Below are 144,179 nucleotides of genomic sequence, written 5' to 3'. Positions count from 1 at the left end.
TTGCCCACACTCGCAAGATTTTGCTGAAAGGACCCAGATATAGCTCTCTCTTGTGAGACTATGCCGGGGCCTAGCAAACACAGAAGTGGATGCTCACAGTCAGATAATGGATGGATCACAGGGCTCCCAATGGAGGAGCTAGAGAAAGTACCCAAGGAGCTAAAAGGATCTGCAACCCTATAGGTGGAACAACATTATGAACTAACCAGTACCCCGGAGCTCTTGTCTCTAGCTGCATATGTATCAAAAGATGGCCTAGTCGGCCATCACTGGAAAGAGAGGCCCATTGGACTTGCAAACTTTATATGCCCCAGTACAGGGGAATGCCAGGGCCAAAAAGTGGGAGTGGGTGGGTAGGGGAGGGGGGGAGGGTATGGGGGACTTTTGGGATAGCATTGGAAATGTAATTGAGGAAAATACGTAATAAAAATATTAAAAAAAGAAAGAGAGAAAAAATCTCAATACAAAAATTAAGCAAAAGAACCATAGAGAACAATAAAGCTTGCAACTCTCTCTCTCTCTCTCTCTCTCTCTCTCTCTCTCTCTCTCTCTCTCTCTCATCTCTGACGTATTACACTTCCCAGAATCTGGATGAAATGACCAAAAAAAGATCTAGGCTGATTGTGTCTACTCCTATCATGTATTTGTTTTGTGTCTCTGCGAATGATTAACTTCACTGAGGGAGTTTTGCAAGGCCTTGCTTCAGTTTATATTTCCCTTCCCCATGGCACTGTGACAAATGTCATATTTGCTCTCTGTTCTGCTCCTAACAAACCTAGGGCCTCTTTGCTGCTTGTGAGTCTATTATGCAGTCTATTTTAGGAAAAATCCCCTATGAGGTTGCTTTACTTATTTCCTGACTCCAGACTCAATGCCTGCATCTTCCCAGCCCACAGAGAGCAGGGCCAGGATCAGAATGTTAGGATTTTTTGAAGTCAAAGGTACCTGAGTACAAACCCTGATTCTACTATATATCTCCTATTGGAATTTGGTGAATCACATAATGGTAGGTAACATGAAATAGATTAATTCTCAAAAGCCATTTTGGATCATTCCCCAGACAGGGAAATGGCACTTTTTCAGTTTAATTTTTCTCAAGGAGGAGCTCCAAAGTCTCAGATATTCCAACAACTAAAGTTTAGGCATATTGCTAAACTTTTGCTGTTCCAACACACACACTAAGCTGTTAGCAGCAGTTAGGCCTGAACTGTATAGGGTGAAAAGTAGAGGTAAAAGTGGAGATATGGATACAGGACATTAAAATTTAATTTTATGGGCTTCAGTTTTCCAACTAGCACATGTAAAGATTATACAATTTTAAATCTATATTTTTTCCTTTCCAAAAGCATTTTCTTAGGTGATTCATTTAAATAATCTCTTTATATAAGTATTTCAACTGGTTGAAATCTCCATGGTGTGCCCTTCACTTTCAAATAGTTTGCAATTAGTTTATATTGCGTGGACCAGGGATCAATTCCATTGCCACTTGAAGCAATCTGAGGACTTCTGTACAGAAACATCAATACAACTTCGCATACCATTAATAAAATGAGCAAGAAAAAACTAGCCCTGGAGTTTTGTGTGTAGATGTTTATGTGTAGGGGCATATGTGGGTACACTAGCATATGCATAAATGTGCAGATACTCTAAGTTAACATCTGATATCTTCTTTCATCACTTCAATATCTAATTAATTAATTAGTTAATTAACTTTGAAACATGCCCTTACTATGAAGCCTCTGCCTGCCACTATACTTGCTAGGTAGACCGGGCTGCTGGCCTGAAACTCAGAGATCTGCCTCCCAATTACTAGGACTAAAGGTCTGCATCAACATTCCTGGCTTGGCCACAATTTTTATTGTTTTCCTAGATTGATCTCCCTTTGAATCTGGGGTTAACAGACTCAGCTAGAACGATTGGCCAGCAGCAATTCCCTGAGGTACTTCTTCAGAACTGGGATTACAAATTTATGGTTTCCAGTTCTTTCTGCATGGGTGATGGAAATCTGAACTCAGCTCCTCTTGCTTGTTGTGGCAAGCATTTTGTTGACTGAGCCATGTCTCCTGCTAAGTTGGAAAAATAAAAATAAAAAAAAGCAGACCACACACTTCCAACATACAATATACATTATACAGAAAAGGCATTGCCATTCCCAAAGGAAGGGAATAGAATAAAGACTGAAAAAAAGCAGAGCAAACTCCAAATTCTATATCTCCATGTCTCCAAAGTTCTCTTCAGATCTCCAACTCATTTCAACTTTGTTGATTACAATACATTTCTTTCTCCTGAGCTAGTTCCACAGCAGGTGTGCCACTTTCCTTGGCAGGTAGCCCAGGACTCTGGCATCCTGACATTGGAGTTTTGGAAGGCTTCAATTTTGATGCTTCATGCATTGGTCTCTCTGAGCCCTTATGCAGAGGCTCTCCTGTCTTATAACTGGCCTCAGAAGCTTTCCTTAATCATGGAGGCAGATTGCACAAACTTTTTTGTTTTTGACTTTCAAGCCGGAGCAGCTCTGAAACTTCCACCTTCTACTGACAGCAAGGTCTGAAACCTGGGCCCCTTGTTTGAAGGAATATAAATATGATCCCACCAACAGTGGGAGCTGGACCATTGGTTTGCTTTGCTCTGCTGCCCTATTCTTCACTGATGACAAATATATATTGGCTCACCTTGTGTTGTGTTGCTGAGCTGCACTTGTGGTGATGCCAGAGAGAAACTCACCAAAGAACTTCTCATGAGGTTCCTGCAGCTTCTTGCTGCTTCTGTGGCTTCAGGCCAGTTGGATAGCCTTGCAGTTTCTTTGGGATTCAACTGTAGTTGCTGGTTCGTGCCTGGTGTTTGCCTGCCAAGAAGACTGGACTGCAGCTGCTGAATTGTATTTGATGTTTGCTATGGGACTGAACTGCTGATATCCTTACAACAAAGACTGGACTCACCCCCTAAGAACTATTTCTCAGTAGGTCTACTTTCCCTGTGTTTTTAATAGCTGTTCTTTTCCACTATCTGTAGTGGGTAGTAGGATAGATGGAAGGTTGAACACTTATTAAAGTAGATTGAGAAAAATGTATGCCTACACCTGGGTGACAAGTATTTGCAGAAGCCTTAACTTGTTGATGGTTTCCTTCACGGCTGAAGTTTTCCTTCAGTTTCTTTTTACAAGATGAAAGTTTAGCTGTGTGGGGCCTTGCTCTGAGGTCACTACTCCCTTTATTCCATTTAGCTCAGGCTATTCTTCAAACTTTTTATCTCCTCAAGTATAGAATATGGCTCCAACATCACCCTTCCTGGTGTCCTTTTTCTCCTCACATTTTGTATTTTCCTTGACCCACTCACATTGAAGGTCTCTAATAGAATGATTACTACTAACCATGTGGTTCTACTCAGTACTAGACTGTCTTGAAATCTCTTCAGAAAATTCCCATTAATCCCAAATTCTACAATTTAGCCTCTGGCAGAAGACAAAGGCATAAATGCTTTTATGCCATGCTTTACCAAAACAATGAGAGAATGGCCTCTAGGCCACTTACTAATATTCTTCCTCTCTGCTGGACAGTCATTGTCTACATTGTTCTCAGCACCAGTGTCTATACTCAGATGGCCCAGACTAAAAGATTCAACTCTTTTTTTCCAGGTCAAAGTCCCTGGGTAGAGGTGGGGAGTAAGGAGTCAAATGTGGTGGTTTGAGTGGATTCACCCGCATAGGGCATAGGCTGTTGTTGTATTTGCTTGGTCCCCAGTTAGAGAGGTATCTGGGAATAATTAGAAAGTATGGCTTTGTTGAAAAAAGTGTGACTTTGTTGAAAGAGGTGTGCTACTGGGAGTGGGCTTTTAGGTTTAAAAAGTCTATATCCAGTGCCGCCCCTCTCTCCTGCCAGTGGATCAGGATGTAGCTTTCAGCTACTTCTCCAAAGCAGTGCATGCTTGTGTGTTGCCATGTGCCCCACCGATATGATCATGGACTCACCCTCTGAAACTGTAAGAAAGGACCCAGTTAAATGCTTTCTTTAGTAAGAGTTGCCACGGTCATGGTGTCTCTTCACAGCAATAGAACAGCCACTAACCCAATATATGTGGGTATTTTGCCTGCATGTATGTCTATGGACCATATATATGCAATGTCCACTGAGACCAGAGGTGGACATGAACCCCCCCCCCCCGAAACTACAATTACAGATGGGTATGAGTCACGTTGTGAGTATCAGAAACAAAACCAGGGACCTCTGCAAGAGCAGCATTCATTCTTATCGTCTAATCTATCTTTTCAGCCCCCCCCCCCAATATCTTCATGGAAAAGGAATATTGTCTCTTCATAGGCAACCTCCTAGCGAGTGTTATCAATTGTGGGGGAATTGTTGACACTGAGCTGGCTTAACTCTTCCAGGGTGCTGGTATACTTTCCCTTTCTATGTTTCCTTAAATTTCCCAGTGTTTCTATCCTGCTTCAACGATATCTGAAACATTAAGAATGAAAAATAGCTGTCTTGTGAGACTATGCTGGGGCCTAGCAAACACAGAAGTGGATGCTCACAGTCAGCTACTGGATGGAACACAGGGCCCCCAATGGAGGAGCTAGAGAAAGTACCCAAGGAGCTAAAGGGATCTGCAACCCTATAGGTGGAACAACATTATGAACTAACCAGTACCTCGGAGCTCGTGTCTCTAGCTGCATATGTATCAGAAGATGGCCTAGTCGGCCATCAGTGGAAAGAGAGGCCCCTTGGTTGTGCAAACTTTATATGCCTCAGTACAGGAGAATGCCAGGGCCAAGAAGTGGGAGTGGGTGGGTAGGGGAGTGGGGGGGTATGGGGGACTTTTGGGATAGCACTGGAAATGTAAATGAGGAAACTACCTAATAAAATAAGTAAAATAAACAGTAATTCTGAAAAAGAAAAATTGTGTTTCAGGGTGTTTTAGACCACCACAGGAGGAAATGCCCTTCCCTAATCACTAGATCTGTGAGTGAGGCTTCACCTCCTTAATATCCCATAGCTTCCTAAAATAAGGTCACCATCTGGGAACAAGGATTTAACATGTGAGTATGTTGGCGACATATTAGATTCAAAGTAACACTTGCTAACTGCTTTGTCCTTTGAAAAGTTAGGTGGAAAAGTCTCAAAGTTTATTTAATTGGTCTTTCTTTTATGCCCCTACCAAAAATCATGATTAGAGAAAATATATAATAAATTGATAACCTCATATTTTCAGTAAACTTTAATGTTGTGAGAATAACAGTTTTATTTTACTTATCTATGAAATCTTTCTTACATTTTTCTGTCTTCAAACTTTCATCAGTGAAGAATTTTCAGACTTATCCCTACTGCTATATACTTAGCAACATTGTGCCCATATCATCTAATACTTATTTGAATATGAACTTCTTTTACTTTGGTCTAAAGCCAATACTGTTTACAACTATTATTGTACGTCCTTTTGTGTACTTCTTACTTGGGCTACATCTATTTTTCTTTTTATTTCACATATATTTTTTACTTTAGTGGATTGTTCATATCTATGTATTTATATCTCATTTTCTTCTGTCATATAGGGAATTATTTCATGATGTCACTTCCTTGATTACTTACACCATATTCTTTTACTCAACTTGCAAAGCAGAACTTAAAAGTTTAACAACATATGAGTTTCCAGTTTCTCCATATCCACTAACTTATCTTCTCCCATTTCCTCTTAGCATTCTATTGTCACCAGGGTTGTTAAGTTCAGAGCATGGGCCTTAACAGGCTAGGCCAAGGGCCTCTCCTCACATTGATGGCCAACTAGACCATCCTCTGCTACATATGCAACTAGAGACACAGTTCTGGGGGGGGGGCGGGGTACTGGTTAATTCATATTGTTGATCCTCCTATAGGGTTGCCAAGGTAAGTTTTCTTAACAATCTGATAGATGAAGCACAAGTGTCTTTTTAATTATCTTCACTCCTGCAAAAATGTTTCCAATCCCACCTCCTCTCATCTCATTGCTATCTACAGCACTACTGTATTTGCCCCTACATGCATGTTCTTATTTTATTATAATTTACACGAAGAAAAATAATTGCATTGGAAGTATACAGTTACATGAGTTTTCACACATATATGCAGTCTCAAAAATCCATTATCAAATCAAGAAATAACACATATCCTCCCAGAGAGTTTCCACATCCCTTTAGACTCAAGTTCAATCAAATGTTTCCACATTTATAGTTAAAAAATAGTTTAATCTAATCTTAAATTTAACTGAATTCAACATCTCATGGGTAAATTCTTCCTGTCGAGATTTTTTTATTGCAAATTCTGACATCCCTTATGTTAACTTTGTGTTTGAGCCTCACAGGGCCAAAGTTTTAGTGGTGAATTCCCACACTCTTTCCATGAATGCTCCTCTAAACCCATGGAATGGTCCTTCCAAGCTAGTCTTCCTATTGGCTTGACCAAATGGTATTCAACCTGGTCCTTGTTCTCCTTGGTCTATGAAGCTAATCATCATCAACATCAACAACAACAACAACAACAACAAAAAGCAAAAATAGCCTCCTGTGGAAAATAGGAATCACTCTACCCATCTTTCACTAAAGACTTCACCTATCAAAGCCTCTGCTAGTCCACTCTACTCCCAGGTTCAAACCTTGAACGGTCCTGCTTGGCATATGGCATCTTCTTCCACAAAGTTATGGGTGTGGATGCCAAATAAACAGCTGTCAAAGTCATCTGTTGAGAGTCAGATGTTTTGTATTCATCCATTCCTAGAATCCTTGGCATGATTCCCTTCCTGGTGGACACACTGAGTAGGAGTTGATGAGTCTCAAATTAATCTTTTAATGTCACTATTCTAGTTTTATTTCTGTTGCTTTCACAAATACCCCGAGAAAAGGCAACTTTGATGGGAAAAGGGATTATTTAGCTTACAATTCCAGGTTATAGTCTGTTATAATGATTAGTCAGGGCAGGGACTTTAAACATCACATTCACAATTAAGAGCAGATAAAGAATAAACATATGGATCCTTGTTTTGTTTTGTTTCTGCTTACCATTTAGCTAACCCTGTCTATTCTAACACAGTCTAGAGCCTGAGAGCAGGGATGGTGCCACTTACAATAGGTGTGATCTTGCTACATCAATTAACATTCAAGACAATCTCTTTTATAGATGTGCCTATAGACCAATCTGATCTATATGTATTTCCTCAATTTAAACTCTTCCCAGGTGTTCTAGGTTGTTCTAACAAGTACAGTTACTTACATTGTTATATGTAGCACCAGCTTATTTCCTGTATCAGTAAACAATATTCTACTGTATGAATATGCTAGAGTTTGCTTATTCAATTCCGTTTTCATGGACAAGGGGTTAATTTTCACATATGCAACCAGTATACATGAAACCTGCTATTAATATTATTATGCAAATCTTTTGTGAGCCCAGGCTTTCCTTTCTTTACAATAAATACAGTGAATAAATTGTTGGACCCTGTGTTAAGAATATGCCTAACTTCATGGGAAGCTGTTAAACTGTTTACTAAAGCAGTTGTACTGTTTGGTGTAACCTCACACACTTGCCAACAGTAATGCCAATTGATGCCAATCTTTTTTAATTCTAGCTAGTATAGAAATTTTAATTTTTTTAAACTTTGGTGATGCTTTTATTTTTAATTTACAAACATTTGGCTTTATTTTAAGCTCCTCATGATTACATGTTAGCCCTTATTTTCTCTGCCACAAGTTTCTTTCTTTTCATGTATATATATATATATATATATATATATATATATATATATATATATATATATCATATCCATGGAGTTTAATTAATACCCGTAATACCCATGGAGTTCACTATGTACATGGGTGCAGAGCCATCTGCTGGAGCATGGGTAGCCACTCAGTTGCTTCACCCTTGAAGAAAACTAACTCTCTCTCAGCAGCTGTGCATTGCCAACAGCTTCTCAGATTGAGGTGGGAATTCACGAGCCCTTCCCCCATCCACACTGGGATTTGGGCTGGCTCCATTTTATGCAAGGCTTCTACATGAATTCACAGCTGTTGTGAGTTCATGTGTACAACTGTGCTGTCCAGAAAATACATGATCCACTAGGGACACCTACTTCCTCTCTCTCTTAACAGGGTTTCTACTCCCTGAGCCTTGGGGGAATGAGGTATGTTATAGATGTCACATTTAGAGCAAAGCAGTCCACACAGACTCTTATTCTGTGCATTAACAGTTAAGAGTTACTGCAGAAAGACGTTTCGCTGACAAGAGATGATAGAGATCCCAGTCTATTAGTATAAATGTAGGAACTTAGGGGGCAGATTATTATCCATTTAGCAGCATAGAAGAACTATGTTCTTCTTTAGGGCCTATGACATAACCAGCACATGTTTTGACCCAGTTAATAGCATTGAGCATGGGGTCCCACTTATGTCCAGGACTTTAAATCTAATCAGAAAATGGCTGGGTAATGTCATAACATTTATACCAGTAGTGTATCAGTGTGCATGTCTTGACAATACAGTTATTATTAGAAATCACAGGGTACGAGGCTGGCTAAAGTTGATGACATCTTTTCTCCCCAGGTAGTGTTACTAGAACTGCAGAGCTTCCAGACTGGGCAAAGCTTGATTTCTCCATGTCCTATGACCCAGGCCCGTGGTACATTCAACAGCCTCAATCTACTGAGGATTATTCGGAGATGTTACACATCTTTCAAAGATTTCACTTGACAGGACGCCATTTAATTTATAAAAGCAGCAGAGTGGGGCTGAGGATGTAATTCAGAGGTGTAACAATTTCTTGGAATGGACAAGGTCATGAGTTCAAATCCCAGAGGTGCAAAACGAACCTAAGTGACTAGAAGAGAGTTCCACCTAGTCTCATTCTTTTACATTCCACCAATAATTAGCATCTTACTTTCATGCTGTACATTTCATATAATTAAGAGAAAATTAGTTTTATATTATTAAAGTGTAAAACAATAGATTACATCAACTCTAATTATAGAGCTTTTATAATTCTAAGGACTTGATAAATGCATAATGGCATACCTATATCAAAATGTATAGTTGTGTGTACCCAGAATATTTTAATTACCATCTAAACATCCCTGTGTATCCCACTCAACCTTTCCTAAGCCTTTAATAATCACTGACCTCTTACATTTTCTATATTTTTGTCTTGTCCAGAATCTCATACGGTTCTATTATATGGTATGTTGTTTTTGTAAACTGGCTTCTTTATCATAGCAATGTGTAGCTAATTTTCTTCCATTTTATCTTTTCATAGCCTGATAGCTCACTTATTTTTATTGATAAATAAAACCCACAGTTTGGTTGCTTGTCCACTTCTTGAAGGATAGTGTTTTTTTTTTTTTTCCCTAGCTTTGGCAGTACTGAAATAAACTGTCAGAAATAGTCATGTTCAGACTTCTATATTGACATAGTTGGTTAAATTGTGAGGATTAAATTAAGCATTTTAAGAAAAATTTAAACTGTCTTCCACAGTGGGATGCTATTTTGTATCCTCATTTGTCCTCAAGAAAAGATCTTTTTATCAGAATTCGGTATTAACAACTTCAAAGAAAATATTTTTGCATATTCACAAGTTTGAGTTGGTATATTCATTTAATTTTAGCTTTCAATTTTCATATGGCATATTACCAAAACATTCTTTTATAAACATGTATCCACCTCTTCAAGTTTTTTTGACATTTTAAAATTATTTAATCATATTAAAATATATGTGATACAAAATTTACCATGTTGACTAGTTTTAAATTTATCACCCAGTGGATATTGTTTAGTTCACATTTTTGTATAATCTCCAGAATGATGTCATCTACACAAAATGAAACTTTCTACACATTAAAGAGAATGCTATTTTCTTACCCACCCACCTACACTGTCTTCAGTGCTTAGACACCATTAAATTTTCTTTGTCTATGCATTTGATTACTATAGTTATTTCTCATATTTATGAGAAATATATACAGTGTAAATATATAAAAATATAATATATACATATATTTCTCATATATATGTACATATATACATATTTATAGTCCCACAATATTTGTATATAATTTTGTACCTTTAATATTTGATTGTTCTATGAGACTGATGCAATGGTTCAGCTCAATAGTTAAAGACAGCTTGCTGTCCAAGCCTGAAGATCCAGTGGGCAATGGTACTACACACACCATTACCTTAGCACTGAGTTGGATGAAGACAGATCTCTGGAACTGCTGCCTTCCAGCTGTGTGCATGCGTGTGTGCATACGTGCATGCTTGCATGCGTGTGCGTGTGTATGTGTGTGTCGGGGGCAATATGTGCAAAAAATTATTCTAAAGTGAAAGGAAAAGCTATAGAGAGGTGGCTCAGTAGGTCAAGTACTATGCCAACATGAAGATTGGCGTTCAGATCCCTAGCCTCACATAAACAAATAACATAAGTGAAAGAGAGTCTATCATTTCGATATTATGGGGCCGTGCTGGTTAGTTTTCATAAACTTGACTCAAGCTAGTTACCTGGGAAGAGAGAGCCTTGACTGAGGATTTGCCCACATCAGGCTGGCCCATAGGCAAGCCTATAGGTACATTTTCTTGATCAATGATTGGTATGGGAGGGCACAGGCCACTGTGTGCAGTGCCATTCCTAGGTATGTGGTCCTGAGTTGTATAAGCGTGCAGCTTAAGCAAACCATAGGGAGCAACCACAGTAGAAGAGCAGTAGAAGCCGTGCTCTGTGGCTTCTACTCTGGTTCCTGCATTTTGTTCCTGCTATGACTTCGTTTGTGGACTGTGATGTGGAACTTCAAGTAAGCAATCTATACCTGCTCTCCCAAGTTGCTTTTGATCACAGTGTCACAATAGAGCCCTAAGTACAACAGAAGGAAACCCTTCCTAAAAGTGACCTATTTGCAAGATGCTTATCATATTTTGAAAAACATAGTAATGCATCAGGGGGGGAGAAAGACCAGTGGATAAGGGTACTTGTCAATAATCTTGGCAATCTGAGTTAGGTCTCTGGGACTCATGTGGTTGAAGAAGAACATGAACTCCTACAAGTTGCCCACCTGAAATCAAAGTTTCTTTCAGTGGCACATATTCACACTCTCCCTGGAAAAAACAACCAACCAAACAAACAAACAAAGGTAAAAGAAAATACATGCATAAGAACATAAAACTTAGCACTTGGATAATTGGGCACTATAGCCTTGCCAGGTGGATATGTAGCATTCCCAGGCACGGAAAGCATCTCAGCTACTCTGTTTTATCCAGATGAAATGTTGTAATAGCTTTAGGATTCCCCAGCTGCCCCTGCGGTGCCACTTCTCTTTATTCCATCATCCGCAGTGTCTCCCTTCTCCATCCTGCTAAAGATTTATCAGAGAACTAGCCTTTCTTCTCGCTGATTGTTCCTACTGTTTCTTACTTTTCATTTTCATTCATTTCTCCTCTGATACTCATTAACTTACTTTGCCTTTTACTTTCTTCTAGGTAGAAGCTGAGGTTAAGGGAGAATAAATGTTTTCAGCATTCTAGGCTCCATACTCTTTTTTGCAAGTTCTGACTTCTGCCATTGTAGTTAAACACAATCACACAATGCATACATGAACTGGCATGGTTTGGGTTTGGTAAAATATTATCTATCAAGATTGGGGGCGGGGAATCTGCCTTAGGACTTTTGCTTTAGTTTGCTGACTACAGGTTAGGCTGAAAGGATAAACGTTTTCATTCCTCTTAAATGAGACTAGGATGAGGACATAGCTATAGCTTTAATTAAATTTACTGCATAGCTTATGAGGCTAATTCCCAATTGTACCACTGCTGCTACTTTTAATTTGACGTTATTCGATTTGGAAGGATCTTAGGCTGTAGTACCTAATATTTTAGGTTTGTTTGGGTTCTCGTTTGCACAGCCTAAAATCCGGGAACATAATTACTGCAGTTTTTCTCCGTCTTCTATCCTATTTTCCACTGATATAATCTGGACAAATATTCAGGATGTATTTGTACAATGAATCATTGGTTCATGTGAATTCTGTTTGCATCTGGGGCTCATCTAGTTCGTATATACAGTCTATTTTTAGCCCAGCACACAGAGTACTCTTTTCATAGTGCACATTACATTGTGTACCTCTCCTGTCTCAACTCCCTTCAATCAAGTAAAATTTCATTTAGAGGCAAAGACAGTGTCTTTATAATTGCCTACAGGGCCTTCGGCTTCTGTGTTGCACTTACTCGTCTCTAATCTCTGCTCCTAGAATATACCTTTTGCCCTTTTAGTCCATCAGCTTCTCCTTATTGATTTTCTGCTGATACACCAAGTACACTCTTATTTGAGGTTCTTTGCTCTGGCTTGACACCACTTGGAATATTTTCCTCCAGATATCTGCTTGACTATGTTTTCTGCTTCCTTCAACTCTCTTCTTAAAAGTCAATTTCTCAGGAAGACTTAACAGAACAAAAGCTACTTAAAATTGTGCACAGTTGGCATGTTTTGGCTTTGTAGTTTCCTTCCCTCAAAATCAAGATTTATATATTATGACATAGATGAACCTTAAAGACAATATACTAAGTTAAACAAACCAGCCGCCAAAGAACAATTTCTACGCGATTCCATTTACATGACACGTATCAGGCATTCAAACACTAGAAGCAGAAAGGAGATTGATAGTTGCCAGGTGCTGGAGGAGCGAGGAAAGAGGAGCTGCAGCAGCTAGTCTCAGTTGCTGTGGTTTCAGTCTTGCCAGATGGAAAAGCTCCAGAGATCTGCTGGAGGCAATACACACACACACACACACACACACACACACACTACTTTATTGTACACTTCAAATTTTATTTTGTGTCTTTTCACAGAGAGAGTCAGAGAGAGACAGAGAGAGAGAGACAGAGAGAGAGAGAGAGAGATGAACAGTTTCAAATTAAATTTAGCCAAATAAATGAAAAAAAGAAACAGACCGTTTTGACCTTCTGCTTCGATCTTTAACACACAAAAACCCAAGCACTCACTATTTCACTGCTTCCAAAATCAAAACAAACAATATTTTTCCACTTTAACTGTTTGTAGTTCTTTTTTCATTAAATATAATAATAATAATAATAATAATAATAAATAGTAATAATGAGAGGCTATCAACCTGAGGGGGAGAATAGGGCCCTGAAAGGAAGAATTAAAAACATTTAAAAACAATGATCAAGCTGAATTTTCAGGGCAAATACCACACTTCAATATGGAGAGCCAGAGAACCCAGAGAGTCCCAGCCAAGTTTCTATCAGGGACAGAAAACAATCAAGTGACAGGAACATATAAGCAGGAATGGGAATGCTGTGAGAGGGAGAAAAGTCTGGAGGAGAAAATCACAGGGCGAGGCCACTACAGTTTTCTGACTTTTATCTCCAGAAATCTGTCAGCTTTACATAATGGAAAGCCAAAAGGACATAACCTTGCTTTGTTTGGCGGGAGAACGAAAAGTATTCATTGCCAAGGCATGCTCTCCATAGGAACAGTTTTTACCAGACCTTCTTGACATCTGAAAATGTATCCCATTGGCTTCAGCCTCCTCTGATCTCTCTCTCTCTCTCTCTCTCTCTCTCTCTCTCTCTCTCTTTCTTTCTCTCCCTCCTCTCCCTGAGGGTGTCTTAGTTAACATTTAACATCTTTATTTTTATTTAAATTTTTACCTGATATGTTTCTGATCATATACTTTACCCTCTCCTCCTTACCTCTCTAGTCACACAACTTTATGCTCTCCCTCTCCCCCTCTCCCTCCCCCCTCTCCCTCTCCCCCCTCTCAAATAGCTCAAAATAGAAACATTAACAAACCCCAATACAAAAGTCAGAACAGACAAACTAAAGAAAGATAAAAATCAATAAGACCTAAACCCAAAACAAAACAAAACAAAAAGAAAGAAAGAGAGGAAGGAAGGAAGGAAGGAAGGAAGGAAGGAAGAAAGAAAGATAGAAAGAAAGAGAGAGAGAGAGAGAGAGAGAGAGAGAGAGAGAGAGAGAGAGAGAAAGAAAGAAAGAAAGAAAGAGAAAGAAAGAAAAATGAACAAAAAATTATGAAGTCTATAATAGACTTGTTTATTTTAAGCCTGGGATAGGGCCTGCCCTGGAATGTGGTTATTATCCCCAATATTATTACTACATTGGAGAAAACTGTGTTTCTTACCTTTTCTAGTAGGCATCAATTGCAAATAGGTTCTTGGTTAGGCATGGGACTTTGTGTCTCCCTTTCCTTCTCAGCACTGAGATTTTGTCTGGCTAGAATCTGCACAGGCCTTGCTTGTGTGTGCTGTCATGGTCTCAGTGAGTTCATGTGTATCAGCTCCACTGTGTCTGGAAGACGCTGTTTTCTTGGAATCACCCACCACTTCTTTCTCTTACAGTCTTTGTACCTCCTCTTTCTGCTTTCTATCCTGTAGGCTACCATTTGGCTGGAATGGTGTACTTTGCTGTTTTTTTTCTTATTTATTTCATGTTTTACCTGCATGTGTGTCTGTGTGGTGTTGATCCTCTGGAACTGGAGTTACAACAGTTGTGAGCTGTCACCTGTGTGGGTGCTGGGAATTGAACCTGGGTTCTCTGGAAGAACAGCCAGTGTACTTAACTGCTGAGTCATCTCTCCAGCCAGTATTTTGCTATTTAAAAATAATTATTCATGTATATAAACAGAAAGAACTTTAGGATATTTATGTTTTTAAGATTAAACATCACAGTGTCATATGTGTATTTTTTAACTTTTAAAATGTATATTTTTATTTACATACCAAACACTGCCTCTCTGGTCCTCCCTCACAGAGACTGTTCCCCCATGCCCCCTTCCCTGCTCCTGTCCCCTCAAACCTTGATGCATCAAGTCTCTCACAGAGTAGGTGCATCCTCTCTCACAGAGGCCAGACAAGGCAGGCTTGTTGGGGAACAGATAATACAGTCAGGCTACAGATTTATGGAAAGCCACTGCTCCAGTTATTGGAGAATCCAGATGGAGAGTAAGCTGCACATCTGCTGCATGTGTACCTGAGACCTCAGTCCAACCCATGTACGCTGCTCTTTGGTTGGTAGCTCAGTCTCTGGGAGCTCCCAGAGGTCCGGGTTAGTTGACTCTGTTTGTCCTCCTGTTGGTTTCACATCCCTGCCATGTCCTTCCGTTCTTCCCTCAACCGTCCATGAGTGACCCTGACCTCCATCCAATTGTTGGCTGTATTTGCATTTGTCTCAGTCAGATGCTGGCTGAAGCTTCTCAGAGGACAGTTATGCTAGGCTCCTGTCTGTAAGCATAACATGGTATTATTAATAATTGAGGGATTGGTGTTAGCCCATGGGATGGGTTTCAGTTATTGGTCAGCCATCCCTTCAGTCTTTGCTTCATCTTTATGCCTGCATTTCTTTTAGACAGGAAAAAATTTGGGTCAAAAGTTTTGTTGATGGGTTGGTGTCCTTATCCCTTTCCTGCAGGTCCTGCCTGGCTACAGTAGGTGACTTTTTCAGGTTCCATATCCTCACTGTTAGGCATCCTGGGTAAGGTCACCAGCATTGACTCCTGGGAGCCTCTCCCATCTCAGGTCCCTGGGACATTCTAAAGATTCCCCCACCCCCACCCCCAACCCTAGGCAGCTGCAAATTCCATTCATTCCTGGCCCTCTGGGTCTCTCTTCTATCTCTCTGCACATCTGATCCTGCTCCACTTTCCCCTCTCCCTCCCACTTCCCTCCCTTCCTCTGTCTCTTGTTCTGTCTTCCAAGTGTGATTTAAGCATCCTTGCTTGGGCCTTCCTTGTTGTTTAACTTCTTTGGGTTTGTGCGCTGTATCCTGGCTATTCTGTGCTTTAGGGCTAATACCCACTTATCAGTGAGTACATACACCATGCATGTCTTTTTGGGTCTGGGATATCTCACTCAGGATGATGTTTTCTAGTTCCATATATTTGCCTGAAAAATGCATGATGTCCTTGTTTTTAATAGCTGAGTTGTATTCCATAAAACTCAAGTCCAAGTGGATCAAGGACCTCAACATAAAACCAGATACACTAAATCTCATGGAAAACAAAGTGGAAAATAACCTTGAGCGCATTAGTAAAGGAGATAATTTCCTAAAGAGAACACCAATGGCTTAGGCTCTATGGTCAACTACTGATAAATGGAACCTTATGAAAAAGAAAAGCTTCTGTAAGGGAAAGGACATTGTCGATAGGACAAAACAGCTGCCTACAGATTGGGAAAAGATTCTCACTAACCCTATATATAACTGAGGACTAATATTAAAAAAAAATATATAAAGAACTCAAGAACTTCGACTCCAACAAACCAACAACCCAGTTAAAAAATGAGGTACAGAGCTAAACAGAGAATTCTCAACAGAGCAATCTAAAGTGGCTGAAAAAGCACATTAAAAATCCTCAACATCCTTAGTCAGTGCAAGTCAAAAAGACTCTGAGATTCCACCTCACACCAATCAGAATGGCTAAGATCAAAAACTAAAGGGACAGCATGTTCTGGCGAGGATGTGGAGAAAGAGGAACACTCCTTCATTGCTGGTGGGATTGCAAACTTGTTAAACCATTCTGGAAATCAACCTGGCAGTTTCTCAGAAAATTGGAAATAGTCTACCTTAATAGCCAGTTGTAGCTCTTCTGGCCATATACCCAAAAAATGCTCCACCATACCCCAAGGACACTGCACTATGATCATTGCAGCTTTATTCATAATAACCAGAAACTGGAAACTACCCAAATGTCCCTCAACTGAAGAATGGATACAGAAAATGTGGTTCATTTACACAGTGTAGGTGGAAATAAAAGGAATAACAAGAAAGTTACGATTGTGTAACCAGTAAAATAAAAATTAAAGAAAAGTTCTGCCTGGTGGTGCAGGTACGTATTTCTAATTACTTTGAGGTAGAAGTGGGAAGATTGTAAATTTCAAACCTGCTGAAGCTACAGAGTGAATTCAAGGCTGCCTGGGAAAATTAATGAAATCCTGTTTCAAAAAAACTAAAAGAAGTTGAGGATTTAGCTCATTTGTATAGTGCTTTCCTTCCATGGGCGAGGGCTTCAGTCAACCTCAAACATCACAGAGTTAAGTAAAACCTAAGGACAAAACAAAGGCTTTCCCTATATAAATACAGTGCTAAATATTAAACTTTGAGCCTTGATCAGGAAAAAAAAAAAGACAAAACAAACAATGAAAGAAGTTATTGTCAGGCAATTTTACACTGGTTCTCAACTTGTGGATTGTGACCCCTTTGGGGGTGTCAAATGACCCTTTCACAGGAGTCACCTAAGATCATCAGAAAACACAGATATATTGGTTCATGACAATGGTGAAATTATAGTTATGTTGTAGCAACAAAAACAATTTTATGGCTGGGGTTACCACAACATGAGGAACTGCATTAAAAGGTTGCAGCATTAGGAAGGTTGAGATGCACTGCTCAAAGAACATAATGATGTTTTTTTAGGGAAAAGGGATTTCATAAATCAAAACTTGACTTCATATAAAAATGGGAAGAATGCCAGAAGAAAGGATAAATGAAGTCAAAACAAAATTATCAGTTTCCCTTATTCTTAGTAGAAATAAAAGGCAAAAGATTGATTAAAATAATAAGAACAACAATGCCTTGTGGATTTGTGGAAATGGGATGTGAATGGTAAAGGCGCCATGAATGATAGGTATGTGTGTTATGTATGGAGTGATGAAGGGGTATTTGCAGGAAAGTTTGGGGCTAACTAAAACACTTCTAGAAACTTAAGATTACCTAAGAAGTTTAAAAGTAAATGAAATGTAAGCTCAAGTAAAAGCTATGGAGAGCATGTGCAATGAATGTAAAAGGCAAACATGTAAGTTACTCTTTTTTTTTAAATTGCTTTTCACCTTGGTGTGTGTGTGTGTTTTTTTCATTTCTTTATTTTTTATTAGGTATTTTCCTCATTTGCATTTCCAATGCTATCCCAAAAGTCCCCCATACCCTCCCCCCCCACTCCCCTACCCCCCACTCCCCCTTTTTGGCCCTGGCGTTCCCCTCTACTGGGGCATATAAAGTTTGCAAGTCCAATGGGCCTCTCTTTCCAGTGATGGCCAACTAGGCCATCTTTTGATACATATGCAGCTAGAGACAAGAGCTCCAGGGTACTGGTTAGTTCATATTGTTGTTCCACCTATAGGGTTGCAGTTCCCTTTAGTTCCTTGGGTGCTTTCTCTAGTTCCTCCATTGGGGGCCCTGTGATCCATTCAATAGCTGAATGTGAGCATCCACTTCTGTGTTTGCTAAGCCCCGGCATAGTCTCACAAAAGAGAGCTATATCTGGGTCCTTTCAGCAAAATCTTGCTAGTGTATGCAATGGTGTCAGCGTTTGGAAGCTGATTATGGGATGGATCCCTGGATATGGCAATCACTAGATGGTCCATCCTTTCATCACAGCTCCAAATTTTGTCTCTGTAACTCCTTCCATGGGTGTTTTGCTCCCAATTCTAAGAAGGGGTAAAGTGTCCACACTTTGGTCTTCGTTCTTCTTGAATTTCATGTGTTTAGCAAAATGTATCTTATATCTTGGGTATCCTAAGTTTCTGGGCTAACATCCACTTATCAGTGAGTACATATTGTGTGAGTTCCTTTGTGATTGGGTTACCTCACTCAGGATGTTAATATTGTAAATGTACTAGTTGTCCTAAACGAGATATCCTAAACGCACCAATTAAAGCACAGAAAGCCAATGCAAAAGAGGTCCTGAGTACACATTGTTTATAAAACCTTAATTGGTCTTTTAATCAGGCTTTCACTGTGTTACCTGGACTGGTCACACCCTTCTAGGTTCCAGTGATCCTCCTGCTTCAGTATACTGGGTAGCTGAAACTATGGGGTTCACTATCAAATCCATCTAGCAAACCTACCTTAAATAAGGAGACAGCTAAATAAGGAGTGACAAAGATTGTAAAGAATAAATGTAAGCAAATATAAAAAAAAGACAAATGGTAACTCAGCCCAGTGTGTGTGTGTGTGTGTGTGTGTGTGTGTGTGTGTGTGTGTGAAGTGTATAAGGTAATGCCCTAAGTGAACACCTCAATTTTGATTGGCTAAAATGTTACCATGGAGCCCAAGCCTGGAATATGTGAATGAAAGTAATAAGGCCCAGTGTCAGATAAAGTAATGCTGAATACCTGAGCTGAAAGAGACTTAAAAACCCCGGTCTGGTCTGGCAACTGCAACTTGCCCAGATCCTCAGGGCCAGACAGAGACTCTTCAAGTTGCGACCTGCTCATCCCTGGAGCCAGCCCATTGATTCCAGACACTCCAACTCTGGACCAAAGCTCCAGAAGAGATCCAAAGCACAGCAGGAAATGGCCTGAGCAGCCATTGGAGCCAGGCTATGACATATGCCAGACTGGAGGTGAGTGAAGTGAGTGTGTGAATGAATGAGATCCCATTTTTCTATTTGTTTTATTGTTGTTTCTGAATAAACACTAGTGTAACCTGATCCTCCTAGTCACTGGAACTCTCTTTATCATGCTCTTGGCTCCATCCCTAAATCTGACTTGTGACAGAGATATATGTGAATTTTGAAAAGAAGAGGTACTTTCTATTAATTTCAGTAGAGCAAATTTCAGAATCAGTATGATCATTACAGATAACAACAGGCTTTACAGATAATAAATGTGTCAGGTATCCAGAAATAATAATCCTTAAATTGTATTCATTTAATAATAGAACATCCAAGTTGGGGACACAGAGCTGCTAAAACTATGAATAGCAATAGATAAATCCACCTCTGCATTTGGAGATGTCATAAAACTGTCAGTAGTCAATAGATTAATCATCTAAAAGGTTGGGAAGTATTCAGTAATTCAGAAAAGCAATAGTAAAATCAACTTGATGGAATTGACATTGACGAAATAGACTCTGTAGTATCCTACATTACTGGCCACGAGGTACATCTTGAACTAGTATTGAGTAAGCAATAGATGGCTGGGTAATTACCCAATCTAAGGAGATGAAACATTTTCTAAATAAAATATGGATTAAAGAACTCTCAATGAAAATTTAAAAAATATTTTGAATTACACTGAAATGAAAATAAAGGTATAAAATTTATTTAAGCTTCAATACTAATGTTCAGAGAGCAATATATTATATCTCATATAATATGTTATATCTATATATTTTCTTATGAAATATAACACATAATATATACAGTAGAAAGGATGGGGATGAGGACTTGGTAGGAGAAATGCTACCCTAAATAAAGAATGTATTAAAAGACTTGAGAAAATTCACTAGTTCCTAAGCTAATTAAAATATTATTTTGCTGGGAGTGGTAGCACGATTTTCATCTCAGTATTAGGAAGTAGAAGAGGCAGGATCTGTGAGTTCAGGGCCAACCTGGTCTACATAGCAATTTCCAGGACTCTGAAGACTAATTAGTACGGTCCTGTCTCAAAAGAAGTAAACAAACAGAAGCAAATTCAAAACCCCAAATTGAAAGAACAACAAAAAGCAAACTAACACCAAAAATAAAATATAACATAATAATATAATTATTGTAATATAATATGATATATCATTATATATATGTTTTTGTTTTTATTTTTTTAATGTTTCATTTTTTAAAAGATTCTTCTTATTATTGTGTATATATAAGTATATTGTAGCTGCCTTTAGACACACCAGAAGAGGGCATCAGATCCCATCACAGATGGTTGTGAGCCACCACCATGTTGTTGCTGGGAACTGCACCCAGGACCTATGCAAGAGCAGTCAATGCTCTTAACCACTGAGCCATCTCTCCAGCCCCTTTATATAAGTTTTTGTAAGGAGGTTGAATATTGGTACCCTACATAGGTGGATAATGCTAACCACCTATGAAGCCACCACAGATTCACTTGGTCTTCTATAGAGCCACAACCTCGTCTAAGAATACTGACTTGTCTGACTGCAACTAAGGTTTGGTGCTACAATTTGAGTATTAAGGTTGAAACTTAATGTGGGACTGCATTCTGCCCTGCTGCTGGGCATGGCCATTGGGGAAGAAAAATGCCACACAGCTGCTTGTCTGGTGCTGGGCTTCAGGGACATGCTGAGCAAGGCCCCAGTGGTGGGAAAGTGATGTTTGAGATGTGGGAAAGTCAAAGCTGGTATTCCCTGACCTCTGGAGCACCCAGTAACCACTGGGAACCACACAGAGGAGTCAGTAACAAAGGGTTGGGGGTCAGCAGGCCACAACGAGGCTTAGACTTTTGGGGTTCTGCGGGCTAAGGACAGCATCTAGCCTGGGGCTGGGGCTGGGAGCTCCAGTTTAGCTCATCCATGACTGTCTTAGCTTGGTGGTGGTTGTCTGGAAGTGCAGAGAAGCCTTCTATGGGAGATTTAGACCACAGCTCCTGAAGCAAAGGCCTTCTCTACCTTACCAAGCAAGTTTCCAGACCAGGTCTATTGTCCCACAACTTAATGCTTAAGGCAACAGCATTAAGACACCATTATTAGACTCTAGAAGGATGGGACAGCTTCTATTCTCAATTAAGCTATTTCTCCATTACACATTTATGAAAGCAGTTAGTCATTTTCTCTCTCTCTCCCTCCCCCTTCTCCCCCTCCCCCTTCTTTTCTTTCTCTCTGGAATTGTCCATCCTTCCCTCGCTAGATATAGTAACTTTTAAGAGAGAGAAAATATGAGATAAGACAGAAGTTAAAAGCATGGGCTTGATTCCATTTCTTTTTTTTCCCATTTTTTATTAGGTATTTAGCTCATTTACATTTCCAATGCTATACCAAAAGTCCCCCATACCCACCCACCCCCACTCCCCTACCCACCCACTCCCCCTTTTTGGCCCTGGCGTTCCCCTGTACTGGGGCATATAAAGTTTGCGTGTCCAATGGGCCTCTCTTTCCAGTGATGGCCGACTAGGCCATCTTTTGATACATATGCAGCTAGAGTCAAGAGCTCCAGGGTACTGGTTAGTTCATAATGTTGTTCCACCTATAGGGTTGCAGATCCCTTTAGCTCCTTGGGTACTTTCTATAGCTCCTCCATTGGGAGCCTTGTGATCCATCCATTAGCTGACTGTGAGCATCCACTTCTGTGTTTGCTAGGCCCTGGCATAGTCTCACAAGAGACAGCTACATCTGGGTCCTTTTGATAAAATCTTGCTAGTATATGCAATGGTGTCAGCGTTTGGATGCTGATTATGGGGTGGATCCCTGGATATGGCAGTCTCTACATGGTCCATCCTTTCATCTCAGCTCCAAACTTTGTCTTTGTAACTCCTTCCATGGGTGTTTTGTTCCCAATTCTAAGGAGGGGCATAGTGTCCACACTTCAGTCTTCATTCTTCTTGAGTTTCATGTGTTTAGGAAATTGTATCTTATATCTTGGGTATCCTAGGTTTTGGGCTAATATCCACTTATCAGTGAGTACATATTGTGTGAGTTCCTTTGTGAATGTGTTACCTCTTGATTCCATTTCTTTTTGTTGTGATTAAAACTGTTCTCTGCAGCATAATTTAGTATTATGTCGGGGGAGAGAAGCTCACTGATCCTTCTCATGGCTAACATGGGTAAATCCCCGAGTGTAATCTCCAGGACTACAAAAAGGAAAACAATCCCTGTATTGGAGTCTGTGTAGTGATGCATGTTTTTAATCCCAGCACTTGGGAGGCAGAGGCAGGCGGATTTCTGAGTTCGAGGCCAGCCTGGTCTACAGAGTGAGTTCCAGGACAGCCAGGGCTGTTATTCAGAGAAACCCTGTTTCAACAGAAAAACAAAACGGACTTCCCAATCTCTTTTTTTCTATTCCATTTGTGCCCATTTTTTCCCAATATAACTTTATTTCTCCTTTTGCTTAATATATTCATTCATATTTTTAGGTGACCATATGAAATCTATGAATGACACCCAGTTGGGGCAAACAAATTGCCCTTAGATTCTACCAAATGTCCCCAGAGAGCAAAATTCCTGAGAGATAATGCCTCTCTTTGTTATCACAATACTAGATATTAAGATACTGAAGCAAATTTTATTAATAATTATATTTTATAATTTTAATTATAAACATGAAGTAGCTCACAAAAATGTATTAAATATAACTTTCAGGCATTTCTAGTATAGCAAATGTTTAGATTTGTTTGCAATACCCATAGAGCATAGGAAAATAAGATGCAATGAGAAAGGAATTTTAAATAAAAAGACAACATTCTTTAATGCAGCAGTTATGTTACAATCTTGCAGTTGTTATAAATAATATGGACTGCAAAGGGATAATGAAACTAAATGTTCCATATGCCTTTCAACCCTAGGCCTTCTACAGTGTCATATCCTCCACTCTAATGCCTTCACTTCTTAGTACTCATTTTGAAGAAGATGCTGAAATGTTAGGAGTAAAACAGGCTTTATTTTCCTCTTACTCTTAAAGAACTCTATCACTTTATGTAGCAGTATAAACTCAGGATGCATGTTTCTCAAACATGAGCTTATAGCACCACTTAGTGGTTTTTATGGCTCATAGAAGCAGGTGTAAAAAATGATTTGAAGAGATTTAAGTGGTCGTAGGACTACAGGCTCCTTCTATTTTCTATGTTTAGTCTAATACTTAAAATAAGCTACAGAAAAACCTCCAAATCCAAATATCAAGGAGTTGTCCCATGGGAACTCAGGTAAGCACTGTGGTCCCACTTATCTGCTCTAGGTTAGTTGACTCCTGTCTCAAACTATACTACTCTACTCCAGCAACAGGTATTAGACCAGTAGGGAAGTTAGAGAAAGAAACAACGAGTATTAGGATAAAGGAGCTTTGAGTAAGCACACAGTATTCAGTCTCATGCCTTGTACAACACAGAAATGGGACTTTCTTAGGAGAGGGACTTTCTCAACATTTAATAATTAGAATAATACCTATGTTGTGGAAACAATTTGGAAAAAAATAAAAATAGGCAAAGTAGTTTTTTCCCCATGTATGTAATTACTTTTATTCATTGGGGGTATTTGTCGCGTTATTTACAGGACAAATAATTTTGCTCTCTGAAACCAGTAAAGAAAATTAAAGGAAAGTTTATTCAGTGGAAAGAAAATTCAGAGTGGTGACAGGGGAAAAAAAGAAAATACATTCTTGTGATTACTAAAAATACATATATTGATCTGAATGATCATTGGACATACTTAAACATATGTCTGGATATGTATGTACAAATAATTCACTAAATTCTATTTTTACAGTTTGTGTATGCCATAGACATTCCAATTCAAATGCAAATCTAAGAAAAATAGAGTGATAAATATCTTCATAATTTATTTATTAAATTGTTACCAATTAATCAAAAGTTACTTAATAAAAAATCATCTAAGCTGATCTTGATGGTATATGTCTATAATCCCACTTCTTGAGAAGTGGAAGAAGGATTGTGAAGAGCTTTCTAGGTTATATCATAAGTTAGAGGTCAGCCCAGGTGCCATATACTCTTCCCTAAATAAAACAAGTTAAAAGGTAGTGTCTACTTATGAGTAAGTACTCCAAGATTCTAAAGGCTAATATATGAAAACTAGGTATTTTCCTCACCCAGGTAGCATTTCCATCCTTAAAGGCAACATTTGTTAATGTTAAAACTTATGTAATATAATCCACTCTATATTTTTTCTATTATTTTACATTTGTTTTCTCACCTTGCATTAACACTGCTTGAGTTGAGTGGTACCTGCAGTTCCACAACAAGAGACGGCATGACCCTGATATCCTTTGGCTCTTGTTAGTCCAAGTAGTCGAAACCAACCATATTGAACCTGTGTGTGTGTGGTGTATGTGTGTGTGTGTGTGTGTGTGTGTGTGCATGGTAGCTCCCCCTGGCCCAGGCCTATCTAAGGACAATTGAGAAGTTTGGTTCAGTTTTTTTTTTTTTTCCCTGAAAGAAATATCTCAAGCAGTACAGGTAGCTGCAGGGGAAATCCTAGATACAGAAGACAGAATCAGCTGGTCAGCTGGAAACAATATACAAACAGAGAGAGGGGAGAGAGAGAGAGAGAGAGAGAGAGAGAGAGAGAGAGAGAGAGAGAGAGAGAGAGAGGTGAATAGGAAGGAGGGAGAAAGATTTGAGAGGAAAGAAGTAAAAGGAGAGACAGAGGCACGGAGACATCAGGAAAACCAAAACAGAACAGAGATATGCACACAGAAAGAACCTCTGTATGAGCTGAAGTCAAGCCTTTCCTCCAGGGCTGAAAGGCTTAAGTATCTTTGAGCCATATTTTCCTCCTTAATTTAGGGTTGATCAGTTGGAACAAAGCCAGGGAAGCTGATAGGCCCACAACTTTGATGTGGACAGGTCCTGATATGGTCCTTGTTAGACTGGCCAGCCAGCCTTGGGGCCCTGCTGGCAGGAGAAAAGGTTTGCCAGTCCTTTAGACCTTTGTCAGGAGGTGAGGAAGCCGGAAGTTTGTTGTCTTTATTATCTACTTACAGCCCTTCTCTCTGTATGACCTATCTGTGGTCCTCCTCTTCTCTATGTCACCAAAATGAGGAAGGAGGATGGCTCATGGACAGTGATAGTGAATTGCCGAGTTGAGTATGATAATGCTTCTTATCCAGGCTGCTGCACCCACCCCATAGTGCTCTTTTGAAGAAGCAATGGGATCTTTTCGTGGATCTTGATCACAATATATATGATCTATGTATATGTGCACATGTGTAGGTATATGTGTATGTATGTATGTATGTAGGAATGCATTAACACTTATGGAATTCTTCAGACAGGTGTTAGGCTGGCCAGAGTGTGTGTGTCTGTGGGTGTCTATGTGTGTGCTTGAATTCTTCCTTTTTTCCTCTTTTTTACTTTCTGGCTCACAAAGAGTTGATGAACTCTGAGCCACTTGACTGATCAGTGAGGAGCCTGTGAGTTGTAGAACAAAGGGCCAGAGTAGTTAGCTTTTGTCCTTAATTCACTGATGCTAACAGCAGGAGTCAACTGCCAGAAACCAGCAGCTTTTAGTCACAAAACAGCAAGAGTAAAATTTCTAGAAGCCATCAGCTTTTGATGTCCAGAACAATAAGAGAGACTTACAAGGCCAGAGATCACCAGTCTTTGGCCTTCATCCAATTCAGTGTTGTGTCTCATCTCAGTACCTGTCATGCTGGGAAGGTCTCTGGAAGATATTATGTACCTATCAAATTGCATTTTAAAGATTTCTGTTCATAGTCATTAATTATTGCTGCTGTAGCTTGTTCCGTGGAACTTTTTGCGGTGGGCAGTAGTTATTGTGGAAACTCATAACTAGTCATATTTCTGAATAGAATAATTTACTATTGCTGTATCATACTAGCCCAATGATCAACCCTAAATGGGAGAAAATGATCAAACATCTCTATCATCCCTATCAAGGCTCTGGGGCCATTAGGGAAGTGAGATGAGAAAAAGTGTAAAAGCTAAAGGAAGGGTGGAATGTGGAAGACTTTCCAGATGACACATGACTGTTTTACAACTGTGAATTGAGATCATCTGTGAATACCCACAGGAAACCTTCACAAGACAGGGCCATTGGTGCTTCCATTTAAAACTGTGGTTCTCAACCTTCCTAATGCTGGACCCTTCAACACAGTTTTTCATGTTGTGGTGACCTCAACCATAAAATCATTTCATTGCTACTTTATAACTGTAATTTCACTTCTGCTATGATTTTAATGTAAATATTTGATATGTGTTGAATCCTGTGCGGGTTGCAGCCTTCAGGTTGAAAATTGCTAGTTTAGAAGGAAGGGCCAGGGGCAGTAATTAGAACCACATTGAGATTCTAGCCATTCCATCCTGCACCCATCTTTTAGGTGTATGTAATTCTCTTTTATCTTTATGAGGTCCCATGAGGTGCCAGAACACACAGGAAACAGAAAATTAACTAAAGTGTTTACTCAATCAATGTGACTTTCAGGAAGTTACCAACCTTGTTTGTTTAAGTCCTATTCAGGTTTGTTTTTCATTTTAGCCTAATTATTATTATTTTCATTATTATTAATTTTGGATGCTTGTTTCTTCTATTCTAATGAGAGAAAGAAAGGCTGTGCAGTCGGTGGGTGGAGAAAGCGGGAAAGATCTAGGAGTAGTTGGGAGAGAGGAAACCATAATCAAGTTAAAAAATAATTAAAATATAAAAATTAAAATAAAAAATTAAAAACTGAAAGAAGGAAAGAAAGAAAGAAAGAAAGAAAGAAAGGAAGGAAGGAAGGAAGGAAGGAAGAAAAAGAGAGAGAAAGAAAGGAAGAAAGAAAGGAAGAAAGTCCAGAGCAAGGCCAGAAATTTTGATGTGTGCCTTTAGTCCTAAGGCTCTGGAGGCAGAGGCAGGATCTATGAGTTTGAGGCCAGCCTGGCCTACATAGGTAATTCCAGATCAGAGCTAGATAATGAAATCCTTTCTCAAGAGAAAAACAAAAATCAGAGCAAGGTCAACAAGATGGCTCAGTGGATGAAACCCACATAGCAAGCCTGAGCACCTGAGCTCAATTCTTAGAACCTTGGAATGGTGGCAAGAAAGAACTGATCCCACAATACTGTCCTATGATGTCTACAAACCTCCTATCAATCACAAATTGCACATCACGTGTGTGCATTGGCACACTGATGCCCACACATATGTAACATCATACATAAAAGTTGTTAAAATCTTTTAAAAGGAGAAAAACTCATAAAAGAAGCTATTAACAACTCAGTGTTCCCGCTCTAGTTCCTGAAATGTTAGCAGAATGAGTAGTGATGTGGCTGAAGGAACTTGGCACTAAGGACTACAAGAAGCCATCCTTTATTCGGTGTATTCGGAATAGGCAAGCCTAGGGAGGGACAATGCTCTCACACTTGAAACCAAATTCCTTGGATTTACGCTGTTCCACAATTAATTTTAAGCAGTTCAGGTAGATATTTGCATGTACAGACAAGCACATTCATTGAACGGAAGCTCATCATATAACCTCACTTATCCCTGTAGTTGATAAAGAGCTACAAATACCGATTGAGTTATAAGGAGGGTTCTGTGTGCCTGCACATGTATACAGACCAATAAGAAAATGACACACTTGTTAGGGACAACAGCTCCCTTCCACTCCATTGATCCATTGACCTTTTTAAAATTATTTCAGCTCTCAAGAAAAGCAGATCACATTTCCTAATTCACACTAGCAGATTAGCATAAGGAGATCTAATATTGTAGAAACTATATAGATATGTGCCATAAAGGCACATGTGGCTCTGCTACAATAATAGGAGAGTAGTTGATTCTATTTGCTTTCTTCTTGTTCTTCACCCTACTCAAGGCATTCATCCATCCATCCTTTTCATTCATTCACTCAGGAATTCAGTCCATTGTTTCTGGGTATGTGAATGTATATATGTGTGTAGTATATGTGCCTGTGTGCATTCAATTGAATGCACTCATGGAGGTCAGAGGACTATCAGATGTTTTGCTCTACAATTCCCTACCTTATACAGGGACTCTCACTGAACTTCGAGCTAGGCTGGTATCCACAAGACCCTGGAGATCTTTTGCCTCTGTATACCATTGTGTTGGGGTTACAGCAGTGTAATAATGCCATGTTTGGATTTTTATATGAGGGTTTAGCATTTGAACTTTGGTCTTCATAATTGAACAGTAAATACTCTTATCAACTGTGCCATCTCTTTATCCCTCAACCAACTTTTTAAGGCTCCAATCATATGTATGTTTTGAATATTAACAGTAGAGCATTTAACTGAAAAAAATTGGACATCTTAATGAAATTTCTGAAGAATATAGTTTGAATTGTATCGATTATCATTTGTTTTCAGTTCTAAGAGACATCATACCCTCTGAAGCCAAACTGTGCAGTGTTTAAATCCTAGCTGGGCCCTGACAAATGTCAACCATTGGCAAGCTATCTTTGTCTACAAGAAGCCCCAAGTTTCTCATTGAATTTAAATTCCCAAAAGAACCCACGAGATTGAAGCTGGTTGTGTGGTCATCCACATCCATTGAGGAACTCAGTAAGTCCATGATTCTTCAAGGTGAACTTGGATGTAATCATTTTTCTGGTTTGACACTGGAGTCTTAGATGGGCTGACTATATGTTTATTCATTTCTCTCTAGGCTATGTAACAACACAGCTGATAGAGAGTTACTTTTAAATCCTAGGTATTAAAGGATTTATATAGTGGAACATGAATGAAATTGGTTTTTCAAGTCTAACTTTGTTGGCATGATTATATTAGAACATTCTTAAAAGTAAATAGAAAATGGTAATAAATTTTACATGTGATGGGACAAGATGCAGACCGAATTAAAGGACTTACTGGAGATCAGGAGTGGAAAAAAGCAAAGAGGAACTACAATTTGCAAAGCAGCAGGAATCCATACATTTACACAACCCAGGAGGGTAGTAGGGCCAATTGGAAATGACTCTAGGTATTTGAGCCCACAACCCAAATTCCTATGATAATCATGATTATCCTATGATTCCTATGATAATCATATCCAGAAAACGGGAAGCCACTTCAAAGGAACCAAGAGTTAGACAAGAGTTCTTATTAGATAAATACACATTTACTTGGTCAGAACTCTCAACACACAGACCCTCTAACATCCCCTAATCAGTACATTCTTACCTAATTTAAAGAAATTATTATTTCTCAAATAAGCCCAAATTCCTAGGCATTATGCTTGTGTATTCCAATAATGACACCGACCAATAACTGCAAATTTTTATTTCAGAAGCCAAACAATGATTCATTACAGAGTTTCTGGTCAAACAATTCATTTCAAAGGTTAACTCAGTACAAGTTGAATATAAATGATGCAAACTGGAACATGTCTTGGAACAACCGGAAAAGTACTTCAAAGATCCCATTGAGAGTGTGTGGCATTACTTACTCTCTATCGTACAGAGACTATCTCAGATGAATAGATTGTGTTTTATGTGTATTTGTGTGTGTGTGTGTGTGTGTGTCTGTGTGTCTGTGTGTGTGTGTGTGTGTGTACTTGTGGTTTTTTGTGAGCATGTATGTATTTGTATGAGTGAGGGGGGAGAGGGAGGGAGGGAGGAATGGAGGAAGAAAGCGAGGGAGGGAGAAGGGGAGTAGAAGATAACAACCAGTGTCATCCTCAGGAGTGCCATCTAGCCACCTGTTTGGAGATAGGGCTTCTCATTGGCCAGCAAGCTCTAGAGATCTACTTGTCTATCCTCTTAGCACAGGAATTGAAAGTATTCATCACTGACTGGAATTTGTATGTGATGTCTGCGGATGGAATTTACAGCTATAAGGCATGGGCTTTAGTTACCTAGCTATCTCTCTAGCACTCAAAGAAATGAAACTTGGAAGAAAACATCACTTAGCTATCAATTTATCTCAGAAATGGTGATACAGAAAGTACCTAATCTTGTCCATTCTGAACTCCATGCGAAGGGACATTGAGTGGCTGATTTTCCCTTCTTGCTCTTTGCCCTTACGATCTGCCTTTGTTTGAATTTACTCATTCATTCAGAAATTTGTTTACCAGCCCTATTCTAGTTTTCAGACATCTTACATGATGCATTTTATTACCAGTGCTTTGGTAATAAAACTAAACTGCCACAAAATCAAACCATTCTCTCTCCAGTACGGCTCCTAACCTGCCAAAATGTTCACACTTCCAACCAGGATTCTCATTAAAACTGGCTTTCTGGACTGCCTCTCCACACTACTGCCATGTATTGGCCCTTGCAGGTCCTGTTACAAGGTATAGGGCATATGTCATTTCTTCTATTACAAAGTATAATGAGGAGGAAAGGACATAGTCCCAGTCTGCTTTTTCACCTGCCAAAGGCTATAAAACTCCCACACAGATTTACACCTAAGTTGCAACTATTTATTAGTGACCTTTATGACTAATGAACTACTTCAAATATTTCAATCTTTCATACTTGAGCACCCAACGCTCCAAACTCCTTTCTTCTTGCTAGGTGTCAAGCTCTGTTTCTTCACTAACACTTTGGCCTTCAAAGCCCAGCCCTGCATTGGTAATCTTTCATGTGTAATTGCTTTGGGACAGCATTGTAGATTCTCTTTGCTATTTCCTGTGCTTGCTGGAATAAATGCCACAGAGAACAATGGGAGTTGAGTTGTTAAAATGTTTTTGTTTTTTGTTTTTTGTTTTGGTTTAGTGTCTTACTGCCTTAAACATATGATTTTAAGATAAAACTTATTGTAAGCTTATTTTTGAGTAAATATGAAGAAAAAAATTCTTAAAAGGTTTGATCCTACATACTACTTAAATGAGAAATAGTTCTGAACCTCCAACATAGCAAGCTCCATTTCCTCAGCGATAAGGTACTTGCACAAAGTTCCTCATGGCCTTTTGGTGTACATTTTTTTTTTTGTTTTAAAGAAAGCTACTTCTAATGTATTAATTTGACATTAAAGTTTGCTTATTTAAAATAACTACTGAACTTAAAAAAAGTAATTTGAATTGTAAACACTCAAGGATAAGCCAGTTTTTGGGTCACATTAGTGTGTCACAGTAACAGAAATGCGAATCACAGTTAACTTGTGGATTCAGGTTCTCCTATAATCTGAACACTGAGTTACTACACTCTTGATAGGAGTCATTAGGAAAATCCAAATCTTCATTCATTTCTGGCACAAAGGTACCAGGAAATGATGTACTATCAGGAAATCACACATAGTCAGCTGCTTTTTGTTTTGGTTAACCAGGTAGTTTAAAAATTATTATCCTGCTAGCACACTCTTCAGATTTGAGAAGCAGAGCTAGAGGACTTATTGAGGTATACTTTGTGGTAGGTTCTGTAGTTTTTCCTATTACCCCAGAACTAACCATGTCATTGAGGATGGATAGGTATAAATCACGCTTTAAAAAAATCAGGTAGCAGTTACCATAGGTGAGGAAATATCACCTATTTTTGGCGTCTATAAAATATGTGGATATGGACTGGCATGAATTTCACTGCTTCAGTTTTGCAGACTTTAGTATACAGTGGATGTTATATTTTTTCTAAAATTCTTGTAATTTTCATACCTAGAACGAATGACTCTAAATTTGGATTATCACCTTGATTATCTTAATTTTGAATTTGTAGTGATAAAAATGTAAAAATATAATTATTGCCAATCAACATTCTTCTCCTTTTGTTATATTGCTTTGCTTAATAACTTGGAGGACATTTTATATACTTTAATGTATTTAAAACATATTTCAATATTTAAAAATATTTAATGTTGTCTGATGGTCACAGCATTGGCTATATAATAAAATTCAAAACTTAGCCAATTTGGGGGACAAAATTTGACGCCTCGTTTGATGTGTTAAAATTTTTTTTCTACAGTACATGTGCATTGGAGTTCAGTCCTGTATTCAAGATAGTAAATATATTGTTTGGTACTTTATAAAAACAGTTCTTACACATATTTGGGGCTTTTAGGGGGGCAGAAGCAAGCATCTGAGGTTTTCTTCTCTTTTTCTATATAGAAAAATTAAATTTAACAAGGGGCTGGAAAAAAGTCACAATTGGTCTTCAGTTGTGTATTTATTGTGAAAAAGAATTGGGTAGAATGTTCCCCTTGATCTATGTAATTTTCTTTGCGCACACAGGTTGTTCAACCTTAGTCTGGGTTGCAAAATTCATTATGTTTTGTCTTTTAATCTAACCTTCACTTGGAAAAAAAAAACATGTATCTATTTTTTTGTTTTGGAAAAGCTTAATTAGGGCCAATTCCTTTGAAAGTTGCTGGTGATGCAATTTATAACAGGTTTCTTTACTCCATGCTGTAAATCTGAATACAGATACTGTCCAAACTGTCCTAAGAGAAATGTTTGAATTCACAGTAACAAAAGTTACAAAGTTTGTGCAAAACAGATTGTACACCACTGGAGTACATAGAGCTTGCTATAGTTAATTTTCTTTATAAAGCTTCATTTCTTATCCAAACTATTCTGTGCTACATTAAAAGCCTCTGATGAAAGTTTTCTCTAATGATAAAATTCTGATGTTAGGATTCAATGGCATGTGTGTGGTGGATGTAAAGGTTGTAGTCGATCACTGGACCCCTTTAAACAGCATAGCTTCTATGGAGCTCTTCAAGTTTTCCAAGGCTCATAAGGTAAACCCGGCTGTGGTCATTGCTCAGTGTAGAAGCAAAGAACATCTTTAAAAAAAAAGACAGGACAAAGCATCATCAGTGTGTTTCTAATGCATTTCAACTAGATACTTAATAAACAGAAGTGTTAAGTACCAGTATATAACTATAATTTGATATAATCAAAATATTAAGCCATCTTATTTGGACCAAATTTTCTTTGTTAAGGAACATACATTTGATTAGTTTGGGATTTAAATTACATATTTCAAAGTAACATTTTCACCATGGTCTACATAATTGTAATTTATATACTTATTATTTTGGCCCTGTTTTCACTTTTAAAGTGTATTCTTGTGGAGCCTTTCACACATCTCCACAATGAATTTTGATCACCTGGTCACTTCTCTTTCAATTCCCTGTGGACTCCCTCAACATGTTTCTTCCCAGACTCCTGTCGGCTTTTTAAAATTTACAACTTGTTGGGTCCATTCAGTGCTGTGCACAGGCGTGAGACCATCCACTGGATAATGGGAAGATGCCAGTGGCCAGTTCCTTGCATCTCCCCAAAGACTAATGATTCTCCTTCCCTTAGCAGCTACCAACTGCCATATATTTATAGTAGATGGTGGTCCTCTCTGGAAGTTTCTTACTAGTTTTGGTTAGCAACACATTTCCTTTAGCTGAGCAAAGATGACATCAATGAACACATCAAACTAGATGGAGAATAGCCCAGGAGACCTCAACTCTACATAATGAACTACAGGCAACTGAAGAAAGCTAGGAGCAGGAAGTGAGAGAGGTGGTCTTGCCCAGAAAACAGAGCAACAATTAGTTGTCCAGTGTCAAAAGGTCAGCCCTAGATACATGCATACAAGCAACATTCTGTGGACTCATATAATATAATAATATAATATATTGTAATAAGAGGACTATTATGACTTGGGAGAGGAATACAGGGAGGGTCTGGAGGGAGAAAATGGAGGGAAGAAATGTTGTAATTAAAATCTCTACATTTTATAGTGTCAATTCCTTTTTACAGAAATAGTCATAAAAAGTAGAACATTTCAGTGACTTATTAAGCATAAGCACAGGTGGCAAATCACAGAAATAATTTGCTTCCTTATATTAAAAGAAAAGCCAATTTGAATCGAAATAAGTTCGATTTTATGTTTTTGAGATTGTAACTGAGTTTCATATCCTCCTTCCCTTGGTACACTGACGTAAATGCCACGTGTTAAGGAAGAACATGTTGTATAAATATGGGTTCTTCCCCTAATAAAGAAAACCAGAATAGAACCCAGACATAAATCTCAAAAAGAAGGCAAAGTTTTTAAAGCCATTGATGCTTATAGGTAGCAGGGCAGGAGACCTAATGATGATGAGGGTAAGATCAGCAGCTACCCTTCATACCATTTATGTGCCAAATACCCTGGAAGATGCTGCGTAGGCACGTGATACATTAGAATTCTAACTTTGTTCCCCAAACAGTTATTCTATTTTAGTGATGAAGGAATTCAATTCTAAAGAGACCAAACAAGGGTCGGGGATGTGGCCAAGTGATACAGTGTTTGCCTAGCATGTGTGAGTCCATGACTAGCATTCTCCCAACACCCGACCAAAGAAAAAAGGAAAAATCCCTTAACATTTCTGGTTCCCACATCTTGTTAGGTGACAGAGCCAGAGCTGCAATCCAAAGCTCTCTGACCTCAAACCCTGCTTCTACACTTTACATCCCCGAAATGGCACATATTTTGTTAACATTCGACAACTTTGCTGTTTTGCCTGAATTCACTGTTTACACAGAATTTGAATTCTGTGTACTCCTTGGTGATGATTCTTAATTATATTCAAGGTTATTTTTTCACAGTATTATTTCTTAAATTATTAACTTGGGTGTTGAACTTTCCCACCTAGCTATTTGAATTGTTAACACTGATCAAATTTCACAGAAAATTTCTGAGTCTCAATTTTAGTTTTCACCCTTGTCAAATCGTCATCATTATACCTATTTGTGAGGATAAACTGAGACAAGATTCTAAAATAGCAAGCATATCCTAACATATAATTATATAGTCAATAAATGTAAGTACTTTTCTTTTAGTCTTAGAATATGCTAAAAGTAGAAATGAAAGATTTTTCAGCCATCAAAAAAATGCTGGCAAGGCGCTTGCTGGAAAAGACCTCTCGCACATGGTTGGTGGGAGTGTAAATTATTCTATCCACTGTGGAAAATACTATGAATGAAAGTTCCACAAACAAACAGACAGACAGACAGACAGACAAACTAATAAACTTGTCATGTGATCTGGTTCTCACATATCTTAGCATCTGTCCACCAGAATTGGATACCAGCCTACCAGAGATATTTAAATCCCACGGTTATAGGAACATTATCCACAATAACTTTTGAGTCAAGCTGGGCACCAATCTACAAATGAATGGATAAAACTAATGAAATCATTCATTTTCAGGAAAAATGGAGAACTTAAGTGAAATAACCTAAAAACGAATGTTAGTGGTTTCTTTTATATATCAAAGCTAAACAAAAATCAATCTAGAGATTAAGAACAATATGGGGAGTGGGGCAGATAAAAGGAGTGTAGATCTGAGTAGTGCACATGGAGGGCATACACGGAAATATCACAAAGAATGTCATTCATATGTGTGGTTAAATTATGGTAATCCAAATCAAAACACTGAAATCACTCTAAGAAGGTAGGTTTTAATCTCATATTCTTTACTAAATTTTCTTGGCATGAAAATGAAAAGGACCATGGATCAAAACTAATGAAAGTGTTCATGCCAAAGAAAATATCCTAGTTTAATTAGGATATAACTAGAGATTTGTACTTTGAAAATAGGTTCTGTTGAAACAAAATTACATTATTTACCAAATAGGTTTCTACTGCAAAAATGAAAATTGTTTTTATTAATAATGTGCCAACTTAAAAAAATCCTAAATATGTACTAGCCAAAGGAAAAGGTATAAAGTCTAATAATTTTAATGCTTAATTTGTTTTTTTACTTTACTGAAAGGTGTAAACTCTACCTTGTCACCACGGGCACAGAGAAATCTCAGTTTCTTGATTGAGCGGCGCTTCAGCTCATTCTCGAGAATAGTTGACTGAAGAGAGCGCACTTCAATAGCCTTTTGGTCCCATCCAGTGATTCTCTTTGTACACTCAAAAGCTATGATACAATTGGAGATGGTGAAAGAACATTTATTTTTGGTAGCAGTGATATGAAAAACATAACTAAAGTTAACTATTAAGAGCTCATAGCTCTAGGTTAGGTTAGTCCCGTCTTTTCTTCATCTTGTTTTGAAGTCTACCACTTTGGACATTTTGCTGCTTAGGACTGGTATTCTATAGGTGATGAACATTGACTTGCTAGAACGTTCTTAATGTTTGTATTAATGTCCTGTCAGATCACAGACAACCCAAGAGGTAATGACTTTGTTTCTAGTTGCTCAGATCAATCCATGGCTTTACATCTCTTTTTCATGGTGTAGGTGAGATCCAGTACGATACCAGCTACAAATGGAAGGTCCCTAATAAAGAGCCAGGTTGTAGCATAACATGGAATGCTGACTTTTCAACAAATGAAAACAGGGAGTAGGGATTTAGCTAAGTGGTTATGTGCAAGGCTTTAAGTTCAGTTCTCAGTCCTGAAAAAACTAAATCTGTTAAATAATATCTTATTCAAATAATGATTTTAGTAACCCTAATTCAATTGAACAATTTTTCTGCTATAAGCAGAACTGAGGGGAATTTTATACACTTAAAGGTTTTTCCTTCTGGGGAAAATTGTATTGCATTTTAAACCTTTTAGACATGTTTTATAGTCCATCATGGAAATATAATTTATGAAAGCATAACCCTAATTTTGAAAAGTCCATATACTCCATTGACTCTGTGAAGTATTTTATAGTATAAAGAGCAATTTTATTAAATGTTTCACTTTCAAATTTTTATTCTTTATGAAATTTACAGGAAAAATTTCCATATATAAAGTAAATTATAACATTTTAAATGACACAAATTTTAACTGAAGTTAAAATACGAAACATAGCACTTTGTTTGAAACCAGAATTTGTTAGTTAATCTGACTTTCTGTTTTCCTTTATTTTAAAAGAGGGAAAATCAGCATTTGTGTAGTTGTCTTTAAAAAATAGTCTCCCATTTTTATCAAATGCTCTCAGGTACTCTTACTTAAACCAAAATTTACCTGCTGTATGTGTACATTAAATTTACATAAAATAACTTATGGAAGACTACATACAATCTTATAAAAGCAACTAGCAAATACATAGTGTGAGCAATGTATAGTATAAAATCAGGCCGGAATTGAAGTGGGCACAGGAAGTATGAAGAACAGTGACCTGTCTTACCGAAACGAGTAACAGGTCTAACATCTATGAATTCACTTTTATTTTACTTCTGTGACTATTATACTAGAATACTATTCTTCTCAACAGGCACATAGAGTAAAGCGTTGCAATTTAACAGCCTAGCTACTGGGTTCTGAACCCAGTACGCAGGTTCTCACAGATCTGCCACTACTTACTGAACTAGTGTGCGTTCTGAAATGGGACTCTGAAATCTGGAAGTAGGTATTTTTGGCAAAACTATCTGCCATTCTTAAACTGTGATACCTGAGAATAAAGGACATTGTCTTTGTTATTGAAAACATTATAGTTTAAAGAAATGTAAATTTTAGTCCAGGGAAATCTGGTTTTATGCTATTTGTAAACAGCAAGTTGTGTTGATGTAGAAAACAAATTGAATTATTTCCTTGATATCAGTGTTATTTTGTAATATATTTTCAGTACATGCTAAACAAAACACTTGTGTTTGTGCTATGTGTTATTTTATGTATATGTCGTCCAAATTCAACCAAGCTTTTTGATCTAGGTTAGAACTCTTCTTGCCTAAGGACAAGAAATGTTGTAGACAACTTTTCAAATCCCTTTTATAGCTATGATCACTGAGCTGCTTGAATATCAGTGTTCTGCTTATTCTTCTCTTTGAACTTAGGTACCTGATTTTCATTTCTGACTCATGTACTTTCTGAGGTTCTGGGGATGGAAGCCAGTCCTTCACATCCTAGGCAGGCTTTCTTTCACTGGGCAGCCTCACTGGGTCCTACCTCACTTATTGTTCCCTGACGTATCACTATGCAAGATATAATATGGCTCATTGTGCTTACTTTCGTTTGCCCTAAATTCATCAATGTGTACTATAAGCATTAAGTGTTTTTCACTCATAATGGTTTTAAGCCCTCTGTGAATTCTTACCTGTTGGAAGAAATTAGAGCAGGTTTTTAGGACAAGCCTTAACATTGACCATGCATAAAAATAATTAAAAGATTCTGAAGATGCAATGCAAAAAAAAAAAAAAACCCTATCATCCCATAAGAAAGTTGTTTAAAAAGGAGTTTTCTTTCAAATTGGTCACTAAAACAATATGGATGTCACTTCTACCCATAGGCATTTGAGAGGATTCTGTCCTGTTTGGACAAACAGCCTTTCCTTTGCTCTCTCTCTCTTCTATAACTCACTATGCTTCTGCAAACACACACACACACACACACACACACACACACACACACACACAGAGAGAGAGAGAGAGAGAGAGAGAAAGAGAGAGAGAGACAGAGAGACAGAAAGAGAGAGACAGAGAGAGAGAAACACACAGAGAGACAGAGACACACAGAGAGAAAGAGACAGACAGACAGACAGAAACACACACACACACACACAGAAAGAGAGAGAGAGGAGTAGGTCATTTATCTTATCATTATACCCTTTACCCTCTCTAATACTTTAACTATTTGAATATTTTCTGCCATCTAGTCACCAAACCTTAGGAACATAAAAAAAATCTCAAATTAGTTATTTTAATTTCCCAGACCAGCAGTCCTGCACTGTTTAGGGGTGTAGTCTGTAAAAGTAGGGTTATACCCATGTTGCCATCTGGGTGGCAAATTACAAGTATAAATGACTTCACCCAAATACCACTCTATAAAGTGGCCAGACAAAATAGAAGTTTTCTTTTTTCTTTTTCTTTCTTTCTTTCTTTTCTTTTTTTTTTTTTTTTTTTTTTTTAATGGATAAGACGTTAAGTTACCCTTCGGTGCTTTAGGAAAAAGAAGCAATCCAGGAAAACGTATTTAGGACCTATCTTTTGATCCTGTTAAGATGGCTTGAGAGCAAAAGAGCTTTGTACATACCCACAGAAGACGGTATGTCCTTCCACACGTCCAGGATCTTCTTAAGGAGTTGTTCGTTTGCTTCCTCGGAGGCAGCTTCAGCATTGAGGGAGAGCATCACACCAAGTCCCAAGCAATCAGGTAAAATGACGACATTCTGTGGGATAATGATTTCCAGTGACCAGGATTATCTTTCATGAAGACTTTTTTGTGTCCAGCATTTTATCACTATTACGTTAATCGAAGCAACTATTACTTAACTGAAGACAAGAAGATGTCCAAAGTGCAGGGGGGGAAGGTAATCTTTGTGTCTAAAGTGAGTGGCATGAAATAAACATTTTAGAAGGGTAGGTTTCCTTTATGGCTCAAAGCCATCAATTTTAATATTCTCTCACTTTTTTTTATTTAGGATAATCAGTTGGGGAAAACAGAGATTTATTTCTAACACAGAGAACTTTCTTGAAATGCTACACAAATTATTGTGTATTTTAATGGGAACAAATACAATCTGGAATTTCAGATTTATTTCAGAAATTAAGCAATATTTTCATAATGTATGTGTGACCCAAGCAATAAATCATATACAACAATTCTTGCTCATTGGCAAATTCATGAAAAAAAGAAAATTAAACCTCAAGTAGCTTGAGCTTAAATATTTTAAGGGGCAACCTTTAATATTGTTTATGGCTTATTTTATATTTGTCCCCTTTACAATAAAATGTAGATTTTTCTCATTTAATTCACATGCTAAAATAAGCCCAATATAGAGTTCAGAAGTATTTGTTGTAGAACAAGGAAATATTATGAGAAAACTAAGCATTCGTAAACGTCCAGATATATAAATGGGGCGAAATCTGCTTAGAGCTTAGATATTATGACACTGGTGGTATTTCTCTGAAAAATAAAAGAAATTTGTTCTGCTGTTTCTCCAAATTAGCAAGTTACGGGGGGAAGGGAAGGGAAGGTCAGAAACTATACTTGCCAAAGCCAGCGTACTCAGGCCAAGTGCTTGAGGCCATGTCTCAGCAACAACAATCCTCAAAACTAAAATGGGAATCCAGAGGCAAAACGCAATTTTAATGCGTTCCCTGGGTACGTGCATGAGCAGTTGAATCAGAAAACAGATAAGAAAGAAGGAAAGAAAATTCAAGAAATACAGTTTTCTCAAGAAAATCTGTTTGTAATAAACCGGGCCCGCTGCAAATCCGGAGAGCCTCTGAGGTAATTCCCTTGCTTTCTCAGATGATTTCTGAAGCAACTGGATACTTTTCAGCACGTGTAGCTCTCCTGCACCACCAGAGCCTTTGTAATGTAGCACTTCTGAGAGAATAGTATTTTTAGGACATTCTCTTTCAGATGACACCCTCCTCTGCTTTAGAGTAGAGTCCTTTCTAATTTAGTGGGTCAAGACACTGGGGAACTTGTCTAAAAATACGTTTGCATATATATGAGGCATCCTAATTAGGTCAGAAAATGATTTGTAACGTCTTTTCTCATTCTAGGTTCAGTTAATTAACTGATTGTTCCTAAAGCAAATAATTTCCCTGGTTATTATTTAGATTTAACTTTTTTCAGTGATTTTATTTTTCAACCCAGAGAATCATGTATCCCAGTCGGGGCTCGAATTTGCTAAAAAGCTGATGATGGCTGTAATTCTCCCATGCTTTTTGCCTATACTTCCAAAGTTATGGGATTACGTGCATACACTAATATGCCTGTGTGGGTATTTCAATAAGTGTAAACTTAACCCGATTTTTAAAATATTCGCTGTTGTACTGGCTTCTGAGGAAAGGCTAGCTGTTCTGATAAATCTAAGAGGGATGAAGCTCCAGGGGCAATTAACTGAAGAATAATATATCACAATTGCTTTGTGAATTTGGCTGAGGTTGTATTTAATATTTTCACAGTACAAGCAGGGTAAGCTGTCTGTATAGGCAACTACGAGATCATTAGCTAATGATTGTTAGCTTGATCTTTAAAGATGTCTTCACCAATGTTTGGATGCTTGTTTTCTGTAGTTTTGAAAATTGTGTTATTGGAGACATAGGTTATATTACCAAAAATTTCACATTATCACACAAATGGCGAGATTTAAAATCCATACATACTTTGTTCAGGGATTTTGCATAATGATAAGCTGCTAAAATTTTAATGTTCAACAAACTGAATACTAAGAAAAGATGAAGCAAAAAACTGCTAGTAAAGGCATTCCTTTTAAATATAAATTCCAACAGGAAAACCATCAATTCCACCATCAATATTTTGTATGATTCATTTAGTGGACTACGATGTTATGGTCAAGATTTTTATATTATGTGCAACCAGTCATGATTTGAAAATACTGTGCCATTACTTTAAAAATGCTGAATTTTTCCATCAAAAATTCTGGAGTATAATGAATATAATAAATTCATTTTTACATAAGTTGCTATCATCTATAGCTAATGCAATAAAGAGGGGAGCACATATAAGTATGTAATACTGTTATTGATTTCTTAACAAAATGTATTAGTATATTACAGGGCATAGAAATATTAAAGCCAATTGAAAAGTTTCTTAGGGCCAATTAATATGAATGCATATAGATAAATGGATAGTGAATGTAGAATACAAAGCCATTAAAGGAGGCAGACCTCAATTAGTTCCAGTTGATAGTGGCCAGATGATGGTTTGGGCATGAGATTATCAGAATAGAAGTCTGATATATAGATTATCAATAGAAGTCTGGATTTTAAAGGTTACAAATCATTATGGCCAAATAATATGTCTGAGGAGCACATTTAGATATCTGAAGTATGAAATAATTAGTGAATTTTCCTTATGTGTCAACACTTTCTGACATACTCAGGTTACCTGTTAGATCTTGGCTGCAGTCTAAGTTGTACCTTTAAACTTTTGAGAATTTTGATAATCAGGAAAATTCAAAGTGTTTTACAATAACTTCTAGGATAGTGAAGGTATTATCTTACATTATTTGGCAAGGTCACCTCAGACATAACTTCAGATTCTGCATCGATGATATGATATCCATTAGCTGAGCTGAAGAAAATCTTCAGTGTTTTCTCTGAACCAACAGCCAGGTCAACTGTCAGTGGCTTAAGATCACGAGTTGGAAACACCTGAAAACAGAAAAGCAAATATGGCCCAAAGGCCAAAATGACATTCTGACTAAGGGAAACTTTCCCTATTCTTTTGTCATATTTACAAATGTATGCAAGTCAGATGGCTTTTTTTTTAATGATTGATTGAATGATTATGATCCTGGGCATTGAACAACCTACAACGATCAAACTGTTAGACCCCTCAGACCCATATATGGCCTTGTTCTCTTGTTAGCTGTCCTGAAATTCTTGCCTTGAGCTTCAGCAAATGAAGGAGCTCATCTGGTCTCTTAAACCGGTTCGCTGGATCAGCTGCCTGTATTTTTGCCAATATTCGTATATAGGCTTCATAGGACATGTAGTCTCCTTCGGAGTCTGCTGATTGGTCAATGCATACTTGGTAAGGAATGAAAAAGGCCATACACATTAACCCTATGGTAGACAGACTCTACTCTAAGACTCCTAATGTTGACAGTCCAAGGAAACAAAAGGCCAAACAGGATTCATTGCTGAGATCAGATGATGGAAAGCACTGAGCATGTAGGATTCACAATAACATGGTCGTAAGATGGGCATTAAGGATGGAGGGAGGACTTGGGCAGAACAGGCTAAATGTACAGATGATATTTCTCTCTTTGTTTTCCAGTTCCATACTAGGTAGCACTGACAAGTCAGCAGACACCCAAGAATTATTCCATATCCAAATGTTGACAGCTGAGCCAAGACCCAATTTAGGTAGACCAGATAAGGGATGCTATATCTGCCATGGTAGACTGTCCATCTAGTAGTCTAGTAGCTATACTGGGAGTAGTCATATGCATTATACCATGATCAGTGTATACATGCAATGTTTGGGCTCAAAGATATATAAATAGATCCTGATATAAGATACAAATGTATTTCATGACTACCTTGATCAGGATATGCTCCTATCAGTGCTCTGGGAAATTTGTATGTAGACCACGTAGTTCAGTATCATTGAGACCATTTGTTAAAATCAGATTCTCAGGCCCCACTGCAGACGCACTAACTCAGCCTGGGGTTGGGTCTGAGATCTGAACATTTAACAAAATGCTCCCCCTGATTCTGATGCCCACAATAGGTAAGATTAAAGAAGCTATTTGGGTTTCCTAAAAATCTATCCTATTTAAATAGAGTTCTGGCACATTGTATGTAATTTATCCACAGTCCTCAGTTTATGGGGAGTGAACAAGATTTGTTCTTGCTACTAGATGGTTAGTAGCTGATCCATAGAAGTTCAGCTTCATCAAAAGATGTCAAAGGCACTGGTGGGCCTACCCACTGTGTTCCAGAATAGTTCTTCAGAGAAGCATGTTTCACATTGGAAGAAATATAGACCCCCAGGTCCTCCCCCCGCCCATCTGGTGTTGTAATGATAGTTGGAACAAAGTTCTTCTCGTCCCCCCTTCAGATGTGGCCTCCTTAGTATCGCTGCATCTCTTCTTCCTTTCCCTCTGCTCTCCAATCCCACCCCCATCCCACGATGAGAGTGCAGGTACTTTCCCCACATCAGGTCATTGGGGTGGCACCTGAAGCCTGATTTTGGGCCTCTAGAAGAGAAGATCTTCATGTTGACTACAGGAAATGGGAGAGAGGAGCTGGTGGGAATGTCCTGTAAGGGGAGGGGTTAGGGAATTCCCTCATACTCTCCCTGCTGTGGTACCTGTGGATTGTCTAAAAAAGGGTTAAATGATAATTATTGACATGGTATATTCATATTGCAATAACTGTAGCCAAATGGTATATATTTCCACATCTATATTCCAAACTACTATTTTGCTTATAATGTCTTCTTAAGAGAAAAAGAACATGATGAGAGTGAAATGGCCACATACTTTAATGGCAGTGTTTTCATCAAAGGATTTTGGTGCCCATGCAAAGAGGTGAATTGATGACTTCACAGCAACCGCAATGTATGTTGTTTCTTCATGTTGAACTGTAATGGCAACATACAAAATATTTATACCTCAGAATTAACAAGGATAGTCATGTGGTTATATATATTCTCACAAACAAACAGCACAACCTTAAGAGCAAAAGCTACATTATTTGTAGAATAGTTACACAAATAAAATATTTTTAAAACAATAGGAGTACTGATAAACTGAATACATTTGACTTTCAGAAAATATACTCTGCACATATGAGCTCAGTAGCTCTAAGACCATTCAATAAAGAAAAAACAAAACCAAAAAACCACAGTGCCTTAAACACATGGTGCTGAGACATATGGTAATGTATAAGCAAAAGAACAGAAGAGAAAACTACCTTACAGCATACACACAAATTAAGCCAATATGAATCAAAGACCTAAATGTCAGAGCTTATGCTACAAAAGTATAAGCAGTAAACAGGGATAAATTTTAACTTTCTATATGGCAATGTATTCTTACATTTGAAAAAAAATTATATATAAGTGATACAAGAAAAAAATAAATCAAGCTTCATCAAAATTTAAATCTTTTGTGCATCTCAGGGCATAAGAAAGTGAAACTGACCTTGGTAGTATCTTGGTAGTATAGTAACCCTATAGGTGGAACAACTATATGAACTAACCAGTACCCCCAGAGCTCATGTCTCTAGCTGTGTATGTAGCAGAAGATGGCTGAGTTGGCCATTATTGGGAAGAAAGACCCCTTGGTCTTGCAAACTTTATATGCCCCAGTACAGAGAAACTCCAGGGCCAAGAAGTGGGAGTGGGTGGGTAGGGGAGCAGGGACGGGGGAGGGTATAGGGAACTTTCAGGATAGCAGTTGAAATGTAAATAAAGAAAATATCTAATAATAATAATAATAAAATAATAATAATAATAATAATAATAATAAACGAGAAATATTCTCTTGCTATTCATATAATGTGATTTCAGCAGTCTTTTATCTACATTACCCATTCTGCCTGAAGGGTCAATTGTTTTAGAGAAAAAGGAAGCTGAGAGAAGAGGATTTGATTCAGAAATGGAAGAGCATTCAGAAATGGGCAGCATTAGTTCATAGTTGTCGACATCTGCCAACAGAATTCAGAGGCCAAAGGGAGTTATTACTGCATTTACAGAGACATTCATGGAGAGATACAGGATATGAAAACATTCTATAGTGAAACATAAAATATTAGGAGCAAGAGTCAACAGATCACAGAAAACCTCCTTTGCAGATTCAGCATAAAATTTTGTGGTCATGGTTTATTGCTATTCAGAGAGGAAAAAATACCATCTCTTATATCTCTGCAAGTTGCTGAAGATACATCAAGGACATTTATAGTGTGGAAACTAGTACTTCAATTACTACGAGTGACTACCAAAGGAAGAAAGAAGTCAACCATATTTAACTCCCAGAGCAATTTCAGCCAATAGGTCTGATTATGTAGAAAAGGCCTGGGAGATGTCTCTGTGACAATCACTCTGTGAATTCTTTCCTTTCCTCATTTTGTCTTTTGCAGTTATGAACCTCTCCACACGAAGGAAAGCAGAAACTATACATCAATATTAAATGTGAAATGGACGTACGGACACTGAAGTGTTCACAGCCAATCAACTTATCGATAGCTTTGCAAGCTTCCTCTTTCTTCCTCATCGCCTTCTGCCTTTTCTTACTCTTTGGATCATTATTCAGAATTTTGTTCCTCAGCCAAGACAGATGATACACGCGAAGTCTGTTCTTTTTGCCTGGTAGGAAAACATGATGGCATTTCAATTCTTTTATTTTCTAGAAATGCAAAGATGTAGGGTGCACTGCCCTTTAAACGAAATTCTCATAAAATAAAAGTCACGTTTAAAAACAGATATATTAAGACACTTCTGTCTCAATTCCAAGAAACAGTTGGATTCTACTAGCTGTCTTTATGCCTGTCTGAAGTGGATCTAAAATAATTCACTGGGATACATTAAGACTGCCTTTAGGAAACAAACCCCATTACTATTATTACTATAAAGCTTCTTTTTTATATATTTATGATGTATGATGTGGTATTTTAATTCATGTAGACATCATGAAATGAGCATATTTATTACCTAAATTTTAAAATTTTGTTTATGGTGAGTACATTTAAATTCCTATCTTCTGACTATTTTCAAATATATAATGCCCTGTTTTCATTATGTTTACCTATTGGGCCATAGAACAACAAAATGTTGTACTTATTTAGCCTTTAGCTATTATCCACCTGTTGTCTGCATCACCTTTCTTCTCCCTTTCTATGAATCCAGCCTTTGGCAACTAGTCTATTCTCAGTTGCTTTGAGACGTTTACATCTTTCTTTTACATTTGGAGATTATAATTACATCATCTCACTTTTCCCTTCCCTCCCTCCAAGCCTTTCCTTATAACACTCTTTTCTCTCTTTCACAGCCATGAGCTATTTGTCATTAATTGTTGTTATATACAGATATGTATATACATGGCTATTCCTAAATATATAAAAATAACCTGTTGAGAAAATTTTTATATCCTGCTCATGAGTGGGGCTGTATTTACTTCTAATTTCCTAATAAATAATTCTATCAAGTTCTTATAATTTAAGAACTAAAGGTCCTACTATTGAATTTATTAATTCTTCTTAGCAAATTTAAGATTGTTATGAAAGTCACAACAATAAGAATCTTATTTTTGAGACCATGCTTGCCTCAAATATGGAGATCCACCTTCCCCTGCCTCCTGAGTGCTGACACCAAAAGCATGTTGCCACCACACTCAGCCTACAAAGTAAAATTCTCAATATGATCGATTTTACTGTGTTTTAATAGGGAAATTTTAAAGAAGTCTTAGGGTTCCAAAACTATACTTATTATTACTTAATACTTAACTGGTAAAATAAACTACTGAATAACTTCACATTGCATCCTTGAAAGAATTTTTTTTTCCAGAGTAGCCTTAGAAGATTCACATCTGATGATGATGTTTTTATAGTATTTGACCTCTTGACCTCATGACTGCCACTCAAGGTTCTCCTCTCTCCTCTCTTCATATGGCCTCAGTCTGCTGGTCCTGTTCACTTTAGACTCTCACAGATGTCTCTGTCTAGGCCCCTGGCTATGCTCTCTATTGTATCTACAATAAATCTCCTCCACCATAGCTAGGAATAGTCACGACCTCCTTTACTTATCTTTTTCCATTCATTTAGTAGTCACAATTTAACACCAACTTATTTTGCTTTCATTGTTCAAGTTTCAGGCCTTGACTGATCAAGATCATGAAAATCCACTACTGTTTGGGAAACGTGTAGGTGTCTTTAGGGCATCCATTCTTGCACCTAACCCTTGTCTGTATGCCCTTGTAATAAGGTGGGGAGACAGGTACAATTCTCTCTTTTTTTTTATCCAAATAGTCATCCATTTGGTTGGTTGTTGTTTCAGACACATCAAAAGGTAGATAGGAGAGATCGGTGTAGTCCCTTGTGCACGTGATTACAGCTCTGGAGTTTTATTAGAGATAACTCTGAAAGGAGCTTTCAAGGATGCAAAAGTAGTTTTCCTGATCTCCAGCCTAGGTTATGTGAATCGAGATCAAAAGGATTCTGTTCACAGTCCAAATGGATAAGAAAACCCAGGTAGGAGATCCTGCTGTCCCAATTAAACATTATATTTCAAGGGTTTGCCTGTGAACACTTTCACCTAAGAAAGCCTTTAACCCAGTTTGCACTTCAATTACCCCACATAATTACTCAGTTAATTTTAGGTCTTAAACAAACCAGAGATGGTAATCAGCAAATTGAGCTGCTCCACGACTTGAATCTGCCGGAATGGTCTTCGCTTTATAAGTTTAACAATTTCTGCCTTTCCACTTCGGTCCATCAGATACAGATGAGATTGGGTGCCCAGCAACAAATTGACTCCTGTTCAGATGCAGACACGGAAAAGTGATTCGCTGATTGTTTTATTAGCGTGCATTAATTCTACAGAAAGGGGTTTCACTATGATGTTTTTAAATGTATCACAAAATTTAATCAAAATCACACTCATTACCCCTCCCCCACCTTACTTTTCCTTCTCCCTCCCTCTGGTCCTCTTTATTCTACCAGTAGTACCTTAAAACAACCTAGAGTTTACATAGAAGGCAAAATGTGTTATTTGTCTTTACACATTTGGCTTATTTCAACAATCAGTTATCAACTATTTTCCTACACACATAATTCTATTCTTTTTTCCAGCTGAATAATACTCTACTGTGTACATGTGTATTCCATATTTCTTCACCCTTTATCTATCGATTTTATAACTAAATATATGTGTATAATTCCTTTTGTAATTTCACCTTGCTAATCTATATAAAGATGACTTTTTATCAATTCAGGCAAATGTTTATCTCATACTATCTCAAGCCTTATTAACCTCATATTATTCAACTATGTACATGTCTATCAGAGTATGTCCCCTAAAATGTGTAAATAGGTATCCATATACAACAAATATTATATCTTCCTGCCGTCTAATGTGTCATATGACATACAAAATGGTGTATGTATCATAGCACTATTTTTTAATTGTCAAAAACATTTCTAGAATCAGTCAGCGCTTCTGAAAGTTCCCTTCAAGCAAACTTAGTCTATACATAGACAATTACTGTCAGTTCATTTTCTAGACATGGACTATATTTCTGAGTACTTGCCAGACTGAAGTGGCACATGCCATATTGTCTGAGCCACTAAAGTAACAAAACATTGAGAATGATGATTTTCTTCTGAGGGCACCAACCATAGAGTTACAGTTGCTGGTTTCTGATAAGAAGACCACATGTCTAGGGATGGGGATAACTAAATGTATACATTTTAACGTTCTAATTACAGTGCTTTGTCCAAAGACTCCAGTTGGGACCCTTTCTCCTCCTTTCCAGTAATCCTTTCTACCCTGTTCCATGCCCTGGAGTCTCTCTTGGGACTGATTTCTGATGCACAGCAAGGTCATTTCTTCACAAATTGAAAAAAAATTGCTGGTTTCTATTTGTCATTTTTAAAGCATATCTTCTGTTCAATTATACATTAGGTGAAAATCTATGAAGTGTTAAGTTAGAAGTTAGTGTTTACTTTGGACCTCTTCTCTGCTATTAAGTTACTTTATAGCAAAGTCCTATGAAGACTATCTTAGAACAACATATAATCTCAGCCCTACTGATAAGGTCATACCAAAAACAGTTGAAAAAAACTTGTTAAATTTAAGAAAATTTATAGAGAAAAATTATACATACTTTAGACTTAAAAATTTTAAGACCCTACAGAAATCTTTCTTGTAATAAATGTATTCTAAGTTAGAAAAAAATAAACTCAAATTTTCAAATAATTAGAATGAAGTCTAAGTTTGTATTTCACTCTAGTTAACACAAGCTAAACAAAGCATAAAAGAGAAAGACATTAATTCAACAAGCCAAATCAACCCTCAACCAATTATTATAAATTTATGTTTAATGTATTGGCAATGGTAAACATGTTTTACTTCCACAAGCTTTGAAAGTTTTCTACACAAATATGGACTTTAAAAAATAATCTATCCCTGAACATATGGCCTGCCTGCATGTGGATCCCGCTGCTGGCCTCAGTGGAAGAGGATGTGCTTAGCCCCACAGCAACTTTTATGTGCAGGATTTGGAGCAGGGGTGCTGATGATGACAAAGGTGAGGCTGGACCCAGGGAAGACTTGCATGCCTGGGCACTGGAATGAGGGGGCTGATATTGGAGTGTAAAGTGACTAAATAAATAAATAAATACATACATAAACCCTCAGTTCAAGAAATCAAACTCACCCCACAAAGAACCACAGTAGACCTCAGATGAGAAATCCTTTTCATACACATGTAGTATTGGGCTGTTATATGCTGGAGAGACAGAGAGCGGGTTAACATTGACTGCAGATGGTAGCTTAGCTGCTTTTTCAGGCACCTCAACTAGTCCTACATATACTGTGAAGGGGAAAGGTATTGAGACAAATCACTGGTCTGTATACTAAACGTGTGACAAGTATTTCCATCATGTAGATGTCCCTCAAAGTTTGGTTTTCTTATTGCATTTCATCTTTTATGTAAGTTTTTGCAAATTCTTTTTTTTTCCTTTTTTTAATTAGGTATTTTCTTCATTTACATTTCCAATGCTATCCCAAAAGTCCCCCATGCCCTCCCCCTACTCTCCCCCTTCCCACTTCTTGGCCCTGGCGTTCCCCTGTACTTAGGCATATAAAGTTTGCAAGACCAATGGGCCTCTCTTTCCACTAATGGCCGACTAGGCCATCTTCTGATTCATATGCAGCTAGGGACACGAGCACTGGGGGATATTCTTGGGCCTAGCAAACACAGAAGTGGATGCTCCCAGTCAGCTATTGGATGGAACACAGGGCTCCCAATGGAAAAGCTAGAGAAAATACCCAAGGAGCTAAAGGGATCTGCAACCCTATAGGTGGAACAACAATATGAAGTTTTTGCAAATTCTTAACACATTAGAAAATATATATTATAGTGGTTAAAATACAACGCTGAGTATGAATGTGATTTGTGGCTTTTATAGTAGTGCAAAACCAAGAGTTGAGTGAAGGACTAAATTTCTCAATTGCAGGTCAAAGCTAGTCACCAAAAAGATTGAGTGACAGGTCAGTAGGATAGCAAGGGTCTGTGATCCCAGGAAGATGAGGAAGTCAGTGCCAGTAAGTACTATAGAATGAGCTCAGTGCCATCCTGGGTACACAAGACATCCAAAAATCTAAGGAAAAAGTATGCGTATGTGTATATGCAAATATACATGTATGTTTACCTTATTAACTTATTATTAAGGCACATACGTTAGGTCTGTTCTCCTACCATGTGTGTTTAGGGGATTAGACTTAACTTGGTGGCAAATGACTTTATCTTCTGAGGAATAATTTTTTCAAAGCATGCATAAATCTCGATTTATACCAAATGAATATTCCATGTCTGATTCGTTACACATTATGACTTATGGTATAAGCAAGTAGAAGCATTCAGCATTGAAAGATCACAACAGAAATACTCACAGATGTCACTCCCAAAATCAGAACCTCTAGGAGATGAGCGTCCAATAGGAAAACCCATTGTTGTTGATGATACTGGTCTACCACTGTTTTGCTCACCATCAAAGGATGTGATCTCCAAGGCAATTGAATCTGAGGTCTCAGTTCCACGATCTGATTCCTAAAAGGAAGCCAAAGACCCAACTTTTAATATACCTGGAAAAATGCTATCAGCGACTTGAAAGTTTAATCTGTAATACATATATATTTGTATATATATATATATTCTTAAAATTTCATATCTACTAAAAATATTGAACAGTATCATCTGAGAAGTAAATTTATTATCTAGAAGGAGCATTAAATTGCCAAATGTAGAATTTCTGATGTAATCTTTGTAGAAGTAGATCAGGCACTATGCTAATACCCTTAACCATGCATCTCCATGAACAGTTACTACAACACAATAAGGTACATGCCATTGCCTCTGATTCAGTTATAAGGAAACCAAAACTTAAAGAAATCAAAAGTTGTCTGGGTCAGAGAGCTGGTAAGTAGAAGACTCTGACCCCAAAGTATATGCGCCAAATAGTTACTTTGAAAAGAAAAGCACAGCATGAGGATATTGCATTTGTTAGTTTAAGATATCTACAGAGCTGGGTCTCATGGCATAGGCACGAGAATCTAATGCTGGCCCATGGAAGACTGTTTTTGAGAGTCTTAGGCCAGCCTGAGCTATACAAGTTTCAGGTTAGGGTGGGCCTACAGAGATAGACTCTGATCCTAAAACAGTAACAAAACAAACACAAGAGAACAAAACACACCAAAAAAAAAATACATGGCTTAGGAAAACTGAGAGCAAGAAGAACCTCTGGAGACATGGGGACAAATGATCAAACAAAAGATGGAAAACAAAACAAAGCAAAACAAATCCAAATTATAAAAATCTTAGAGTAAGCGTATTTCACTCTAAGTTTTGCATGTTTCCTTTTAAGGAGTAGGCACTTAATGATAAAAGCCTCCGAACGTGGCAATACTATATTTTATCTGTGGAGGGGACTGAATAATCAGGGGAAGAATTGGGAGTTAATTATTCGGGAAGATAAAAATGTATAGGCCTAGATGTCTAGCAGCGGAAGTGGAAAACAAAAATGTGCTATGTACATATACACAACAGAATTATATTCAGCCACAAAGAAAAATGAAATCATGAAAATTTCAATGTATTGTCTGTGTGTGGAAATTATTATATTAATGGGTACAATTCTACTCAGAAGTGTATTTCCTATTCTTTATGATACACACACAGGTCCTAGGTTTTAATTTATACACATGCAAATACATACATATATGTGTGTGGATAGTATAGAACTAGAAATGATTATGAATGAGAGGGAGAAAGATTTTAAGGAAGAGTAATGGGGGAAATGTGTCAAGAGAATACACATGACTTGAGAGTTAAATGGAGGCAAACTGGATATAATTGAGGGGAAGAGGAAGGGAAAGAAGAGGAAAAGCAATAAAGACAAAGGATGTGGGAAAATGCCATCATGAAAGCCATCCCTTTATGTGCTATACAAATACATATGGTTGCATAATATTGTCCATGTCCAAAAATGTTAGTGATTTACAGACTTCAAATGAAAAATTTCAGTATTTGTATTCTACAGCTATAAAGAATCTTGCCATCTCCTTGAAATACTATACCAAGTGTATAATCTGACATAAAATGACAAAATAAATCAGATTGTCTCCCTTGGAAGTACGTAGGAACCATCACATTGTATGTAGTAAAGATCCTATACACTTATAATTTAAATAATTTCAGGATTTGAGAAAAAAGGTTATAATCAATGTTAAATACCTATAATATTACATATGTGTTGACATACATTTACAAGAGAAGTATATATTCATTATATTATATGTTCATCACCTCATGTTCAAACTCTGGAAATACATGTTGATCCCGTCCAAATGCTCCATTCTCTTCATTCCTTCCATTGGCCTCCCTGTTTCTGTTACCTCTTCCATTGCCCCTATTGGCTCCATGGTTTCCAAAGGCTGCACCTGCTTCACCGGCAGCTCCATGGAAAGCTCTGGCTGCATTGTCTCCAAAGACTCCAAAAGCTCCCCTGTTTAGAGCACGTCCATCATTATGACCGTTTTTCAAGATTCCCGCTCTGGGATAATTTGCTCTGATAACAAGGAGAAATTAATGAAAGAAGGCCATTTAATACAAACACAAATCAAGGCCACAAAAGGAAAGAAAAAGAGAAAAATTCACACACACACACACACACACACACACACACACACACACACACACCATGTTCAGGAATGTTTTTGCTTTTTGTGAATGCTTTTGGTTGCATACAGACATGAAAAAGTCCCCAATGCTTTGCCTATACTAAATAATGATTTAAGACTGTTAAGTCTGCGTCATCATTGTGGAAACAGAGGAAAAGAACTACATTTTATGTTGTTAGGTACACATAACTGGGTAGCTACAGAAAATGCTAATTTTCTCAAATAGATAATTCACTAATAAATTTTAGTCACATTTAATGATCAACCCCATAATAATATTAGAATCTTTCAGTATTTTATATTATGTTAATTTGAACATATGCTTTCATTCATTTACATATATACAAACAGCTCTGCTATAGACACATTGGTCAACTACTCTCATCAGAAAGTACATGTAATATAGGCTTCAAATGTTAGAGGATAAGTAAGAGAGTCACATAATCAGTGTTTATAAATACTCTTTTTTACATGCTAGTACCTTGTTATGCATGGAATACACTATTAAAAATATGTCCCTATTGTGATCATAAAAGAAAAACTGTGTGAAAATGGAACTTTTTATAGATTATTTATTTTGGGAGAAATCTGGAAGATCTTTTTGTAACTTCTCCAGCAATTAAATGAATAAAGATCATAATTAAGTTGATCATATACATGGCAAAATCTCAACTCTCTGAGAAAGGCTTAACTATGCTTGCAAATAGTAGTAGAATCCCTCATTCTTTTGACATATTTTTAATTGTGATTTTATAGGGGAAGGAGATTTAGTGGGATTAATTTTAAGAGAAATCTCATACAGTCTAATAAATAACTATAAATTGTATATGCATTTTATAATATATAAATATTAAAATCAGAACTAAGTATTCTAACTTAGAACATTTAAAATTATAATATGGAACATTCACCACTATGCAAGTACAATTCATTAATTCTCAAATGTTATGCTACATTTTGAAATAAACCAAATATGCCAATCGTTCTGAGTTTATAAGCATCTACTGTGTAATAAGAGAGATGAACCAACCTTGGCCCATTGAAAGCAGCACCATGATTACCACCAACGTCTCCACCATTGTAGCCAGCAGCACCATGGCCTTCATAACCATTTGCTTGATCAAGCTGGTTATTCATGTCATCATGGCCATTGGCACCATCACGAGGATCTTCATAAGCACCGTTTGCAACTTCTTCATCACCATTAGCATTGGCATCAGCATCATAGAGTTCAACATAATCACCATCTTCTTCAGGTGGCCGAGCGGGACGTGTAGGCATTATCCAGTCATCCCAGAAGATTTCAGAGAGTGCATTATAGCCTACCCATTCATTTGTCAAGTACACAGGAGGTGATATTTTCCCCACTTTAAATCCATCTGGAACCTGTGTGCACAAGAAAAGGTAAGGTAGTCTCTAAAAGTTTCTCTCCTTTTTTATATTTGGGTAGCAGAACTTTCCAAAATGACATTTTAAAACAAGTTAATATTATATTCTTTATTGAAAGAGATGTCCACCTATTATATCGAGAAAAAATTTTAGTGAAATGAGTTGCCCAAACCCAAACTTCAGTAGTTATTAGTGGACATTATAGATCACACAGCACAATTAACTCACTGTTTTATTAACCCTACTTGCCTGCTGAGGAGTAGACATTTGCTTTTGATGTCAGGCAGTATGCTCTAGATAAAGTCAGTTATTTCCTTTTGTTTTATCCTAACACTGAGATTAGGGCATAGCTCTTGAAATACATAGGTTATTTTCCCAGTTTTGTCTGCATAGGCCATATATGATCTTAAATTATTTCAAATGCCTCCAAAAGCAAGCAAATACAAGTACAATTCTGATGGTAGGTATAGATATATGTAGGATAGAATAGGGATATTATGAAAATTACATAATATGATCTGAAAGCACATTGAAAATGTTTAGGGAGGCCTTTTACTTATACAATCAGAAGACAATATTTTTCTCTAATATGTTATTTGTCTCCTTATCTAGGAAATACTATTAAGCAAAAGTTGAAAATGTGATTTATACTTCTTGGTCATAGATTAGTCTGGATGTATCCATTTGTTAATGTTCTTTCCTCTATATTGTATTTCTATTTTGTGTGGTAATGGGATTGAACCTGGAGACCGGAGTATGCTAGGCAAGCACTCTACCACCAAGCTATATCTTCAGCACCCCTCAACAACACACTTTGATAGAAAGTTAAAATACAGTACTGTTTGCTCTTTCCCCATTTCAATTTTAACTTGCAAATTTTGTATCCTGAATACTTGCCTAACAATATGATCTTTTTATAAAGGCTAATACGACACATTTAAACTCTTAACTCTTTACGTGTATGAGTGGTTGCCTCTATGTATATATGTGCATCTTGTGTATGCCAGGCATATGTAAATGCCAGAGCTGGGTGTTAAGTCTCCTAGAACTGGGGTTACAGATGACTGTGAGTCATCAGATAAATTCTGGAAAACCAATCCTTGTCTGTCGCTGAAAGAGAAACAAGTGCTGAGCCATCTGTTCAGTCCATAACCTCAAGGTTGGAAGGTCAGAAAGAATAGGTCAAACCTATTTAGATGATAAAAATACATATAAGTGTATCATGATCTAAACTTACGTGGATATCAATCAGTAGCTTCTGATCAATAGTAGAATAAGGCGGTGATGACTGGGACTTCCTCCTAGTCACAGGACTGTCCTCCTCAGAAGATGAGTCTATGAAATGCCAAAAGTCCATTAGTAACAACAGAGATTTCACAATTGCTCCCATTTTTGTAGTGGATTAATTCAATAGCTCACTGTTCTCTCTCATCCTTTGCAATTCAATTGCAGAAACATCACCTCATATGAAATATTACAAACTTATGGCTTTATTCAAAATATTTGAAAAAATAATTGTAATTTAAAACTCACCTAGTATAGTAAAATATTCATAAAAAAGCAATATGATGAACTCAAAATCAAAAGTAAATAAATATACTGTACACTATGTACAGATGTACATACTGTAAACTGTGGCCAGGTGATAGAGAATTCACATCTCATAGGCAAAATACTAAGATAGCTTCAAAAATTGCAGTATCATTTACAATCAAACAGTGCTGTCTATTTCAAAGATTGTTAAAACTATTATACATTTGTGAACATTATGAAAAATGCAAAAATTGTGCATTGGATCATAAAATCTGACGTTTTCCACTTTTAAGTGTGCAAGATATGCTTAACTAAAGGATGTTTCCTTACCAAGCTCTCACATTATTTATAAAAAGTTGTCATAGAGATTTTTGTTAAATGTTTTTATTATAAGGGCTATAGAAGACTAGATATTAAAATATTTGAATTTTAAAACCTTAGTCCATTTTAGGAGATTAATATAATGAAACAGTTGTTTTCAAAGTATATTTTCACATAGAAATCCTGTTTTGAAAAAAATCAGGCCAAATTTTAGGAATGTTTTCCTTATGTTTTGATATGTAATGTTGAGCTCGTCATACTTTCAAGAGGTGAAATCAAATGACAAGGAAAAGTTGTCCTCACAATTACTTGACTTAATGTCATAAAAGTAGCTTAATACACTTTGGCTAGTTGAAGGATGGTCTCTCAAGGTTTCATGCATTATCTCATGTTGGATTCCATTTCTCAGAGGTCCCCACTGATCACTCAAACCCCAAATCAACATCTTGTCTTAATACTACTTGGCCTACCTAACATGTTCATGCGTTCCTTCTTGAAATTCTTCTATAGTTCTGAGATATAAGCTGTTAACATTAGGCCTACGTTGAAACTTCCCGTCTTGACTCACCTGATTGAGCTTGAAAATTCTGAGGATTTAGGCAATTCCTCGGTCGGATGTTCATGGGCTGCTGCTGCTGCTGCTGCGGCTGGGCTTCTTCCAAAGAAGGCTCTTCCTCACCAACACTAAAATGGCAGAGAGCACAGGGTTAAGGAAGGTGGTGTATTTAGCATCCTGATAAGCGTATAGGGAAATTTTATCTTCGTCTCTTAAAGCCATCTGTGAAAGAAACTCAAACCAAACCCAAAGAAAGAAAAAGTTTCTCCCATAGGTGTTGTGTAAAGATATAAAGTCACAAGATTTTAAAAAAATTATGTCATAGGGCTATGCTTATTAAATATGAATTCTCTATCATCTGGCCACAGTTTGCAGTATGTATATCTGTACATGGTGTACAGTATCTTTACTTTTGATTTTATGTTCATTCTTATTGCTTTTTCATGAATATTTTACTATACTAGGTGAGCTTATAATTAGTAAGTCAAAATTAATTTACTTAAGGGCAAAAATTGTTTGGAACACCAATTAAAACATATTTTTTTCAGTGTGTGTGTGTGTGTGTGTACATGCAACTAGAGGTAAAAAAAATGTCACATTGCATATGTGGAAGTCATAGAGTCAACTTGTGGAAGTTGATTCACTCCTTTGACTGTGTGCATGTTGGGAGCTGAACTCAGGTCAATATTGGGCTTGAAATGATGTCTTCTCACCTACTGAGCCACCTCACTGACCCTGTCTTAATATCTTAATATAAGGAACGGTCAATAAATATTTAGTCAATGACAAACCTAATGAACATAGACTAAAGTTCTCTCCACTGTGAGTCTGGTCTATTTTGAAAATTGTCTTTCAAACTGAAACCTGACTTATAGAACATAATCTTTGAAAATCACTGAAATCAAGAATGCTATGAAGATTAAAATTACAACAAATAGTTTCTATGTTGCATATTTATTCATACATATATCATTTGAAATGTAAATAAAGGAAATATCTAATAAAAAAGAAAAAAGTCCATAAACCCTATTATGAGGAAACAAAAAAAAAAGAGCCTAGTTAATATCTATTAACTCAGCTACGAAGGATTTTGCAAATATATAAAAAAAATCAAACTATATATACATATGTGTATATATATGTATATATATATATATATATATATATATGTATATATATTCTTATTTATAGGACAATGATTCATATATTTGATTGTGACCACAGAACACTTTTTGGCTTTCCTATTCTGTGGCATTAGCTTCTGCATTTATCAAAAATTTCTCTTTTATTATGTTGTACATGTGAGACAAGTCACCTGACATGTATTAAACCCTATGGCAAAATGAATATTATCAAATAAATTATTGTGATCACTTCTATTTCTGCATTCTCAAAATTGTTAAGTAATTATTGAATTGAACCACATGGACTAAACATGAGCACTGTTACTGGAAGGTCTTGTAATTGGGTCACCAAAGTTAGGTTTTTAAATATAAGCCAATTTTGCCAAATGGTCATGATGTTAGTGACAACTGCATTTTGATTTCACACAAAAATTAATGTCACAGAAACAAAATTTTGTTTTATCAATCTCACAGTTGCAAATAATTTGAAAACAGGAACACATACCTTGGAGAAAATTTCACACGATGTGTGCGATTCCGGTTGCAAGGCATGGGAGCAGATCTCTCATGGACCTTAAAGATGCAGTGCAATTGATTGATCAAATTCGTTATCATAAATTCTTTTGAGTTACTAATTTATTTGAAAATTCTTCACATATATTTCCCAAATATCTAACTTAAAAACACAACCTTTATAAACTGAAATTATTTTTATAGTTATAATCTTAGAACTAATTAACAATAATTTTTGGTGGTTTCTTAGAGCCTTAGTATAAGAGTAGACTCTGGAAACTATGTATGTAATCAAAAGTTTTCTTTTTATTATTGAGTAATCACTAGCCCAGAAAAGGATAATAGCTTTTATAAAATTTTACAAAATGAAATCATGCAGGGTATTAGTGCTACAGCACGACTTTAATCCCACATTCAGGAGGGAGGATTTCTGAGTTCAAGGCCAACCTGGTCTGTACAGAGAAACCCTGTCTTGAGAAAGCAAATCACATCCTCCTCCTCTCCCCCACAAAAAGCAAAGAATTTAAGTTCAAACTCATACTCTTCTTATTACACGTCAGATGGCTTATTGTGGGCCATAGCTAAAAATTACTGGGAGTAAAAATAGCCCTCTAACACTAAATGTGATAAGGCAGCACTCTGGCTCTGCCTGCCCTGCTAACAGAAAGGAATGTAATTTTGTTGATGTAAGCCAGCATTGTATGCATGTGCTCTTTCTTGAATATTTTACTACATTGGATGAGTATAATTGACTTAGAGGCAAAAAGTATTTGGAACACCAATTATGCCATACTTTCTCAAAGAAATTATATTGACTTTTGTGTGAATGATAACCTTAGAAAATGTAGAGTTAGTTTAGAAGGGTATGAGTTAAGGCAACACAGAGACACAATTGACTATTCTCATTGACTAACACAATCCAACTCCTGATCCCTCTGCAAATATTTAGTATTTATAATTCAATACTCTTAGTCACACAAGATTTAGTTTCTAAAAAACTATATTGCAAAAGCATTGACAATTTTTTTTTTATCGTGGACTTCTGTGAAGTATCTTGTGCTGATGGTGTGCAACAAATGTGATCCACCATCACTAGAAGAAAGTCATGGTTATTTATTTATATACTAAATAATTCCAGTGACCAAGAAGAATGGGAAATGTTGGCTGTTACCAACCAAGTCATGATCATGCTACTGTCTGTGCATAAGAAGTGAACTCACACCACCATATCCATGCTGTAAATATTGTATTATTTGATGTGGTCATCAAAACCGAAGTCACTCTGACATCATTCAATTTTTCGTGTGTGAGAAGATGAATCGTAGACTGACTTAGATCTATGATAAATAGTCTATCAAGGGCAGAGAGAACCGAGGTAAAACATGTACGGCTATGTTCCACAGTGAGCTACTCACAGTTTAATATGAAATCGTAGATTTAAAAAATTCCTGAAAAGCTTTCTTGCATGAACTATGTGTATGTGCTAGATATCGTAAATGAAATAAGTTTGGAAACTGAAGAAAAAAAAAATCAAAGTGAGGCTACTTGCCAGCAATGATAAAAACATGAGCTCTCAGTGGAAAATGAGAAAGTGTAAATTAGTACCTGTCACTGAACATTTGACAGCTTATGAATACTCAGTTACATTTATGGTAAACATTGGTAATGCTGTTAAAATGCTGTTCTGATACTGTGCAATGGAATGTAAACATTTGGGGGAATCTATATATACAGCGAAGTAATGTTTTCCAATTGATGAATAGATGAATTTAGAAATCATGTAGAAGTGGAGTCTCTATTCAGAGTACAAGACAGGACAATGAAGTTTTGGAGGTACACAATATTTTACTTGGACTATTTTAGATTCTATTTTTATAGTTTGGGCATTTACCAATGAATATGCACAAGTATTTGAAGGACACTCTGAAGGAAAATCTACGAGTCACAATTATCTGAAAAATTTATATCAAATTCCTCTTTTTTAGCCATCTCTAGGTACTAAGCCAGCTCATACATATAGTTCAAGAAAAACAACATATGGTCACAGATTGAATTATGACGTAGATATGAACATCCAGCTGTTTTCTATTAAGTAAGACAGATTAAAAGGATATGAAAATGGGAGAAAACGACATCTGTATAATAAAATTTTGGGAAAAATAAATATTTTTCATTTATATTTACTCATTATGTTCAATGTATTTATACCTTTTTGGTTTTAATTTTCAGTAAGTTAGTGAATGACATACTGGAAAAGCTTTACAGAATTCTCGATACTTAAAATTATAAAGGGATCCTGAGACCATTAAGTTTAAGAGGCACTTTTCTAGGTACTTATTAATGTCATAACAACTCATACTGAGAACTTTACCTCATTTCCTGCAGGATTTGCAGCGTGTGGTTCTATTTGGACTTCAGCCTGAATTGAATGAAACACTTCATCATTGTCTGATGAGTCATCTTCTCTGTCCTTTGAAACAAAAAAAATAATATAAATATTTAAATCATTATGAGTGTGCAAGTGATAAGAACAACAGAATCATCTTATTTTGTAACCATGACGAAAAATTTCCAAAGACTTAAAAATTATTTAAACCAGCAGTTTCTAATAATTTTTGGTTAAGGATCCCTTTTAAAATCTAAGGAAAAGTACAGATTGCCAACAGAAAACTGAATGCAGACACACATTTGCATACAGTTTGGGGGTTAACTGCTGGTTTCCTGAAGCTTATCTTTGGGATCCAGATTAAGAATCTGATTTAATGCTTGATTAACACATAATCACAACCTACGGTTTCACATTTAGTAAGCTCCTATAACTCTAAAATTGGGCTCTAAATAGAAGAAGATCTGTGATATAGAGCCCAACCATTCCTCCTAAATTAAGCTCTCGGAGTTTAAGAAATTGTTCAATCAAATGAATCAACCACTATTATCTCTTCCACGTACAGATTATAATGAAAATATATGCGTCTTACATACTGGTATGGCAAAGCACTCAGACATGTCTATAAATTTTAATTAAATTTCACGTATTTCAAAAGAACTGTGATGTTTTCTGTCGTATAAAGAATTTTATTTCCTTTATGTATTCCATAAGGAAATATATATATCTCACATATCTGGATATGATGTCTATGTGAGAACTTAGGCTCATAGGATGGCTAACAATTATTAACTGACTTATTTCTATTTTGAAGTAGCTTCTCACATATATATTAAAAACAATGACAGTAAGTATGTTCTCTGCTGCTAATATTGGGCATATTTCCAGGATAAATACAAGTCTTGTTCAATAATGCAAATCCCATTAGCTCTAATTGGTTTAGAGAGACCATTGAGAATAGTCATTAGCAAGTTATATGCCTTATTTCAGGCCACAGATCATGGTTTCAGACTCATACAAGTTCTGTCTCCTTACATTCTGGGAAGGAGGTGTCCATTTACCCTTTTGGCTCACTCTCCTTTCACTTTTTAAAATCCTTTCTATGTAGAAGTGCCAGGAAGTTACCAGTTACATAATTGGCTTCATGTGCACAAACCCAAATTATAACATATCTAGATATTCGGGAAGGGTTCATTTGTAATTACTACATCAGTTATTATTAGGTAGATGTGATTAATCATCATATTACATTTCCTTTTATATAAATGAATACTGGAAATTACTAGAAAACAGCTGCTTTCCTAATCTATATTGACCTTAATAATTTGCTTATTAAACCTATAAACTATTCATTGTTAAATTAATAGTGCCACATAAAGTTCAACCAAGTCTGTCAAATTTTATCCACCTACATATGGGAGCTTTGAAGTTTTATTGACTATTCTTAAATGGGAAGTCAAGTTCTACTTGTTCCCTGGTCTGTGCAGTCACATCATTGAACAACTACATAAAAGCATGGGAATATTAAGAAGACAAGTTATAAATATGACACGTATATTCAAAGTGTTTTGGATATGAGTTTTGTCTTCATTTCACAAGAGATGTATTTGCTTTTATTTTGTTTTATTTGTATAGGTGTACAGTTTTTGAAGAGATCAGAGGAGGGTAATAGATTGTCCAGGACTGGAGTTCTAGATGGTTAGATGTCATGTGATACTGAAAACTGAAGTTGAGCCCTGTGAAAGTATGTGCTCTTAACCTCTGGGCCATCTCTCTAGTCCTTAGTTTTTGTTTTTATTTTAACCTCAATTCTAAAATCCCAAAGTATAAATTAATGCAATTCACATAAATAGTGCCATCCTCCGTTCTATGGCAAGAAATAACAAATAAGCAACTTCAAATTGAAAAAAAATCAATTTATGTGTATTTACCTACTTTAATCATGTGTACCAAATGTGTGCAGAAACCCACAGGAGACAGGCTACAGGCTGTAATGAGCTTCCTTGTAGGGTTCTAGGAATTGAACCTACGTCCTGGGCAAGAGCAGTAAATGCTTTTATCTGTGGAGTCAGCTCTGTAGTCCCGGAAAGTTATATGTTAGAAACATAAAAAATGGAGGCAACTTTGGAATTTTAAATTAGGAATGTTTCAAATTTTAAGTGTTTGTAGGTTATCCATTTACTGGTTAAGGGAGTAATTGGAGAAAAGTAAAACAAAGCAAAATAAAACCCTAATAATTAATTAAGCCACAACTCCTTTAGTAGCGATACATTAAACCATTAGTTGTACTATTAAAGCAATTTCTCCTCTTTTGATCACAATTATCTGGAGATTTCAGAATGATTCATTTGAAGTGTAAAACTTTGGTAGAACATGGAATATTGGTTTCATTTGGTTCCTCTGGGAAAATATGCAAGCAACAACGAGCATATTTTCCCAGTAGTTTTCACTCAGGAAAAAATATCAAAAATCTCTTACATTTTCAACTCGTCTCAGTTGCTCTTCATGCTGATTAAAGATGTCCTCCCATCTACGGTGGCGCCGTCTCCTGCTGGTTTCTACATCTGAGAATTCAAAATCTTCAAGTCGCCATAATGCCTTTGCTCTGAACCTCTTGGGTCTTAGTCGTTTTGCTATTGCTTTCCTTAGACTAGCAACTTTCGACTTTTTCTTCTGTGTCGGTTCCGGCTCAGTGTAAAACCCGTCTGTAGACAAATTTTCCAAGAAGATCTGCAGCGGACCAAGTGGTTTTGTGACAAATGCATTTGGTGCTCGAAGCAAGTCCCTGGATAGTCCCTCGATCAGCGCTTGCACTGCACCAACTGCCCTTGAGGCCTCTAGATCCCAGGCCTGGGCTCGTGGTACCTCTTCATTTTGTTCCCCTACCGGAATGAGCAGCTGTCTATCCAAATGAAGAGGCAAGAGCACGTGACGGTTCTGGGACAGTAAAGGCAGGAGCACCTGGGCGTGCACTTGCACTACCTCAGGTTCCTTGTCCTCGATCTCAGCTTGGGGAGGCTCCACAGCCTCTTCCTGCACCTCAGCTTGCTCAGGCTCCCTATCCTCCTCCGGCGGCTGCTCAGGAACCGGATTATGTATCTGCTGCTGCTCAGCAGCCTGGCCCTGCCTTGGCTGTTCAGGTGCCCTGTCTTGCCCCTGAAATTCTTCTGGCACCTGGTCCAAATCTTTAGGCTGTTCTGTCTCTAAGGCCTCATGCTGGGCCTGCTGTCCTTCGGCTACGGGGGCCTGGACCTCTGGAGAAGTAGCTTTGTTGTCCTGAGTGGGGAGTGACTTGAGCATCTGGGCTGCTTTGCTTACTTGGGGCGGTGCTTCAACCTGTACCAGTACTGGCATGACCACCTGAGCTGCCCCACGGAGATAGGGTGCTACCTCAACCTGCTTTGGGAAAAGCTTGGATGTATTGTCCTGAGAATGTAGAGGCATGAACACTCCGGCTGCCTTCTGCAGTTGTTGAAGTTCTTGGTCCTGTGGGTCTTCTTGATCAGGTAGCCACCTTGGCTGAGGGGGCTCTCCATGCAGGACTCTGAGTGGTCTGCATCTGCTGCTGGTTGGCACTCTGAGAAGCTCAGGAGTGCAAGAAGGCCCTCTAAAATAAGCATACAGAAGAATGGCATTTCATGAGTGTTTGCTGGAACTAGGTCATGTCTGAGAATTGCTTTAATTTTTAAAAGATAGACCCACCAACAAAGATAGCAAATAATTCTGTACTCATTCTTGCAGTGTCTGAAATATCCTGTAGGTAATATAATGCCACTGATGAATTAAACCCTTACTGTAGGTTGGTATTCTACTTGATTGTTTTATTGCTCTATGTCATTTCGGAATAGTAACAAAAATTCACAATGTTTTCTCACAATATCTCATAGAAGCAGAAGTATGGCGGGTTTTGTTTGTTTGTTTGTTTGTTTGTTTTGTATCAAATAGGATTAAGTCGTCTTGAGCGGAAGACAACAGTATTTAAATCTACTGTCTCAGGTATCATGCTATCGTCTAATTATGAGTTTTCCCAACACACCTGAATCTCCTTGTGATGTACTGTTCCTTAGCAGCTTCTTCTCCTTCAAAGGCCACAGGTATTCCTTTTGTGTGAAAAAGAGAAAAGGAAGTAATGAAAAAACAGCTTATGGTTCACCTTAGTGACTGCAGCTTTCTATGGCTCAGGACGAAGAGTGAATTACTATGGGTAAGAAGGTAAGAAATAAGGGAGCTCTTCAAACATACTTTGCTGGTGATGTTGACAAGTTTCTAGGCATAGTTTTGAAACACAGTAGAGATAACTCAGCCCTATTAATTTTTCTGGACTTAAGGGAAATAAATCTTAGCAATCTGATGGCTGCCATCAAGAAAAGGCAGAATGGGATAAAGGAAGAAAAAGGACAAGGACCACTTGATGGTATGGATTTGACCTGTAGAACCTTGAACACTTGATCCACCCTATATGCTCACTGATGGACCTGCGTCTGCTCCAAGAGAGGCTTAGTTATGTGTAAGATCCCAAGCTTAGAGTGACATAAACACTTTGGCTTCCCCTTGAAGTTGTTTAAGTGCTTTTCCCTGACGTAACCCACCTTGAGAGGGGCAATCTACATGCAGCGTTCTAAGTAGTCTGCTTGTGCTTGTTTTATATTTAATATATTTAATGCATTCGGATTTTTTCCTGTCAACTGTGGTGTTATTACTGAAATGTGACATCTTACAAATGGGAGAGTTCTCTTCCAATTCCCTGTATTAAATTGCCTAGGGCCGCTATAATTGCATTTGTGGAGAAATCACCAGTGAAGTGGGACTTTTGCTATAGGTAACATTTTTTGAAATCTTACACCTCTAGATTTCAGCAAATCATGGCTGATGTTCCTCTAGCGACTTAAGAATGACCTGTATGATGCTGGCCCCCATAACATCATGATCAGAGGCACATACACGAACCCTGTAGCTCCCCATTTATAAAGAGGGCACATAATTTTGTGGACCGGACAAGTAATCCTGCAGTCGTTCTCACATTTGATTTGATCTTAGCCTGCTTTCTATTGTTTTCAGGTTCCACAATCAGGGCCTTGTCTGCAGTGCTTCCTCAGTGTTTTCCTGTCCATTGAGTAAAATCATCTTGTCACTGTGGGGATCAGTAAGTGTAGCTGACCTTTGTGTACATAGGTGAGCTTCTTTAATTATACCTCAAGTTTGTGATTAGGACATGACATGAACTTCATATGGTATATACAAATCATTTCAAAACTAAGTCATGAAATTTGCAGTTACGAACACAGTTATCTCAAAGAGTTGCTTACCTTTCTTTTGTTAGAAGTTGACTTAAAATAATACAGCCACAATCCAAAATTCTATTTGAATCTGAGGCTTTAGGTCTTATAAGTATGAATACTTGATAGGTATAATGGGAATAGCTAACTAGCCTCATAGATAAATGCTCACAAAAGAGGCAATTGAATGAATTACTGACATACAGCGCTGAAAAACTGAAATGGCAAAAGGCTCTGGGATTGTCCCCGATGTGTCAGATCTACATGTCTACTTGCCATGGAGTTAGGGATAGTTTTGGGCCACATGACATAGGTGGTGGGACATGAACTTAGGGCCTCGTATCTGCTGAACCAACTCTCTAGTGCCACCCCTGCAGTCCAAATTCTTTAACAAATACTTTAAAACTAAAAACAAGAAATAAATGTAAGCTCCTATATCGATTCTGAATGATACCAACTCTGAAAGATACAAAGCTTTGTCGTCTCTACCTTTTTTCTCTCTCTTTTGAATGATCCCAGTAAGATGTTTTGTCAAGGACTCCACAACACGTCGTTCATTTTTTATATCATGGACAAATGGGTGAAGAAGCATGTTTCCAGATGTAGGACGAAATAGGAAATTTTTTATCATGCAATTTTCCATGAAATTCTGGAACTTACGGGACCTGAAAAGAATGGAGCATAGAAAGATGAATGACACTATTTAATTGCTGTGCTACTCTTAGCCCACTACTGTGCTGATTTCAAGGTCAAAGATTCCGAAAGACTTGTTAGAACTAGGATTGTCTTTTCAATTAGGAAATATCCCACGTCTTAACAATATACATGATACGATGATGTCACGTAAACCTCAGAAATAGAAGTCGAGTCAACAGATTTTTCTACTCAACACTAGAAATGTCCATGAATTCAGCAGCAGGTACATAGTAAAGCTCATGTAATCAGATGGCAATTAAGAGACTCAATGTGATTCCGAAAGAAGGTGTTGCTAAACAGTACGAAGCAGGCTTGTAAAACAGCACATGCAAAGAGATTCAAGCTAAATCTATGTAAACAGTTAAACCGAATTCAAGCAAAGAAATGCCAATAATTGAACAACAATTGCCACTTCTTACTAATCACATGTAGTTGGATGAAGCTTCATAAAACACAATTCTCATGGTTGCCAGGTCTGCAGCAATGCAGAGCGGCTCTTCAAGTGTGTGGATGTTTAATTTAACTGGGTAACCAATAGGGCTGCACACCGCAGTTACTGACTGCATGTACATCACAGTTACTGACTGCATGTCTAGGCACCATGACAAACATCACATATGGGCCTCATCGCTCCCTTCACCTCATTGCTATAGAAGCATCTGATAATCACGTCCATTAACAAAAATCACTACAATATCCTCATCACACATAAGGAGGATGTTGCTTATTTCTGGTTAATCACCTAGATCTTGACTTAAATAAATACTGACGATTTAGACATTCAACCTAAGACACTGGATTGCAGGAAATACTGTCCAACAAAAATGTTGAAACAAGAATGATCAAATCAATGAAAATTTCTATACAAATTCCTAAATCAATATATTTAAGAAATTCCTGTTTACCATCCACTGGATTTGACTTTGGGAGCGGCTTCCCGTAGAATAACACAAAGGGCTTCCAGAGGCTGAAGCTTACACAGAGCTGTGAAGGGAAACAGATAGGGTTAGGACGAACAGGAAGACTAAGTGCAGAGCCCGCTGCTCATCCCACAGTCTCATTCACATATCCTGTTAAATAGACACTAAGAGATGAACAGATAAATAATTGTATAATAACTAACAGCAAAATTTACTTTAATAGCAACATTACAGTAATAAGTTACAGTAAGAAGTAACTGACGTGCCTTCATTACCTGATCTAACAATTTAATAAAATATGAAAGAAACAGCTATTAGAAAAATGGCCAACAATATTAAAATAATTTTATTAATATCTAGGGGAATGTGAAAAAGGGAAATATTTGGTGCAGATGAAATTAAATTCTTCTGGTGTACAGGAAGATGTTTTGTCCATATTCTGCTTTGTTTCTAGCAGAGGATTCATACTATCACACACAGAGACACACACACATACACAAAGGCAGCGCCTAAGAAACACATCTCTTCAACTCGTGCCCTATGTTATTATGGTGTTTGAAAGCTGCTGTAAATCTTCCAGACTTGGTGTAAATACCCCTATATTGCTTAAGTTCCCACCTATAACATAAAAACCGAAGAAGACCTTGATAGCCAAAAGGTTTTGTTTTCTATTGTTAAAGCAACTTCTCCCTCATAAGCTTTTCCTCTGCCCGTCTCTGTTTTTCTGGGAGACCCTGATGATGTATAAAAGATCAAAGGATGATCATTTTCTTACCTAAATCTTGGAAGACACCATATGATAATTGTGGTTTTGGAAAACTATCTCTTCTGAGATGAAAATTATGAAAACCTAGAAGGCTGCTACAGTTAACTTGCTGAGTATTGCTTTCACGCAGAGTTCTTACTCCAGAAATGAAGGATAGTGGTGAAAGAGAAATGTTTCTTAGGGATGCAATCTAGAGATGCTTAGGATTAAAGCCAGTTTCGATGCTTATCTAGGCAGGATGGCCTGTCTCTTTGTGAGTACAAAATCTCCTGACCCTAATGTATCTTTTCAAGGAAACTTGTCATTTGCAATCTCTATGCAAAACTCTCCTGTCCTCCTACTATGAGTCTGCCTTTTAATCCATTTTCCTTCTATGACTTAAAATCTTAAAATAAAATTAATGCCAAGTATCATATTTTGAATTTGAAGAGATGGACAGAGAAGTAGGCATTGAAGATAAGACACAAGAAACATAAAAGAATAAGACATATATATTTACATAGGATGGTTTGTAAAAAAAAAAAGCATTTGGTCATCATTGAAAAACTACCATTTATGGTTTGGTACATGATATGATGCATGTGTGGCTAACTAAACACTGACTGTTACAAATGGTCATGTTCCAGAGAGACAGATTTATACAGTATAATCTTACAAACTTAGAAATACATCAAATATATCAAGCATTTGTACTTACGAGGAGCCCCTTCAGCCATTTCAATAGCAGTGATTCCCACAGACCACACATCACTCTAAAAAGAAGATATTAAGAAGCCTATTAAAGTGGGAAATTAGTATTAGGAGACTCAATATCATTTTGGTTGGGATTGGATATCAATTCTACAGCCATTTCATCTGTTTCTATAATGAAGCTTCATTGTAGACTAAAGTTACAGAAAGACATTATTTGAGTATGTGACTAGCCAGAATTTCACTGTACCATATGTTCACATAGAATGATGTTCAGTGAAAGGTAAATGCATTTTGCATAACTTGTCATAATGAAGTCTTAGTATTAAGATCTATTATGTGTGATATAGAGTAAGTGATTTAATTCTTTGTATCTCAATTTCATTTAATGTAGAATGTTTCTTAATAGCACCCTCTTCATAGGATTGATATACATACATTAGTACACACATACACACATATAATATATAAATATATTCATATATGTACACAAAATATATATCTTTAATAGACATGTAGAGATACCTAACATTTATAAGTTAAACATTAATGTATATAAATTATGCTACATATAAACTATATTTGTTGAAATAGTTCTTATTAATTATTAGATACATATTTCACTAGCTCCTGGAATATAATCAATGGAGCTTAGAATCATTATGAAGCTCTTATAAACTGTCTTCACCAGTATTAGCTGTACTTGGTTTTTCAAAGAAGGAAAAGGGGCTGGTTCGATAGTTCAGTGGGTAAAGACATTTGCCGCCAGGCCTGCGGACGTGAGTTCAGTCTTTAGAATCCACATTTTGAAAGGAGAGAACTGAGTTCTGCAAGCCCTTTGAATTCCACATGTGTGCTTTTACACACATACATGCAGGCAGGTGCAATGAGCACAGAGACCATACTTAAATAAAATGCAGTTCTAGAAAAGTGTAAAGGGCACCTTATTAGTGGTGTATTGGCTGACTCTTAAAAAAAAAAAACTTTACTCTTGTTTTAGAGCCTCAACTTACAGATAGCTTAACTTTGCTTCTTAAGATATTGCAAGCTTAAGGTTTCTTCTAATTATTTTGAGATTAAATAGGAAAAGCAAGGGGTTAAAATACTTAGAGGATGGTAAAATTTATACAGATATAAAGCTTCGCACCTTGCAGAAAATGAGTTAAATAACCTTATTCTCATCATCTTCCTAGCTTTCCAAAACTGCAACAGGCTCTCAGTAAATAATTTCTTTACATGACAAGCGAAAAGGAGCCAGGCGCAGTGGCTCGAGGCCAGCCTGGTCTACAAAGTGAGTTCCAGGACAGCCAGGGCTACACAGAGAAACCCTGTCTCAAAAAACCAAAAACAACTAACTAACTAACTAACTAACTAAATAAATAAATAAATAAATAAATAAATAAAACAAGCAAAACGGATTGGAGGAAAAGGCAAAGAGATGAAATGTAAACTGATCTATGTGAGACCGCGAGTCCTGCGTGCTACAAAAAGAGATCACAATGAATTGTTTGGAAGACTTGTGACGCCATGGTTGAATGAAGTTTTCTTTTTCTACTTTTTAGCACACGGGGAGCTTTGCTCCTTTCCCTGTTAACTTGCTGTAACAAACGGTTGTATACATGGATGTGTATATGTGCACTTCAGATAGACATTTCAGTAGAAATGTTAATATGCAGCACAAATTGTTGTTTTTGATCCCATTGATTTTCTGTGGTTTTTGAGATGAACCAACTGCCAAGGATTGTCTTCAGTACACCAAGTAATGATATTATTATTTTTATTTTTAACTTACAAGGATTATTTGCTATACATTCATTCTTTATGTGTGGAACTGCTGGTTAAATTTAGGGCTTCATGAATGCCAGAATTTCTATCCTGATCTGTATCATCAGCCCTGTTTGTCACTCTTCATTGTGATAAAAACCTGACCTCAAACTCATTTTGTAGCTCAGGCAGGCCTAATACTCCTGTCTTAGCTGCCTAAGTAGTTGATATTACAGTCTTGAGGCCCCAGTCCTGGCCTCATTTCAACAAGTTTACAAATTCCTCTGTTCTTGGAAGTTAAAATTCCAATTGAAACCACCTAATATATTTTTATAAAGAAGTTGACAACAATATGAAGTAGATATTCCCTCCTGATTCTGAGAAAGTGCCAATGTTCTACTTTGTCTTCATTATTATAAAATATTATTCTTATTCATACTCTGAAACCACATATGGAAATACAGGCTACTATTTCTGATTGTGTTTATTTAAAAGGAAGATCTACTTTTTATTCTTTTATCATTCAAATTAGATATAGCTGGGGCTGGAGAGATGGCTCAGCAGTTAAGAGCACTTGTTGCTTAATCATGATGACCAGGGTTCACATTCTAGCACATGGTATGCCATGTCATATGGTATGCTAATTATTTTTAACTCCAGCCACAGGGTATTGCACACTGTGTTCTGTCCTCCAATGGCACCTGGACATAAAGTGTGTGTACATTTGCACAGAGGCATACATACACATGAGTAAAAGAAATCTCAAAAATAAAATAAATGTAGTCATTTTCTTCTCAAATTTGAATCCTCTCTGTCGGAATTATCATACTCACTCTGTAATCATAGGAACACCTTGGGTCCTCATCACAATGAATCACCTCTGGGGCCATCCAGTACGGTGTACCAATGAAGCTATTTCTCCGTCCATTTGTTCTGCTCACTTGGGCACTCACTCCAAAATCCACTACATATGTCAAAATAATTAATCAGGAACACAAATCTCAATAAGTTATTGCTTTAACTTGGAAAGGCAATACAAAAGCCACAATGGATAACAAATTTTCTTTCTGGCCCAGAGAACTTCACCCTGAAGTCTTCTCCAGGAATACTGGGAAATGAGCTTTAGCTGCTATTTATGTTGGAATGAGGCCCAACAGTACTGTTATAAATTTAATGTAGGTTTGGATAAATGTTTATCATGAATATTAAAAATAAAGTTTCACTGGTTGCTAAGATGTGGCATATGGCATAAGTAGAGCTTGGATCTGCCACTAAGCTGGAGATGTACGGCACTGGGAGCTACGTCTTAGCAATGTCATTCCTGTTAAAGCCTCATGCATGATGTCAGAAACTCAAATCTGATAAGGAAAAGTGAGCTTCCCAGTTGAAGTTAATTTACTGTAGATGCGTCCCGAATCAGGCACAACTAATATCTGGGCTATCTATAGCTTAGCTTTACTCTAAAACTGTTTATTTTCCTATTCTTCTGTGGGATACATTGTAAGAAAATATTTAGTATGGTATCCTGAGAAACAGACAGAAAAATGCTGAAGTAGACTGGGGTTATTGATTCCAAAAACAATAAGACAGGGATGAAATATGAAGTAGATTTTCAAATTTATAACGGTTTCTGGGAATCTGGAAGATGGTGAACAAAATAACTGAAAAGCAGCTTGAATAATTTAGTGGAATCAAAGAAAAATGAAGCAAAATTAATAGTCTTAGATAGTCTTTCAGAAAGCATCGAAGAAAAGGAAGAAATATTTCAAGTATTTTTGAGGATTTTTCTTTGCTGTAACCTTTCATTATCTAGACTTTACAAAAGTTTATCTTTACATAATAACTCAATGTTCTTACTCTCTCTAACAGCCGAATTTAAGAGCCAAGAAATACCCATGAAGGCTATAAACTGGTATATCCCATACATGCAGGGAAAGCAATGGGTAAAATCTAGAAGAAATAATGCTAAATACAGGTTTTTAAAGGTTATCTGCAATTTCAAAGAAATAATTAGTTATTTCCTTTTCTACTTTCATGCCACCTCCCTGCCAAACAAGTTTCAAGAAAAACCAAATAACTCTATTGGTACTGATAGGTTACAAGGCCGTTGTCTTAGCTGGCTGCCTCATCTAGCCCTCTGCAAGAACGAACTTACCTATTTTGACTTCAGCATCATGAGTCAGCAGCACATTTTGTCCTTTGATGTCCCGGTGAATTACTTGGTGTGCATGAAGGTGAGCTAAGCCCTGGACAGACAGACATATTTTAAAAGTCAAGTAAGTACCTAGATACATATTCATTTTTCAGTTTTTTTGGTAGTGCTTTAAAGTGCTTTGGGGGGGGGGGGTGAGCTTTTGTTAAGAAAAATGGTCCACATTTGGTTTTTTAAACAAAATTCTTTAGGCTGGAATGACTACAGCCAGTTCCCAGAAATACTGCTTTTGGCTATAAGGAAAGGAAAATATATCAGAATACTCATAAAAGAAAAAGAACACCGAAAAGTAATATTTATATAGATTGGGAAACTTTATCCTCCTTTATAGCCTCTATATTTCTGAGTAGGGATGACAGTAAAGTCCTGGACATCTTAACTATTAACTACTTTGTTCTATTTCTTATCCAAACATTTGTTTAGTCCAAAATATTTTCTGGTGCGGCCTGTAGGCCTAGAATCTGAGGGACTATGGAAATTCATTTTAAAGTGTGTATAATTTGTGTTGGCTTACCATGTTGGATCCAGCCCATTCACTATTGAGAACCCCATGACCTGGCTATACCATGACATGATATGTAGTATTATGCTTCAGTGAGATCATGCCAGAAACTAGTTGGGCATTAATAATACATTTATTGAGCTTTTATTCTGTGCAAGCCATTGTGCTAAATATTTAGATGAAGTAATTACTAAGTTGCCACACAATCCCTTTGGGGAATATGCTATTCTCCCATATTATGGATAAGGAAAATGAGAGCTAGGGAAAGCAAGAAACTGATTAAAGGTCACAGAAATTATATATGATGAACTAAAATCCAAATTTGGTGAATTGTCTGTACTCTTGATCAGTTCCATTGTTATCAAAAATACATTCAAACGAAATGAGAAGAATAGCATTCCAACAGTGTTTGGGGTACTCTTCATTTTATTAATATTCTTTTTGGGGTGACCCTAATGACTTACCTATTGAACAACAATCGAATTTGGCTGACCGAGAAACTCATTGCTTTCACCTAACTAGATGTTAGAAGTTAAAGAAAAATGTGGGGCTTATATTCGAAGAAGATATATGTCTCTTAAAAAGGATGCAGAGAGTTTGGGGCCACACTGGAGAACACTGACTTCTCCTGACTAGTCCTCATCTTAATCTATGATAATACTTCAACACTTAAAAATAGAGTCAAGCCATGATGTCATTTCCATGATCTGGTGAACACAGTAGTGAGAGTCTCAAAGACTCTCAAAGACTCTGAGATCAAGGTGTTGATCTCAGGAGTTTGGTCTTCTAGATTTCCTTTTTCACAGGTTATGTCTAGAATTCTTAGCTATGCAGTATTATAAAGTTATATCTTAAGAGCTAGGTTCTTTTAAGAGCTAAGTCAACGGTGATTTAACTACTTACCTGAAGGATTTCTCGACAGATATAAGCGATCCAGTCTTCTTTTAAACTCTGATTTCTTGTCATCCTCACTACATCAGTGACTGAGCCTGCTGCACATAGCTCCATTACCATCTGCAACGGAGCCACAAAAACATGAACCATTTTAGAAAGTTGCAGCAGTGGGATGAGAATGTGTGGAAGAAGGTAAACCAGGAAACACATCATAATGTTCCACCAGCAGGTAGGATTTGAATTAATCCTCCACTCATAGGTTTTTATAAGGAAGGTCACTCAAGTTTATGCCCCAAAAATAAGAACAAATATCCTTGGAAAAAATTTGTGAGGAGAAGAAGCCTGAATGGTGATGGGAGCAGAAAAGAGAGGAATGGATATTTGAGAGACTAGTTTGCCTGGATATGGGAAATCTTACAAGAATTTACAGCTAATTTATACTAGATTTATTTTCATTTTTTAATGGGCTAGAGTGACTGAATGAGCAGAGTACTAATATATTTGATAATGGGACTCAATATTTCTAATAACTTTTCATATTGTGTGAAAGGTAAATTTTATAATATTTTATGGAAATACAGTATACACCTAAATATTAAATAAGTAACCATTATTATTTATAGAACAATATTCAATACAATCGCACCTATTTTCAGAAAAGAGAGAATTCTAGTTACCTGGATATTTGAGAAAAACAAGGTTGATTTGAGAAATTTCTAAATTTATCGATATTAAGTATGATGTTTTAAACTAGCAGCATCTGTATCATCTATGGACTTACTAGAGGACACAAAATTCACACACATTCCAGACCTATATGGTGTAAATGCCCGTGAAAGAGGGCCAGCACTGTGATATAGAAAATTCTCTAGAAGATTCTGATTCATGCTAACATGTGAATTTCAATGTAATGTGTGGTAAGCATTTCTATAGTATCAATGGCCCCATTCCTAAAATACATTATGTACAACATAAGAGAACTTTTAACTGATACTAGAAGAGCCTTTAAAAAAAACATTATTCAAGTTTATGTCCCAAGTACTCTGTTTTTCAAGGTATCATTGACTGAAACTTATCTAGGATAGTGGAGCATGGGAAAAATTCGAGTGACTATGGCTTTGTTATATTAGGCTCCACTTAGTTACTGAAATTTATGTCTCATTGATCTGACATTCATAATAGTCCAGGTGCAATGACAAATCAATGATCCATTTAGCTGCATTTATGCACAAGTGCATATATGTCAAAACGCCTAAAACATGGTATGTCCATGTCAAGTGCTAATTCAAGTTTATCTTCATCTATTTATTTTCTAGCCTGTCAAGCCACCTGGATACCAGCAAAAAGTAAAAACAGCAAAGCTACCATTTAAAATTTGAATCTTAAATTAGCAGTGTTCATTTGTGTCTGTCTCCATCCCACCTTGTCTGGTATTTAAGTTATTCTCTCTATTTCTTACATCACACTGTCTCAGGGAGTCCGAATACATTTTGCCATACTATCTGGACCAGTTGAGGACTTACGGTTTCTAGTAGGAAGGCAAATATCCCACCATAGCTCCTTCACTGTGTTTGACATTTCTTATAGACTAAGACCAGGGCAAAGAAAAACATACCCAAAGTTGGTGCTGATGGCCAGGAGGATTCAGCTTGAAAAATGCTCCATAGAAGGTCACAATGTTTTTGTGGAAAGAGTACTTCCTCAGCAGGTTGAGTTCCGTCCTAAGATCCTCTTCTTCATCCTAAAGAGTGAAAGCAAAGCTTCCTTTTGAGCACAGATCAGTGGCAATGAGTCTCTAAAGTATAATGTGTATACAAAAGAAAATCTTATAGGATTAAAAGTTAATGGAAATCTTTTTATAAAAGGAGCAAAAGGAAAGAGTAAATGAAAGATCTCTTAATTCAGAAGTTCTTATAATGTGACCCAAGAACAGCAGCACCAGACCTTAAGAAATTAGTTAATAAATGGTGTAATAATTTTTATAATTCCATTGAAATATAATTCATATACTGTATACTTCAGTAACTTCAATTATAATGCCCTACTGTTTAAATTACATAGCTATATATTAATATTATCACAGTCAATCACAGAACATATTTCCTCTCAATTGAAACTATAGCTTACCTCTAATTCTACCACACTCATCTTAAAAAGCACTAATTTATATTCTATCCAAAGTATATAAATGGTATTTTATAATATGTATTCTTTTCAGACTAGCTATTTTTGAGGTTTATACATGAAATAGCGATTCATAAAATATTAGTGTTTCATTGATTTTGGTTTACAATCAAATGATGGGCACTGTGAATAATGTTTCTATAAGCATTCATGTCAACTTTCTTAATGTATGTGTTTGAAGTTCATTCGGAAGAATCTGGGATGTTGAATATTGTGATAAAAAGCCAAACTCATTTTCAACAGCCATTGCATCATTTCTCCTTCCAATAGACATATATAGGAAGTTTTGACTGCTCCAAATTCACCAGTAGTCATTATATCTGTTCTTAGATAGTGCAGAGACAATATCATGTGGTTTATAATCTCCGGGGAAGAATATCAATTTCTTATTAGCTAGTGTGTGTGTGTGTGTGTGTGTGTGTGTATTAGAAAAATACACACACACACACACACACATATATGTATGTATATACATATATGTATGTATGTATATATATATATATATATATATATATATATATATATATATATATATATATATATGCATATTGACTTATAAGTATCTTCTCTTATTCTGTGAGTTGTCCTAATCTTCCATGTGTTCTTTAGGGCACACACATTTTTACTTTTTATAAAGTCCAACTTATTATTGTTCTATAGTTAGTGCCTTTTGTTTCCTATCTAAGTATTCACCATTAAATCAAAATTACAGACATTTAGCTCTACGTTATTTTCTAGGCATTTTATAGTTTTGGCTCTTATGTTTAGACATTTGATCCACTTTTCAGTCCTTTTTTTCTTGTACATTTATAGAGCTAGTAGTAGAATGTTGTGATTAGCCTTTAATACATTTTAAAGGTATGGGATCATTTGATGTTAATTTTCTAAAGTAAGTTTATAATAAAATTTCGTTTGCCTAATCATAACAGGTGTACCTCATGTCTATGTAGTAAACCATGTAATGATTTAGTCTCTCTGATTATTGCACAGACTCTTGTTAAAAGGTCGGAGTACACATTCTGTCAGAGTTGTGTATGCTAATGAAGTAGCTAGAGACTAACGTGAGAAATACACAATACACATATGCAACATGGGATACATACAATAGCTACAGAAATGCATATGTGGCATTTATTTTAATCTAAAGAATTGCCTTTTTCTTTCAATTTTTATATTAGTACATAAAACACATTTACCTATAGCAGTGAACCCTTGTATATCATTTGGAAGCAGCATAAAATTATAATTAATGGATATATGGGTCTGATGCTTACAGGGTGAGGACTGATGTTGAACTATTCATTTTTAAGAATTACCAATTTATTGATCATTGAATCCACCTGATTAGATGAGATCACTAAGGTGAAAAGCAAAGTTTAAAGGAACAACTTTATCAAAAGAGAATTTGACCTTAGCCAGGAAAGAACACCAACTCTGAGTATTGGTATACTTCCCTTTTTACCATTGACTCCCCATAGTAAGAAACTCATTTCTCTCCCCAGGATTCCATTTACTTTAAAAATACCGTAGAAGATAGGCACACCGTCCTGTCTTCATAGAAGATCTACGTATGTGCAGCTAACACACTTTTTAGCCCAAATAGTCAAGCTGATTTAGAGATAGTAACTGATTAGCTAGCAATGCTGTTCCTTTCCTAAAACATAACCATAGAATTCAAAAGACATGACTTAAAAAAAAAAAAACTTCCAAGAGTGGGTTTCCCACATAAATGTAAACTCTCCCAAAACAAATAAATGAAGATCAGATATGTTTGGAAAACATTAGTGTGTTTGCCACTCTCAATTAACGGGAAGTTGAGCTTGTAAGAAACACACAAGTACATAATATCCATCAGGCCAAGTGGGTAATTTCAAACTCTCACACATCTCCCAGTAATATGATTCTACAGGGTTTTCTGGCTCCGTGCCAGCTGATCCCAGACTGGCCTGAATATCCTGCTTTTTGTCAAGAGGCAGCTCAAGGATGCCAGAATTCCCTTTGTAAATTCACCAACGCTACAACCAACCCCCTCTTTTTAATATGGAAAGAATACCAGAGAAGTTTTGGACAATTTAATTTTTTATTAATGTAAACTTTTGAAAAAAGTAGAATTAGCCTAATAATTCTGTTTTACATTTCTTCAACTTTTGGTGGATTTTTGATCTATAAAAGCTGGTTATAGCTGCTTCCTCTGAATATGTTTCTACTATTATGATATATTATAAACTAAAAGAAGCCTGTGTATAACAGATAAATCATGAAGGTATTTGGCAGTGGACTTTTTCATATACCTAGAAAGATTCCAAATATGTTTGCATTAATAGAAAGGGTTATTTTTTTCTTTTTTTTTCATTTTTTATTTTAATGTACATGTCACTGCATTTATGAAGGCATAAAGACCGAAAATAACTGAACCTCATTTATTTGACTGCAGGAAAGAAAACTAGAAAAATTGTATTGATGAAATATTATGAACAATAATTTTTGTTTTAAGCTTATATAACATTTCGATAGAAAACTAAAGTGTTTTGATAAATATAGTTCTGTATGCCTGAACTTATTCTAAAACCCGTGATTATTGAGATAGGAGAGAGATCAATAATTCTGCAAGGAGAACGTGGTTCATACTCCTTCCTGTGTCCACGTATTGTGAACAAATATCCGAAGAATGTTAGCATGGGTACTTGGTTGGCTTTCTATTATTAGTTTTGCATTATAAAAAGCAACCATGAATTTGGCTCAAATACAATGATGTTTGTGATTATCATAACTGGGCAATAGAGGCTGATGATTCTCAAGAAGGTGTGCACCATATAAAAAAGTATTCTGTGAAGGTCAATTTTAGGAAAATAAAATTCTTGACACAGTCAGCTCTTTCTTCATTGCTAGCCAGTGTGAAGGCTCTATGCACTGTAGACATACTCTTTTTCCCCTGCAGCCAATAATTTACTGTGTAAAGGCCCTCTTCTTTGACAGATGACAGTGTTTAACTCTGATGAGTAAATCTATAGGAATAGTAGAAGAGATGCATGCTATCATTTCCACCAAGAGCAGTTTAGAGGGAGCCCACGAAGAGATAATGCAAAGGATGAATTGAAAGCTAAAATCAAGGGAAACACTATGGCGGTGCCAAGGAAGACTAAGTACTCACGCTGTATCTCCATCCAACAGACTTTTGGTATTTATTCACTCTCACCCGTCTTCCTATCTCAGGCAAAGGAGTCTGAACAAAAGACCAAGAAAAATATTATTAGACCTCGTAGTACACTCTTACAATAACTTATGCCAAAGTACTTTGTGCTATGTTAGCACTAAATTGTACAGGAATGTAACATCATCCCTTTCTTGCTTTGCACGAATAGTATTAATCTAAAAATTTCAATTTCTTATAGTGTGTGTAAACTGGGAACAAATTTATGTGAATGGATGTAACTGACACATTAATGGGAAATTTTGCAATAGTGAAGCATTATTTTCCTTTTACAAATGCACACAGTAAATATTAAATATCTAATGTCCTACCATGACTTTTAAATATTCTAAGATTTAATATGGCTCTAGAGCTCCTAAGTTAAAATAAGAAATTAAGTATCCTATACAATCTTACTTTAAAAAGCAGTGGAATATTTGGGAACTGAGTTTTATAAATGGACAAATTTCCTGAATCTCACATTGGTTTGCAAGATTTACTGACCAAACAAAAGTACCCTTCAGTTTCTTCACTAATTGCAAAGTAACAGTTCATTGTAAGGTACAGCAGCTGCGTCAAGCTACCTAATCTATCGAGTATTTTTGCTTTGAGATATAATGAAATAAAAATGTCTTAACTTCTGTTATGTTTGTGTTAATACTGTCTTGAGAAAATGAAGTACTAAAGAAAATGGGCAGAATTCACAGCTTCTTTGACGACAGATTATGAACCGTAGCACAGTTTTATGAATGTTCGCAGGAACAGTGCCAATTAAATGGTCTCTCTTGCTTCTCTGTCAGAAAATATACGAAAAATGTGCTCCTCTGACAACTTCTTTCCTTCTACCTGTCATTGGGAATCTAGTGGCCTCAATTCTCAGAAGAAATGATTGGAGAAAAAATGTGACAGAGCAGAGCAGCATTAACATAATATTAAAGGAAATATCTCCTTTGCTTTCCCTGACAATAGATCATCAACTGGAAATAGAGAGGAAGATACTTTCCCAGTTGGTTTATAATATCAAATATTTAGAATTTATGGTATGAGTGAAGCATTTTTAATGTGGAAATATAACAAACCAGTAATTGTAATACATTAACAACTGTGATTACAAACCTATAATTATTCTGGATTATCTCACTAGTATATGAAATCATAATTTCAAACCAATGATTTTGGAGTTGTTTATCCACTGTACAGTGGGTAAGTGAGCAGAATACATAGAGGACATGGTATTGATTACCTTCCTGGCACTCATTACTTTAACAGCCACCAATGAACCAGTCTTTTCATGGATTCCCTGAAAGAAAGGAAATTGATAGGTGTCAAAGGTTTGCTATTTACCCAGCCACCAAGGAACTAATAAAGTGAAATATAATTAAATCATGGCAAGGACATAGCATGTTATAAAATATGTACATATGTTTATAGCATACACAACTATGTTATCAACATTTAAATAAACACAAAGCACTTCAGTGAAAATGAAGCAAATTTATTAACTAGCTTATATTTGTGTGCTTATGTTAAGCTATAGATGTTGTTTATGCAATATAATTAAGAGTCTCAATTTGTGTTCCACTGAAGAGTCCAGATGAACAGTGCAATTTTTAATTGAAAACCACAAAAATAGAAGATATTTACTGTACGCTTTTGATGTATATGCATGTAGTACTGTGCAAAGGTATCTTCCTATTGAATTCATTTCTTCCATAATGATCACTGATAAGAGCGATGCATAATTAATCTAACAGACTCTAAATGTTTTAATATGTCTTGAATCACAGGAACCACAAGACTTACAAAATATTTCTGGAAATTTTTTTCTTAGTGGAATCATAATGATTTCTAATAATGTAGTCTTAGCCCAAATGCAAATCATATATTTATGATAATATTAAAATGAATATATAGTTTTTATAAGTAGAGATTATTTTATGGCTGTTAATTTTCAAAAATATCTCATGCTGTGGTACAGAAAAATTCCTCCCCTGTATTATTATGTGTAAGTTAAGCAGAATGCCTTATATGATAGTTCTCTAGCAGAAAATTACTCTTGGACTATACTAGGTTGAACAGTAGTCTCCCATATTTGAATTTCACCTTGTACTCCAGATTGTGACCTTATTTGGTCATCCCTGAATTTCTCTGTAGGCATAGTGAATTACAACTTTCCTTTCTTTGATTCTAAGAGGTTATTCATGGGTCAAACTGCTATTCTGTGCCTATTACTATTCTGCGCAATATAAAGCATTTGGCATATTAGCAAAAATATTAATCATGCATAATATGAAAAATTTGAACTATATCACTTTTATCCTTGTGAATATACATTAGTGAAGTACTTGAACTTCATTAAGTGCTGGTATTCATGATGTAAAGGTTTTTTTTCTTTTAAATATCCTCTCAATCAGCGATCAGGGATTGACTCTCATTTCAAAATTGCACAGCTTTTTGTCAGCCAATTATATACTAACATGCTGTTTCAAGAAGTTATTCACTATCCCTGAAGGAAAAATAAACCCTAGGTCTTAGAATCACATAATAGGTTAATAACCAACCATTATGTCTAATGCATACAAAAATACATAATTATAAATTGTTGCTATTAATAACAATTCAGAGTTCTCCCTTGTGCTCTGATATTTTTAACATTTATTATGAAGTCATTTTAAATTCAGACGATAGTTTCAAAAATAGCATATATTACATGATTACAGTATAAAAGTTAATTAATATTGGCATAATGCTCCTATAAAGTGCATTAAAGTTTATTTATGTTCAACCATTTTGTATAATATACCTCAGCTTGTGTTTATCTGATGCTTTCTTGTAATTATCCAGAGATTACACACTTGCAGGAGAACAAATAAATGGAAGGTCCTCTCACCCCATATACATCATCACATATATCACAACGTAACACTTATAAGGTAGTGACCTTGATCACTTAATGTTAGACTTGTGAAGTTTCTCCACTACTCATTCCTTGTCATATTATAAATCATTGGAAGTTACAGACATCAGTTTTGAAGGAGAATACTGTTATTCTTGACTAACTAATTAGAGAATCTAGAAATAAACTAATTGTTCAGTAGTGCCATCTTGTGGCTTGCTGATTATGTGGAAGCTGCTTTCTGCTGAGAGCTGAAGGCTATGCTATAGTGAGAGGAGAGCAGTATTTGTAATATGGGTTAGGTATGACCTTTTTGTTTTCAGGTATAATTTGCCTTTTATGCAAAATTAAATGTATGTAAAGTGCTAAGAAAGCAGATAGGTTTTGTACTCTAAAGTAATCAGAACTGTCATTGATGTACTGAGTATTGAAAAACACAAAAATATAAATTAGATTTTGCCATTCACTTTTCCTATAGAAATATCAACAATATACAGGAACCCACTGGTTTCACTGGAATAATAATATTTTTAAAATATAAAGTACTCAAAAAGTACTAGAAAGATACTGTCTTGAGTCATAAATTTTAAGATGTGTATACAGGGAAAAGAAAATTCAAGGACTTGTTAATCAAATAGTTTTGAATTTCTGGTAGAATCTGTTAAAGGGTTCAGAACAATGAATATAGGCTACCATAAAAAGACATTAATAAGATCCTAAATAACTTTCCTAGCAACATATAATGCTTTCACAACTAAACATGCATTATTTCACAGATCTATTTGAAGAAATTCAAGAGAAAAAAATTCCCTCGATGTGTTAATTTCAACTTGGCAAAGATTTGTGTTCTTAATTAATTTTGGTAATCAAATAAACAGCATTATTTAGTTTGCTTTCTCTAGGAAAAGGAGTTCATTACTATGCTGTTGGTTTTCATGAGCTTGAAAATTAACACTAGCATTTTGAATGTATCTTATTAACAGAAAATACTACATGCTCTGAAAATTTAAGACTGATCACATACAAACATATGCATATATAGTATCCTTATATACATGTATAAATGATTTCTTTAATTGAAGACTACACTTGGATATACATAAAACATGAAGGTAAAATCATGAATACAATTGTGTGGGTTACAAGAAAACATGTATTTATTCCTTCTTAATATCCAGACTCCTTCAATTACTTTGGGAAGTCAAATTACTACACTCAAGACTAGTCACACTTTGGGGAAGCATCCTGAAAATGATAAAGTAAGGCTAATTTAAATGCTAAGGTTTCAGAAGTAAGTGTAAGTGTGTCATCAGAAGTCTAGCTCCTGGCACAGTTCTTTTCAGTAAGCATTTCTTCAGTTTTGTTTTATAATACTCTCCTACATCTTTGGGATTGTTCAGGTGACGATGAAGATCTCTCCCAGTTATTTTGTTGATTTCCATTAGAATAGTTAGGGAAACTTCATGGACGAGTTAGTACAGATGCCAATTGGAACGTAAATCTGGCACAGTATTGGAAAAGACTGGGGATCAAATGGTGGTCTCAGTTGCATAGAACTTCACAAGCAAGTATTATCAGGCAATGCTGAGTAGGAACAGCCAACCATGAAATGCAAAAATGTTAGGAAATGGGGGGAAAACTGAACATGGAAGGTCAGTGTGCACCTGCTTTAGTCACAAGCAGAAATGTCAGTGGGAAAAAAATAAAATCATGTTGAAAAGGGGAGAGAAGATATCCCTGAGAGATAAGCCATTAGTTGTGTACTTTATGACTGACTTTTGTTCGCTACTAGGCTGATGCAAACCTCAAAATTGGTAAGGCACTGAAAAATCAGCATTGAATTGCAGTAATGATCAATTTCTTGGGGATTATACATTTTAAACCATAACAAATGATTTAAAGTAGCAGTTGTGACAGCTGTGTTTGTAAAATCCATCATTCTGCAACAGTTAATTACTATGTTTTCCCCTAGAAAGAATATAGGATCGTTCTTGATGGCCTTGTAATTTTCATTAGACAATTTTTTTTATATCATGTAGTTAAAGAAATTGTTGTGGAAAAACTGCCTTCTCTTCAGCCATTCCTTCAGAGTACCTCCAGTCATTTATTTTGCTTTTAGTTGGCAAACTGAAACCACACAATCTCCATGGCATTCTTTCTTTTTAGTTGGGTTTGTGGTGGAGAGCGACCACTGAGCTACTCACGATACTTGAGTCCATTCTATAACTGCGGAGCTTGCTTTGACTCACATAGCTTTGTTCTTGGTCATCTGTTTTGGTCCCTAGCAAGAGATCCAACTGATCCTTGATGGCCACCACCAGGGCAGCCATAAGTAGTATCTAGGAGTTCTTGGTGAGACACCATAGCTAACAGAATAGCTTCTACCAACAGGGCTGTCCAGAAACATAAAAGCAAGTGGCTGGCTGAGGGCTTTCCTTCTAAGCATGTCCCCTTCTTAACTATCCTTTCAGACTGGTAACAAGGATGATGTTTCTTACATGGATGGCTTCTATTGTTTCCTTCTTATCCTTCCGTCATCACAAAACAGCTCAGGAAGCCCAAAATGACAGATGAGTTGAGAGTGATCAGAAGAGGTATGAACAAAACCAGCCATGATATGGGGAAGATAGAGGGTGAAAACTGAGGACTTATATGAAATGCCAAACACTCTCCAAGAAGGAGCTGTAGTACATTTGGGAAGAAAAGGGAATTTATGAGTTTCATTTTAAAAAAAAATAAGTTTTAAGAAACTCGGATATTAGATAGGTGACAATACATGACAAAGTTATCAAGACATATCCGTTTGCATTCTCACAAATCTTAGTATCCTGCATGGACACACACTGTGATCATTACATTAGACTGAAGGGTGGCCAAGGAGTATTATGCAGGATCTATTATTCAATATTTGCATGAACATCTCATTGCTGCAAAGATTTTTATTGAGTCATGTGTATCGAAATTGGAAATGTCTTCCTAGGTGTGATCTCTCCTCCTCCTCCTCCTCCTCCTCCTCCTCCTCCTCCTCCTCCTCCTCCTCCTCCTCCTCCTCCTCCTCCTTCTTCTTCTTCTTCTTTCCCTCTCTCCCTCTCCACCTCCCCCCTCTCTCTTTCTCTCGTTCTCTCTTGCACTCTCTCCATCCCTCCCACCCTGACCCTGTTAAAGAAAACCCAGAATAGGCAGATGCAAATAACTGTGGCTAGAAGCAATTGGAACCTGAAACTGAATAAATAGTATTTTAAATTTTGGACCTTTGGATTTAAAACTTCTATAATCAATATATACTGCATTGCAAGTTAAAGGTGAGGATAATGAGTCATGTTTCTGTTAAAAATTCTAAAAGATTTCTTAAAGACATTATGAATATTATTTATAAAACAGTTGTTACTTATATGCCACTATGAAGACATGTCATATCTTTGTGTAAAATGAAGGTGAATTTACACTCCAGGTATTTAAGTAACATAAATTTAAGTTATATAATCACTTGATACTCTGTGTCTGGGATCCATACATTCCTTCTATCAAATGAATCATTTACCTAGATGACAACTTTTTAAAGGAAGTTTTTATTTTTATTTAATTATCAGGTTACAGGCATTCAGCAAAGGTGTGAACTTAATCTCAGTATGATTCTAAAACACAAGGGAATGGGCCGAGTGGTGAGTGTAGACACGTGGGTCATGCTGGAACACAAGATAATTTAAGTCATACAAATTAGTAGCAAATTTAGAGAGATCGTAACACCTAATAAGCACTATAATACACTTGAGATTTCAGACAAAGCCCGTTAAATGCTGCCGTGTTGCTTGGTACTCCAGGAATTCCAAGAGCACTAATTATCAGTAGGTGAATTTCCCTTCCTCAACCCTGTAATCATCTCTGTGGTTACACTGTGAGGCCACTCAAAGTTCCATGCAATTCTCTTCGGTTAGAAAGCCTCAAGGCTTGGAAAGATACATGCTCGTCCATGTCAGAGGGCAGGGGCCTATTAAAAGGAAGTGGTGCCAAGACTCTTGCCAAACTGACACAAGGTTAGTCTGTCAGGGGATATTACCTAGTCCTCAGTGTTGCTACTACACTGAAACCTTCACTAAATACCCGTTCTATATATCCCTTGTGGTTCTACTGAGCTCAGAGGTGTGAGGTGCTGAGGACACCAAGGGTTTCATCTCCTTTCTTCAGTAGCAAACCATCCAATTACAAAAAACCTTGGCTAGCCTAGGAAATGGATTCAGAGTGAAGCAGATTTTGTAAGTAAAAAGCTCCCGAAGCACCGGAATCACCAGACAGACTAATGTTTTTTCCTCTTCCAAAAATCTGGGACAGTCATGGTCATGCTTTAGTACAACTGTGAAATAGTCGGAAGAGGGCCTTGGCGGTTTCAGTGGCTTTGTAGCTTAGGATCTGCCCTGTAATTTGAGGCAGTTATGTGTGCTTATACAGCAGCTTCAACCGACTTTTTATTATCCTTGTTATTACTCCTGCAGGGAAAAATAGGTCAAAATATGAAGTAACATCATTTGCAAATGGAGCTGCTCTCTCTGACACTACAACACTCAAACAGCAAATTGCATAAAATGGACAATAAAGTTAAAAATGTGTGGCTAGAAATATATGGATAGTGGCTTCTAGGTAACTAAGAGGTGTCCTCAATAGACTGCTCCACCATAAGCCAGGTCTAGAGGTGACAAAAATACAAAGCCATTGAAGTTCATTCTTACAAGTAGGTGGCATCATAAAACTTTCAGTGTTGGCCATTAATAGAAATTGAAAGTCATAACCCGCAGGCATGAAAAGTTAGCTCAGAGGCTAAGAATACTGGCTACTCTTTCAGAGGACCTGGGCTTGGTTTCTAGCACCCATATAGGCTGGCTGACAGTCACCTGTCACTCTAGTTCCAGGGGATCCAACACCATCTTTTGTTCTATGCTAGCATCTGAATATTCATGGCATATTCACACACAGACACACACAGACATACACAGAGAGAGAGAGAGAGAGAGAGAGAGAGAGGACACAAGTCTTTAAAAATAGTCCCAGTCTATAAACCAGAACTTCAAATATTGAGGAAAGTGTGACATACTCTACTCAGTCCTACACACTCTTAAAACCACTGCTCACACTTCCAAGCATCATTATTCATTAAAGTACAGTGAAAACATGATAAAATAAAAGGTACCTACATAACTCTTGTGTGTGCATGTTTAAGCTTGTGACTTTTTCTTTCCTCTTGGAAGTAATATACATTACAAATACAAGAGGGAATTTCTCCCTTCCCTTCTCTGCCACTATTTTCCTTTTTTAAAAAATTAGGTATTTATTTCATTTACATTTCCAATGCCATCCCAAAAGTCCCTCACATGCTCCCCCACCCACCCACTCCCACTTCTTGGCCCTGGCGTTCCCCTATACTGAGGCATATAAAGTTTGCACTACCAATGGGCCTCTCTTTCCACTGATGGCTGACTAGGCCATCTTCTGATACATATGCAGCTAGGGACACAAGCTCCAGGGGGTACTGGTTAGTTCATATTGTTGTTCCACCTATAGGGTTGCAGATCTCTTTAGCTCCTTGGGTACTTTCTCTAGCTCCTCCATTGGGGGCCCTGTGATCCATCCAATAGCTGACTGTGAGCATCCACTTCTGTGTTTGCTAGGCCCCGGCAAAGTCTCACAAGAGACAGCTATATCTGGGTCCTTTCAGCAAAATCTTGCTACTGTATGCAATGGTGTCAGCGTTTGGAAGCTTATTATGGGATGGATCCCCGGATATGGCAGTTTCTAGATGGTCCATCCTTTCGTCTCAGCTCCAAACTTTGTCTCTGTAACTCTTTCCATGGGTGTTTTGTTCCTTTTTCGACCTTCCTTCCTTCCTTCCTTCCTTCCTTCCTTCCTTCCTTCCTTCCTTCCTTCCTTCCTCTCCATCTTTCTTTCTCTCCAACTTTCTTTCTTTCTTTCTTTCTTTCTTTCTTTCTTTCTTTCTTTCTTTCTTTCTTTCTTCTTTCTTCCTTTCTTTGTAAGATATCTTTGGACTTAACCGTGGAACAGTGTATCAAAGCATGGGCAAGGGCAAAGAAACACATCTTTTATAAGCAACCAGGTTCTAGCCAGAACACATAATGCCTCACCACAATGTCACAATGTTTTAACATAAACTGCTTTCTTTCTGCAATGCACGAATCAGTTAACACTCACACAGAATGTATTCCATCTGTTCTGACAGATGTGAGGGGCAGTGTCTCCGATTCTATCAAGCAGAGCAACCAGTGTAAGGAAAGCATTGAAACAGCTGGCTGATGGGGGAGGGGAGGGGCATAGCAGCCCAAAGCATCATCTTTGCCTTCAAAATCTACCCACTCCAAAGGAGATTCTTAACTCTCCCAACTCTACCATTAGAGGTTTAAACTTAACAAAAGACCTGTGTATGACTCTAAAGTGGACAGGGTGTTTATGACTCAAGAGAAGTTTTCATGTACACTGTGCAGGATATTTTAAGGGTACCACAAACAAGAAAATCATTGAGGAAAATTAGTTAAGTTTAGTAAGGCAATCTGAAAAAGTAAGGTAATCTGAGAGACCGTGACAGTTATCTAAAGGAGACACATATTGATGGGAAAATATTCTCAGGTTGGAAATGAAAGAAAAGAAGGTATACGTATCATGGGTGCACAGAGAGGGTGACGCGGCCTTGTTAAAATTTTTGACTGTTTTCTTTCCTATTTCAAATTGGTTTATTTTTTTTCTATTATATTCTTCACTACTACTAATCCCTAAATTTGTTAGTCCACATAGCCAGTGACAGAATTAACAACAGAATCAAAGTATATTCCATGAATCCCTTCCTATTCTGCTGTTGATTTTTCAGTCTTCCAAGGTGTCTCTGTGTGGTTTTTCTTCTCTTTCCTTTTTGTTATTATTTCATATCACCTTTAAACTATTCATCAAGCCAGATATGTGACATATAGTCTAATAGTGCCAAAAATTTGAACACAACCACCTTTGCAAGTAGATTAAATAATTTCCCTATAAGTAGATGAATTATATTAATGATTTTAGAAATACTTTGCCCAGGCCTTCAGCAAATGTTTATGAATTATGCTATAATGTATTATTATTTGATATGCATTAACTGTCACCAGCAAAAAACTACTGGATTAGATAAGGATCTCAGACAAGATACTTTTGAGTTTATATTTAAGTAGTCATTGGCCTACAAATTATAGACAGAGGCATGTGTTCTATTTCCAGATATATCACAAGCAGTTGCGTTGCATTTTGTCATTGCTTTGTAAATTGTATTGAATTTAGCCAGAGTATGTTCTGTACAATACAGATCCCTGAAATATAATATTTTCTTTATACTTAAGCATACAATCAGGTTATTAAAATGTCCCTTGTGTGCCTGACAAAAATGGTTTTTCTCTACTTGTTGATAAAATTCATCTCAGTTCAAAGAGACCAAATGTCCTAATTGTACCCAGCAATTTTGCCAACTTCATGTATAAAAATTCTGAGACAGAGTTCAAAGATTTCCATTGTAACTTTGGATGTATTGCACTAATATCTCCTTGTAATTTTACTAATTTAACTTCACTTACTTTAGAACATATTTTCCATTTCTTTGAATGCAAGTTCTTATATTTTAATAATAGAGCAATAAACTTTTAAAATGATGAGGGCATTAAACCTCTTATTGCTTATAGAACTAAATGTGAGCCAGGAAAGCAAGCACATTTGAGACTTCACAGCAGAGATAAAACCCTACCGTCAAAATGGCTTCTGATAGTGTTTTCTTTTTCTAAAACTGCGCCTGACTTTCATTGTTAGAAAGCTGTATCACCTAATACTCACAAAGCTACGAATTCTTTGAGCCTAATTTATTTTTTGGAGGGGGATATGACTGAAGTGGAGGTTTTTTTTTCCATGAATTTTCCTAAAGTACCAACACTGGCAAGATGAACGGAAAGGGAAGATTCTGCTATGGACTTTGCCACAGGCATGCTCATCAGACTGCAAGACTAATTATTTTCTTCCTAAACAATTTTTTATTTCTAATAAAGAAAGGGGGCAAAGTTAGGATGGTTTTACTTCTGTATTCTGATTCTTCTTTATTGATATACCAAACTGATTAGCTGCTGGGACAAATTACAGCTTTTTTCATAAACTGCAATGCATAGGGCTTCACTTCTTGTGTGGGCCTAAGCATTTGTTGCATGCCTGAAGAGCTATTGGAACGTGCTCCTGTATTTTCACTTCAACAGACAGAAAAAGAAATAAAAGAAAACCCTCACTAAATCTACATCTGGGATTTGACTCAAAAGTATTTTGTCTCCAAGGGTCTTTGCTGGTATTAGAGTCATGAGTCACTGTCAACACTGTAGTTTAGGGGTTGTTCTTACTGTCATGTATTGTATACCTTTATTTAATTGTGAACTATGACAAGTCAAATAATCCAGCCTTCATGGGGAAATACACAAAAGACTGAGCCCAAGGGCCTCCTTAATGACCCTCTTTTCTCACAATAATAAATCTTCTCTCCTCAGAAAGAGCTTCTACTTCCCACTGCCTCCAAATTCACTATTGTCATCCAACAATCACAGGTAATGAGTTAGATACAGTGTTTTAGTGTTACTTTGCTTTAGTCGAAAATGTTGCAAAAAATGTTTCATTGCGTAGGTGCAGAGAGTACAAGAAACAGTTTCAAAAGCAGAGATGGGAGGGGGGGCATGAAACATCTCAGGTGAGGAGACTGAAAACTGGAGTTCTATATGGGAGAGTCAAAGGGGACAGTTCTATCCTCTCACTGGGAAATTTAGGAGGGTGAAAGTGTCAAATATCTGTAAGCTGCCTTCCTGACACAAGAGATGGGAGAAAGGGATGCAGAAGGAAAGGGGAAGGAAGAAGAGAGGAGAAAGAATGGAAAGATTTATTCTGTGAAAGGAACAACATTGGGCAGGGTTGTGGTTTCAATGTTACTTGATATTTGATGAATGTCAGGAAACTGAGTTAAGTGTAGAGCCAGGCAACTCATGTAAGTGGCTTGTTTTGCTTCAAATTTGTTGAAATGTATCTACTATTGTTAGCAAAATCTAGGTTCTATAAATGGCTTAGTGAACCATACTAATTCTGTCCTGACCAAGTCTTTCTTCCCTTACAGAAAGTCAATCAGAAACAATTGTTTACTTTTGCCAACAAATTGAAACAGCAGAATTATTCAATGGCTGGTGAGATGGCTCAGCCATTAAAGGCTAGGCTCACAATCAAAAACTCTAAGAGAAAAATAAATATGTGTGTTTCACTCTATATGCATACATTAATTCTTCACACTTTGTACCTAACAATTGCCTCTGCCATCAGTTTCAAAAAATGGTGAATTTTTCCCTTCTAAGCCTTTGATTTTTTTGTATAACTGTTACACACGATAGTTTCAGATATTCTATGTCAATATTTTATTTAATTTTAAAGGATCTAGGAACTTGAATCTCAAGTACCTGATAATTTGCCTAAGAAACAGAGGGACTTAACTTGCAAACTTGCCAAGTGGACATACTTGTGTGGTGGACAGTGACGTATAGAAGTCTCAAAATCTCCATGTTTAGGAGGTAACTACATATACAATGCAGTTTTATATGCTAAATGATGTTTTTGTGTTTCACTTAGCTTTCTGATTATTAACTATCACTGGGAACTGCGGTATACAATTCACAATACAATAAGGTTGCTTTTCTCTGAGAGGAGAAAAAGTTCAAAGATAACTTTGAAGATCAACTTCAATTACATATAACACCATGGCTGCTGCTATTAACTGTAGCGACCTGATGAAAATGAGATAGGTTTATTAAAGTAATACTTTGACTAAACCTCAGAAAGACAATATAGAAAATGATAATTTTGCATATGTATATATGTTTGCTCAGCCAACCCAGCAGTCTGAAGTATGGTTAATCTGAATAGAGCGTGCTGCAACTCAACAGTTTCCCCCAACAGTATTTATTCAACAATACAGTTGCCCTCTTCTGTAACTTTAGCATCCCTAAAAATGGCCCTGCTGTCTTCACAATGATTTCTTTTCATGCTTTTATACAAATGTAATTAATATGATGCAATGACTTGGGTTGGATTTCATAAAACTTCTCTATTGTACCATTCCACAAAGTACCTATTTTTCCTTGTATACCATCAATACAATATATTATTCTCCCCCAGGCCTATCCCCAAAATGAATGGGTTATAACTTCTCTTGCTACATGCTACATTCAATCTTTTTAATGATGAAAAACTTTACTTTCAAACCAACCACAGAAGACTTCAAAACAAAGTATAAGCTTTCTGTCTGTGTACTATATAGTTCAAAATTATATTGCCTACTAGAAATAAGTTTAGCAAATTTGCTGAGAAGCATTAAAGATGCTGTAAATACAACTCTCCCTACCCCAGTTCTAACATCTGCCACTAATTGTGTTCATAAATGTTGACTTAGGAAAGTCAAAGCCACAAATACATCCATTTTGGAGCCAACTTCTTCTCTGTATAGTTTGTTTGTACATCAAATGATCCATATCCTGGTACCAAAATATTCTGTCACCCATCACTCTCCTTTGAAACACATCTCTGGATAATCTCAGTCAAAGTAAAATCACGAGGGAGAAAGTATGCCTGAGACTTTAAAATACTTTTTTTCTTCCTTTTAGATTTGGGTGATAACTTTCCTGTACATCTTGTTTTGTGAAATGTCTTATGATTAGGTTTAATTAGTGCATGATAATTTTCTTGCTTCCTTTCTTTTCCTGTTTGAAATTTTAGTGGCTAATCAGTGAGAAAAACGTGGATTTTTAAAGAAAGCCCCTAATGATGACATATTTTTCCAAACTAGCTCCTGATTAAATCCAAATTCACAGATAAACTGTTGAAAAGAAAAAACATAATTTATTTTAGCAAAGACTCAATTACATTTTCTTTCTGGTTGTTGTCTGCTTTGCTTTGTTTTTGTTTCATGTATTTGTTTTGAGACAAATCCTCTATGGTCCCAACTACCCTGGAACCAACTGTGTTAGCTTCATTCTGATGGCAATACTTGCTTGGCCTTCAAAGTAGTAGCATTGCAACGGTGAATGACCACATCTCGTCATATTTACATTCTATGTTACAAACCTATTTTTTTCTTGAGCATAAAATTATTTCAGTAATTATTTCACAGCAAATAAGTCCACTTAGTATGTTGCTATCTCATTTTGTATGGTGACTAAATTAACCAAATTCGTAACATGCATAATTACTAACATTAACAATTACACAAAATAAGTTTAAAATCTTTATATTTATCGTGCATTATTTTTGACAAGAGCAGCAGCACGAGTCAATTGAAAGGCTAAATTAGTTTAACAAATACCACTATTTAAAAAAATCCACTTCTTTCTTTATACAGACAGTATCTCAAAATAAATAAACTGTCTAAATACAAAAGATAAAACAAAAAACAAAATATAGGAAAGCTTGTTGTTTATCTATATCTTAGTCAGGGTTTCTATTCTTGCACAAACATCATGACCAAGAAGTAAGTTGGGGAGGAAAGAATTTATTCAGCTTACACTTTTCACATTGCTGTTGATCACCAAAGGATGTCAGGACTGGAACTCAAGCAAGTTAGGAAACAGGAGCTGATGCAGAGGGCATGGAGGGATGTTACTTACTGGCTTGCTTCCCCTGGCTTGTTCAGCCTGCTCTCTTATAGAACCCATGACTACCAGCCCATAGATGGCACTATCCACAATTGGCATCACATTAATTACATTTGTGAAAAAGCATGAAAATAAATCACTGTGAAGATAGCAGGGTTGTTTTTAAGGATGCTAAAGTTACAGGAGTTAAGAGGGCAATTGTGTTGTTGAGGAGACCTGATGCACTTTAAGATCTATGTGATTGGCTATATATGATTGGTAAGTCACTGAAATATGTGTACTCATCACTGGAAAACTTTTCTGCAAGGTACTTATAGGTACTCCTTGTATGTATAGCAACGGAATCCAAGGTCAAAAAGATAATATGCTTGGGCCTTGGTTCTTATTATTGCCTTTTTGACATCATCATTTTTACCATGATTCGTATTTCGTGTATGCTTGTGTGATGCTTAGGAAAGTAGATCCAGTTCTGTAAACCATAATTAAGAGAATTACATAAATGCATTAGGCATTCACATTGCACATGGATGTAATCAGTGACACAGGGTCTCTCCTTCCCCTAGATGAAAGAGACCCATTTGCACAAGCCAAGCACAAGCAAGAAAGGAAAGTATTCAGAATGTAGTGCTTATTCATCTTAGCTGCCATCTCTTCTCTTGAGCACAACCCTCAAAATGACAGTGACTTTTCATTAACTCATGTTTCCTCCTCCCCTGCTAGCATGGGAACTAACTCCCAGAAAGTAAAGTAAAAGAATCTTTAAAAATGTAAAAACCGATAAGTCTTTTTTTTTTCTCTTCACACTGCCCCAAAATGGCCTGGGTCAGCCAGATTCTGATTTTTGCAACCTGATCCTACATTTCAACCAGGTGGCTCCATCTTGACCCAGGCACTGTTATATAGGCAAACAGATGTTTCTCAAATTTCACATGACATTATCCATTCCACCTGTTTTGTGACAGATGATTTACTTTCTGACACTTAAACAGTTCTATTCCCCCATCACCCTGCAAATCAGTTCACCTCAATGGAGAACCGCCTTAGCTTAATGAGATTTTAATCCAACCCCTTCAGTTTATACGCACATAAACAAACTACGGAAAACGACGGTAACCTTATGGCACCATTTGGAGGAAGTCTGTTACTGGTCAAGCATGCTATTATACACGTGGAATCTCAGTATCAATTCTTTTCTTTATCAAATTATATTTCTTAGTTTTGAGAGATGGGACTTTCTACAATGTCCAAAAGGGCCTTAAACTCCTGGCCATAAGCAACCCCCCTTTCCAGTCTTCCTATTTGTTACCTAAGAAGAGGTGTGAACACTACCATGATTGGCTTTAGACTTTTACATTTTTAGCATTTTGGTTGTCTACTCTTAATCTACACATTTGTCTCATGTCTTTATTTTTCTTAATTTTTTAATATGTTCATATATGGGCACATCATTTTCCCCTCCCTCTTCTCCCTCTAAGTTCCTTTGTGTTCTCACACCTCCCTCTAAAAATTCCTCTTATTCTTCGATTATTAATGTTATATAAATGCACATGCACATATAAGCTTATGATTATCGCCAGCTAAATCCCTTTAGTGTTGCTTGTATGCACATATGTTTGAGTTGACCACTGCAATTGGACAAGGAGAAGACTGACCCTCCTCCCTCTCTCAGTAGTCATTAATTGCCTGTAGCTCTAGCGCTGGAGCACTGTAGGATTTCCCCCATCCATATTGATATGTCAACTTGTATTATCATAGTTGAAGAAATTGTATTGTTGAGATTTCATGGATGCAATTTCTCTGTCATATATAAAAGATACTATCTCACAGCAAATCTCCGAGTTATCTGACTCTTCTGCAGGGTCTCCTGTAACCTAGAGTGTCTTCGAATCCCTCCCCTACCTCGTATTCCTGCCTTTTATTCCAAAATTCTGAGATTATAGATATACATCTCATGCTTTGGTCCATGATGCACAATAATTGCATAAATTTACTGGGTTATAATCTAGATAGGTTTATTGAAGGATAATTTACATTCTTAAGTTCTTCTCTTTTAGTGTACATTTTTATGAGTTTTAAGAAATATATGTAATCATCTGATCACATATTATATATTATGCTTGTACATATTATATACATATTATATTATATACATATATGTTTTACTATATTATAGTTCTGATAATGGATTTATCAGTTAGTGGAATTTTCTATTTTACTAAACCTTTAGCTTAATAGAGGGACAATGAAAAGCATTTTCTTGTCCCACATTTGTTGAAAGTTTTCTAATAAATCAGAGTTCATTTGTTGATGAGGAGCAGAGAGGAAAAGAGGGGGAAGGGAGAGGAGACAAAGAGCTTGGGCAATAGAGAGGGCAATAGGGTCAAACAAAAAAGATGATGGAGGTAAAAAGGGAGAGTGAGGAAGCATATGAGCAATAAAAGTGGGAGATGAGGTGGATCCAAGAATGTGGCCTCTTCACATATTTTCAAATGTCAGTCTTGACTATTGATTTTACATATCTCTGTCTCTATCTATCTATCTATCTATCTATCTATCTATCTATCTATCTATCAAGACATGAGAAATGCAGCTAAGTATGTACCTGTCTATCCATAAATACATGGAAATAGTTTTTAAAAGTTTTTTTTTTTTTTTTTTTGCTGGAGATCTACTTGTTTTGAAAGTTATTTGTGTAACAAAACACCTACAGCCAGGAAATGCTGAGTCCTTCTGATTGGGCTTAACTAATTGAAGTTTAACTAAGAATAATTAGTAGTTCTCTATAAATTGATATAATGCCAGAGTTTTAATCTGCTGCATGATGATGCTTCTGTCAATGTTGGATGACATATATGAAGGTGACCCCATAATTATTAGTATATATAATATATATCCAGTATGTATAATATGCATTGTATATAATGTATGATATATGTATATAATATGTGGAGTTCTTCCATGGAAGATATTCACGATGTGCTTTTCTCTCAGAACATATCACCGTCATTAAGTGATGCCTGATTGCAGTTATTCATCCACCCACTCAGAAGGCCAGAAAGATCTATTCTATTCTATTCTATTCTATTCTATTCTATTCTATTCTATTCTATTCTATTCTATTCTATTCTATTCTATTTATTATCTTAGATTCTTAGACTGATTTTCGTTCTGCTTTTTTTGTTTCTCATTTCTCGCCTGGATATTGTACATTTTACTATCATACATTACTTCCAATCCTCTGACAAACAGCAAGAGTTGAACTTCTGAGCTGCTTACAGCCAGCTGCTTCATAGCTGGCTATGAGGAGCATTCTGAAACACAGGATCTGTATTATGCTTCTGTTTCTTACCCAACTGCCTGTACTTTTAGAGGATTAAGACTCCAACCAATGCTGCTTTCATTTTTATTCCTGGTTTAAGTTAGTGTACCAAATAACTGGTTTCATTATAGCAGCTTCATGCATGCTATTGTCTTACTCTCCCCACTCCCTCCCCTCCCACCCTGCTCTCCTGTTGCTGGACTCTTCCCCTCTGCAACAGCCTCTCTCTGTATTCATTGCACATGCATTTCCTTACTTTCTCTCTTTTCTTTTCCCTTCACTTAAGATCTCTTTTCCAAAGAGTAGAACAACAAAATAATGACAGTTCCCTGTAATTACTGGAAGCCAACCTCTGAGAGAACCTAAGAATCTTTATCACGTGGCACATCCATTTAAAGTACTATGTTCCAGAATGTAGTGAATCTGGACTCAGTCACTGTGGGTGAAGGTTAAGAGAAACAGAAGTGACATATGCTAGAATACATATGGATTGGTGCTTTCTGTGACTCGAATATGTTTCATCTGAAGCTCATTAACTAAATATAATATTATATTCATGTGGCTTACAGATGTTAATATTGACTCAGTTTCTTGCTAGGAATATATAAAACATCAGTAGTAGCTTGAGGCTATGTGTTTTGAATGGTATATTCAGCCAGCATAAGCTAACCAAAAATTAATTTAGTCAAACACGTGGTTTGACAAACATTCTTTCGCTTATTACCTTATTTACTATTAAATGGAGTCACAAAGTTGACTGGAACTATGGATGAATATATTTGACAAGAAAATAACAAAAGTCTTCAAATCACCTCCAAATTATCTCTTTGTAAATCTTACCACAAGAACGTACAGCTTTTTCTATCACAACTGTCAACTTCTGCCCTTTCTGAAAAACCCTGCCCAGGTTTCTAGATCTGAAAGCTCTGCAGAAACATTTAGTACATTCTAAGCCATCATCACAGAGAAATTTACTGCAGAATGCTGTTACACTACTCCAAACCAGTGCATTAAGCTGCCATCACTAACTTGCCAAGAAAGAACTTTGTGAAGACTGTCCCAAAATGCTACTCGACTGTGTATTAAGATGTAAGGAACAAATTGCTTAAGTTTCCAATTCACTAACAGAATACATATGCCACGCAGAGAAAAGTAACTAATTCTATAATCAAAACCAGGCTGTGTGTATTTCTAAACTTCTAGGGATTTGTGGGAGCAGGAAAGTCAGGGTGTTTGCTTTTATCCATGCCCAAAGACATACTTTCATGGTTTATAATTTATTTTTATTGTGAAGGAGAGTTTTAAATTTCTTCATCAAATCTGTGTGTTCTAAGAACTTAACCTGGAAACTTTTATGCTTGACATGGGCGAAATTTTGCCCAGTTCATCTTTTTCTTTAGATTTTCCAAGTTAAAAAAAAAAGATAATTTACTTTTCCTTTCATGGGATGTTGGGATGTCTAAATAATGATAAATATTTTTTTATTTCTAACTGCATCTTTGCATATGCAAATGTGTGTGTTGTGCATGAGTGTTTGAGTATGTATCTCATATATCATGAGATTGGGAAAGAGATTAAGTAAGTTTGGCCAAATGATCATGAAATTCCAAGAAAAAAAATGTGCTTTTCTTCTGTTTAGGAACTGATCATAACTGTAGGTTATGTGTACCATGGGAGGATAATAGCAATTTCAAGGATGGAATACAGCTAAGAAATGTTTTTCAGCAATGACTCTCCCACTAGGTGTAAGCCCAGAATGACAACATCTGTTAAAGCAAGCTTCCTGTTTCACCCGGTTGGCAATCTCAGATGTGTTTGTTTCAATATTACTGGAATGGTTCTGCATTTCTAACAAGTTTCTGGATGATACTGATGCCATTGGTAATCAAGAAGCCTGACTTAGAGAATGACAACATAAAAGGAATTAATATATGAAAGTAGAATATATGAATCTGGCTTAGCCAGAAGAGAAGCAGAAACACAAGTGAGTAACCACTTCTATGATTCTGTGAGTTTGATGGTAGATTTCCAAAGGATGTAAAAGGGCATTAAAAAATTTTTTTGAAAGACATTGTGGCCCTCCTTCCTTTATCATTGGGGGGGGGGTTGCTGTTAATGTCTTGGGGTTTCATAGAAGTTTCAGCAGATTTCCAGTAAATCCAAAGTGACTAGATTTTAATTTTGCCTTTATTATCTGCCAAGACTTTAGCACTGGCTCCTGGGCTTCCCTTAAGAAAGTGGTCCACATGCCACTTTAACTGGCTTCCTTAATTGAAAACACTGGTGATGCTGTAGGGACTAGATGTCTAACATCGGAAGGGAGGAGTAAGAACAAGAGTTCATGAGTCTGGCTTGCTTTAAATCCTGCTGCTTAGATTTGATATGTGCTTTAATCCTCCTTTTACATGGCCAAATATGAAAAAGAAAAAGTATTAAAGTTCCAAGGCTCAAGTTAACTGACCAAAAACCAACTGGATGATCCAAGAATGGATTAATCAAAACCACATTTTAAAGGGAACATAGTCTCTGAACTATATGTACTCTGAAGACATCTAGACAAGCAGGCTTTATTGATAACTGGAAAGAGATTTAAAAGGGGGTAGTAAAAGCCATGGTTACCAATTTCAGAAGTTCCCCCAATTCTGTTTCTATCCACAACCAGAATTTTAATGTTTCTCTCTTCATCAGTCAATTTAAGACAGTCTCATCTATATGACCATGTCCCCATTTTCTCTGTTCTTCAGCTTAAGTCCTTAGCCTATGAACACTTCAATGAAGTCTCACAATATTTGATCCAAAGGTCAATTCCCTTTCCACTAGAGAATAAAAAGGCCTCATAACTCTAGATGAGGTTCAGGTAAGCAAATAAAATAGCGTGTGCAAAGAGATTGAGAAAGTTGTTTCTCCGTTGACTTAATGCAGCCTGTTTTCTTGAACTGACAAATAAATTTAAAACATTGCTTTGAATATACAGAGTATGTTGTCTCTTCTCTGAATTGGTCATATCATTCAGCTGTTCAATACGCTAATTTAGAGGGACAGGATTATGTCCTTCAGTCTTTCTTTGTTTCTTTGCATTTAAATGAAGTTGGGTCAGTGAAGGGTCATTCTAAGTAAAGAGAATTGAGCCCTTAAAAGTAAGAGAACCAGGCTCTCTCCATCAAGGGCAATTGGATAACCTCTGGCAAAGAGTAGTTTGCCTTCATCCCCCACCCCTCCCACATAGCCCTTAAGGCTCTTTCCTTTTACAGAGGTGCTACATCTGGCTTTGCTTTTCTTGGGAGCAACTTTCCTTGTTATGGAATTCTCCCTCTTAACTTTCACACAATCATCAGAAACAATTTCCCTGCCTTGGACCTGTTTCCCTTGAGATTAAGGTGAGAACTAATCCCATTCCTTAAATTGTTAAGCAGTGGCTTAATGCATTTCTTAATTTATAAAATGCATATAAAAACGTGATTCCTGGTAAGAAGACCTAAAGCACATGAGTGTCCAGTAACATAAATATGGAAGAATGCAGTAAAATGTTCTGCAGGAAATCATCTTGGCCTATCATTTTAAAAAACCAGACCATATTGAGTCAAACCTCTATTTTCTCAAAACTTATGCTTAAGGTTTGCAAGCTCCTGACTAAATCAATAAGCCCTCGCTGAGATTTCCAGTTCATATCTGTAGCTCAACTTAACAGTATTCCCTAGTGGAGAAATTTTCATGTAGATCTTGGGCATGTGTTTGTGCAAATTATTCCTCCAGAGGATTTTGGTGTGCACTCCAATCAAAGAACTTGTGCAGTATAAAAAATAAGGGTATTACACTCCATCAGAGGGATCCACGTCCAAGTCCTGCTACTGGCTCTGCTTACATTGCTCAAAGAGTTTCTTAGTTCATATCAAATTGTGGGTTACTCTAGAAGGAATGAAATCCTGAAACCTAGTCCACTGTACATCATTCATTCGCCTGCTATTATGGCCTCCTAGCCCCACGCATATCTGGCATTAGCAATGTAAACAGATATTTTAAACCAAGGCAGGTCAGACTACCCTACATTCAAATCACCATCATCCAATAAACCCAGGACAAATTACCTAAACTTTTACATAATAATATAGAACATATGGAAATAAATGTGGTGGAAAATGGCTGTATAAAGGAACAAATTTCTTTCCCGTATCTTCAGTTTCTTTCAAAAAAAAAATCTGAAGAAATTTGTGGCAGTGGAAGTTTTTCACTGCACTAAGCACTGTTAGTAGTATCTAAGTAGGAAAGAGTCAAGAGAGAAGATTCAAAAGAACAACAAAAATGGACCAAGGGAGAGTTGCAGGAAATGGGAGTAACGTGCCAAAGACAGAAGACTCGTCTGCTTTTTCCTTGAATTGTTGTGGATATCAATAAGGCTCCGTCGAATAACCTGCTTAGGATTGTTTACTCATGGCTACCACTCAAAAGATCTCAGAGAACCATTCACATCACATCTAATTTCTGAAGAGTTCTACTTCCCTGGTGTACTAACAAGCGCTACTGCTATCAGTCTGCATTAATATTTTAATCATTGGCAGTCTGGTACGGAAGCAGGGGAAAAGTGAGCTATTTCACCTTCAACTCTCCACGTCATAGCTACCTGAAAACCAATATCTGGAGGCCTTGAATATGTGTGACTAAGTTAGCAAAGGATAGGGGCATGTTTTGTTGTTGTTGTTGTTGTTTTGTTTTTCTCTAAAAGAATGAGGGTTTACATTCTTACTTATTTGACCTTAATTATGTAATTTCCCTGCTGAGGGCTTCAGGATTTTATTTCTAATTTAATGGTAGACCTATAGTGTCTAAGGAGTCCTTTCTACTCTGACCTGCAGTAGAGTTTGATATTTCCCCAACTACTTCACCTTTCGGGGCAGTGATTTTTAATTTAAGTTTTTTAGATTATGGTGTAATTATATTACTTCTTCCTCTTTCTTCTCTCCAACCCCTCCCACATGTCCCTCTTGCTCTTCCTTAAATCCATGACTACCTTTTTCATTAATTGTTATATGAATATAATATGTATTCCTAAACATAATCTGCTCACTGTATATACTGCCACTTGCATGTTTGTTTGGGGGGGGGGAGACCCCATGCTATTGGATAGCTATTTACTGTGTTCTTCCCTGGGGAAGACTATGTTTTCCATTTGAGCATTTCTTAGTTGCCTGTAGCTCCAAAAGAATCTTGATATTAAAGAAAATAATTCCTTGATCATTTCTCCTGTCTTCAGTGACAATAACATTTTGTACAATTTCTAGAATTGGTGAAAAGACTTTCACAAGTTCTTTCAGGGATAATAACAACTACATTCCATAGGGATCTTGCCTGTTCCCCATTGTTTTGTATAGCTGAGACTCAAGGAAGTTAAGTGACCCACCCCCTAGGCATTCCACTCAGGAGGTCATTTAACTAAAAAAAAAAAAAAAAAAAAAAAAAAAAACAACGTTAAATTCAGACCTGTGTGATACCAAAGTGTGTGCTTCCGTTGTGGTATGAGGGTTATAATGATATGATTATAAAAAGATGATTCAAAATAAGTGTTGGCATTAATTTTTAGTTATTGACATGGAATTAAATTCATGAAACAGTTATCTTCCTAGGAAGAACTCTTATTTAAAGCCTTAGTCTCTCTGAAGTTATATATGTACTGTCTAGTTATTTGAAAGAAAGCTTTTTTAAAAAAAATTGTATAGCACAATATCAATAGCATGCCTAAGTTATTTCTTCTCTAGTTGGTTTCAAAAACACATTGTACACTGGTCACTTTAGTGTTGAAATGTTTTACATAAAATCTATAAATTTATTCTTTAGAAAAAAGCTTGTTCTTTGTGACAAAATGTAATCCTTAAATACTGGCCATTCTGAACAAGCACATCATAAACAACTAAATCATTTCTCACATAGCTCCCTCTGCTCCCCATAAAACATAATTTGGCTCCATCAAGTGACTAAAAAGATAATTCTTTAATTCTCCATCTTTATCTAGAAGGCACAATTTTTTGAGACTTACCAAATTAAAGAAAAAAAAAAGAATCCTGTAGAGGTTGTGAGTTGTATGCAATGGAGCCTTATGATAAACCCCTTCTGAGATGCCAGGAAGGACTGTGCCTTTTGTCACTCACCTGCCAGGCAGGAAGAGGCTCCCTTTTTGTAATTAACAAGTGCCTGATAATTTGATACTACATAGTGAGGGCTTTTTGTATGCCAAAGAAGTCTTGTTTCAAATCTTGCTTAGCAACTTACTGCATGACCTTAGGTAAGTTATTTCATTTTGCCAGTCCTTCATTTCATAGATAAAATAAGAATCACAAGTTACAGGGCTGAAAAAGTGGCTCAATGGGTAACCGTGCTTGCTGTCAAGCCTACAGACCTAAATTCATTCCCTACACGGTAGAGAGAGAAAGCCTATTCCAACAGCTCAACCTCTGACCACCACATGTGTAATACAAACACACACCAATGTCACAACAAAATGTAAAGAAAAAACAAGTAACACGTATAAAACTACTTAATGGTGCTGCTATGACAAAGTAAAGGGTTTAATTTCCACATAGTATATAGAATATCTGTAAGCAATTAAGGTTATCATGATTTTATTACGTAGAAATCTTATTTGATCTACACATTACAGTGATGAACTCTCAACTTTTAAATGAAGAAGCAAGTTTGAGGAGAGAGAGAACTGTTAGTAGTGGGAGAGCCAGCCTATGTTGCTGAGATGATGACACTACTCAGGGTTCTTTTTTCTTTCCACTGGGTCTCAGCAGTCCCCCACATGGCACAGCTCGCAATGCCACATCAACTTGAGACCTCCTTTTGAAATCTTTATAAAATCTGTGGGTACACTATTTTTCTGGAGACTGTGAGCTGCACTTGAGGGAACATCTCTGGACCATGCTAATGGTATTTTGAAGTGGGGGAGGTAATGGCTAGAAGCAAGCAGCATTGCTAATAGTCTACCTCCATTCTACACTATATACAAACTAATGGCATCTATGTATGTGTTCTTAAGCTAAAGGATCTAGTGCTATATATACACTAAGAGCGATACATCACAATGCAAGTAATGAACTTTATCAGATTGAGTTCGAAACAACACTAATCTTTCTGGGACTGGTTTGCCTCATCTCTGTCATAGAATATATGATCTTCTAGCAGCAGAAAATAATCAACATTATTGATTTATAGTTGGTACAATCACACTAGGTGATTGGACTCACATCCATTGGGTGCACTTAAGCTGCACAGGAACTAATGAGTTCAACAGTCTAGAACCCTCTACTTGTACAGTAAGAGAAAAGAAAGCCACCAAGTGGTTCAGAGTGACTTTGATTGTCTTTTCCACTCTAGTAGAATGAGCAGGCAAATGTTCTCCTTTGCTAGACTCAGCCGTTCAGAGGAAAGAATTACTCACCTAGTGAACCCTGATAGCTGCCAACCAAGACACTTTGCCATGGAGCTCCAAAAGAAGCACAGACAACATTTGCTATATGCAAGGAGGAGTAGCAGCTGTTTTAGGACTAGAAGACCAACCCTCTCCACCCTTTGGCAGCAGTTTTAGTTAAGCTGATTCAGCATTCCTTACCATATCAGAGCAGATGGATAAGACAAGGCCCCTCTTATTTCTTAATATAAGGCTACCAGATAATAAATTTGTGACTAGGTAAAGCTGGTTCTAGGTAAAGCTGGCAGGTAAAATGCAGGACTTGCCCAGCTAAATTCTAATTTCAGATGGACAACTGTGCTTGTAGTATACGTATACCCCTTTGGGGCATATCTGTGCTCAAAATTATTCTCTGTTCAATTCGATTGAAATTTTAGTGAATATTTTGCATTTGGGAGCCAAATTGGCAACTCTGCTTCTAAAGGCCTTATATCCTTCTATTTCTGTCCTTTTAACACGCATGCCTTTGCTTGCTTGTCCTTTTTTTTTTAACTCCCTACTTGATCAGTAAGACCTTGAAATATAATATTTAAATAAAGAAAAATGGAAAATACACAATTAAGTAGTCAATCAGTTTTGGCATAATGCTTCTGCAGAGAACACTGAAAAGTGCTAACTGTTATCTAGCCCTTGCCCTTGTGGATACTTTTCAACAGGAGACTCAATTAGGAATTGGTAAAGTTGTTTAGTTTACCTCTCATTCTGGCAAATAGAAGGCAAGTCCTATAAACCTACAGACACATGCTCAAGGAATAAGTCTTGATTGCTACATCTCACACATCTATCAAATGTGTAGCAGTCTAGGAAAAAAAAATCAACATAATTCCCAAGAAACTAGTATTTACTGAGTTGAACTTTGCTCTCTCTCTCTCTCTCTCTCTCTCTCTCTCTCTCTCTCTCTCTCACACACACACACACACACACTCAGACACTGTGCGTGCTGCAGAAGAGTAGGTCTTTTGCCTTTTAAAGCTGAAATGCAAAGAAGTACCATTATCCAGACTGAGCAGGTTATCTTAAGCACTATACACGTACATGTGTATACATATATGCATGTAACAATAATCAAAGGTGAGGGTAGGAGGGTTGTATGGGAGCATGTAAAGGACAAATGGGAAGGGAGAATTATTGTAATTATAATCTCAAAAATTAAAAAGTTAACGAAATACATATTGTCCGATTTTATAGTTCCTTGTTTATTTATCCCTGATGTCTTATATATGCTCCAACAGAATTATGGATATAATTATTTTGGTCTTGTTTTATAAACATTATCTTGCATAGATTTATTGACCTATCAACTCACATACCCACACATGTCATTGGAGGGACTTCTGGAAGGTTTCGGTTTATCTGGATAGTTCTGGCCTCATATCCCATCTAAAGAGCCTTAGGGCAGAAGCTGACAGTGAGTTGTTCTTCTGTAATTTCTTTCTCTTAAGTCTAGGCATTTGGATTTGAGTGCAATAGAAAACATCTATGTTCTATTTTAGTAAGGCTATATATACCAGGTGCCCACAAACATTTTTAATAATTTCCTTTAAAAAACAGTCATAAAATTTATTCTATATCTGTGTGTTTTCAGGGGTAGTAGTGTTTTGTTAAAGACAGAAGTCAAACGTGTTCCCACAATGCACCGGTTGGAATAAACACAGACTCCACACTCCACAGATATCACTCCTCTATTTCATGCTTCAACTAGTTCACACCGTTTTGTTCACACTGACTATTTCTCAGCGCAACTGAGGACTGAATATATCTACCTAATGCCAAGTATGATATGTTTTAAAAGTATTAAAGGGTCATAAATCAAGCATACATAAATACACACACGGGGGGGGGGGAGGGAGGGGAGGGAGAGGCGAGGGGAAAAAGGAGGAAAGGGAGAGTAAAGGACAGAGACAGAAACAGAGGTACAGAGGGAGGAGAAGAAGAGCTGCTAAAAAAATTTATCCTACTAAATCTTCTAAAGTTTACTATTTTGGGCCATTAAATTTCTTTTAAAGCATAATAAAATTTAGGATAGTTCAGAAACTGGTGAGCATGGGGAGAAGGTGAAGGGAAGCAAGAACTTGTATGTTCTTATTTATATGTGTTTTTCTTTCTAATGGCTGCCAATTTTCCAAGTCAGGAAATATTTGAACATGTTCTAGACATCTTCCTGAAGGTATGAAGCACTCTTGAAACCATCTTATTCAGCCATGCCAACAACACTACTGCAAACTACAGTACCCTAAGAAAAAATATACTCTTTCAGGCGTCCTAAATGACTCATTCAGGAGAGAGTAATAAAAAGCAGGGCTAATATTTCCATCCTTTGGAAAAATTTATCTCTACACAGTACCATCTTTTGAAATAAAAGTCAGAATAGAAAGTCACTTAGCTGGTATAATTTGAAAAAACTAATCTGTCTCTAGTAATGGCTTTGCAGGGTGTCATTAGGCTTCTCCATCAAGGTACATCTGCAGAGAGCTACCAATAAAGTGTCATTTCAGAGGAGGTCACTTCTACACACATCCATTTAGTTCCAATAGAAAATATGCTAAACACCATGCATATTAGTTACCATGCTTGTTCCAAAGAGAATACAAAACTGATGAAAATAGACTTTCTGGATGCACAGTGTTTTTATTTAAATCATCGCTTTGTTAAATGATAATATTTAAGATAAAGGGAAACATAAATGTGGACAATTGAAAAGGAAGACAGGAAACTTTTCCTGGTTTATTTATCTCTGATGACTTTCTATGCCAGCCATATGCAATGCACTTTATTAGGCACTTCAGGATTGTCAAAATAAAGAAAAAAACATACACTTGAATCCCTGCTTTCAATAGAACTTGTATAGCAGTTTTAAAGACTAATTATAATTACTCTTTAGACATCCACTCCAAACCTTCTGGCTGGATTTCACTGTCATCACAATACTATTTTGTGGCAAGGTAGGAAGAATTTGGCTGATTACAAAACTCTTGTAGAGGTTAACCACTAGGGAAACCTCAAGTGGTAAGTTCTGTTGAAACCTGCATCCCCCTCTGCTAGGAACAATGTAAGGACACTTAAAAACAGCACACCTGGTTCTCACCTCCACATCTCTAATGCCAGACTCTTACTGTCTACTTCCATGGGTTTCATCCTCTGCCCCTGTCTAACCTTCCAAGCTATGGTCTGGTGTTTTTTTTTTGTTTGTTTGTTTGTTTGTTTTGTTTTGTTTGCTTGTTTTTCCTGTCTTTTCTGGGAGAAGCAGAGAAAGGGGGTTCTTAAGTTTTGTGCATTCTAATCTTTATACATGCTACTAGAAACATATTATGAATGCAGAGGTCCTTAGTTCAATTCCCAACCACCACATGGTAACTTACTACCATCTGTATGGGATCTGAGAGTGACAATATACTCACATATAGAAAATAAATAAATAAATATTTTTTTTAAATGAAAGCATTTAAAAAGGAATCAGTCATTGGGCTGGATATGTAGCTATGAGGTTAAGAGCACTTTGCTCTTCCAGATGTCTCAAGTTCAATTATCTGCAACCATATAGTGGCTGACAACTATCTGTATTGAGATCTGATGCCCTCTATTGACATGTCTGAAGACAGTGACAGTGTACTCACATATATTAAATAAATAAATACATCTTTTAAAAAATTGAAAACATTAAAAAAAATAAAAGAAATCAGTCATTGGGCTGGAGAGATGGCTCAGAAGTTAAGAGCATTATATCTTCTCTTTCAGATGTCCTGAGTTCAATTCCCAGCAACTACATGGTGGCTCATAACCATTTACAATGAGATCTGGTGCCCTCTTCTGGTCTGAAGGCATACATACATGCAGGCAGAATGCTGTATACATAATAAATAAATCTTTAAAAAGAAAGAAAGAAAGAAAGAAAGAAAGAAAGAAAGAAAGAAAGAAAAGAAATCAGTTATACACAAGGCCTAACTCTACATGATTCTTTAGTGTTTTCCTTTTCCCTGGGGGTGACAAGTAGGAACAGTAACTGAGGAAAATGTCCCTAGACTCATAAGTAGAACCTTGGGCACCAGACAATAGGGAGTGCTTTCTAGGAGTCTGAGGAGGAGTGCAGTTATGACCCTGAGCATCCTTTAAAGCCTATCTGTTCCCATCCAGTTCTGAAATGATGTCTTAGTACTCATCAGGAAGAAAACAGTGTGTTCCACGGACACATTGTTAATGATCTTCATCATGACCTGAGCTTAGTTTGTTTTGTTTTGTTTTGTTTTGTAAATGAGGTTATTTTTGCACTTCGTGAAACAAATACTTATGTTCACTTGATATCTATTAGACTGCTTTTTTTCTGGTCTGGACATGCTAAGATGAATATAACATAGTAGGGCTAAGAGCACACACCTAGGGACTGGGGAATTGTGGGGTTTCCTCTGAAATGTCTAATTCACTGCTTTTGTCAGTTTGTTCATTATCTTTCCATGGTCACTTCTGTCATGTGTAGATAGGTAAGGTACATCACAGTGCTCTTATGAGATGTCAAGGCAATAATGACAAGTAAGAGCTAGTGACAATGTAAGAACTAAGGAAATGTTTAGACCTTGAGGTCACAGTCTCTAAATGTGGATAATGTTTACATCAAAAAGTCTAGTATTTTTCTCAAAGACAAGAAAAGCTGTCCTCCAAAGACTCATAGACCTGTAAGTTTTGATAATGATGGTGCTTTTTCTGTCTCTTTCTCTTCCTTCCTTCCTTCCTTCCTTCCTTCCTTCCTTCCTTCCTTCCTTCCTTCCTTCCTTCCTTCCTCCCTCCCTCCCTCCCTCCCTCCCTCCCTCCCTCCCTCCCTCTCTCTCTCTCTCTCTCTTTCTTTCTTTCTTTCTGTCTTGAACTTCAGACTTAATTATTTATACAAAATGTTGCTGGCAGTGCTTAGAATATAATCAATCTTTTTTCCCGCCTCAGGGGACTCCAAACAATCTAGCTTTCTTTTTCTAGTCATGAAGGGACTGTGCCTAAAAAGACAAACTTAAAGAAGTTTTCTTATCTTATAATAAAAATGACCCATAAGACACCATGGTGCCATTATTTCTCTTATTTAATAGCACAAAATTCACATCTAATTTCCCTTTCCTTTCCCTGTGCTTTTGTAGAGGGGCAATTTATTATAATATTGTGCAGATAAGCAGAGAAAAATAAAAACTGAAGCATAAAGACCTGTTTGTATATTGTTTGCTTTTTTATATTTTTATTTGATTTTGCTAATAGGATTCTTCGTAAGTTTTTACCATTGCATTTGTTGTGTAAAATGTATTTCTAAGAACTTCCAATTTTCTGTTTACAATGTTCAGAGAGTCACAGTTAACTTCTAAACACATTTGGCTCCACTCGCAATAGTATCTTAGAGACTAGTATACAAGTATGATAGAATGTTGAGCAGCTCTAAAACCAATTAGGGCTCGGTCTTAATTCTAATTCCATGTTTCAATAAGCAAGGGCTATTTTATGAAGTGTCTAATGACATGTAATGGTGACCTAGTGGGAAACTACTAAAGGCTAAAACAAAGCAGAAACTCTTGAAACTTGAAATGCCTTAAACTGAATTTGCTCTGTGAATATGAGTGTGATTTTATACATGTGCTTAAGGCTTGCATATCCACATATTATATTGACTACATTAATGATCTTAGGGGAAAAATTCACACATGACTTGTTCTTCTTTAACTATAATAGTAATGACTTCTTCTTTCTTCAAGATTAATTGAGATACATAAGCTTTGATAAACCAGAGAAAACATGCAACCCTAAAATTCAGAGGCCTGCCTCCATTTCCAGTTTGAGAGGTGCCATTGCCAAGATAGAAAGCTATCCTTTTCTCCAAAGCCTTTAAGACTCAGTACTTTCCGTTAATGTGGCCTGGGTCTCATTTTATTTAGCCTATTCCGGTTCTTTTCACCATCCTCACTACAAATATTCTAGCTCTGTTCTCTTAGTGACAATAACACTCTTCTTAGAATTTCATTGACTCATTATAATTTCTATAGCCAGCAAAATAAATAATTAGATAGATAAATAAATAAATAAATACCATTAATATTTTCTCCCCTCTTGCCCACTCTTATTTATCCCTTTTTCTTCCTTCCTCTTAGCATCATTACTTCCTCTAATGTGGGTCTCAGTTAAGTAAGACAAGAAAAATTGCATCCCAGCCGAGCGTGGTGGTGCATGCCTTTAGTCCCAGAACTCAGGAGGCAGAGGCAGGCAGATTTCTGAGTTTGAGGCCAGCCTGGTCTACAAAGTGAATTCCAGGACAGCCAGGGGTACACAGAGAAACCCTGTCTTGAAAAACCAGCCTCCCAATAGGTTTTGGTTATCTTACCACATTCCACTCAACACAGAATATGGTACATAGTATGTATTCAATAACTTTTTGGGAATTTCTATCATGAGTGTTTTAAACATTCAAAATAATGCCTTTATATAATAAACACTTTTAACATTTCTTATGCTGGGGCAGTCTCGTGTTACTTGAGAAAGACTAATCCTTACACCAGAGGCATATTATCCAAAAGGAACTGTGGCACAGGAAGGAGGTGGAGTCATGGCCAGCTCTGGAATTGGGATGTTGTATTAGGAAGGCACAATAGCTTGATATGCCTATGGCTTCAATTAATCTTCGTCTTCAACTCCTGCTTGAGAGGCTTGCAATGTATGATAAAATACCCAGTGTTGTGTTCTCTGTGGGCACTCAAGTCATATTTGTTGGCTGACTTAATTGAGCTATATTTGCAAAATGGCAAGGATGTGAGGAAACTTTCCTACCTAAAAAGAAAGCATTCACAGTGCTAGACATTTGGTAGGCAAATAAACAGTATAATTTCAGCCTAAAAGGAAAAAATATTCACTCTCCCATCCAATAGACCTAGTGGCTAGGCAACTCAAATGTCAGCACCATATTTTTGGAAATTAATTTTAAATATCATAAATTGTATGTCATCAACTTTGAAGACATTTCTTTCCTTCCTGTCTTTTCCCATTCCTTGCTCCAAATTCAAATGCAGAAAATGCAACGAACAAACCTAAATCTCACCTGTCTGGTAAGCTTGGCAACTAGGAGCAGTGTGCACAGCATTGTGTAAAAAAAATAAAATTTAAGAGCCATACATTAGGCAGCTTTTTAAAACAAGTTTTCCACAATCACTGTAGCACTTCCAGAGTGAAAACAGGTCAGGGATTTGCTCAGAACTACAATGGCACATTCTTATTTACCTGAAATTAACCTTCTGATTACCAAAGGGCAGGTTTCTCTATTCAGCTCTCCCAAGGATCAACAACCAAGGCAAGTTTCAGTTTCAGAACTATCTCCATATGGCCATACATTTGTAGGGTAACTCAGATGAGTTTGCCTTGGCTTGAAATGGCTGCCTTGTCTCATCCACTTCCTTTTACTGACTTCATCATGCTAGCAGGTCAGGTGAGTGTTCATGAATATTGTACCCATTCTGTCCATTCAGAAAGTCCTGTCGCCTGCATCACTTTACTAATACTGTATTTGGCCCAGTTGTGCCACATACTAATGTACTTTTGCATTCTTAGCATCTGTGGTGCCAGCTTTTACCTTTGGAAGGGATATTATAATAATAACTCAGCTAATTCTCAAGCCTACTTCGGGGGTGGGGGGTAAATCGAGGCGGGAACAGAAAATTATGCTAAAAAATATTTGTGTGTATGTGAACTAAAACAGAGAAATGCTCCAAGTAATTGCCACTAGCTGGCCATCACCTAGCATGCAAGAAGGTCAGGAAGTACAGGATTATTGTCATTAGTACTCTGAGAGTAGGACTTGCTTACATCATATGTGGTGTCAGGTATTCAGTAGTACAGTGCTATATCTCAAAGCCACAGGAAACTTTGGCAATTCTCTTGTCCAGTGTATCGAGGTTATTGTTGAACAAATATACTCAGAAGACTTAAAGGGCATGCTTAGTGTAAGTTAAGAGGGTCAGGTTACAAGTTTCTACCCTTCCTCTCTAAAGAGTGTTTGTCTGTTACTTCATGTTTCATGAAATTACTGTAGTACTTCTGTGTACATCTCTCCTTGAGAAATTTGAGTTTTAGCTTGCATTGTTGTAGAATGAGTTGCTATCTCTCTTCTGAAACACTGATTTTCTGTTATTATGCCTCCCTTTCTCAGCGGGGGGTGTGGAAATCATTCATGTACCATGGTGTACATATGACAGTAGGAGAACAACTTCGTAGATTGGATTCTTCCTACCTTCATAAGGGCTCTGCTGGTTGAACTCAGATCAGGCTTGTGCTACAAGATCCTATAGCCACTAAGCCATCTTACTAGCCTATAAGCCATTTTCTTTTTTGCACCTATGTCATTTCTTGGTCCAATATTAAATATTTTTCCAATTGAAATGACTAGTCACCTAGCTATGAGCCTAGGAATTAAAGGTAAAGCGATATCTACTATTTCTAACCCTACTTGGGGGGAAATGGAAGAGCAGTACTTCTCCAAGAACGAGGAAGGAAAAGGAAGCCCACAATTTCAAGTCAAGTTTGTAGTGGCAGGAAGGGGGATAGGGTGGGAAGCTAGGTGTCTAATTAGAAGAAGGAAGGGAAAAGACTTAGGAGGTAGCGTGAGACTCGGGCTTTGGTTCCATGTGCACAGACCTCAGCAGACAGCTGGAAACCTGCTAGAGAAGGAGAGCTTGGAACCAAGCTGGAAGACATCAGAGAGACTTGAACCAAAACAAACAACAGCAGGGGATGTGGTTGGCAGCACTGAAAAAGTGAAGGGCTCTGTGAGTCACTCTCACATTAACTTCGAATGGTATCCTATCTCCATCTTGTTTTATAGGTTAGTTCTGCAATGTCTAATATATAACAGAAAATAGATGTACATGTCTATGTAAGACACAGATATGTTTTTGTAACATCACAGACTGGAATGACAATCTAGCAAAAACTATGGACTAGAAAATTACCCAATATCTTACTAATCTAAGAATTTATTTCAATATTTCCCATCTGCATATTTAGGCATAACTATAATGATGATGTAAGAGCAATACTGTGTTATTTAGCACATTGAGTATACCTCTGACCTTTTACTAAATACTGCTTTACAAAATAGTGGCATAGTAAGTATAAGGTAACTCCTTTTTTTAAAAAAATCCATTCCAGTGTTAGTTCATTTTTTGTGTGAAAATAATACTAAAAATAATGGCAGTAATAGATGTCTTAAAGGAAACCTACTATATGTCAAACATTCTATAAATATTGTTTCAATAAAGCTTCTTCAAAACTTACAGAATCTATCTTATAAACAACAACAAAAATATAGTCAGAGGTAATATAACTGATTTAAGGTCATAGCTCTAAGTACCAAATTAGGTCTGTGTGGTTCAAAGGAGCTATGTCCTCACCAAAAATATGCTAATTCTACACCACAAGGAGTGTCTTTATGCTTCCAATCTGGAGTACTTATCATAAACTTCTAAAGGTAGAATTATTAGCATAAAAAGTATACTCAGTTTAAAAATCAATTACAACTTGCTCTGTATTGTTTTCTATGGGGGTAGTATTAATATACTTTTTTGCAAAAGGAAGTTAATCTGAGGTATAATAAAATGTGTCATGAATAACAGAGAGAAATATTTATGTTGTACATAGAGCTTTAATCATCAATATCCTGCAACGAGTTTTTCCTTAGAAAACTCTGACAGTGAAAAGCGTTTTCTATCTCTAGATCTGAATAGATTCATATAAAATTCTTGGAAGTTGATGTATCCTACCATACAATGAATGGTTGCTTCATGAACATTCATTTAAGAGAAATTTACTTGACTTCTCACTTTGGATGAGGATACGAAATCAAAACCGAGAACCACTCCTAGACTCATAGTAAGAAAACGCTAAATGATATACAAAATCACACTTTTGAATCTAGAGAGAAGTGTGAAAGCAACCCATGAGCCTTAAGGATGAAGAAAGGTACCACCTGCAAGACTAAATCAGTCCTGGACATGGGCTCACATATGGCCACAGTGGAAATAGGCATACATATGAGCACACATGAAGAAATCATGTATTCTAGGTGATTTATGACAAGTCAAGTGTGAATTTAGATGAAAGTGCAAAAGTCTTGGGAAGCAAGCATACAGGCATCTCTCCATGTATTCATGGCACAGAGTTTATGAAGAGACACCAACATACTGAGAAGCACTAGAAAGTACACCAATTCCTTTCTACCTAAGGAATAAATCCCCTATTCAAATGAAAGGCAAATAATCCCATTCATTCCTGAGTCCAGATAAGTAAAAGGTAAGAATTACAGTCCTCTCTGGAGAGACGTCAAAACTAGTTTGGAAGCCAAACGATGTGGAATATGTCAGAGACAGAGAGAGGGTTTGGCTAAGCGTGAGGCTGACAGAGAAAAGTCGCGAGAACTCCCCCTAGCCTCAGCATGGGGTTAACAAGAACGTGGTAAGAAGTAATACTACTGGGGTGGGGCAAGAAAGAGAGGGGGGCTATCTCTGAAACACAAACACACACACACACACACACACACACACACACACACACACACACACACACCCACACACACACACACACACACACACACTCAACCTCAGAAACTATGGAAACAAAGGGGGAACAGAGTGACATGTTTATATTGCCGTAAATATCTTTGAGAAGTAATGGAGAAGTCATGGATTTCCTTAGTAGAAGCCTCAAATTACAAGGAACATCAAGGTCTTCAGTCTTAGGCTCTTCCTATCAGATATAAAATTAGATCTTCCTAAAGAAAATTCTAGAAATGGCTAATGCAAAAGTTGATATAAAAAGCATTTATTTTATTTGGTCTGAGGGAGCTGACAAGGCAACCCTCCAGAGGTGAGTATAGAAACACTGAGCAAATTCAATATAAATAAGCTTAAAATACAACTGCAGGATATGTAAAAGCAAAATTGAACATAATCCAGTATATCACCCATCTAAGTGTAAAGGCATTCACTGACTTACACTAACATAAAATCTATATTTAAGTCTTCATTGTGAGTGAAAGTTATTGGTTAAATACTAGAACCAGAGGTTTTTCAAAAAGTAAATTTCCACGCATAACATACCTTTTTCCTTTTTTGTTCTTCTGGTGATGAGGAGATCACCCTTGTGATAAATGTTTATTTGATTCTTACCTTAGTTCCAAACTTTGGTGATGGAGAAGCCTTTATACTTCTTAGTCAGAAGAATTATACATACACATATATTTATACTCACCAACACAGGAATTGAGATATTTATAGACTATACCCATCTTCTAAATGTGTCTCTTATACAAAGGTATTTTCCTATCCATATATAAGGTGCTTTATCATTAGATCGAAAGGCAAAACTGAGAATTTTAACAAATAGGAAATAAAACTCAGCGTAAGCAATGTAATTGGCTCTGTGCCATTATTAGTTTGTAGACAATCAACTCTGCTTAATGTGTAAGAAGGAATGTGTATTTGAAGAAGAGGAAATGTTTATCCTTTTTATGGTCTCTCTCTCTCTAATCTCTCTCTCTCTGTGTGTATCACTCTCTCTGTCTCTCCCTGTCTCTCTCTTTGTCTCTCTCTCTCTGTCTCTCTCTCTCTGTCTGTCTCTCTCTGCCTGTCTCTCTCTCTGTCTCTCCCTATCTCTCTCTGTCTCTCTCTCTCTGTCTCTCTCTCTCTGTCTCTCTCTCTCTGTCTCTCTCTCTCTGTCTCTCTCTCTGTCTCTCTCTCTCTCTGTCTCTCTCTCTCTCTGTCTCTCTCTCTCTGTCTCTCTCTCTGTCTCTCCCTGTCTCTCTCTGTCTCTCTCTCTGTCTGTCTCTCTCTGTCTCTGTCTGTCTGTCTCTCTCTGTCTCTCCCTCTGTCTCTGTTTCTCTCTCTCTCTCTCTCTCTCTCTCTCTCTCTCTCTCTCTCTCTCTCTCCTCTCCCAGTAGCTTCTTTCTACACTTAGGACATGGCTACATTGCTATTGCTGCTATGTGGACTGTGCTTTGGTATGAAAATTTAAAAGCATATTTTACACCAATGCTGGCAGATACATTAGAGAAGAAGCTCTACTGGGAAGATGTTGCTCCAGACAAGTCCTGATAGAGGGTACCCTTGTCTGAATAACAAAGATTTTTTTCCTTTAGGCCTATATCAGGGCATTGCTATACTTTCAGTATAAACATGCCTGTAACCTGTGGGCAGTAACAATTAGCCTAGGGACAGTGATATTAGTTTTAAGGAAAAGGTCTTGGAATAAGAAGTACTTCCGTGTATAGACCTTATATTGTATAATATTACAAGATAGAGGAAGCATAAGTTTATCATATTTTACAAGAAGCAGGCTTGACCAAATACATGCCAGAGGTTAGTACTGTCATACCCCTAAAATGTATCAATATCCTCCATAACACTTCATATTTATACCCCTGATATCAGTTTTTAACTTTCCAGGAACTAGGCCAAGAATGATCCTCTCATCTAAATAAACTTCCACGTTTTATTCATCTCCATTGCTATAAATTTTCTCAGAGTTAATACGTGACAAAATTATATGGTTGTGTGATTAGTTACATATGTGGATATGTCTCAAACAAGTCCCTATACATATAGACATTTAATGTAATGTTTCAATATTATAACCCCCAGAAAATTGGGAACTATATTTTGTTTAATCTTTAATTCATCCCAAGAGATTATCACAGTTCTTGGGACGCCTTTAATGTGTAATATATAATTATTAAATAAATATATTATTTCGTGAGAAATTCTTCAACAAACTTTATACATTTATAGAATCATGTGCGCTAAAATGGAAAATTATGAACTTTGATTATCAGTAGTAAAACATCCAACTTAAAGTTCAATATGGACAACTAAAACATTGATATGTATTACAAAATAAATGATATTATTATTTTGGTTCATCCTACTTTTTCTCCTTTCAACTGAACAATTTAATTTTTGCTATGTATTTTACATCTTATGTTCACTGGTTCAACAGATTTTATAATGCTTTTCTTTTGCATTAATAAACAAAAAATTAAAAATGTCCATGATATATTTTAACATTATTAACCTCTCAGATTAATGCACTACACTTAACAGTGTTTTATTTGCATTGTTGGGATTTGACTCACAATTACTGTTATTATTATAAAATCAAGCATGAATAAGTAACCTAGCTCCACTTACCAAAAAGATTCTTCCATAAGTACCAAGACCAATGGCTTTATCTAGTGAGAATATTCCAGTTGGATCCTACAAAAATTAGAACAAAATTATCAGTTTTCTTGAAAAAAAATTCCAATCTGCATTGTTTCTTTAGAATTTACAAAACAAAAGGCAGCCCAAAAATGTGACGAATCGATTGTTTCCCAAAAGAATAGGTAACAATGTCCTTAGATTAAGTAGAGTCCTTCACACACACAAAAGAATACTAAGAAATTATGTAATTATACTGTAAAACCTGAATATAGTGTGGGTATTCCTTCTTACATTCACATTTGTATCATTTGAGTGTCTTTTCATGGCACAGGTAAATCAATATTCTCTTGGCTCTTCATACCAGAACTATTAACTAACTATACAACTCTAGGTAACTCATTTATACTCTAGGATTCTATTATCACATGTGTGAAATGAAGGCATTATGCTCAGTGATTTCTGAGCTCTAATATTTAGATTCTCTCATCCTAAAGTCCAGATGTCTCCACAGGATTGACAAAACGATTGTCAAGGCAGGAATCTAGAATCCTTTCTTAAAATAATCACACAATGAAGTGGTGATTAGAAGCAAGTAGATCAGGGCGTATTTTTCTATTCAAAATAAAAATGTTATTTAAATGACAGCTTTTAGAATTTGAGACGCAGACTACGTTTACTGTCTAGTATATGACTTTTGCTGTCACTCGGAAAGATTTATGGGGAAAAGGTAAGCAACAAAGGAGTTACTAAGAACCAGCTTTTCTGCACGATTATTTTAGTACAGTACTTTTAAATGTATCATTGAGAAGTACATTTACCTTAGTAGCAATTCAAGAGAAACAACCAATAAAAATGCATTCATTCATTCATTCATTCATTCATTCATTCATTCATTCATTCTGTACATGTATGGACACATTCAGGTATGCCATGTGAGAGGACAACGTGCAGGAGTCCATTTTCTCCTTTCACCTTGTGAGTTCTAGGGATTGAACTCCAGTCCCGAGGTTTGTCAGCAAGCACATTTACCTGCCGAGCATCTTGCAGAGTCTGCTTAATTCTTAAAACAATTAAACAAGTTAGCTAACTGTTATTGGTAAGCTATTATTTTTATAAGTCTGTGTTTAAATTGATAAAGATACCATATGTTAGTGAACTCTCATATTGTCTACTCAGCCTGATTCTCTGAAACTTAAAAAAAAAAGATCAGAAATTTGCTTCATCCCGTGTCTGTGCATCAATAATGAGCATATCTTATAGTCAGATTTTAAGTGAGAAAATGGACTGTGGAAATCACAGCGCCTTATTTTAGTTTCATCAATGTTGTTAGAAATCTTGTTATTTTTCTATTCAAAAACCATCTTAATGACCTTAATGCTCACTTTAAATAAAATAAAACATTTTTACATTTCACGTCTTAAAAGTATATTGAACTTAGTATTGATGTTGTTGTTAATCTTTATCACTTTGTAATATATTTTTTTAACTAAATTAAGATAAAAGAAGGAAAAAACTGTGTTGATCTATTAAATTAAAACACAGCTTTTATATCTCATTTCTTATTTTTATTCAGCACACATTTATTCTGTACTGTATATAAGAAACCCAATCGCTAGATCTTCTCTCAAAATGGAGGGCGGTGGGGGGAGCTAAATAAAGTCATTTCTGAGTCAGGACTCGTTAAGCAATTTTTAAAAACATTTCTCAAATACTTCTATATATTCAAATGGAAATCCTAATTGAGTTGCCCTTGCAAACTGGAATTTGAGAGTTTTTTTTTTTTTTTTTTTTTCCTTCTGACTAGGGAGAAGGCAAGAGTGAGCCCCCCACTGGCTGATTTCCTTAAGGGTGTGGAAGAAGGAAGCACAAGAACCACTAGGAGGCAATGTCTGCTGGTCAAGGAAGATGCGCCTGCGGAAAGGAGGAAGAAAGGCAGCACCTGGTCAAAGGTAGCCAGAAGTTCCAGGTGGGCTTAAATTTACTTAAACAGGAGGAAGGCGTTCCCCGGGTTACACAACACAGGAGGGACTAAACACTCCAAGTGCGCAGAGGGAGACGGCACAGGATTCTCCTTCCCCATTTTTAATCTTACAAATTGTAATTTTATATATATAAAAAAGAACTAATGGGTAGTCTCTAAACTGTCGGCTCTAATGGGATAAGTTCTAGAGTGAAACTCAGTCAGTAACAAGAATGAGCTTCGCAATAGAACTGGAGCTTAGAAAGGAAAAGTCCTTATAGGTTACTAGCTCATACTCCATGCAGAGATTTTCCCTCCATGAGAGAATCCTGTTAAAAATAAATCTTTATGGCTAATATGAAATTATAAAATCAGAATTTCCTTAGACGATTCTTTTAAAATACCCAGGAGATTCTCAACTCTTGTACCCTGTTGTCTCTGCACAAACCTATGGGGGGGAAAAAAAAACACTGGCCTAGAGACAGGGAACGTGGCTCAGAAAAAAATAAATTGAATTACAATGTCAAGCTGAGGCCCTCTTCTACTTACAATGGATGGTGTGCTGGATATTTCAAAGCTTGGGCACTTGAAGGCAAAATGGCTTCCACACAGCCGCTAAGGGACTTGGTAAAGTGGGAAGCTGAACTCAGGGTTTGCCTTCTTAGTGAAGGCTGGGAAAACTGGAAGGTATATTTAAATATAAACTTAATGTAATTCAAATATAGTGTTTGGGTCATGTACTATTTCAGATCGCCTCGGCCACGACTGTTTTCAAAGACTATCTAATCCTGACCCTAATATAGATTAGGAGTACACATGGCAGTGTCACATACCAAGGCTGAAGCCACAAGGAATGTGGCCATTAGAAGGCTTGGGGGACAATCATAGTGACAGACAAGCTAGATCTGGAGATAAAGAGGATTGAGTTATGCAGGCCATATATAATAAATCATACATTAATAGAGAATAAGTAAATAAATAAATAAATAAACAAATAATAAGTACACCCCTTGTATAGGTAAGCAAGGCAAAACACACTATTTTAAAACGATGCATGAACCCATACAACATTGCAATTCTCTTTTCTAAGAAAGGAAGCATACACTACAAACCTCTGTATTTTTTTTCACCTATAGAAAATTTATATCCACTTAAAAATTGGGAAAAATTACAGCCGGTTATTAACATGTATGGTTATATGGTGGCCCATATCTTTAGTACCAGGGCTAAGAAAATAAGAGCCTAAGAATAAGGAGCCCAAGGCCAGGGTCAGCTATATAAGTAGTTCAGAAGGTGGCCAGGACTACACGAGTCTCTGTCTTCAAAACCAAGAGTAAACTGAGAATTGTATCGGCCTTCTTATTTTATGTCTCTAAGATCCTATAGAAAAGGGTTTATAATTACATTACAATACCATCTACAATTATGTACTTTGTGATTTTCTTGTCTGTGTAATGTTTTAGGAATAAAATGTTATCTAATTTTATCTGATATTATATTAATAAATATTAGTAAAATTAATAAAAATCAGAATAATAAAATGCTATCTAATTGCACAGGCATTTTTATCACTGTTTTGTTATTGTGTGCTATAAAAGAGGATCTTCTTTGATGCCCAGGCTATTTGTAGTTCACACTAGCTTCAAACTCATGATCCTTCTACCTCTTATTCAAATCTCTACCCCTTTCTTTAAATTCCAATTTATACTCTTGTACAAGCTTGCACTCTCAAAGGTTTCTGGTTGCTGGTCATTAAATTTCACAACCACAAAGAGTACAAAATATTCAAATCTCAAACCTACATTTAATTGTATTTCTATAATCTGCAAAAATGTATGTCTATGTTGACGAGTGCCTGTATAGTATGGGAATTGAACCCAGGGACTCGGCATGGTAGCACTCAATCTACTGCTAGGCCAGGCCACACCCAAGCCTCCAGGATACCATCAATATGATGGTTCAAGGTTTGAATCTCTTCTCATTATCTAGCTGTTTTCAAATGGTTACACTTACCAGGGACATATGCCAATAATATTCTGTCCTTCATATGTGTCCTATTGAGAATAATTACTACAAGGGACACTGCCTAGGCCATTTTCTTTACTTGAACATCTCTCCCTGCCATCAAAAGGCAAACTAAATTAACTATCAATTTCTCTATTCCTTTCTTTTGAAGTCGTCAGGATATGTTAAATGTCAACAGAACAAAACAAAAACCCTCCTATGCCCCAGTGACTGCAGAGACCATGTCTTTAAATCTCTAAGCATGCTGCTCTCCAGCTATATTTATTTTCTTGGAATTTGAATCTGGGAAAGGGGAGAATTACCAATCATTTGCTCAGATAGTACATAAAAACGGATCTATTATAAAATTCTGAAATAAAGAATTTTCTTAAACTGGACCTTTCATGATGATTTAAAAATGAGGGAAAAGACCATTGGCACCCATGGTTCTTGTGTCTTTTCCATATGTCTCAACTTTAGAAGTCAATCTCATCTTGCTCTTTGGGAACCACCGCCACCCTCCACCAATCTGGAGAACACTAATATTCTACTGAGCTGTAATATAAAGATCATGCTTATCTCATGGACATGCCTCAGATCAGAATATCCCAAAGCCAGGGCCATGTCAGCTAATCCAGGGAATTTAGTCCATTCTTTGGGCTAAACACACCTTTCCCTTTTCCCTTTGTTGTTCTTTAGGGGTTTGAAATTCCCCATGCTATCATTTCTATAAGGTCTTTTAAATCCCTCAACTTCGTCATTTTTTTAGAAAGCAGCAGTTGATTTCAGTGCGTCCACGTGTGCTTTCACCACGCCCCGCCCTTCCCCCAGAGCAGGCTGAGGAGGGGACGAGCTCACTCATTGGCCTTACAGTCTCAAATCAATCTTAATCTGAATGGGAAAAGTCCTGCTCTGGTGGAAGGGAATCCAATTGAAGTCTCCATAGTCCAGAAATCTCGTCCATACATCCTGGAAAAGAAGTGATTTCAGGAGTATCTGGGAAGAAAAAAAGTTTAATTTTTAAAAATGCTTTGGCCTTATTTTCTGAAGTTGCAATAACTGTAATTTTAATACTTGCTATTCAACAGTTTTGTATTGAAGTGTGTTCTTTTAATGACTGATAACAGTTTGCTAGAATATTAGCCATGTCCATCACCTCCCCACACCACATACCATTCTAATGTAAAATATAAAGGGAGGCTTTGGGACTGTCCCGCATTTAGGGAGGCAAGTATCTGCCATCATTAACAACACATATCTTTAAATGCCAAACATACACAAAATTAATTAAGGCAAGATGACTTTGAATAGTCCTATAACCTCAAGGTTAATATTTAGCTTTTCTCAAGGCGAGGAGGCCACTGCCCTGACTACACACATGCTTGGCGATCATTCCAGCCCAGTGCCTGCTCATTTCTCCTTTGGAGAATCCAGGGGCCCTTTGCATTCAAGAGAGGGTGCAAGTGAAATGCCAATCTAAAAAGGGAACTTGAAAAATGAATTTGGGTGGGATCCAGTATCAGCGAGAAACCAGATGCCGTTGAAATACACGGTGTTGCTACAATAGTATGTCTGCTGTTTATGATGGCTTTAGAAGCCCACCAATCAATTTCAACCGGGCACTGAAAAAGAAGACCCCACAAATGATAACTATGACCAAAGTTATATTTCATTATCTAAGAGAGATGATACACTTTTAAAAATTAATAGGCATGTACAGAATTCCGTTCCTTTCTGAGAGGCGTCGAGTTCTTTTCACTCCAGCAGTACTTACTCCAGAACCTTCTCCTGGTGAGAATAAAGTTTTAGAAACTATTACAAAGTAAGAGCCGCGTGATGCCTATGCTTCTATTTTGTGTGTGTGTGTGTGTGCTCATTATTTTTTTTTTACGGTAGGGGTGGGGGTGGGGTGGGGGCTCCGCCCATAGGTAGAGATCTCTGCTGGCAAAAAGAAGGAAAGTGGGGTGGTCCGCCACTTGTCCTTTCCCGGAATGCTTCTATTACAGGTACCCATGCGCTAGACAGCTGTTAGACAAAGCGGGCTCTATATAGAAAAGGCCCCACCCTTTTTTAGGACCCACTTCTTTCTCCCCAATCTCACCCCCCCCCATCCCCCATTCCTTTGCGTTTTGTGGCCTTCACCTCAGTCGGGAGCTCAGGGATGGTGATTCTGCACGGCAGCTTCCCTGGCCCATCCTAAGCCACAGCCCGTCGAAGTCCTGGCCTAGGCTACTCGAGGGTGTGGGCTCTCTTCCCCGGGCTTTCAAAGCCACAGAAAGAAGTTCACAAGGGGGACGATGTCCCGGAGTCCTTTACTTACCGGCAACTGGCCAAGATCTGTCACCTCCTTGTCCCTCCAACTCCCAGGTCCTGCCATGGCTTCGAGAAGAACCAAGCGGGAGACCGCGTCCAGCAGGCGCGCTGGGACTGCGTCTGAGGTGAAGGAGGAAGAGTTTTGGGGGTCCCGGGAAGGGAGGATGGGATGGGAGAGAGGAATGGGAAGGTGGGTTTGTGGTTCGGGAGAGGAGAGGGAAGTGGAGAGGAAAAGAGCCGAGAGCCGAGCGGGAGGAGGAAGAGGGAAGCTGGAGTTTTTCGGGAGGCGGGAAAGTAAGTTTGGCTAAGGGAAGGAGAAGAGAGCTCTAGCGTCCGTCCGTCCGAGAGACGAAGAAGCCAGAAGGGTGCTCCGCGGCGAGAGCGCAGAGCGGCCGGGGCAGGGTGCGCCTTTCAGGGTGAGGAGGGGGGCGGTGCAAGGCGAAGGGGCCCGGAGGAGCTCGAAGGGGATTGGTGGAGCGTCACGTCGCCAGGTGGGCAGCCGCGCAGCAGGGAGGAGAGCCAGGGGGCCCCGGGGCAGAGGGAGTCTCTAACGGTCTTCAGGCCAGCCTCTAGCCGCCCGCACCCCGCCCCCGGGTCCTGGGCTGAGCCCGCAGCCCGCGCCCCCGCCCCCGCCGGCCACTGTTCCACAGGAAACTTTTTTGCTAGGCAGCTGCCAGCCCCGGAAAACCGGTCCCGCTCTGCGCCGCTCCCAGCCTGGGCCCCACGGCTCTGCCACAGTCCAAACAACCCGCACCGTCATCCCACCCACCCACCCACCCCCATCCCCCACCCCTCAAGAAACACTGTAACTTTCCTAGTGATCTGCGTTCTCTTTCTCAGCCCCTGTCACGTAATTGCCCCATTGATTGCAGAAGAAGGAAAATCAGAGAAGCGAGTGAAATGATTTTTTTACCCACGGGGTTAGGGAACAGACCTGGGTATGCTCCTAACACAAACGGTAAAACCGAGACCCCAGGGCGCCTTAAGTCCCACCTTCCCAGCTGTTGGTAGCTGGGGACCTGGTAAAGGGGACAAAGTTCCTTGGATCCCCTGGAGACATCTGCTGCTCTCCTCTAGCCCAGGGGCTGTTTGGTGACTGGCGGAGGCTGCTATTTTGGAGCCATACCTGTGAACAGGTGTCTAGGGCAAAGAGACACAGGCTCCCTGTCAGCTGCCCAAGCTGTCCCCACCCTAAGTTTGCTGGCTTGGAGCTCGCAGTGAGCTCAGAAAGTTTCTGCCTGATTTCCAGTCTCCAGCGTTCCAGTTCGGTTTCATTCATTCACTCATTCATTGTAAAACTTTTAAGGGCTCCGGAGCTGTGCGCCCCCGTTCCCCCACAAAGCGCAAGGAGGCTGTCTACAGTGATTTAGCCTTAAGTAAGTTGCCTCTTGAAACATTTACTGAAAAGGGGAGCCAACACATAAAACTAACCACATTCTAAGCTCTTGTGCGTTACAAAGAACACTTTAGAAGCCGTCCTGAAGCTGCCTACATTTCCCGGAGCTAGCTTAACTGTGCTTCGCTTACCCGAACTCCAGGTCGGGAATGCTAGTAGGAATTTGTTTCCTGTTTCTTTTTTTAATGAACAAATTTTGTTACCCATCCTAAGAAGATTTATACGAATAATTCCTCCCAGTGGCCTTTGGTCATTTTTGACCTAGCTTTCTAACTTTTGTAATTATTCTTCTTATATATTAGTGGGTTGTGTTTATTTTGTGTCTGTTTCAACGGTGGAGTTTGACTTCTTTCCGATCCTTTATCTCGGAGGCTCAGTGAACTCTGGAATGGCTACAGTTTGTCCAAGGAACTCGGTTTCGCTCCTTAAAGATTCTCTGTTAACAGTTACAGGATAAACCAACCACCAGCTTCTCCCCCCAAAAACAAGCCTGGTTTTTCTGAATCTAATCTTCTTCTTAAACCAAATGTTATTTCTACCACTGCAGAAATTAAACTTTCAAAGACCTAAAATCTTGACAACTCTACCATACAAAAAACGTTGTCTTTAAAACAATTTAAGATTTCCTGAATGATCAGTAAATTGCTTCTGTGTCTGATGAAGTGGAAATTGGAAATTTAACATTTCATAACTTAAAAAAAAGATATGACTAGTTTATAGAAAATTACAATGTTGTGTGTATGGCTTGTTTTAAGGAATCAGGGCAAAGAAATCAAGAAATACAGTTACAGAAACTCTGAAGATTACTGGGAGAGAATCTTTCTTTGTTAAGGGGGAAACAAGTTCCCCACCTTGACATTTTTACCTACATTGTTGTCTGCAGGGGCGCAGGGGAAATGCCCCAGGCTGAAAGCAAATCCAGACCAAGCAAGAGAATCCAGTTGCATACTGGAAAGCTACTGGGGCTTCTTGACTCCATGGGACTAGTTAATGTGTCTAGAAAGGACTCATGTGGAGTGGCAAGGACAACCTAGATGTTTAACCAGAACTCCACGGAGAAACCTATCCTTGGTTTTGTTTTTTTTGTTTTTTGTTTTTTTTTTAAGTTAAAATGTTCAATGAAAACAAGAAGTCAGGGATGAATGTGGGCATTTTAAGATGGGCATTAGGGGGATTTTGGAGGCTGACATGGAGAAAGGCAGCCTGTCTACTGCATCAGCAAGTAAACAGATAGCAGCCGAACAGGAGGCTCAGCTCACACCACAATCTTGAGACAGAGCACCTGTTTTCCAACTTCAGCACTTCTAGTCCCCTCACCCCACAATCAGCAGTTTCTCTATCCCCTTCCCACGTGTTTCTCCACCCTCTCTCTCCTTCATTCCCTTCCCCCTTGACCTCAACCTCCATAAAAGTAATCCTACTTTGTCCAGAGTCCAGGAATTTGTCAGATTGTGTTTTACCCAGAAATCCTCTCCTGCCTACATTCTAGGTCCCATGTCTTTCATACTCACGTCCTTCGATCTCTGTTTTCCTAAGACCCTTGGCCCTTTTAAACCTTTAGTTGTTGATTTATTTCGATAACTAAATTTTTAATGAATGTCCTTAACTTTACCAACATGTTCCTAATTAATTCATTTAGAATCTTCGTACTATGTTTAGGTAAATTGAGGCAGAGACAGAAGAATCGACTTGTTTATAACCTCACAGGTAGTAAGTAATTAGAGGGTCCTGGTTTCCAACTCTGGTAGCTTGCCTCCAGAGACCTCTGGTCAATGACTGTGGAGGGCCTGGGGCATATTTTAAGACTGTGTGAAGGGGAGCCAGATTCAAAACAGCCCAAGAGTACGTGAGATCTGAAGAGAGTCGTTGTGCCCCTGGGCTCTCCAGTTCCCCCTTCCTCCTTTGTGTCCTCAAGCCCTTTGAACAGAAATATCTTGAGCTGTGTTTTAAAAAAAATGGAACCTAGTCACTGCGTCAGCAAAGCCAATGACTTATCTGGGCAAAAGAACACCAGGAAGAATACCTAATAAGGAGATTTTATGAATTTGAAGCTCAAGATGTGCTCAGAAAAGTCACAAACAGCCTTCTAGGCCCTAAAAAAACCCTCCATTAGAAGATTTGCATTGCCAGTCACCCTGGATGGGGCTGGCTCCTGAAGCACTACCCCTAGGCAAGGAGCTATTAGCAGCTGCTGACAGCTGGGAGGAGCTGAGCCACTTTTCTTCCTGAGTAAGGCTCCTGGTAGATTGTCCAAGTGGAGGTTCTACACTCAGGCACTCATGGTCGGTACTAATTGGACTCACGGAGTTACTAAGAAATGAGTATATGAGATTGAGAGGGAGACATAGTGGGAGTGGTCTTAGTGGAGTTGAAGAAGAGAATCCGTGTGGTAAAGATACATTGTCCTCATTGATGAACTTCTCAAAGAATAAATAAAAAAAAAATATTTTAAAGGGCCATTAACATGTCTCCCAGAAAGTTCTTTGGCTGAGAATAAACTTTATTCAGGGAGGACCTGAGGGAGGCTGTGTTTATGAGAAACACCTTAGCAGACGTGTCACCCTAAATGACAAGGTATTGGCTCAGTTGAAAAAAAAAGTGTAAAAATTACATTGAGGGTGAGTATGAGCCTCCATGGGGCCCAGTGTACATCTTGATTCTCTCAGGTCTTTATGATATCTCCTTTCTGACCAGTCACTGTGAATTTTAAGAGAGAATCAAATTCTAAGTCAGATATGGTATCTTTGTAAAAGGAACTACAACCATTTTTTTTTCATAGACTTGGCTAATGACAATAGAGTACAGAATACTCAGGATACAATCCACAGAACTCAAGAAGGCTAACAAGCTGAAGGGCCCAAGTGAGGAATCTTCAGTCCCACTTAGGAGGGAGAAGAAAGCAATCATGGGTCGGGGGGGGGGGCACAGATGGAGGGAGGGATCTGGGTGGGGAAGGGGATATGGAGGTAAAAGGGGAACATGGTCAGGTGTTGGGGTGTGGAAACAGGAGTGAAGCCCTGAGGGCCAGCAGAATGAATGAAAACAGGCAACTTTGGGAGGTAGGAGTTGAGGTGACCCTCTAGAATGCACCAGAGACCTGGGAGGTGAGAGACTCTCAGGAATCAAAGGGAGAGACCTTAGATGAAATGCCCTACAGTGGGGAGAGGGAACTTGTGGAGCCCACCTCCAGCAGAAAGAGAGGACATCAAGTGAGGGATGGAGTTTGTCATAGTTTGACTATGCTTGGCCCAGGGAGTGGCAGTATTTGGAGGTGTTACCTTGTTGGAATTGGTGTGTGGGCATGGGCTTTAAGACCCTCATTTTAGTTGCCTGGAAGTCAATATTGTGCTAGGAGCCTACAGATGAAGATGTAGATCTCTTAGCTCCTCCTGTACCATGCCTGCCTGGATGCTGCCATGCTCCCACCTTGATGACAATAGACTGAACCTCTGAACCTGTAAGCCAGCCCCAGTTAAATGTTGTCTTTATAAGAATTGCCTTGGTCCTCATAGGAGGAACAACGATATGAACCAATCAGTATCCCCGGAGCTCCCAGGGACTAAACCACCAACCAAAGAGCACAACAAGGGACTCATGGCTCCAGTCTCATATGTAGCAGAGGATGTGCTTAAAGATATCAATGTGAGGAGAAGCCCTTGGTCTTGTGAAGGTTTGATGCCCCAGTGTAGAGAAATCCCAGGACAGGGGAGTAGGAGTGGGTGGGTTGGTGAGCAGGGGGAGAGGGATGGAAAGGGAGGTTTTTGGAGGGGAAACGGGAAAAGGGATAACATTTGAAATGCAAATAAAGAAAATATTTAATAAAAAAATAGGATTTGAAAAAAAAAAAAAAAAGAGTTGCCTTGGTCGTGATGTCTGTTCACTGCAATAAAACCCTAACTAAGACAGGGTTGCCATCCCATAGTCAAAAACTCTGACCCAGAATTGTTCCTGTCTAAAAAAACTGAAGGGACAAAAGAGAGAGAGAGAGACAGACAGAGAGAGAGAGAGAGAGAGAGAGAGAGAGAGAGAGACAGAGAGACAGAGAGACAGAGAGACAGAGAGAGACAGAGAGGAGTCTGAGGTAAAGGAGGTCCAGTGACAGGTCCAACTTGGGATCCAGCTCAAGGGACGGGGGTCCAAGGCCTGACACTATTATTGATTCTATAGTGTGCTTACAGACAGGAGTCTAGCATGGCTGTCCTCAGAGAGGCCGAACAAGCAGCTGACTGAGACAGATGCAGATACTTACACCCAACCACTGGACAGAGCTGTTGACTTGTGTGGTTTAATTAAAGAAAAGCTGGAAGAGGCTGAGAACGAGGCAACCCCGTGAGAAGACTATCAGTTTCAACTATCCTAGACCCCAGAGATCTCTCTGAGCCCCCAACCAGGCAGCATACACCAGCTGATACGAGGCCCTGACACTATACAGCAGAGGACTACCTGGTCTGGCGTCAGCAGTGAGAGAAGCCACACCTAGCCCTCAAGAGATTTAAGGCCTCAGGGACTGAGGAGGTCTGGTGAGTGGGGGGTGGGGACATTCTCTTGGAGAAGAGGGAGGAGTTATGGGATAAGGAACAGTCAGAGGGCAGGCTGAGAGGGGGATAAAGACTGGACTGTAAAAAAAAAAAAGATAAAAAAAAAAAGAATAATAAAAAGAAGATCCATACATGTGTAATTCAAGTCACTACTGGTCCATTATCTTAGAATCATCATGGGGAAGCACGTATATCTGAAAATCTCAAGAAGTCCTAGTAGGGGGAGGAAAACGCTGGCAAAAGCTGTGCTTAAAGACTTGATGAGCTGCTTTTGCGTGTGGATGAAGCTTTGCAGCATCGGCCTCTACAGCAGTTCTGACCACGCTTTTTATATTTCCTATGTGCTCCTCCTCTGGGGATAAAGCAACGATGCACACACTATTTGTCAGGCTAAAGGTCACGAAATGTGCCTTCTGACCATAGTTTGCAAAGCTTCTGCTGCTTGTCATGGAATGCTCTTAAGCTCAGCCTGATTTGAGCTATGCTTGTTTCTAAAACGGGGCCCTAGAAACCTGATCCTGGATGAACATGGTCTCATTGCTTTGAAAACTGGAATGCTATGCTTAAAAACAAAGTCAATTGTTTTATAAGAGAATTAAAGTAGAGGTCTTCAAGCTTCCTTTTCTTCTTAGACTTTTACATTTCAGAACACACGCAATTCTCATCCTTGGATTCCCAGCCCAGCCACTTCAGGATATGCGTTTGCTATGGCTTGACACAGATACACACCAGGACATGTTACTGTGACTCACCAATGAATCCTAAGCTTTAGAAACTGCTACAGCTTAAGGTTCTAGGATGATCTAATAATACTGTATAGGCATTGTTATGTTTCTGCTTTAAGTGAGCTCCCAGACTTCTGGAAGTTTCAGACTTAATAATCTAGATTTGGTTTGAAATGCACACCATATTGAAAACATAGGACATTTGAAAGTATGTGCGGGTCTAAAAAATTTCCATAATATTAATTAGGGTTGAAAAATGAATTATAGCTAGTAGTGCAAAACTAAAACATACATTTTTTAAAGTGAAAAAGCCAACAGAATTCTAGCGTCATACATACATCTTACAACTTTCCAAAGAAATTATCCATCTGTGTAACACAGGAACTTATTACAAAAGCAGGATGGTTATCCTTTGTCTGGAAATAAAAAAGAAAAGATATAGGAAACACATAACATCGTTGTGGGTACACTATATATTGATATAAGGAAATATTAGGACAAAATTTTACTAATTATAGTGTTTGGGAGAAGCATTAATAATAGCATACACACACATATGCACACACAAACACATAACACAAATTGGTTTTAAGAAAATAGGTTTTAAGCTGGGTGGTGATGGCGCATGCCTTTAATCCCAGCACTTGAGAGACAGGCAGATTTCTGAGTTTGAAGCCAACCTGGTCTACAAAAGTGAGCTCCAGGACAGCCAGGGCTATAAACAGAAAACCTGTCTCGAAAAAAAAAAAAACAAAAAACAAAACAAAACAAAACAAAAAATAAATAAATAAAAATAGGTTTTAGTTCAAAATCAGAAGATATTTAGGCACACATATATAAATATTCATAAATGTTCCTCAGCAGATATACAGTATGAAAATGTCATCCAAGGATGATGAAAAACAAATCACTATAATTCTTCATGTATACATATTTATAACACACGTGTGTTTATTCCTATATGTTTTTATCAGAGAAACTATTTTTGATCAATACCATAAAGTATGTCGAGTTTATTAAAAATACTTATATTGAGAAAATCAACATGATAGACCAAAGCTTAGCCAAATTAACTAAAGGGCAGAGAGACAATATCCAAATTATCAAAATCAGAAAAGAAGTGGGAGCATAACAAGACACTGAGGAAATTTAAAAAATCATTAGGTCGTACTTCAAAAACCTGTATGTCCCCAAATTAGAGGGAATTTATAGAGCCTACCTCCAGCAAGAAGACAGGACATCAAGTGAGGGATGGGGTTGCCATCCCACAGTCACAACTCTGACCCATAATTGTTCCTGTCTGAAAGAATTACAGGGATGGATATGAAGAAGAGCCTGAGGAAAAGAAAGTCCAGTGACAGGCCCAAAGTAGGATCCAGCTGAAGGGGAGGTCCCAAGGCCTGACACTATTACTGAGGCTATGGAGCATTCACAAAAAGGGACCTATCATGACTGCCCTATGAAAGACCCAACAAGCAGCTAAAAGAATCAGATGCAGGTATTTGCACCCAACTAATGGACAAAAGCAACCAACCCCTGTTGTTGACTTAGGGAAGGCTGAAAGAAGCTGAGGTAAAGGGCTATCCTGTAGGAGGACCAGCAGTTTCAAATAATCTGGACCCCTGAGATCTCTCAAACACTGGACCACCAAGCTGACAGCATACACCAAGTGATACCAGGCCCCCAACACACATACAGTAGAGGACTTCCGGGTCTGTGTTCATTCAGAGATGGTGCATCTAATCCTCAAGAGACTGGAGGCCCCAGGGAGTTTAGAGGTCAGGTGGGGTGAGGGGTAGGGGCATCCACATGGAGACAGAGATGGGGTTGGGTGGGGAGGAGGTGTGGGATGTGGAACAGATGGAGGGTGAATAGGGGGGCGGGGAATGGAATATGGGGTGAAAAAATTAAATTAAAAATAGAAAAGCTAAATGAAATGGGTGATTACCTTGATAGGTACAACTTACCAAAGTTAAATCAAGATCAGGTAAACAATTTAAATAGGCATATAATCCCTAAGGAAATAGAAGCATTCGTTAAAAATTTCCCAACAACAAAGAAGCCCAGAACCAGATGGTTTTAGTAATAGAAGGAATACTACCAAACTATATTTAATTAATCATTTTATTCATTTACATTTCAAGTGATATCTCGTTTCCTGGTTTCCCTTCCATAACGCCCCCCCCATCCCATCTCCTCTCCTCTTTGTCTCTATGAAGATGCTCTTCCAACCATTCACCCACTAGCAGCTCCCTATGCTGGGGCATCAAACCTCCACAGTACCAAGGGCCTCCATTCCATTGATGCCAGATAAGGCCATCCTCTGTTACATATGTAGCTGGAGTCATGGGTCCCTCCACGTGTACTCTTTGATTGGTGGTTTAGCCCCTGGGAGCTCTGGATGGTCTGGTTAGGTGACATTATTTTTCCTATGGGGTTGCAATCCCCTTCAGTGCCTTTAGTCTTTCTCCTAGCTCTTCCATTGGGGTCCCCAGGTCAGTCCAACAACTGGCTGTATCTGCTTTTATATTAGTTAGGTGCTGGCAGAGTCTCTCAGGGAACAGCCATACCAGGTTCCTGTCAGCAAGCACTTCTCAGCATCAACAATAGTGTCTAGGTTTGGTGTCTGCAGATGGGATGGATCCCTAGGTAGGGTGGTCTCTGTATGGCCTTTCCTTCAGTCTCTGCTCTACTCTGTCCTTGCATTTATTTTAGACAGGAACCATACTGAGGGATGGGGCAATCCACTCATCTCAAAAATTTTAACCTTGTATTTCTTTAAGGGACTTATATTTTTCCTCTTTAAGGACTTCTACCAATTTGCCTGTGGTTTCCTGTATTTCTTGAAGTGAGTTATGTATATCCTCCTTAAAGCGCTCTATTATCTTCATGAGATGGGGTTTTAGGTCAGCATTATGCTTTTCAGGTATATCCATGGCTTGCTGTGGTGGGAGAACTGGGTTTTGATGGTGCCAAAATACATTGAATTTTGTTGCTAGTGTTCTTGTGTTTGTCTCTCAACATTTTGTTATCTCTGGTGTTAACTGGCCTGGGTGCCTTTCTGGAGCCTGCCTCCCTGATTGCAGTAGATCTCTTGGGAGATATGCAGACCATGGAGTGGTGAGAGAGGCAGATGTTCAGATTTGCCCCGTGGAGATAAAGACTAAAATGGAGATAGGGGTCTCATGGAGGAGAAGGTTACAGTGTCTGCTCTAGTCTGTGAGGCTCCCAGCAAGGGCAATTATTTGGGCGGGGGTCTAACTTGTGTCCCTGGTTGCAGCAGGTTTCCTGGGAGACTGCAGGGGTGATGAGAAGGGTAGATATGCCTATCTGTCCCGGGGAAGGTGCAGACAGGAAGGCCATTTCTTTTATTTTACTTTAGTATATCACATACTGTTTTAAACGTACTCTGTACACAAGGAGAAAGTAGGTGGCCCAGATGTTGGATATTGTTCCTGTCTAATATCTCTCTGGTAAAAAGGGAAAGTCTTGATGCAGTGTTTGAGTCGAGAAGATAGTTGGGTGAAAAAATATTTAAAAGGTTAGGGTCTCAACCATGAGAGAAGAAAAATAATTTATTCAAAAGTTGATTGAAAAGAGTTGCCAGATCTAATTCATTGTCTCTTATATATCATTTATATGTCTTCACCTCACATACATTAAATTGTTCCATTATTACTCCAAAATAAAACCACTTGATGATAGCATATACTCCTTGCAGGCTCCCATTAGTTCCTTTCCATAATAAAAAGATGCAATTCTTTTTTCACTTCAAATTCAAGGCCAGAATGTACAGTACGGTCACATTAATTTAATATTTTTTAGATTAAGCAAATATATCCAAGAGGAGTAGATGGTAAGAAATAATCAAACTCAGGGCTAAAATCAGCCAAGTAGAAACAAAGAGAACTATACAAAGAATCAACAAAACTAGGAACTGGTTCTTTGAGAAAATCAACAAGATTTAGCCCAAACTAACTAGAGAGCATTGAGACAGTATTCAAATTAACAAAATCAGAAATAAAAAGTGAGACATAAGAACAGAAACTGAGGAATTTTGTAAAATCAACAGATCCTACTGCAAAAGCCTATACTCAACAAAACTGGAAAATCTGGATGAAATGGGCGATTTTCTAGACAGATACCAGGTACCAAAGTTAAATCAGGATCAGATAAACCATATAAAACGCCCCACATCCCCTAAGGAAATGAAAGCAGCCTTTAAAAGTCTTCCACTAAAAACAGCTCAGGGCCAAATGGTTTTAGTGCAGAATTCTATCAGATCGTCAAAGAAGACATAATACCAATACTTTTCAAACTATTCCATAAAATAGAAGCAGGAGGAACATTACCCAAATCATTCTACAAAGCCACAGTTATGCTGATACCTAAACCACACAAACACCCAACAAAGAAAGAGAACTTCAGACGAGTGGAAAAAAAAAAAACTCAATAAAATTCTTGCAAACCAAATCCAAGAACACACCAAAATGATCATTCACCATGATCAAGTAGGCATCATCCCACGGATGCAGGGATGGTTTAAATACAGAAACCCATCAACATAATCCACCATATAAACAAACTCAAAGGAAAAAAAACACATGACCATCTCATTAGATGCTGAAAAAGCATTTGACAAAATCCAACACTCCTTCATGTTAAAAGTCTTGGAAAGATCAGCAATTCAAGGCCCATATCTAAACATAGTAAAAAACAATATACAGCAAACGAGTAGCCAACATCAAACTGAATGGAGAGAAACTTGAAGCAATCCCACAAAAATCAGGGACAAGGCTGCCAAACTATGTTTATGAGGCTACAATCACCCTGATACCTAAATCACACAAAGACTAAACCAAGAAAGAGAATTTCAGGCCAATCTCGCTTATGAATATTGATGAATCAAATACTCACAAACTGAATCCAAGAAAATATCAAAGACAACATTCATCATGATCAATTAGGCTTCATCCCAGAGGTGCAGGGGTGGTTCAACTTAAGAAAATCCATCAATGTAATCTACTGTATAAATAAACTCAAATAAAAAAATCACATGGTCATCTCAGTAGATGCTGAAGAAGGCTTTGGCAAAAATCTAACAACCCTTCATGTCAAAAGTCTTGAAGACATCAGGGATTCAAGGCACATACCTAAACATAATAAAAGCAATATACAGCAAGTTGATAGCCAACATCAAATTAAATGGAAAGACCCTTAAAGCAATTGAACTAAAATCAAAGACAAGGTTGCTCACTCTAAAAATATTCAACATAGTTCTTGAAGTTTTAGCTAGAGCAGTAGAAGACCTATAAGAGATCAAAGAAATACAAATCAGAAAGAAAAGTCAAAGTATATCTATTTGCAGATGAAATGATAGTATACATAAGCGACCCCCAAAATTCTACCAGAGAACTCCAAAGCTGATAAACAACTTCAGCAAAGTGGCTGAATACAAATTTTCCTCCAAGAAATCCGTAGCCCTCCTACATACAAACAACAAATGGACTGAGGAAGAAACTAGGGAAACAATACCCTTCAAAACAGCCACAAATAATATAAAATATCTTACTATAACTCTAACCAAGCAAAGGTCTGGAACCCCAGTGACCCAATGGGTGATGACTTCCACCTGCATGGGATGGCAGGTGTTCAACCACAGCTCCTGGGCCCTTGGCTCCTGTCCCATAGCTTCAGCCTCCCACAGCCCCCCACCCCTAGCCGCAGAGAGGTATGTGGCCATCACACTTAGGAGCAAGCCCTCCCACATGCAGATAAGGCTTTCCTAAAGCTTTCAGTCCAAACCAATGAGAAGTATCTGTTGTCAGACCCTTATGCATCCCAAAACTGTATATAAGAATCCTATCTAGAAGGATTAGGTGTGTGAGAACTACTCCATCATCCAAGACTTTTGTCTTAAGAGCTGTAACACTTGGGAAGAGATCTGCTCTCCCTGAGGCTCTGTCGCACTCCTCACTGGCTAGTCAGCTTCTTGTCAGCCCAGCCAGACCTGACTCAGTGCAGGCCTTCACTGAATTACAGCACCAGAGATGGAGGTGGAGCCGACCAGTGCAGCAGAAGCAGGGAGGCAACTTCCCTTCCCTGCCTGCTTTCTCTTCCCTTTGCTAAAACCCCTGCACCAGGCCTGGCCAGAAATTTCCATAGAAAGCCTCTGGTACTCAGACCCACAAACTTTTATGTGGGACTCCTAATAACCTGAGTTGTTTCTGACTCTGTTGCCTGCCTTTGGTTCCCTTTCCTCTAACTGTGCTGCTTTGCCTAGCCACAATTAAAGAAGATGGGCCTAGTCCTACTGCAACCTGTTATGTCAAGGCTGGTTGATATCTATGGGAAGGCTCCCCTTCTTTGAGGTGAAATGGAGAATTGGAGTCCTTAGGGAATGGAGTGGGGGAGACTGGAAGGAGAGAAAGGAGAGATAGATGTGATTTCGGATGTAAAATTAATTAATTAATTAATTAATAAAAATTAAAAGGTTTACAAAATAACCCAATACTCATTCTCTCTGTCTCTCTGTCTCTGTCTCTCTCTGTCTCTCTGTCTCTGTCTCTGTCTCTGTCTCTCTCTCTCTCTCTCTCTCTGTACATGTATAATTTATGTATGCATTGTGTAAAAAGAGAACTATGAAGAGGAATCACATACTTTAGGGGAGCTGAGTTTATGAATTTGTGCTAGAGTGATAATGATCCCATGGATTAAAAAACAAGACATGATTCCCAATGTACTATTTTGTATTTTTGAAGCAATACTCCAATTGTAAAGAATCAACAGAGCATAATTAGAAAGATCTGAGGCTCATTTGCAGAGTGAATACTTATTGAAGCAAAGGTATTTTGACAGATTATAAAACTAACAAAATTCAAAGTTTTACAAGACAATAAGATGGATTCCAGAAAGAATAAATAGTGAATATGATATTGATTCTATGGGGCATTCTCACAGTAGTATAAAAATGGCTTCAAAGAGATGCCCACCAGGAGAAAGTGGGAGTTTATTAATAATGGGCCATAAAAACAAACTAATGGCTTTCTTTTTTTAAAATATTTTTTATTAGGTATTTTCCTCAATTACATTTCCAATGCTATCCCAAAAGTCCCCCATACCCTCCCCCCACTACCCTACCCACCCACTTTTTGGCCCTGGTGTTCCCCTGTACTGAGGCATATAAAGTTTGCACAACCAATGGGCCTCTCTTTACACTGATGGCCAACTAGGCCATCTTTTGATACATATGCAGCTAGAGTCTAGAGCTCCGGGGTACTGGTTAGTTCATAATGTTGTTCCACCTATAGGGTTGCAGATCCCTTTAGCTCCTTGGATGCTTTCTCTAGCTCCTCCATTGGGGGCCCTGTGTTCCATCCAATAGCTGACTGTGAGCACATCCACTTGTGTGTTTGCTAGGCCCCAGCGTGGTCTCACAAGAGACAGCTATATCAGGGTCCTTTCAGCAAAATCTTGCTAGTGTATGCAATGGTGTCATCGTTTGGAGGCTGATTATGGGATGGATCCCTAGATATGGCAGTCTCTAGATGGTCCATCCTTTTGTCTCAGCTCCAAACTTTGTCTCTAACTCCTTCCATTGGTGTTTTGTTCCCAATTCTAAGAAGGGGCAAAGTGTCCACACTTTGGTCTTCGTTGTTCTTGAGTTTCATGTGTTTTTCAAATTGTATCTTATATCTCGGGTATACTAAGTTTCTGGGCTAATATCCACTTATCAGTGAGTACATATCATGTGAGTTCTTTTGTGATTGGGTTACCTCACTCAGCATGATGCCCTCCAGGTCCATCCATTTGCCTAGGAATTTCATAAATTCATTCTTTTTAATAGCTGAGTAGCACTCCATTGTGTAGATGTACCACATTTTCTGTATCCATTCCTCTGTTGAGGGGCATCTGGGTTCTTTCCAGCTTCTGGCTATTATAAATAAGGCTGCTATGAACATAGTGGAGCATGTGTCCTTCTTACCGGATCACCTGAGGACCTAATGGCTTTCTTGATTTGAAAGGTGTAATCACAAGCTTTGAGGGTAGAGCTCAGTAAATTACTCATACATCTCCTCATGTGATCACTCACATTTCCTAATATCTGGCTGGCCTTGTGGAGTGACTAGAATATGGAGGCAATAGTCATGCATGACTTGGAAAATCAGGCCACAGTAATGTCTAAAATCTTACAGATTGTACAATGTAGAGGAAGCATTTTTTAAACCTCAAGAACATTGAGGTTTGCCATGTGCTGAGATCTATGGCCAAGAGCCGTCACCACATTGAAGTGAATATACCACTTTGCAAGTAGGTTTTAAGCTTTGATTGAAGCAAATATAAAAACTAACATTCAAATGCAACATAATAAACTTTAAGAACAAAATGACCCTGAGATTCCACCTTATACCAATCAGAATGGCTAAGATCAAAACCTCAAGCGACAGTACATGTTGGCGAGGATGTAGAGAAAGAGGAACACTCCTCCACTGTTGGTGGGATTGCAAGCTGGTGCAACCACCCTGGAAATCAATCTGGAGGTTCCTCATAAAGTTGAAAATAGATCTACCTGAAGACCCAGCTATACCAGTCTTGGGTATATACCCAAAAGATGCCCCTCCTGGCCACAGGGGCACGTGTTCCACTATATTCATAGTGGTCTTATTTGTGATAGCAAGAAGCTGGAAACAACCCAGATGTCCCACAACAGAAGAATGGGTACAGAAATTGTGGTTCATTTATGCAATGGAATACTACTCAGCTATTAAGAATGAAGACATCCTGAGTTTTGCAGGCAAATAGTTAGAACTAGAAAATATCATCCTGAGTGAGGTAACTCAGACTCAAAAGGACTTGCATGGTCTGTACTCACTAATAAGTGGATATTAGCAAAAAAAAAAAAGTACAGAATACCCCAGATACAGTCCACAGAACACAACAAGCTGAAGGGCCCAAGTGAGGACACCTCAGTCCCATTTGGGAAGAAGAAGAAGAAAGCAATCACAAGCAGGGAAGGAGGGGGGAACCTGGGTGGGAAAGGAGACTGGGGTGGGAAGTGGGGGAACCCTCCAGAATGCACCAGAGAACTGGGAGGTGAAAGACTCTCAGGACTAAAATGTAAGGACCTTAGGCCTGACAGTAGGGAGAGGGAACTTTTAGAGCCCACCTCCAGCAGGAACATAGGATATCAAGTGAGGGATGGGGTTGCCATCCCACAGTCACAACTCTGACCCATAATTGTTCCTGTCTGAAAGAATTAAGGGATGGAAATAGAAAGAAGCCTGAGGAAAAGAAGGTTCAGGGACAGGCCGAAAGTGGGATCCAGCTCAAGGGGAGGTTTTAAGGCCTGACACCATTACTGAAGCTATGGAATACTCACAAAAATGAATCTCTCATGACTGCCCTCTGAAAGACCCAATAAGCAGCTGAAAGAGTCAGATGCAGATATTTGCACCCAATCAATGGACAGAAGCTGCTGACCCTTGTGGTTGAATTAGGGAAAAGCTGGAAGAAACTGAGAAGAAGGGCGACCCTAACCAACAGTCTCAACTAACATGGACCCATGACATCTCTCAGACACTGAGCCACCAACCAGGCAGCATCCACCAGCTGATATGAGGCCCCTGACACATATACAGCAGAGGACTGCCAGGTTTGGGTTTAGTCAGAGATGATGCAGCTAACCCTCAAAAGACTGGACTACCCAGGGAGTTTAAGAGGTATGGTGGGGGCAGGAGGGACATCCTCTTCGAGACAAGGGGGTAGGGAGGAGGTATGGGATGGGAACAGTCAGAGGGTGGACTGGGAGGAGAATAAAATCTGGAGTATAAAAATCAAAAAAAAAAAAAGATGGAATAAAATTTTTAAAAGAATGTGTTCCCAAATTTCTGAACTGTACAAAACATGAGAGAAAGAAAAATAAATTTTCAAGAAAGTAATCCTAGGAATGATGTACCAAGTGGACCATTATACATACATACATGCGCACGCACGCGCACACACACACACACAATTTGATGATATATTGTTGAATAAAATCGAATAATATAATGAAATAAACATAAATGAGCACATTCAAGGCTTCTTAACAAAGGAAAAACAATTTAATAAATGGAAATAAATCAATGGAAAATATTGAAAATATTGATTAAAAAATGAGAAGGGTTGGAGAGATGGCTCTATAGTTAAGAGCAGGTAGTACTGTCCTTTCACTGGATTTGAGTTTAGTTCTCAGCATAAGTACCTCACAACATCCTGTAATTCTAGCTCCAGAGTGATCTGATGTCCTCTTTTGGTCTTAAGTAGACACTCGGACACACATAAATAAAAGTAAAACAAGTCTGTGAAAGGTTATTCTTCCAGACATCAAACATTTCAGAGTAGCATGGTTCAAAAGAACTTTTCAAATGCTTGAAAATATTCTATATCTATATTATATAACCTTGATAACTAGCAGAAATATGTGGTCAAGTGCTTAGAATGCTAGAATTTAAGAGTTAAAATTAAAATACATTTTGCTTTAAGATAAAATTAAATCTATATGGACCCATAGAGATAGTAATCTCAATTTAAGATATTAGATGTGCTAAACATTACCAAAAGAGAAGGAAAATCTTAAGCAGACCTATTTTTAAAAGGAATATGGAGCAGATTTTGTATCTTTGCCTCATGATTCAACTTATTCATTGATGTTTCAGGTGGGAACATGAAAGGCCTGGATATAACTTTTCCTAATGAACCCACAGTTGGCAGAATTACTTACTCACTTAGAGATTTATGTATGTGGTCAGAGGAAGAAGGGAGTATAGCTAGAGAAGTGGTCAGCCTGAGTCATGAGGCAGTCTTTAGGATTAGTTCAAAAGAAAGGGACCCAAGGCCAGAACAGGTTTAGAGGAGAGAGGCAATAAATTGGGCGTAGATTTGGGAGGCAATGAAGCAGAAAAGCTGAGAAGATAAAACTAGAGATGAGACTGGGGATGACAGGGAACTGGAATGATGAATTAGCAAGGAGTTAGGAAAGGGAGGCAGGGAGTGGATTGAAATGGAGTAGGGAATAAACGCAGAGGAAAGGCAGTTCATGCTGGCTCTCCATTCCTTGTTCCTCCCATATCCCCCTCCACCACGCTTTGCATGTTCTCTGGGCTTTAGCTAGCACATCAAAACCACAGGTCCGTTTTGAAGAGAATCACAACTTGCAAGAGCCTGGACTTATTGTCTTATACCAACACAATTATATTTTACAGAGATACGAGGAAAATCTTGCATCTGAGGTTAGAAAACAAGTCCATAAAGATGGACTTTGAGAAATGCAATATGAACAGGTAATATTAATCTGTTGTTACAGTGATAACATAGGCCAATAAGTCACTCCCGGGACTATGCAAACCCATTTTAGGATGAGTCACTGTTTCAGAGAGTTACATTTTAAGGAAGCATAGCAGGCTCTTAACTAAGAAAAGATGCTGAGTAATTTTGAAATCAGGTCTTATTTGGAAATGATGGGTAGCATTTTGAAGAGAAGGAAGGCTTGGGGATTCACAGAAGCTGTTCTTGGCTGTTTTTAGTGGGAAGTCATAAAGGAAAAGAATGAACAACCAGAGGTTATAAGCAGGTGAAATTCGAAGCATTTAAAGGGGAAAAATTCCCACAACTGTCACTCTAAATAGCTGATTTCTAAAGGACACATTTCTCTAAAACTGAAATTTTTGTGCAGAAACTAGATAAACATCTGCCTTGGATTTGTATTTGGAAATACTGTGGGTTAAAAGACAAGCCAAACGAAAGCAACTGTGTCCTTCTGATTGTTTGGGGGCTATCATGTTATTGTTCTTTTTGTGTGTGTTGCACAGTGTGGTTTGGGCTGTTTATTCAGAGGACACTGCAATTCTATTTCTACAGCCAGGGCATGTACTATCCTTACTTAAGTCACACCCAGGAGACTACATTTTATGTAGGGTTACAGAACAAATGCTACACTGGGCTAGAGTGAAGAGGCATAACTGGCTATTTATATATATGGAGCAAGCACCAAGCAATGCAGACATTGCCACCACTCCTTTCCTCTCCCCTTAACCTCCTCCCACTTCAAGGCATCACTATCCTCTCATCACAGTCTGCAAATGTCCACTTCAGTAT

The 144,179-nt window shown here is 37.6% G+C and overlaps 1 protein-coding gene across 2 annotated transcripts; it reads right to left on the bottom strand.

The window, feature by feature from the left end:
* Positions 1-29,668: 29,668 nt before the first annotated feature.
* Nrk (Nik related kinase) lies at positions 29,669-125,970 on the bottom strand. Of its 2 annotated transcripts, XM_006528550.4 has the most exons (29): positions 125,393-125,970; positions 119,097-119,162; positions 81,795-81,851; positions 80,513-80,584; positions 76,793-76,918; positions 75,187-75,297; positions 73,725-73,815; positions 72,403-72,533; positions 69,813-69,867; positions 68,335-68,413; positions 67,223-67,398; positions 65,494-65,557; positions 63,936-65,064; positions 61,443-61,541; positions 59,064-59,131; positions 57,447-57,562; positions 56,262-56,359; positions 54,666-55,021; positions 53,262-53,523; positions 51,350-51,506; positions 50,112-50,183; positions 48,067-48,210; positions 45,887-46,045; positions 44,216-44,320; positions 42,617-42,759; positions 42,232-42,381; positions 39,284-39,443; positions 36,102-36,241; positions 29,669-33,118 (listed from the first exon to the last, which is right to left on the bottom strand). In XM_006528550.4, exons 1-29 carry the CDS (start codon positions 125,447-125,449, stop codon positions 33,023-33,025), a joined length of 4,539 nt encoding a protein of 1,512 aa, XP_006528613.1. In that variant the 5' UTR covers positions 125,450-125,970; the 3' UTR covers positions 29,669-33,022. The 2 variants fall into 2 exon arrangements, with proteins under 2 accessions (XP_006528613.1, NP_038752.2); NM_013724.2 differs by lacking the exon at positions 42,617-42,759 and having other exon boundaries at positions 31,109-33,118; positions 39,284-39,419; positions 44,220-44,320; positions 125,393-125,771.
* Positions 125,971-144,179: the final 18,209 nt, after the last annotated feature.

This window comes from Mus musculus, chromosome X, assembly GCF_000001635.26.
Source record: "Mus musculus strain C57BL/6J chromosome X, GRCm38.p6 C57BL/6J".
In the NCBI taxonomy this organism is placed as follows: domain Eukaryota; kingdom Metazoa; phylum Chordata; class Mammalia; order Rodentia; family Muridae; genus Mus; species Mus musculus.
This window is presented reverse-complemented; position numbering and strand designations above follow the sequence as displayed.

What these genes read in the sequence shown, in the direction of transcription:
- Nrk (XM_006528550.4), bottom strand. Translation starts at nt 125,449, where the DNA reads ATGGCAGGACCTGGGAGTTGGAGGGACAAGGAGGTGACAGATCTTGGC. An exon ending in AATGGCTGAAGGGGCTCCTC is followed by an intron (nt 68,414 to 69,812) that starts GTAAGTACAAAT and finishes TTCCCTTCACAG; the next exon opens with CTCTGTGTAAGCTTCAGCCT. An exon ending in AACTGAGACGAGTTGAAAAT is followed by an intron (nt 61,542 to 63,935) that starts GTAAGAGATTTT and finishes TTTGTTTCAAAG; the next exon opens with GACAGAGAAGATGACTCATC.